The sequence below is a fragment of the Aulonocara stuartgranti genome (assembly GCF_965226115.1).
Source record: "Aulonocara stuartgranti genome assembly, chromosome: 14".
Lineage (NCBI taxonomy): Eukaryota > Metazoa > Chordata > Actinopteri > Cichliformes > Cichlidae > Aulonocara > Aulonocara stuartgranti.
In genome coordinates, this window is record NC_138950.1 from 9,060,838 (window position 1) to 9,205,016 (window position 144,179).

Here is a 144,179-nt window from a genome sequence, read left to right on the forward strand (position 1 = left end):
GAGTTTGGGTATAATGCAGAAACACAAAAGCTGTTGTGTAAGAATGGCGAGGCTCTGCTTGGTGCCATCAACTTCTTCGTATCCAGTGTCAACACACTGGTCAACAAAACAATGGAAGATACTTTGATGACGATTAAGCAGTACGAAAATGCAAGGTATTGAACTACTAAGATGTACAACCATTAAGTGGTTAAACTTAATGGTTGCCTAGAAAATAACTCAGTCTTGTGTTTGTGTTCAGACTTGAGTTTGATGCCTATCGCTCTGATCTGGAGGAACTGAGTTTGGGACCAAGGGATGCAGCTGGCGTGGTTCGCATTGAGATGGCTCAGCATGAGTACCAGATCCACAGAGACAAATATGAAAGGCTGCGTAGTGATGTCACCATCAAGCTTAAATTCCTGGAAGAAAACAAGGTTCAGATTACAGTCTAGTTTTATTCTTGAAATCCCTGCATGTTTAAAGAGTGCAGTCCTCTGAATTATTATTCTTTTTAGCTCTAGTAGTGAAAGATAGTGATATAAGTATAACTTCTTCACTTTTTTGGGCAAAGTTGGCACTTTTTTTCCCCCTCAGATTTCCTCGTTACACTGCACATGCAGGTTTTATGTCCCAGACCATTTCAATTAATTTGGGTATTTTTTTTTTTAAGTCATTATCTAAAGAAGTGCTTAAAGCATTTCAAGATCGCTGCTGAATAGCAAGCCTTGCTTCTAGGAGATAATCCCAGTGTCCACACTCAGAGACTTACCAACTTTGTGGCACATTTGTGCTAAAGCCTTTGAGGGCTTAAGGCTGCCCCACTGTCAAATCAAGCGCATGAGGGCTCTCTGGCAGATTTCTTGAGGTCTTATGCATACTTTCTGAATTTCTGCAGACTATACCTAAGGGTACCTTTAGGTTAAACTTAAAAAGAAAAGTATGAGGAAACAACAAACAGACACACAGGACCAGGCAACCCAAAGGTTGCAATAATATTTAGATTTAAATCAGGGCAGTACAACCTCTCCTTTATTGCACACAAATGTAATTCATTAATCTTTTTTATAGTGTTTAAAATGCTGTCCCATTCCTTTTTTCATACCATTTTTATTCCTTGTGAAATTACACACTCAGGCTCTGCAGTTTTGCTTGCAGGTGATGACATTTACATTTTTGAGGGTTGAATACTTAGGAAGGGTACAGGGACTGGTTTTGGCTCCAGTGATTTTTACCTCCAATCATGCAGCATTGGTAACCACATGACATCAGTGTTGTTGACATCATTGTGGTTTCACATGAAGCAAAGCCTAGATTAAACCACACCCAAAGTCAGGGTTTATTCATGGATGATGTGGTTTTGAAACAGGCTAGGCACTTGCAAACATTAAGGGCACAAACAACTGCCTTTAGCAGTATGATATGCCTCCTTAAAAACAGCTGGTCGTAATAGTTTTGAGATGGTCATTCTGAACGTGGAAAAAAAACACAAAAAACCCCCAATCATATTTAAAATATAATACTAAAATACTGTGTCTTGCCAATGCCTCTTCTAAGTTGCTTGAAGGATACCCATGTTACTGTGTTGAGTGAGCACAGTGTTGAATATAACTGCTATCATTATACAGCAAAAAGAAGGAATCTTTTGCATTTCTGCTACTTTCAAGGTAAAACCTTAATTAGAACTTATATTAGCAGAAAAAAGAGCTGCCCTTGCCGAGAGACTTAATCTCTCTAGTGTGTGCCTGCATCTGCCCAGGGGCCTCCTCTTGACAGGAATGACTAAAGCATCTCAACTATGAGATGTCCTAGTTGGATGCCCAAACGTCCTTAACTGGCTCCTTACTTGGAGGAGTGAAAGTAAAGCAAAGTAAAATTGAATATATAGCACCTTTAAAGATAAATATCACAAAGTGCTTCATCACAAAAACATAAAGTAAGTTTAAAAATGAGTTTTTAGCTGCTTTTTAAAAGAGACCACAGAGTCCACAGATCTTAAGCTCAGTGGGAGAGAGTTCCCAGTGTCTGGGGAACACTGCTGAAAAACCTCAGTCGCCTTTAGTTCTCAGTCTTTTGTGAAGCAAAACCAATAGACCCTGATCACATGACCTCAGAGACCTGCTGGTGATGTATGAATGTAAAATTTGACTCATGTACACTGATGCTTGATCATGCAGAGCTCTAAAAGTCAGCGCTAGAATCTTAAAGCGCACTCTGAAGGTTAATGGCGAGCCAGTACAACTGAATTAGTATCAGTGTGACATTTGAGTACTTGGAAGACTCAGTCAGCAGTGTTGTAGCTGCATGTTGAGCAAGCTGCAGACATCTCCGGGAAGATTTGTTGAAACAAGTAAACACCGAATTGCAAAAATCTAAAAGTGATGAAATAAAGGCATGAGTATGAATTTCCAGTTTAGAGCCTGAACGACTGAAACTCACCTGGGAAATTTTTCTCAACTGGTAAAAGCAAGAGCGAACCACGTCAGCTTCCAGGGACAAAGCTGAGTCAAAAATGACCTCAAGGTTCCTGATGGAAGATTTATCAGATGTGACAAGGGGACCTAGAATCTCCATTACCTTAAGCACAGATCTGACAGGGGCACAAACAAGGACTTCTGTTTCCTCTTCAGTAAGCTGGAGAAAATTGCCATCCATCCAACCTTTAATACAGTCTAATCATTTATGCAAGATGTCTAAGTCACAGTAGAAACATCTTGGGCTTAGAAGAGATATTTAACTGAAAGTCATCTGTGTAGCAGTGACAATAAATGTCATTTAAAAGTGCTCAAAATATGCTGAAGATGGAACAGATAGACAAAATAAGAGCTCCATAACAGAACCTCGTGACACACAGTAGACAAGAGAAGTGGAGAATCATGTCATGGTCAGCAGTATCAAAGGCAGAGGTCAGGTCCAGCATCAGCAAAACAACATTCTCCTGCATCGCTTTGCATAGAAATGTCACTGGAGACTAAAGAGAGCTGTTTTGGTGGAATGAGCTCTATGAAAGCCAGATTTAAATGTACCAAGAATGCTGCATTTGTCTAAAAGAGATGTATGCTACTTGGTCTCAACCTTTTCTAAACTGCTACCAATAAACAGTCATTTTTAGATTGGTGTATAACTTTGAGGATGAGAAGAGTCAATTTTTTTTTTTTTTTTTTAAGAGATTGAATGGCATCTTTCTTAAAATAAGCAGAGACTCGGCCGAAGAGCAGTGGAGCACTAGTTATATAGAGCACACGGGGGCCGATAGACTGAAAGACAGTTTTGAACAAAGATGCAGGTAAAATGTTGAGGATGCTTCGAATCAGCTACTATAAATAGTGGCTCAAATTAGTGACCCATATTTTAGAACCCAGCAACTCTCCAGAAGAAGCTAATTTCTGCTACTTGTATTCACAGTCTCCCTCTTTCAGTCAATACTCCGAGGTTGGGTCCCTAGGTAAGGGTGGAAATGCACATCGATAGCTTTGCTTTCACACTTAGATCTCTCTTTACCACAACAGACTAATACAGCGTCAATCTCCTGCACTACTCTTTCCTCACTCATGAACAAGACTCCAAGATACTTAAAACCACAGGGCCTGGATGGGCACAGCCCAAAAGCAGTACATCAGCAATCCCTCCTGTGGGGCCATCACTTGCAGAAAGGGGCTGTAGGAGTTCGGTGTTTTGTGGATCAGACAGTAGTTGTGGTGAAGGTCCTGGCACTCTGATCCCTGGTTAATAAATCTGGCTTTAGGAAAATGAAATGTCACTCATGACAAGAACTGTTAAAAAAACATGGAAATTCTTGCCAGATAAATGTAAAATAGCAAATAAATTCAAGTTAAACTTAAGATAGTATTTTCTGAGATCTTTAAAACGGCCTGCTTGACTCCTGAGAATAGGCTTCAGAGGAATGTGCAAGTTATTTTTAGGAATGTATTCCGAGCAGTTGGTGATCCAAATAAATGTCTGCAGGCTGTGCTTTCATGTAAACACCTGAAACCATGTTTGTAATGTCATTTTCTCTCCTCTCTTTTCTTCTAGGTGAAGGTGATGCACAAGCAGCTGCTTCTCTTCCATAATGCCATCTCCGCTTATTTTGCTGGCAACCAGCAGCAGTTAGAACAAACTCTTATACAGTTCAATGTAAAGTTAAAGCCCCCAGGATCAGATAAGCCATCGTGGCTGGAGGAGCAGTAATATGCATCCAGGGTTCAGCATTTTGACATGTACAGTTTCATGCTGGCATTGTGGTTAGATGGCGAATTTAAATGGATAAAGGAGTATATTGTAGAATAAGTAGCAGCCAGATATAGCTCTTTTGTAATGTTTTTCAGTATGATTTATTACATAGATGGACAACTTTTTAAGTTGTTCTTATGTTGTTTTATGTTAAATCACAAAATTACCCCATGTTATTTTCTTACTCTTTAGTTAGCACAATCATTTCCATCTCTTATATATGTACAGGATAGTCAACTATTGTCGAGATTCTCCTTTGCAGTTTGCACATGCATTATTTTGATGTATTTGTATTGTTGTGTAAGGTTCCCTTTTAATATTTCAGTGTACATCAAATAGGAGGAATTCTTAAAAAAAATAGCAAGTCAGCAGGGTACTGCTACAATGTTCAGAAATTATATTTATTTTCCTTATGCACATGTGATCATGAGATCAATTTTAACACTTTTGAGTCAAACACATCAGAATATAGATTCATTTTTAAAATTGCCCCACTATGTTTCTACTGTCACTGTTAAAATCCCTGCCTGAATGGTCAGTTTACAGTTTCTGTAGAAGGGGAATATATATATACAGTGTAAAAAAAAAAAATAAATAAAAAAAAAAATAAATAAATAAATAAATAAATATATATATATATATATATATATATATATATATATATATATATATATATATATATATATATATATATATATATATATATATATATATATATATATATATATATATGCAAACATGATTTTTCTCTAACCTAATATACAGTCATAATTATTTTACACCTAAATTTTGGATACAGTGTTAGATCAAGTCCAGCACCATTGCAACTATCTGTCTTTTTTACTCTGGAGTTTACACATGGAAACAAGCCTGAACAAACATGACATTTGTGTTTAACAGCAAATCCCCATCAATTCCTAATCTAATCAGATCTCAACAATCATAAAGAAATCCGTATCAAAACATGGCACGCAGCCAGTGTTGCAGTGACTGTAGGAGCTGGCATTGTGCAACTGCAAAACTTCCTTTTGAAATACTAAATGGGAATAGTGGATCAAGGTGCACTTTAGGTTACAGTACAAGTGTCAGCGTCATCAAAAACAGAATGTATGAGTTCATTTGTTATAGTTTGCGTTATTTATTTACCTGTTTGTAACATAATTTGTATGTTACTTAGATTGTTTTAGTCAGCTGATTGTCTTTATCTTCTGCAAATCCAATAAAGTCTGCTGGATGTTTTGTTTCACTTAGATGTGCTTTCGATACAGGGGCTGTCAGTTTCGTATGGTTACAGTTCACAGTATGTATGTAAAGAAAACTCACAATATTCAGTATGTAATTTTAATTATGTACATGATAAAATATATCTGCAACATGCTTTCAGTGGATTACCTTATTTCTTATTCCTTAAAATACACCTTTTTTTTTTTCCTGAAAGTTTGCTTAAGGTTTTTGATGTTGGCTTAAAAGAATGAGACAGGGCGACCAGAAGTAGCCTAAAGAAACTGAATGTTTTCTTTGAGGTGGTGTATGCAGTGAATAAAGCCATCAATCTGTCAATATTAGAATCACAGACATGATTGCTTTTTCAAGCTTCTCTGCCATTAATACAAATAGATTTTTAATGGTCACAGTGCTCTCAGATAAAATCAGAATAAGAGATTAAGGTTAAGAGATTAGATTATAACACACTCTTATCTAATCTTACCTTTATAAATTATATAATATGATAGTTTGTTGTGGTCACACATTTGGTCTTGTAATTAAGTCTTAAATATATTCTTTACTGTCAGTCCCTTCAGACTTCCCTCAGTATCGCTTTCACTTCCTGCTTAAAATCTTATTTTATCCCAAAGGTCATTTTCCATTGGAAAAGGCAAACAACATGCAAGTTTTCCTCAGTATCTGAGAAAATCCCATGGCTTGCATACTAACACTGTTTAACGCATTGCAGACAATTTGCGGGATGATTTGAAGTATCGATCTTGAAAAATGTTTATGTCAATTTTCTATCATAATATGACTTACAGTCCTGTTTTATTTATTTTTTTTATTATTTATTTATTTTTTGCCTGTCCCGTTTGGCTCTTTTGCCATCAGAATTATTGTCTAAAGGCAAAGAAAGATGCCCAACGGATTTACTTTACCAAATTGACCATCCCAGCCTTGCCATAATGGTCCATTTGATTCACCTTTTATTGTGTATTTTATTTTCACTTGTTGAATACGGGACAGACTTGACTGGGGGAAAGAAGGGGAAAAAGAGGGAAAGAGAAACAGCTGAGAAGAGGGACGGGGGAGAAGGGCAAAAAACAAAAACCAACAGAACGGGCAGAAAAAAAAAGAGAGAAAAAAATGCATATATCAATCACCTGGATCACCTGTTGAGAAAGAAAAAAGAAAACAAGCAGAAGAGAACAAGAGTAATAGAATTAACAACATCACAATGATATATGGGAATATGACAGTAAATACTAAATATTAAACATTATTGTGCAGCACATAAGATCAACAGAACACAGTGTGCTTTGAGGTAGGAGCCAAAAAGGGTGTAGTTTGTGGGTGTGATCACCCGTGTGTACACCTGTGAGCATGGACGTGCTTGTTTTTTTTAAAAGGTTCCTTCATGTAATGATCTGCTAGAGGGTGTGGGGGGGCCACAGCCCTGTCCTCCAGGGCATGAAGCAGGTATGGAGGAGATCAAAACTCCAGACATCCAGAGGCCCCCAGAACACAAGAGACCAAGGAAGACTAACAGAGGGGCAGCCGCGCCACTGTTCCAGAAAGAGCTGAGGAGAGTCCCAGATGAGGGCTCACCCAGCAGCCGCGGAGCAGAAGCCAGGGGGAGTTGCAGTGACGCGCCCGTGAGCTCCGCCGGCAGCCAGCTGTGCCTGAGTGACCGAGCCCCAGGCCGAGAGGCCGGGGGCACCCCACCTCCGAAGTGGCCCGAGCAAGCCCCAGGCTCCAGGCCCCGATAAGCGGCCGCCAAGGAGTGAGCCGGTGTGTACCTGGACGCCCACCCCCAGACACAAAGAACCACCAACGCACCGATGTCTGAGGGAGTCCGCCACTGGCAGGGGAAGTGGTGGTGGGGGGAGATAGGCCTCCAAACCTTGCAGTCCTGTTTTATTAATGGGACTGAAGTTTTTAAGTACCGAGTCCCCAGCTCAGGGGTCCGATTGCGTTGTACGGATTTCCTTATATGGTCATCAGAGCTCAAACTGAGGCATGTATTCGAGGGCGAAATCCTGTGGGATTTTGATAAATATACACCACGTAGAAAAAACAGTCGACTTAATTTGTATTAGTGGTGTTAAATGTACTCTATTACACAAAAACAAATACACATTCTGGGCTTGTGACTGGTGAGCAATCCGTTATCGTTATCTGATAACGAGCATCTACGGAGCAAGGTTCAAGCTGTTTACCAAGAAGAAATGTTGGTGCTGGTCTCGGTCAAAATATGTACAGACAAATGTGAGAATTTAAGTTTTTCTTGTGCATTAAAATGTGAAATTATGCTAAAAAAATGGAGTTGGGGGGGGGGGGGGGGGGGGGTTGCGACTCCATCAAAGCGGCGAGTTATGTTTGCGGAAGTCAAACGACACGCAGCCAATCAGAGCTGGACTTATTATACCGCTTACCTTTGTGAGAGAACTCCCATAATATAGAGTTAAAGCCTGAATATTAGTTGAAAATTAATATATATAATGAATTCAAATCAATGACGGTCTCACCGCAGGAATATTTACTAAAGTATATAACATTTAATTTATTTTTAATTAAGTTGATAATGTATTTATTACATTTTAAATATGTTCAATGGGTTTTCTCTCTGAGTCAGAATATTTGTCATTCTAGTTGACCGCTTACTCACGCAACTCATTGACAGATGGATAGAAACGCAGCGCCTCCCCAAACTCCAAAGGGAAAAGAAAGAGAGAGAGAGAGAAAGAAATAAGCCAATCCCAGAGTGCCTGGGAAGGTGTGGGCTGTCATGGATTTTAAGTGAGTTCACCTGGGCGTGTCATTTACACACAGGTAGTTTCGACACTCTATCCAGGCTGATGTCACTCTTTACTTTTGAAATTTCAGCAAGAGGGCCATAAGAAAAGAAACAAAAAGGGAAGCGGAGTAATGGGACTTGTGCTGAGTCCAACACAAAGGTGAGTTGACTTTTCATTTCTTTCTCTCCGGTCTTTAACTAAAAATAATGCTAAGTGTTTGAACAAACATTGGTTTTAGTAGTTTACCGATCACGGTGGACAAACATAGCTCTGTACTGGATAAAACACCAGGAGCGTTTAGATCTCCTAAAGTGACTGTTATGGCAGATTTAAAGTAGCCTCTATGCGTTTCCAAAGTGGATCATGAATTATTATAGTGTTTGCACAAGTTTCAGGAAACTTTTTATGAAAATAATCGGCGGCATCACTCCCATAATTAATCTTATGTACAGTAAAGAAAGTAAATTCTGTACTCTGTGCTAAACAAAGCTGCTCACTGTTGTAGACTGTATGAAGATCTGTAGCTTATGTGTCCCCACCCTGCTTTGTTTCTTTCAGTCGGAATGCATCATCCTAACTGACAACACTTTGAACAAGTCACTCCAGGACTGACTCTTGCACCGCATTCCTGTAAAAACGACCAGAATCGCTTCTACATTCACTGCATTCCAATATATGCTGAAATTCAGCTTTTATGCATGAATATGAGTGTGGATGCATTCAAAACCTGCTGAGAGGTTCTTATTAAAAGATGCAGCCAGGAGGTCCTCCTGCACCCCCACCTCCACCCCCACCACCTCCACTTCCTCCGCCACCACCTCCTCCACCTCCATCCCTACATGGCCTGGGTCCAATTTCAAGGTTGGAGCGCCGGCGCTCCAAGATGCGCAACTTCAACTGGGAGACCCTACCCAAACACACAGTTATAGGAAAGCACAACATCTGGACAGCAGATAAGACTGATGGGGAATATGAGCTGGACACTGATCATATGGAGGAGCTGTTCAGCCACAAGCAGGCCCAGCAGCAAATCAAAGCTCTGAACCGTCAGAGTCTGAGGGGCCTGCCAAGTTCTGCCACAGCAGGGGAAATGGTGAGTGCAGCTAGCCAGGCTATAAATGTGTCACTATCACCCGTTCATGTAGTGGAACTTTGACCCCCAAGGTTTGTACAATAGATTGAAAGGTTTTATATTCTTTCCTGTTTATTGCTGAGGTATGGAAGCAAGTTCTTTTGACCTGAATTAACCCCCCCCCCCCCCCCCCCCCCAAGCTTACATATAAGAAAAAACAGACGTCCCTGCAATGTTTTCCTCTCCTAACATTTAAAACCAGAGTGACCGAAGTGGTGATTTTATGAACTGGGAATATAGTGATACTATAGGAACTTTATTACCCTTTATGTGAAACTTAAAATTGCAATTTACATTTGCTTATTTTACAATTTACATTTTATAGGCCCAACTTTGCAATATATAAATACAACAAATGACAACAATAGTATAATGTTTCTGTCAGAAACATTATGTAATGATGTAAAATCACTCAGTACAAGGGTGGAGTATTATTATTTTCATTTGTTTGCTGAAGGAAGATCTAATTGTGTTCTCACTGACATCACTCTGTTGTCCATGCTCTGTATTTAAGCTACCGTCCCTAATAAACACCACTAGGCACATTTACTTAATGAAGTGTAGATCAATCATGATTTGACTAACAACACATTTTAACTTTTTACTTTGACCTTTCACCTAGAATTTTGTAAGAGAAATGGTGAAAAGGTGCAAAAACTGCATCTTTGCCTGGAATGTTCAATACAATCAACTCAAAGAATTCTTAACCTTTGGATTCGACTGTCTCTTTGGAAAGTTGAGATGTCTGTGATACGAAAGACAGAGCTCAAGTCAACAATGAAACCGTTTTAGCAGCTAACAAGCAGATTTTAATCCGGTCTCTGTTCTCCTTTCCCCCCCCAGATTTCTGTCCTCAGCTCCAAGAGGAGCATGAACATTGGAATTTTCCTAAAGCAATTCAAGCGGTGAGTCAGTGGTAGCACTGTGAAGGTGTGAGTATTTTGCACAATAATCTTTCCATGTTACACTGTACTGAGGACAAGGTGAGGCAGGCATATTTGTATGCAATAAGACTGCATCATACTCACAAAATCTCTGAAAGCCGACATGTCCTGGCAGGTCTGATCTATACTAGACTGTTCTACAGCTCTAACAGGTTATCTCCCTGATGTAACTTACAGATACACTTTTGCGAGGTATTGTAAATCTATTGCCTAAAGCTAGTTGTCATAAACAACAGATCTTAAAAGGAATGAAAACAATCCTGTTACTGTTAACATCCGTAAAATGTTTGTGATCAAACTACTGTGTCACCAGCAAAACAAGAGAACAACATATGGATACATTAATCTAACTACTTTTTTCTTTCTCATGCTGTTACCAAATATGTTTTTCTGCAATCTGAGCACATTTCCATTCCATCATTTTCATGTCCTGCACAGCATGTATTTTTCTGAGGGTTGAAATAAAGTGATTAGAGCAGGTAGAGGCTTGTATGTGTCAGCAGCTTTTTTTTTTTCCAAGTTTTTTTTACCAAGCATAGAAAAGTGTGATATGAAAGCAGACACTCAGAACTAATGAGATATTTCAAAGCAACAGTAAAAACATAATTAAAGATAACTGATTCGCTTGACCTCTATTACAGGTCTATAAAGGACATGATTGAGGATATCAAATCAGGAAATGGCCTGGGCTTTGGTACTGGAAAACTGCAGGAATTATGCAAGATGCTTCCGGATGAAGGGGAGGTACTGTAGTTGCTTTTTGTTTTTGTTTTTTTAAACATGTCTATTGCGTCATGTGATTCTAAACCTTTGTTTATTTACTTTGCAAATACATAATCAGATTTTCTGATTTCACAAATGCAGGTAAAGCAGCTGGTTAATTTCAAAGGTGACATGTCTGCTCTCCCTGAAGCAGATCAATTTATGTTACTGTTGGTCAAGATCCCCAGGTAAGCCACCTGAGTGTAATTCAATGAAAATCACATGTTAAATGTCAGTGGTGATAATGATGGAAACGTTTTGTCTTTTAGCTATGAAGAGCGTTTGAGCTGCTTGGTGCTGAAGGAGGAATTTTTTCCCCTTATGGATGAAGTAAAAGAATTCATCTGTACTTTGACCACTGCTGGAAGGGGTAATGTCTGCATTCCTTGAGTTTGAAACATGAGACCCATTAAAGCAGAGTTGTACGCCCATTTGGAGTTGGAGTTAACAATATATGTTTTCTTTTAGAGCTGCTAGATTGCGATAATCTTCATGCTGTCATTCGCCTGGTCCTTAAGACTGGAAATTACATGAATGCTGTGAGTATATAATGATTGTGTTTGTGGAGTCTTGGATGACTTTTCTTTGTATTTATATTTGTTTGATCTAAATATGTTTATCTGATCATAGGGCGGCTACGCGGGCAATGCAGTTGGCTTCAAAATGTCTTCTCTGTTGAAACTAGTGGATACCAAAGCAAACAAACCTGGAATGAATCTTATGCACTATGTTGTGATGGCAAGTGGCTTTTACTTGTTTGAGAAGTCTGTGTTTCTCACCTTAAGATGAAGTTGCATAATTAGATTTTCAACAAACTTTCTAATTCATCACAGCAAGCTCAGAAGGTGGACACAGCACTGCTTAAATTTCCAGAACAGCTCAAACACATTGAAGCTGCAGCAAGGTAAGCAATACCTTTTTAAAAGCCATATAGGAGTGTCTTGTATGGCTTTTTTCTTCTTGTATTGCTGTATCATCAGAATAAGAGAAGAAATGCTTTCAAAAATTCTTTTAGAATACATCAAGGTGACATTGAAGGGGAGTATCGAAAGCAAATAAAGAAAGTGCAAGATGCCAATGCAAACACTTTAAAGCAGGAAGACCTAAAGGCACAGATGGAGGATTTTCTAATGGTGGGTGATTCGTTACTTGGTCCAGTTTGTGTGAATTTTAATAGAGAGTATATGCTCTAATGTTTTGGTTTTGGCTCCAATTAGGAAGCGGAGGTTTGCTTGAAAGAAGTAGAAACTGATCTTCAGGAGTTGCAGTCTGTAAGTGACAGAGTGGCACAGTACTTCTGTGAGGATGCCAAGAATTTTAAACTGGAAGAGTGTTGCTCCATTTTCAACTCCTTTTGTGAAAGATTTTTGCGAGCTATGCAGGTAATATACGCGCTATATGTGCTGGCATATTCCTATACTGAGATAAAAGAAAAATTAAAGGGTTTGAACTGGGATTTTTTTTTTCCTGCAGGAAAACAAAGCTAGAGAGACTGCAGAGGTGAAACGGAGACACAGAGACAGACTGGAAATTGCAGCCAAGCGGAGATCCACAGCTACCTGCTCCAGTAGAGATAAGGAAATGGATAGTGTTGCATTAGAATCTGTGCTACAAAACTTTGTCATCAAACGTGGTTCTAGGAGAAGAGCAGAAAAGCCCTCATCGACTCGTGGAAGCCCAACTAATGGTAGTCCCAATAACGGGAGCTTTTCAGAAATTACTTCTCAGGAAACCCTTCCCCCAGTAAATCAAAAGATTCAAGCCTCAGTTAGAGCTAAGGACATGGGCAGAAAAGAGTGGAGTTCAGCAGTTGAACTCACTGCGAACTTACGGAACTCGCACAAAGCCCAGTCAGACATCGAGGACACAATGGCAGAGAGTGAAAATTCTAATGAAGAAGAGATGAAAACTTCCAAAGAAGAGGACTCTAGAGGACTTAGGAACCCTTTCAAAAGGACTGTTAGACTTATGACCACAGTTAGATCTTTTGATGATAATGAGGAAGATCTGCAAGATAATAATGAGGAGGAGGCCCAACAGCTGCGTGAAGCATCTAAAAAAGTTTTGCGTTTTCAGAACAGCCGTGGCAGCGTCTCATCTGGGGACTACTCTCTGGAAAATCAGAAGTCTCCTCCTCCAAATGCGCCCATACGCCGTCAGCGCACATTTGATGAGGAAGCGGATAGGTATCCTGATGACCCCAGCAATGAGGATTTGCTTCAAGTTTTGCTCAAACCTCAACCTTCCCCTAAACGTAACCTTGGACGCCGCCATACGCTGCCTACTAAAGTCCCAAAAACCGAGGCAGGGGAAAGTAATCGGTGGACTGAACTGCCCGTCAGAACTCCAAATCATGTGGCTAAAGAAAAAGGGACGATGCCAGAGCGAGAGGGCGCCGGACACCCTCCCTCCAAACCAGTGTTTGATTATACTGACATTTCTCACAACTTAAAACAATCAGGTGCTGAAGACACAAATGACACATCAGCAGAAAACACAATCAAGCCACCTGTTTCCTCAGCTCCTGTCATGCAGCCCACAGACAACGATGTACAGATAACTAGTGACACTGTTCCAGCAAGCAGCAAGCCTGTGGTGTTCAAAACTGAGACCACTGGACTATTTTTTAGTTTTTTAAAACGCCTCGGCGATATGAGCAAACTACAGAGCAGCAAGGACACTGTAAATAAGCCCACAGGCTCTGGTGTTTAGCCTTTGGGATATATTTTTACATGTATAAAAGATAATTTATCTAATTTAATGTTAATTGCAATTAATTCATGATGACAACAAAGTGTTAAGATTGTTCTATTTTGGTAGTTTTTCCTAAATTGTGAATATATTCAAGAAAGCTTTAAGCAAGTGAGGAAGGTTTCTTTGTTTAGGAGAAGGCATTTTGTATGTTGTACCACTAGATGGCAAAATATAGTTGGCTTAAAGTGGAGGTTTTCTGGTTGATGTAGAAAGATGGGCACATTCATTGTATTTGCATTTATATCCATATCCAATAAGACTATTTTGACTAAACTGTTCTCAAAAATGGGATAAATGGTTTAATGCCTACAGTGTGTGAACTTTGGAAGGATTGACGTGCAAAACGTGCAGAAGGTACTGAGAAGGTGGAGAGAGACAGAAAGAGAGAGAGGGAGACACACCAATGACTGTTTTCTAGTCATTGAGAGAGAGAGAGAGAATAAAATGGCTCAGAGGCTGTATTTAAATCCTGGTTAGATGTTTTTGTTTTTAAACTACGCGTGCTTGTAATGCATGCTTAAATACAGTATTTCCTTTTTTTGTTTTGGTTTTTAACTGCGTATATTTGTATTGCTCTGTTTTCAACTCTTTTTGTGAAACATTCTTGTAATTCTTTTTTTTCCACATTATCACAGAAGCATGTCAAAAATGCAGAAGAGTGTGGTTGCTTTGAGGGTCTTACTCAATTCAGCCATTGTTTGATCTTAAATGGGTCAGTGTTACAAAGGCAGCCTGTATTTGAGCAGAGCTGAACTATGAAAAGTCCAAATGAAGGGCGTTGATCCCAAATTAACTTAAGACATCACCACAGGTGAAGGCCCAGTACCTGGTGGCTGACAATGGTGGTACATTTCACTTATGGAAGACCCTCAGTACTTTCATTTTGTGGGAGCAGAGGCATTGGGTCAAAGAGGCCACAGCTTGTACCATAACATTAGACCTTGTTTATTCAACTACCGGCAACCAGTGCTCTGCAGTTGATGCCAGAGTTGCATTAATTAGGTTTTTGGTACTCTGTCAGGCTGTCTGACTTGAAATAATGAAGTAATAAAAACAGCCTCTTCTATATACACAGACTGGTGTATTTCAAATGTTTTTGTTTTTTATAATTCTCTATGATAAAATATTTATAAGGCTAGCATGCATGGATATGGTAAAGGGTCAGTGATAAATATGTTTCAGTACAAGACTCAAACCAGGCAACTATATTTATACTCCATTTATGTTTACAAACAAATAATCAATAGCAATTCAGAATGCTTATCTGCTCAAGCCCTTATAAGCTTGTGTTTGGGTATATAATAACAATCTGAAATGGACAGCTAACCTTTGATCACATTAAGTCCATATGTGTTTAGACAATGGCAACATTTTTGTAATTTCGCCTCTCACAGCACTAGTTGTAGATTTTAAATCAAAGAGCTTGATTTAAAGCGTGAGCTTGAACCGCTTTTGAATTTAAGCATTTTTTTTAAACAAAAATAGTCCCTCATTTTCACCAAAAGGACTGAAAGCACATGGTAGTCAGCTAGATTTTTCCCTTTTCTAATAAAGCCTTTCCCAACATCTAAGCTAGTCAAAAAACTCTCATTGAGGTAGGCGTACTATTGTCAAAGTCTGTCATTAGATGCCTTCAAAGATACAAAAACAGGGAATTTACAACAAGAACAAAAGACCAAACTGGATTTCTTTAGAAAACAAAAGTGCCTGCAGATTTCTGAAGAGCAAAAATCTCTGGACAGAATCACCATGAACCAGAACAGTAAGGAAAGTGTGTAGAGATATAGAGAAACGGCTCAAAATTCCAAAAAATTCCACATTACTTGTCAAGTAAACAGTAAATGTAATGTTATGGCATTGGCGTGTATGGTTGCCTAATTGGGTCACTAGTGTTTAATGATGATGTGCCTGCTGATACAAGCAGCAGGATGAGTTTTGAAGTGTACATGGCTATATTCTCATTTTCAGCCACATGCTCCACAACTGATCAGACTGTGCTTCCCAGGGCAAATGGGCAAATCATTTTGCAAGACCCCAGAGTTTCTCAAGGCAAAGGCATGAGAGATTCTTCATCAGGCAAGTCAGTCATCTGATCTCAACACAACAGAGCTTTTCAGTTGTTAAATAACAAACTGAAAACAGACAGACCCACAAACAAGCATCAACTGAAGGCAGCTGCATTAAAGGCTTCTCAAGGGAGAAAATGCAGCATTTGGTGATGTTCATGGATTCTAGACTTCAGTCGGCCATTGACTGTAAATGATTTTCATCATCATTTTCATGAAAAACAATCCCTATTTAAACTTCTTATGCTGAACAGTGAAAAGGTCATAAAAACAGCGTCTGATGTGAAGAGCGGATGCACGGATAGATCTCTATTTATTATGCATTGAACCTGCTTTAAAGTTCTAGTGCAGTAATGGCTGTGTGATGGCTGGCTGCCTTGTTATTGTTGTTTTCATTGTTACATCATCCCTTCAAAGGGGAAGTCATGCTGTTTATCATTTGACGGCATAATATTGACCTAGATTTCTCTTACTAAGTCAGTCATAAACAAATAAAAATACAGATCAGTTCAATGAAAATAAATGATTATTTATTTAAATGTTTGTAATAGATTACTTTAGGGTTGTGTTATTTTTTGTTGAATTATCTATTTTAAACCATGTTGAGAAAAGCACTGTCAGTGTTGTCAGTCTGACCAACATTATGTATATCTGTTATAGTCACTGCTGCTGCCAGACTGCTGCAGCCATCTTGACTCAACTGGAAGCAGTCTCCATGGCAACTCCACCTTGCAGAATAAAACCAAGAGACAATTGTTTGCCCCTCACCCCCAAGCCCCACCCCCCAACAAACTCCTTATAGCCTGCAACACAACAGCCACCTAACACTGACGGCCTTCAGCATTTTATTATACAGTGACATCATTTTGTATTCAAAATTCTCAACCTGCATGAACACATACTCTCATTTCAAATAATCCCCCAAAGTGAAAGCTGTTGAATTCACTAGCAAAAAGCCAGAGTCTTTCTTTGTTCTCAAAAGCCTCTTCTAAGTGAAAACACACAGCATATCCCATTACATATTCCATACTCTACCACCACCTGGCCTCTAGAGTGCTGTATTACTAAAACTAGCAGGACTCCTATTATTAAATGAACACACCTATCCCCTTCCATTCTCTAAAAAACAAACAAAAACAAAACAAAAAACCTCGTCAGCTTTCGAGCAACATACTCTTTATAATAATTAGCATTTTACATGTTTAGCGATTTTTACAAAAGTCTCTGGAAGGAAGGTTTAGGGAAATGTAATATAATTAAATCACTATATTGCCGTCAGTTTTGTGCTTTTTCGTTTTACTCTGATCGTTTTTGTGTTTACATCCCCAAAATTCAAAGGGTAAAGAAATAAACGTTGTGCTTTTAAAGGAAATGGGTGGTACCCAAGGAAGCCAAACCCCTTTGCAGTAGTCAGATTTATCCCTCAGTCAGTTCTCCAGATTTTCCACGTCTTTTGCATATCCCCTGCCTCCTCCATATGCTATTGGGTTCTTTAACTCCTCCCATTAGCCCTCTGACCAATCCTGCGCATAAACCACTCCCCTAATCTCCTCCTTTCCCTTGTCCTCTTCCTTACTGTCCCCTTCTTCTCCCAGACAGACCCTGCCCTTTCCTTTCTGTCGCCCTGTCTGTGGATTCTGTATTGGAGAGGTTTGGGACACTGACAATGGGAAGCTTTCTTTACGGCCTGCAATGCTGACACTCCTGTTGGGAATTTACGTGAGTACAATGTAACCATTCACTTCTTTTTTATGGTGTCGAATTTCTGCTTTCTCATCCTGCTTGTTCCGTTATCCGGAGTCCTCAGAGATACAATGACTGGGCTATAAGCAGATGAATAATTGATTACTTCATCCCAGCAGCATCTGTGCACGGATAAATCATATCAGAGGGGGCTGTACTTTAAATAAAACAAACAAAAAAACATGATGTCCCCCTCTTTTGTGCTTTTTTTAAATTGCAACAATCAACCAACTTAAAGTCAACGCAATTAATTCCAGCACCGTTTAAGACAAACTGTTGCACAGAAATTCTCCATTGCTCTGATTTTTTTTAAAGCATTTTTTTTTTCATTGCTTCCTCTTTCAGCCCACACACTTCTCCATTTTAGCTCCTAGCTGGCTGCCGGCTCAGTAGCAGGTGGGCATCTCTGCTGCAGTCTGAGGGCTGGGCTCTTTTAACCAAGCATACATGCTCGTTTGTTAGAGGATTAGTGATCTTCCGTTGGTTTTTCTCATCTGAATATGTATGGAGTGTGCTGCTGAGAAGTTTTGTGAGCCACATGTGAATCGACATGTTGTTTTCTTGTGCCACTCTGTGGCTCCTTGTGTTGCACTGTACTGCAGCAACAGCAGCAGGCAATGCATCATTTTTGAAGACATTTTTTTTTTTAGTCTTCAGGCCTAGACTGTGAGCAGATGGTCCAGTGGTTTTGGTATTGATTGTCTTTGTTCTGAAAGGCTCGTTTTATATTTCTCATTTTAGGCTAAAAGTATCTCAAAAGTTTAATTTTTAAAATGAGTGCAGGTGATAGAGATGTTTGCCTGGTTTTGCTCTGTTGGCTGCTTGCACTGGGTCACAGGGAGGGTGCAGACGGTGCGGGATGCTGCGCCAGAGGGCAGATTGTTAGCAGAGCTTAGAGAGTCAAATTATATCTGTGCTCTTAAGGTATACAGGACAGGGAACATGTGCAAGAGAACCAGGGGACCAACAAGGGCGTTGTGTGGGTTATACAGTACTACTCTGCAAATATTGAGCAACAGAGATTAAACTGTAGCTTAGAAGTGACCAGAAACAGCAACAGCTTTTGAATACTAATTCGATCAAACGCAGACATGTAGCATATATGCTATAGGCTATAGCCCTTACCTGCTAACAAAATCAGCCCCCAGTGCACCAACACAAGTGAGAGGATAGGGAACTTGATAAATATATTATAAAAAGATAGATTGCAGGATAATTAGATTTTTTTTTTGATGTTTCATATTCAATGATTTATTGACCTGCTTTCCATATTATTATATCAGTATTTAAATGAGACCCATGGCAGTGAGTCAGTTCTCCTGGGTTTATTTTTCCTAATTTGTGTAACAACATCAAATGGAAACGATCTAATCTAATATAATGCAATATCAGTTTATCTGGCTCCACTGTTAATTGCTAATCAGTGTATGATTAACCTGATTTAATATAATACACAAGTTGGATCGTTCGCCCTTTCTAATCTTTCCTAGTTGTCATCATGAGGTTTGTTGAAACCCCAATTCAGAATAAATAGATTACTGTAGGTAATAACTATAATAATTATAATTATGGTTTATAGCTCTAGAAAGCAATTAGAAAGCACTTATTTTGGAGTTTAGGACAAAATATTTGAAGGTTTAATCTCCATGAAAATGATTGTGCATATTTTGTGTTATTAATTCATTTATTGGATCAGATTATTGCTCACTGATCAACAGAAGAATGACTGTAGATGAGCCAGAGTTTTGACTTGAGTCTAATTGTCAGCTGGTGTCCCTGGTCAGTTCCTGAAACGGCAATCTAAAATTAGAATATAATGACTTATCACAGCCGGTGCATGCTGATAGTACACAGGCTACAGATGACCATCAACCAGTACAAGGCACATCCACCAAACTACCAATACAACAACCACAATGAGGTAGACTACATACAAAACAAAAGAAGGTAAAATGCTTGTGATTGGATCCTCTAATTCTGTGCTTACGTTTGAGTCGGTCCTCCTTTGAAGAGCACTTTTATTATTTTTATTTTTGTTTAGTGGTTTATGAGGCATCGTCAGCCTTTCATAAGACATCATCAAGAGGGATGCAGTCACATCAAGATTACTCGCTATAGATAATAAATATTAGATGAGACTTTCTGAAGCAGCAGAGTGGTTTATTTCAACTAAAAAAATAATCAATATTTTCTGGAAAATACCTTTACCAGTAGACATCTGTAAACCTTCAGCTACTGAACTAAAGTGCTGTTGTTTCTTTTATTGAACAACAGTGCAAAGTTCAGAGATGAACGAAATTTATAGATTACAGACTGAGGCATTCACGCTGTAAAACATGTGACAGCACAAAATGGTTAAGTCAATAAAAGTAAATATAGCACAATAAAGTCACAGTTTTTTTTTCTTTACCTATTATAATAACATAGCAGCTGAGCACTGGTACTGTTCATTTTATCAAACCAACATTTGTGCCGCTCGGCAAACTGCCAAGCCGAAACCACATTCAGTTTCTTAAATATCCTGAACACGAACTACATTTTCTTAACAAAGAGTAACCCCACTAATGCTTCACAGTGTCTGTGTATCTGCAAAGTACAGCGTGTATGAGACCGTATTTGAACTACTGAGTCATAGTATGAGACATCTCAGTCCTCTTACTGCAGGTGAATAAGCATTGCAGGCACCGCTTGTGCGCCGATCTACCTTTTGTTAAATCTGCAGTGCGTGTTGTGCCTGCAGACAGGCTGCCCTGCGTGCCGCATTGTCTTCTGACAATGTTTAGGAGTGTGGGCTCACAAGGCGAGACAAAAATCTGCTGTTGTCAGATCTTATCAATCTAAACACAAAACAAAATGATGAAAAACTGCCACAGTGTTAGTTTTTAGTAGTTCAGTGTCTAATTGCAATCAGTAAGTGTCTATGCTAGGCCATTATTAGGCATGCAAATGTGTCCCCGCTCTTATGCTGAGTGTATCATTCTCAATAGCCTTACATATAATATACAGACACTGTTTTTCTTTTATGTAAAGCCCAGCGTTCCATGCTGTGACTGTTCTGTCAGAGATTGATGCATCGAGACAGATTTCTTCATCTGATGGAGTGTAAGGGGGGTGGTGGTGGTGGTGGGTGTATTAGTCTTAAGAAGTTTGTGTGAATAATGATTGATGAGTCATCACGGAGCCGGCATCTTTTCTGTCCCTAAAAACATATAAAACAGACCCTGTGCTTAGATCCAGCTGCCTGAATGTCTCATTCTTAGGTCCACATTAACTTTGGCATTGTAAAGAGTGTAACTGCTCCACATTGTTATTCCTAGTGCAGATATAACTGTGAATAGTTATTCTTGACCTGTGTTCACCTGAAAGTGCTACAAATTGAGACAATGATCACAAATGTCTTCTGAACAAAGTTACAAACAATGAGACATTCGCTGTGATGTAGACAATAGTTCAGATGCTTTGTGATTATGTAATTTATGCTGTGTCTCTGGAGCATATGCTTTTCTCACTTCTACTCTTACTTGTCTTTTCTCTCTTTATATCTGAGTCAAGCGTACAGATATTCCTTTGTAACAGTCTACCTTGTTCCTCATAACCCAGAAAAATCTTTCAACAGCGTGTTGGGTTTATTCAAAATTACATTTCGGGTAATTCTGCTCAGCCTGTGAACAATTACTGTGTGTTGGCACATGAGGAAGGACACAACAGATGTAGCAGAAAACATAAACTACAGTCTATATTTAAACACAATCTGGAGAGCACATCACTGAGGGACAACACTTCTCTCTTCAGGTCAGTGAGGCTTTCACCAGTGTATGCTGGTCTAGTACATAAACAACTGCTGAAGACTCCTCTCTGCTGTGTCTCTTAAAAGTGATATCACAAGATGGTAACACGGATACAAAGTCCGTTTTCCAAGAGATGCTGTATGCAATTGTAGTTCAATAATACTGAGCTGGCTAAGATAGTAATGCTTAAAATAGATTTGAAATATTGGATACCATTGGAGAAAAAGATACTTGTCTGTTACTCAAATAAGGAAAGAGGAAGGGAAGAGGCAAATACTTTATATGGCCACTGAAGCACAAACATCCTGGAATCCTGAATAGTCACTGTTAAGGAATGGTATTAACAATCTGTAAATTACAGCCTTCTTAAAGGGCCAGTTTCTGATTTCTCATTATGTCGACTGAAGTAAAAATTTGACTTGAACATCAGTCTTTCATTTTATTTATCATGAAAGTATCATTAATGGGATCTATGCTCTTATTTGCTCTTATATTCTCTGTCCTACATATACTGTTAAAATGGTGCATGGTCATATTAAATATGGCCAAAACTTCAAATATTATTTATGTATAAGAAATAGAAATCGCCCAAAAGCTCCAGGCTGCTCTAAATGCTCAGAAGTTCAGAAAGGTTTTCTTCTACTTGGCTCATTATGATGTTAGTGGTGCCAGATATTTCTATGCGGTCATCTCAGACACGCAGCTGAGACTGAGTACAATAGCCCCACCCATCCGCTGTCTAAACCTTCTGTTTGGGACGGGCAGCCAATCAGAATAATCGATTGATCGGTTGGAGAGGTGAGGGGCTGTACCAAGGTACAGTATGGTTAGCATACCCAGTCCAAGCATATGGTCATGTGACAGTTCCGTTTTATTGGGCCAAATTCATTAGCTTATCATCTCCTGTATAAAAGAGTTTTTTTGTTTAACTGTGTCTCTCTTAGTCTGCATAGTCCAGAGATATTTGAATGAAACTTCTCCACCAAATACTTTTTCTAAGTTAACAACAGTTAAATGAATAAATTTCAGCCTGTTTGTAATGAATGACCGACTTTATGGTCCGTTCATTTCTTTAATCAAAAGTCTTATTCAGTGTTGCACGAAGGCTGGAGCACATCCAGCTGTAACCAGGTGAGAGGCAGGGGTACACCCTGAGTACGTCACCAGTCTACCACAAGGCAATAGCTCACTATTCATTTGGAATCATGATTTAACTTAATGGAGTACCTTGAGGAAATGCTTGTAAGCACACGTGGAACATGCAGACTCAACAGAGAAAGGCCTCGGGCATGTTTGAAACAAGAACTTTCTGCTGTTGGGAGGTAACGGTGCTAATCACTTCACCACAGGGCCGCTCTGTACTTGAAAATCACATGTTGACATGCTGACACTGATAGTTTTATCCTGGAAGCAAGCTGATTTATAACCATTAACTGAAATTAGACAAGTCAAGTTTAATAACTTTAGGGGCTTATTTTGAGTTATTATTTTTAAAGACTTTAACTCGCTCTCTGTCTCATTGACTATAACCAAGAGATGACATTTTGCATTAAATGTAATAATAGTTGGTCACATAACTGTGGGTCAAAGAATTAGTCATGTATTCAGAATAACATTATATTTTCCTCTATAACTGGAATTTTCCGTCTCAAAAAAAAGTTGAAATTGCTCTTTCCTATTTATTCCAATTTATCGAGGAGCAAAAAGCCCTGGATTAGGAAGCATGTGTAATTATTTGTTGTTGTTGTTGTTGTTGTTTCCATTATAGAGGACAGCATAACCATAGTGATTTATTTTTTTTATTTTTTTAAAAGCATCTACAGATATAAAAAGTAGCACTTCAATCGGTGGAGCAGTGAGAGGAGAGAAACCCTTACCTGCGCAACCGATTGAAATCTAAGCAGGTTAAGCTGAGGGCAATGTTTTCTCTGAAGGCGAGCTCCTGTTGCTAAAATCCAATTAAATCATTCATATTACATGTGTCTGTTTTCAAGAGAAAGGTTTTGAGCATACACACTTGCTTCAAGCATGGAATACAGCTGTATCATCTTCGGACAGCTAGTGACTAGCCTTCATTCTTTTATGTGGACATGAAGCATTTTCTTCAAAGCGAATTTGAAGTGACTGGGCATGATGGTGTCATCTGAATCTGTGAGACAGTAATCCAGATGGCGGACAGGACCTGACCCTGCAGGAGGAGATTAAGGCACTTAACAGTAATGCAGGGTGAGAGTGGCAAGTGACGTTTTGCAGTGAAACGGCTGACTTTGCAAACATTCGCGCCGTGATTTTCTGCAGTAAAAAGAGAGGAAAGGGACTATTGACCTCATCTGTATGAAGCGCTGACTGTGCACTTTTCATGACAAAGCCTTGTGATTGCTGTTTAATCACATGCTTCCTCAAACATTAGAGTAAACTGCAGATTGAAGTCTTTAGTCTGTGTTTAATTAAATATATTACTATTTATGTTGTACATTAGGTATTCTCTAAATTCACACAGGGAAAGAAGGTTTTTAATGAAAGATCTGTCTGTGGTGAGGCGAGTGGGAGTAACTGAGCCGAGGAGGGCTGCTTGAAGAACAGACAGACAGGCAGGGAGAAGGGAAGGTGGGGGAGACTGTTGCAATCCTAAAGACAGTGGCCAGTCTGTCGAGAAGGGAGGAGCCTAGAGGTCTTGGCTCATCATACTTCCTCCTGATGTCACCGTTCTGCTGCTGCAATTCAGAGTCTATGTAAAGGGAGGACAGCCCAGGGAGGGGAGGGCTTTTTAGGGGAGACAAGGGAAGGGGAGGCATAGAGTTTTTTGGGAAGGGCTTGTTGTGAATGGGCTTGGCAGACCTCCTTAGTCAGTAGGCCTTCTGATCACTTGGGAAGAAACAACAATAGAGTCTGCGTGCTTGAGAAAATTCCCATCTGTCTGTGGCTGGGCTCAGGCATACTGATGTCATGAGTGCATTTATGTGGCCGAGAGAGAAAGAGAAAAATGACAGGATAATAAAAAAACAGGGAGAATGAGGGAGGGGAAGAGATGTGGGGCGCTGAGCTGTGAGCAGAGCTGAAATGCCATTGTTATTGCTCGCTGCTCTGTGTTGCAAAAAGGGACAGCTGCCGCCGAGGCCTGCTTGCTCATGTGAGGCAGAGAGCCCAGCTCACCGTGAATTTTTCCCCATCTCCCCTCAGACAGAGAGACAGGTGGTTCCTGAACTCAGCCTGCTAAGAGTCAAGGGAAGGAACTAGAAGGAATTTGGGGAGTGGCATTTCAAAGCTTCCTCTTTCCTCTTGTTGCTCTCAAAGAAAAGGGGCCTAGTTATATTTTTAAGGCATCAGCTGAAAGACAGTTTTGTTTGGTGAGACATGTTATAGTGACGCAACAAGGAAACTGATAGTAAGCTCAAATAGAGTGAATCCTTCTTTTGTCCGGTCTGTGTGCATTGTTTTAAACTGCAATGAGCAGGATGTTTTTACGCTCATAAACATGATCAAGAATTTAAAAAAATGTTATACATTGTCAGTTACTCAGAATATGACATCTTGCATCAGTGATGGTGTGCTACATTCATTTACATATTTTGATCTGTAATCAGGTTTAAAATGACGGCTCAAGGTCAACTGTCAGGTTTCCCCGGCTCAAAGGTTCACTTTGATTAATAGCACCATAGCAATTAACCTTCTCATATACGTATCAGATAGCTGTTTTAAGCTTTCTTGGGCATTAATGAAGCTATTGGGTATCCTAACTGTTCATGATCCTACATAACAAGAACATATCTTGCTAGTGTTACAAAGAAAATTGAAAGAAAAAGCAAAAGAAAATAAATTAATTGCCTTGGAGTTCTTTTCCCATGTAATTTGACATCTCAGCAGTCGTCACGGAACTGTCTTTGTCAGGGGATAAATTCAGTTAATTTGTAATGAATTTTTTGAGCTTTAATTCAAGACGTGCAATGCAGTGTCAAGGTTATTAGCGGATGGTGCATTACAGAAAATTATAAGGAGCCTAGAGTGTGAGTTACCTGACTGAAGGTGTTTTGTAGGACAGAAACTATAGAGGAAAAAACTGAAAACAATAGGGCTCTTTACAGTGTTAGCCAAACCAAATGACAAAACACACCAATCCTCCTGCTGGAATTTTATTATCATATGAGTCACTCACTTTTGTAAGCGGTGTTTATTGACCAGTTTGTCTGTGTTTTTGGACTCCATGTAATCCTTTATGTGCTTATGTACACTATGACAGATGTACGGCACAACATTGGCATGCTAAGTTAATCCCTGCTTGACCCAGTGGTATAATTTCATGTAACAGCAACTCTGCCATCTGAACTGCAAGCCAGCAGGCATCTACTCATCTAGGAGTCATATTAAATAACAAAAGTGACACAGTACACCGAAAAATATCACCAAGAGTAAAACATCAGTATTAGTATCATGTTTTGATTGGCTTATACTGTGTATAACCTCTAACACTATTGCTGACAGCATAATTGTCTCCACTAAGAGTTCTACCCTGCAGTTTTAATCACATGTATATGTTTCTTTCCACTGTGTGAACTCAATTGGGGGTTTCACTTATAAAGTTAAACAACCTCTGGTGAGGGAACTCATACTACTTGACATAGTTTGATAAGCGAGACCATAAATTGCTCGCGGATACAGGATTTAGATGAGGTTTTATTGTGTTAGCGGGTCTATGAGTCATTTCTTCCTTTGCTCAAGCAACTACACCCTGTTCACCCTGCCTGACTGTTTCCTCGAGGCTTTCTTGACCTTTCTTCTCTTTCTTTCACCTTGTTTGCACAGGTTAAGTGTTCCCAGTGTCCCCTTTGAATGTCTGTCATTATGGCGAAGCGTGAGACTGGCAGCACCAGCCCTGTGGTGAGGCAGATAGACAAGCAGTTCCTGGTCTGCAGCATCTGTTTGGACCATTATCACAACCCAAAGGTGCTACCCTGCCTGCACACCTTCTGTGAGAAGTAAGCCATGAATCACTTAGCTTTACAAGGTGATCGACACCAGGAGATCAAAGTGACAGTAAAGAGATAAGCAGACATAAAACATTTAGAAGCAAAATAAAAAAGATGAGTCAGCGTTTGGCTATTATAGGATGCAGCGTGCTAGATTTTAGTGTACTTTAATGTCTTTTTTAGCAATTTCTAAATTTGGTATCACAGCTCCTCGCTTAAGCGAGCTATTCTGTCATCATCATGGTTTCTGCATGACGTAAGTCACCAGCTACTCTAAGCTTGGTCACAAGAAAAGCACACAGCCTTTTTTTAGGGCACAGCTTTGGTAATAGCAAATACTGATTTCCACAGCTGTGTTGCTACAGTAGTACTGTTTTTACATCGTTGTGCTTAGTAACCACTCAAATCACATTGTCCAGTCTTCTAATCAGGTCTCACCCTGAAATTGGTGCTTGACTGCAGCTTTATTAACTGATTTCTTTAACATCTTATCTGATTGTAGATGTCTACAGAACTACATCCCTCCCCAGTCTTTGACACTATCCTGCCCAGTGTGCAGACAGACTTCTATCTTGCCAGAGAAGGGTGTGGCAGCCCTGCAGAACAACTTCTTCATCACAAACCTAATGGAGGTGTTACAACGAGACCCAGAGTGCAGCCAGCCTGAGGCGGGCAATGTTCTTGAGTCAGCCAACGCAGCTACAACCTGTCAGCCCCTTTCTTGCCCTAATCACGAGGGCAAGGTAAGCTTTAAAAAATAAAAAAATGCTGATGAAAAATAGGTCAGAGCTGTCATACCTCATCTGCATGTTCATGACCAGGCTGCCGACTGTTATTGGATTAAAAAGAAATGCCTTCTGTATATATACATTTGAACTTCTGAGCAACCTTGACCTCAGAAATGTGACTTTACTTGCCTCAACTGCACCATCTGCAGGTGATGGAGTTTTACTGCGAGTCATGTGAAACAGCCATGTGTCTGGAGTGTACAGAAGGAGAACACAGGGAACATGTGACGGTGCCTCTAAGGGATGTGCTCGAACAGCATAAGTCAGCCCTTAAAGGTCAGCTGGACACTGTTCGCAACAGGTAAGATTTTTCACTGCTTTAACACATAATCTATTATGCGATTGCTTTTGGAAGACATTAGTAAAATTGGATGTGTAAAAGTATAAAGAGCTGTAATCTGCGTTTGTTTTTTGCTCTGGCAGACTACCTCAGTTGACAGCTGCCATTGACCTTGTGAATGAGATCTCCAAGCAACTTACAGAAAGGAAAAATGACTCTGTGACAGAAATCAGTAATACTTTTGATGAGCTGGAGAAGGCCCTACACCAACGCAAGACTGCTCTCATTACTGAGGTGGAAAACATCTGCAGCACCAAGCAGAAGGTCAGCGATCTTATTCATTTTAAATTTGATGCATTTAAAAAAAAAAAAAATCATGATAGCTCTGCTGACTTTCTCCATCTTCTTAGGTGCTTCAAACTCAGCTTACCTCTTTGCTTCAGGGCAGAGAGAACATTCAGAGTAGCTGTAACTTCACAGAGCATGCACTGAGCCATGGGAGCGCCACTGAAGTCCTTCTGGTCCAAAAACAAATGGGTGAGAGGGTGAGTGCTCTGGCAAGACACAGCTTTCCCGAGCATCCTCATGAAAACGGACATCTGGAATGCCAGGTGGAGACGGATGGATTGAGGCGCTCCATTCAGAATCTAGGAGTCCTGATCACAACGGGGGCTGTAGGCCATACCAGCGTTGCCACCGGTGAAGGTCTGCGACACGCACTAGTTGGCCAACACACCACTATCACAGTCACCACTAAAGACAAAGATGGAGAATTGGTGAAGACTGGTAACGCGGTTCTTAGGGCAGAGATTATCTCTGCGGATGGGGTGTGTACTGAAGCTGAGGTGGTGGACAACAAAAACGGCACCTACGAGGTTGGATACACCCTCCGCTCTGAGGGAGAATTCACCTTTTCTTTGCTGCTATATGAACAGCCTGTGAGGGGGAGTCCTTTCCGTTTGCGTGCTGTCAAACCGTCAGATGTCCTGCAGTCGCCAGACGATGTGAAGAGACGAGTGAAGTCCCCAAGCGGAGGAGGAGGTCATGTTCGCCAGAAGGCCGTGCGCAGGCCTTCCAGCATGTATAGCACCACCAAGAAAAAGGAAAATCCAATAGAGGACGAGCTGATATATAGAGTTGGTGAGTGAAAAAGCGTTATTTTGGATATTAATCGTACTGTTGACTGTTCTTACAATCTTCCATCCATGCATATTTTTATGCTTTTAGTGCTTTTAATTTACTTTTAATGGCACAAAATGGTGACTTATCCTTAAAAGTTTTAATATTTTCTTAGTGTTAAAAACATGGTGATGTTTTGTTGATTTGACAGGAACAAGAGGGAGAGATAAAGGAGAATTCACCAATCTTCAAGGCATCTCGGCCTCCAGTAATGGTCGGATTGTGGTAGCAGATAGCAACAACCAGTGCATACAGGTCAGTGGCTAACCTATTTAGCTTCAAAGAATTCATTTTTTGAAGTGTTTAATAATTAATTTTCTTTTTTTATAGGTTTTCTCTAACGACGGCCAGTTTAAGATGAGGTTTGGGGTAAGAGGTCGTTCACCAGGCCAGCTGCAGCGCCCCACAGGAGTCACAGTAGACATGAACGGGGACATAATTGTAGCTGACTATGACAACAGATGGATTAGCATCTTCTCCTCGGATGGCAAGTTCAAGGTTGGCATTCCAGTCAGTAAAAGAAATGTTTTTTGTTTTTAAACCGCACGATTATAAAGTGAAACTAGATTTTAAAACAAAACTTTGTTTGTAACAGAATAAGATTGGTGCTGGAAGATTAATGGGCCCCAAAGGTGTGGCTGTGGACAAGAATGGACACATTATCACGGTTGATAATAAGGCCTGCTGTGTCTTCATCTTCCAATCAAATGGGAAGTTGGTGACAAAGTTTGGCGCCAGAGGAACATCAGACAGACACTTTGCAGGTACTGAGTGATGTTAAATCAATAAATGGGATATTTTTATATATATATATGATCATTTTATTAACAATGTGTCTTACGGAAAATGACAGAGATGAAGTTTCATGTATCAGGGCATGTGGTTGGGCCAGATTTACAAAATTGATTTCTGTTTCTTCACAGGAAAGTTGATTTGAACAGTGCTAGTGATCAGCATGTCTCTATGCACCCTTCATTTGTTTTAACTAATGAGTGCATGTATAGCTACTTGCTTAATTAGAGACATTAACACACAGTTAATGTTTTGGTTGTTGCACTGATTGTCCTAATTATAAATGATAAATTATACACCCTGTCATCATAGCACAGCTGGAGTCCGCAGTTCATGATGTACACTACTGCATGCCAAGTTTTGACGATCGTCCTTCCCTGTTGTTCAGATGTGGGGGGGGACTAATTTGCATGCTTTGCTGGAATCCCTCATTGATGCCGCTCCAGTTGTACAGCAATATTTAGGTTGAACTCACCCGTTCGTTCACTTTCATTTCTCACTTATAACTTTTCTTTTCTTTTAGAGAAAAGTGGTGCAAACATTGCACTGGATACAAAGATTAGTAAATCTGGCCCTGTTTTCAGTAAGTAATATATTCACTGTGACTGTGAGCTAAAACAATGAATCTTTGTTCTCTTTTTCTACATGTTGGTGCTTCAGCCCTGTCATGTCTCAGCTCTGAGAGTTTCTCTGTGATCACTTGGTGTCTTGTTTTTGATGTCCAGAAATAGTATGCCGCTTCATCTCATACACTGTAAACGGACGGATGACTCATCTTTGCTGTTCCCTCCCTGTCTCCTCTGCTTTCAGGTCCTCACTTTGTGGCTGTAAATAACAAAAATGAGATTGTGGTAACAGACTTCCACAACCATTCAGTGAAGGTATGGCTTGTTGCAAGTATGTGCGAACATTATGTTTGAAAACCTGGGACTTCTTCCAGAAAGTGTGTTCAATAAACCTGAGTTGATTAGCTCTGAGATCAGCAAGTCTGAGTTTTCGGTTCCAGAGCAGCTGAATTAAGGGTGTACATGAGTAGAAAAAGAAAACCATCATCGGTAGTGCTCCAGTATCAGGACTCACCATGGCAACGGGTAAATAAAGAGCAAAGCCTCCATTTGAATCCAGTAAACTGAAAAATATGAACATGCGTCAGTGCTGACCATGGTATTTATCTCAAATGGAAGGGCAGGAAAGAGTAACTTTAATCAGGTTGGTCTGCTCTGTCATCATCATAGGCAGACTGTGGTCATCATTATCCCAACTGGAATTTTCACTAGATAAATCTGTAATCCTGATTTTCAATTTGATTTTCAAATCTAATTATTCAGCCATAACCCAAGAAGGGTAAAATATAAGTGAAAGAAACAAAAGATAACAGACAGATTACTTATGGACCGGTGATATTAATTACCCAGATAGCAACAGACTACAGGGCAGATCCGCCTTCAGGGCATTTCGATTAATTAAATAAAAGCTGTTTTTCCTACAGGTGATGACCATTCATTGTCTGAATGATTATTTAGTAAAAACTGAATCTTCTAATGGAGTGTAAAAAGCTTAATTTTTTCATACAGAGAGTTTCATCATTTCTGAGATTACTGAATAAAAAAGTTTAATGAAATTTACAGAAAAAAAAACTCTGCTTTAATGTTCCCAGTTTAACCATTTATAATCTGATCTAATTTCAGCCTGCACTGATAGATGATGGCTTTTTCACAGTCATAGCAACGGTGTTTAGATGTTGCTGTTAATAGTAAAAGTTTAGTAATAGTTTCTAATATAATTGAAATGAATGTAAAGTTGTTGTTGGGTTTTTTTGTAATTGCAAACAAGTTTAAATTTAAATGGCTTTTAAAAACATTATATTAGGATGAGGTGTTTTAAATAAAGAATGCAGATTATAATCAGAAGAAATTAAGCTGTTGAACTGATTCAGATGGATGAGCTGGGAAATGACTGGTGCCAAACTGAGTTTGGGTCTGATCCTTATCCATTTTGGATCCGTCCCGCCGTGCAAGTGGACTCCAACATGGACACAGTTTGCTGATCTGTTACAGAGCATATGAATTTCAGACACTGTGCCTTTGACAGCATTTAATGACTGAAACGCAATCTGTGAACACATTGCTGAACATGAAACGCTCAGGACACAGGCTGTCTGTAGCTGCATTTAAAAACTCATGACTCAAAGGCCTAAAGAAAATCATTTCAGCCTCATCTTCACTCCTTCACTCAAATGTTCACATCCTCTAGAAGATCCAACTGTGACAGACATTTTTCACAGTGTGACCAATTACAGTGTGGGGAAAATGGCTGACAGTCTGACAGCTGCATTACTGTCTAGAGTGTGAGAGACAGAAAGATGGAGACTATAGATTTTAGTGTGAGCTGATTAAAAGTCTGAGTTGTAATCGCTGTCTCCATCCTTAACGGTTGACAAGGGAATGAATGAAAAAGTCTTTTTAACCACTGGTTGTTGTTAAGTTCAGAGTTCAAGTCAACTCTCTTTCTGGAGCCTAAAACCCAGATTTTCTCTTAATTCAGGTTTAACAAAGTCAGCGATGTTAGCTAAACTCTCTTCCTACAATAGGACTGAAGTCACTTTAAGATACCAAAACTGAAGCAACCCTCTCCGATAGCCTCTTTATTTTGCAGGTTTTTTAAATCTTAAAATAGTGCTTAGCATTCTGATAAAGGCTGCATACCTGTTCCCCCCCATTGTTTTCAGCCATGCACTTGGACCGATTTTAAAATCAATCAGTTTCAACAGAACAAGAAAAGGCAGGCAGACTCAAACCAAACCAAACACTGCTGTACTTCTCATGCTGTGAGGATGTGACTGGCATTTTTCTTTACTTGTCAGCATCATTCACCCATTTTCTTTTATGCTTAATCTTACCTGACAGGTGTACAATGCAGATGGGGAGTTCTTGTTTAAATTTGGCTCACACGGAGAGGGGAACGGCCAGTTTAATGCTCCAACGGGTGTGGCTGTGGATGCCAATGGAAATATCATTGTTGCTGATTGGGGAAACAGTCGGATCCAGGTTAGTTTGCGGAAATGAATAACTGGAACTGCGTTACACTTGCAGTAGTCACTCATCTAATCTGTCCTTCAATTCTCCATACCCATCCAGGTGTTTGACAGCTCAGGGTCTTTCCTCTCCTATATCAACACATCAGCAGACCCGCTTTATGGCCCCCAGGGCTTGGCTCTCACATCTGATGGCCACGTGGCGGTGGCAGACTCTGGGAACCACTGCTTCAAGGTCTACCGTTACCTACAGTAGATAGCCATCTTCAACACCGCAAGCACTGACGACACAACCAATGTATTCCACAAGGTGCAATGATTTTTCCAGTACAGCCTTTTGTGTGTCGCCTCACCTTACCTTTATGATGTGAATTGACCATAGACAGCATAAAAGGTGGACGTCGCTGACATCATCCATCTCATTTCAAAATACCAGATGTGATGAGGAGGGGTGGGTTTAAATCTGAAACTGCTTGCTTATTGGCTAATGACTTACAAGTGGTTAGCCAATGATTGGGATAATCATAGCACATTAATCAACAGATAATGATCCTTTTTAAAACATTGTATGACCAAGATTTACAAAGTAGACTTAATTTTTTATTCAGTGTGCCCCAAAATGAGTGACTAAGTCACGAGGGAAGGGTTTACAGAGGTCAAGACAGAAAGCCATTTTCCCATAAACATCTATAGGGTCAAAGTCTTTTTGGAATTACATCTATTGCATTCTGATGGCCTTTAAGCTGCTGCTTGCACTGGCTTCCTTTTTGCTTACCTGGAAACTACGTCCATGTTTTATCCTGTCTGTGGAACTGACGGTTAACTTTAAAATTGAGTGACGTAGCGTAACTCGGAACAAGCGATGACTTGAAGCTATGGACTGGTTTTTGAAAATCTGCAAATACTGACGTGGATGGTATTCTTAAACAACACTTTCTGTGAGAGCTGACAAGGTAGGAGATAGTTGGAACTATTTAATCAGCCATAACTCGTCCAGATGCATGAAACTTTACTTTATCTTGATACCTAGACAACAACACAGTGCACCCATTAGTTGCTTTCTCATGAACTAGTTAATGCTTACAGTGAAATAAACAGCGCTATGCTTCTCCAGCAATGAAATGTAAAACTTCTCATTTACTGACATCTCACATAAGTGTCACCACCATCTGTGCATTGATTTGCTGTATGTACTGTATATACATGAATGTATATTGTGTATATTAGATCACTCCCTATGTATGTGCTATGATTTTTCTTTTTTTTTTTTCTTTTTTTTGGAAACACTCAGCCTTGTGGCAGTCCAGATCACAGGAGTCAAGGATTCCCGGATTTTAAACATGTGTATGGCAGCTGTTAAAGAGTGTGCTTTCAAACATACCCAGCACATGCTTAAATGAAGAATCGTCATATTTATTGCTATTGCAAGCAGCACAATGATCGTTTTTGTTATTATCTGTTATCTTGAAGGGGGAAAACAATGTAAAATGCTAATTTATTTTATTTTATACTAGCTCAGCATTTGCAAATTATTTTTCTAAATATTTTTTCTTTCTTTCAAGCTTCACACTTTCTCCCTTTCCCCAAATTAACCCCTTAAAGCAGAATTCAGTATCCACCCGCATCTGGGAAATGTAGATCAGTGTTTGTGCACTTGGGCAGCTCTTTTCCAAAGCTACAACCCTATCTGGTTTTTATTTACAATAACAACAAAGTATATCAGTATTTAGGTTTCTGTGTTTAGGATTTTGGGTTCATAGAAGCACTGGCTTGCCTTTAACAATTCAATAGCTTTTATTCAAGTGCTACGACCTGGATAGAAATAATACAGATATCTCAGGAAATCCATCCAAATTTCACAATATCAGTGGAAGAATATTAAATAGTTGTTTTTTTTTTTTTGTTTTTTTTTTAATTCATAAACTCATAGACATAATAGTGGAACAGGCACATTGGGAGCTTTGCGAGAAAACTGTTAATTTGTGCAAATTTAATCTGAATCCAAGGTCATAGCTATTGGGACGGAAGATGAATTCTGTTTTATTGTGTTTGTTGCTTTGTGGTTTTCATATTAGAAACTGTTACAGATGTATTACCAGAAATGACCGTTTATGAGAGGACATTGACTAGCAAGCACATTCACGCTTAAGAGTACACTATTTGTGATACTGTTCTAAGCTTTCTGTCAAATCTGAGTCTCTGCCTGGCTTCCATCATGCCATGACTCTAAATGAAGGACTCATTTGTTCATTCTATGTAATGTCAAACAAAAACACGGTGCCACGACAGAAGAAAGACCGGGTGCAAGTCTGACTTAATTAATCACAGTACTATGCTCAACACCCAGACACTTCCATAACCTTTCAGTGTGGAGCTTTTCTGAGCTGCAGGATATGACTCAAATTCTACCAGTTAAGTCAGCTAGGAAGCTGTGGTTTTCATGCACCTCGACTCGTTGCCAAACAGGAGCGAAGACATGCTCATCTTTTTGAGATGTGTCTAAAGCATTTTATCCGACCCAGTCTTGTTTTCTCTATGAATATGCACTGGTAATAAAAGCACATGATTTACTGAGCTGCCGTGTATGTGTGTGACTAACATTTGTTTGTTTGCTCTGCAGGGGAAATTTTTTTTCTCCCCAAATAAAACCAAATCGTTTAACAGTAGTGAAAATGAAATTGTAATTTACACAGGCACTGGGGACACACATTCTGGGCTACAGTGGGTACAAATTTCAATTTCACTGGCTTGTTATGACGCTGCTTTTCCCAATATTTCTATATTTATACAGATTTCATGAAATCATTAAGTTCAATGCTATTTTCTTGAAAAATTATTTATTTGCAGACCATGTTGTCTTCCTGGTCTATGTTACAAATACTTACAGCACATACAGTATGCATCTTTTAACAATAACTGTTCCCAAAACATCCAAATGTTATATTTATATGTAATACATATGTGTATATACATAGATACATCATTGTGCATAAAAAATGCACTCAGCGTATTAGAGTATAGTAAAAGAAGCACAGTACATTGATACAGTGTCAAACCTAGATTAGCAAGCAAAATGTGCACCGAAAAACAAAAAAATCATAGATAAACATGGATAAACATTTCATCAAGGTATTTTATCACAGGTTGCATAGAATTGTTTTCCATTTCAAAATAATAATAAAAAAGCAAACAAACTTGACATTTATAAAGTGATTATGAAGTTGATGTTTATTATAGGATACACAGCAGTATGAGGTAATCAGATTTTATGGCAACATGGATAAAGTTTTTAGCATTTTTTCTTTCAATGCAAACTGTTAATATCTACTGCAATATCACAATAATAAGCATGTCATACCGTTTGAGAAAAAAAGATTTGATGAATCAAAATCAAAGGTGGAAAAGGATTGATTTGTGTCAACAGAACAATACTTGGAAAATAAATATATTTAAAACCAAAATATCAAAAAATCAAAGAGAGAATGATTGCAGATTAAACATTTCATTCCCTTTAAGTGAAATAAAGCATAAAAAAAGCACAGTCAACATGTAGCCCTGTTGAGAAAGGGATTTAGCAAGCTCTACAAAGCTACAGTAGGCAACACTTACAGTAGAATTTAAGCGTACCAGTTATGAATGTAGTTCCTGTTAAAAATAATGGATGTGAAACCATTACTACACTACACTGTACACTGCAGACCAGCTATCCCGAAAGCTGCTGTAACACCACAGGATCCTTTAAGAGAACTGTTTAAGTTCCCCTATCTGATTCAGTGTCATATGTTAACTAAGAGAAGAACAATAACCATTAGATAAATACAGTTTCTCATGGGATATACTGTAAAATACAAACATGTGGAAGTACAGTAGATCAGACACATTTGCCACAAGCCAGTTTAAATCAGCAGTGAGACTTTTTTAAAATCCTAAAGTACAAAAATTAATTGCATGCAAGAACATAAGCACAAGAAAATTATATTCACTTGGATGATTTTCAATTGAGCGTTTTACTGAACACACAGGACACACATTTTACATCATAAAACCGTAAAGTCCTGTGACTTCTTAGGCACACACAGAATCGAATCATTCTCTGTAAGAACAGACAGGTTTTTCCAGTGAAAGCGTACTGTGGACAGTGTCAGCAAATGCAAAATATCCGGCCTCTCTAGACCTACTCAGCAAAACACCAAACACCATTCAAGGTAAGAGGCATCTTCTGTAGCACCTTTGGAAACCTAATAACACCTTTTTGGATCAAGTGGCATCAAAGGCCAATTAATAAGTGACAACTTGGCAAGTGCCTTAAAACAGCTACTAACACTGTCCGTTTCCTAGTGTCCAGACCACTCTCCAGCATGAGGAGTGATGCAATATTTCAAGTAGATTTCTGAATAGAATCAAAGCTCTTGTAGTTTGTGTTGTTTCACACGCAATCTTCAGTTTTTTTATGTAAATGTGAGGCACTTGCAACATAAAATAACTTTCTCGATCTTCAGTCTGTCAGTTAGACCTCTGAGCTGTCACTGATGTTTTGTGTCATCATGGGCTCTGCGCTGCTGGAGTTCCTGGGCACTTCTTTCTTCTCTTGTTTGGACCGAACTAGTAACACCACCACAATGATGACGAGAACGGTAAGTAGCAGCCCCACAAAGATACCAATCATCAAAACCAGGCTGTCGTCACCGTCCCTCTCTTTGAGCTCTCGAGGGATCTGTCCTTTGGTAAAGATCTCCCTGTCCGGGCTCGTCCTCTGTTGGCCACTGCGGTCCAGGGCGATGTGCAGGATGTTGGTGCCACGATTGTTACTCACACCAATGTCCTCTACTATATCTAGGACATCATTAGCTGATCTTCTGAGGCGATGTTGACTCTTTGGTAGCAAATCAGTGTGCTGACTCATCACGTGGTACTCCAGGCTTCTCTTCCCTATGCCACGGTTAGCATTGTCCTTGGACCGGACAGTGTAGATGGTGTGTATGTACCACTCTCTTCCTGCAGCCACCTGAAACGAGCAACAGCTATTATTTTAATGTCCATCCATGTGTCTCAAATTACCCAGGTAAAGAAAAGGACAGAATTGATAAAGGGGTTTTTGCCACCTCCTCCCTATATTTTAGTGGAAGGCTAAAAGTATATCTATTCTCAGAGATCCTTAACTGCCAGCTTTATTAAACTATAACCATTAGAGTCAGATCTAACAGTTCCGTGCAGAGAGTAGTATGTATGTGCTATGAAATCTTTATTTTTTGACATTTTCTTGTAAGGAACAACTTCAGTTTTATTTTGTGATTAAAACAGAGCTAAACCTCACAGTCCAGTTCAGTCCAGTCACTGCATAAACTGAATAGAAAAGCACAAAACTTGTTTAACCATTGGAAAATGCCCTGCCAGTCTGCAGACTTAATGATACTGACTTTTCCTTGTTAACAAGCCAAGAAACATAGATTCCCTGACCAAAAGCAGCAATTTGGACATGGTGAAAAGTGGAGAGTGTGAGTCATACCAAAAATACATAACTCTGGTATCATAACCTCTATGAAAGCCAACCTAAGGAGCTTTTCATGAGGGCACAGACTGTGTCTGGTCATTAAGTCTTTTTCTCTATCAGCTTGTTAGGGATAAAATGTCAGCGCAATAAAAACCCATTAGTCTAGAGCTATTAGTCTGTGATCTCTACAGAGTGGGATACCATGCTCACACCATAAAGGCAGGTTAAGTTAGCTCTAAATAGTTTCAGTGTAATGTTTTCTCTGGAATGACTCATAGGTTTGTGATTTTAGATCGTGTGAAGTATTTAGTGTGTGTTTTCAATTTGTTTTTACTGACCTGGAAAAGAGCTGTAGAATCCATTCTGAAACCATCTGAACCAGGTTGTCTCACCAGTGCTAAAGCACCGGGGTCATCCACTGCCAGGAAGGCATTAAAAGGTACATCACCAAATACCCGAGCCTGTGTCTCCGGCTGGGCCTTGTCCTGAAGTCAAAGAATTACACAGGAAACGATGAAGTTTGAATAGGCCCAGAGTACACGTGATACTATAAGAAATATTCTTTTATTACTTACAATGATCTTGAATCTGTAAAGCAGTGATGGAGCATCAGCCAGACAGCCGAACTCAAAATTGCTCGGATTATATTTAGGGACGTATCCATCTGCTCCAGTGCACAGGAACACTTTTTCGATGTTACAAATAAAGGAGCTGCCCAAGTTCTGTACTGGATCCACCATCACTCTCCCATAAACTGCATCCCCTGATAAAAAAGAAATAAAGATTTCATCACGAGTAAAACATCAGTCATTACAAGCATAAATTTGATGGTTTAATGAAAAGTTAGTAAAAGTGGTTCTATTATGCCTGCAGGTTCAGTTCTCTCAAATGACTGTACTTTGCTCAGCTATATAATGAGGAAAAACCACTAAAAGCCCAGCTAAAGCCACTCTCACTCTCTACACTGACTCAGACAGCAGCTTCAAGGACTTTAAGTGTTTTAAGACCTTGTTGATGGACACAAAATGCAGGCATTCTCATAATTAGCCTGTTTAGGAAAAAGATGTGGAAGTAGTCAGAATGGCACTTCATGAAGCCCTCATTTTCCTTTCATTTTGTTTTGTTGAGTCAGTAAATAATGGGGGACGTTTCTGCCAAATCAACAGAACCATTCATCACACAGGGATTTCTTTTTGATCTGTAGAATGAAGAGAAGTCCACGCAGCTGAGCAATGAAAACATTCACAGAAATATTTCGAGCTTGGAACATATTTATTTCCTTTAATGTTATTTTTTCTTTTCATATTTTAATTTTATTTTATTTTTCAAGATTTTCAAGGCGTTTTAGAAATGTTACAGTATTACCCTCTGAGAAAGCAGTGTCACTCTCCTGTTCAAAACCCATGGAGCCGTCTGAGAGCCAGAGTGTCCGTTTAGAAAGTAAGATCATCTGTGTGTTCAGACTGAACTCAGCAGCCACTGGATCACTAACCTAAAAAGACACAGAAGACAGAAAACAAAAAAACATATTTACTATTTATTTATAGTTTAGATATTTAACTACCAAATGTGAAGATTTGAATGGTCTTCTTTTTTGTTTTTACATTCACAGGATACTTTGTTAGACAGACCCTACAAGTAACAGGTTGGACTCCCTTTTGCCCTATTGACCAATCGCTCTTGCGTATACTTGGATTTATAAGTAGACAAACAGTAAATGTGGAGAGCAGAGGAGGAATTGTATTTTCTGAAATTCAATCTCCAAAACGTGATTGTGATTAATTTTTATTTGCTTTTTTTAAAAAAAATATATCTGTATTTGCAAACAATAGCCACAGAATTTAATCCAGAAACTGCAAAGACAAAATTATCCACTGGCACCATACTACCAAGTTCAGTATGCCACTTAATTAAGACATTTTTAAAAAAAATAATTAGGGGTTTTGTAATAGTGTTTCATTGCTGTCACAGTAGTTAAAATGTTTATCACTTAAACAGTGTAGCCACTAAACACAAATACATTTCATTCTGAATAAATGGTTAAATCTGATGCAGGCGTAACTTGTTAGACAAGGTGGAATTACCTGCTGAAAGCGGATATCCAGGTCAAAGGTGAGAGGCTCTCTGGGATTGCAGACAGGAGGGACTGCGTACTCCAGGCTGGGAGGGGACGTACAGGGGAGGAGCTTCACTGTGTACATGCCAGAGTAGTCACGCACCTGAGTGGAAAAATTCGATTAATTAAGAATAAAGTGTAAGAAAAATAAATGAGAAAACAAATGCGGCTGTTTTTAAAAGCAAACTCTCTCCTCACAGCAAAATCAGAGATGAATATCCACTGCTGGATAGGCTGGCTGTAAGTTGGCTCAGTCCTGACAAGGCTAAGGTTAAAGGTTAAACCAGGGTGTTCAGGACACATAACCATGGAGGTGAGTGGTGAAGCTGTTGGGAAAAAAGACATCAGTCATCAGAAGCAAACATAAAACAACCTTATTGGTTAATATCATTAGTTAAATATAAGCCACAGGTAAAATCTGCAAAGCCGTGGTCACCCTTTTTTACACTAAACATCTTCTAGAATCTGTTTATTTGACATTTTTGAAACATATTATGACGTGCTAAAGAGCAGCATTGCATTTAAACTGCATATTGTATAACTGATGTGACATACCTGGATGTGAAAACACAAACAGGCCTCTGAATCGAGCTTCTGTGCGGAAGTTGACAACTAGTTGTCCTTGACTATTTATACGCATGCTGGTTGGGTAAAGGGCACCTGCAAAGACAATGACAGACTACTTTAGGTTGCATACTTCATTAATTTACAGGGCCTTAGATTGTAGAAATGACATAAAAGTATTGTGTTAAATCTTTGTTGCAAACAGCAGCTCAAATCTTGCCTTGTAGTTCAGCCTCTGGCGGGCTACCGATTCCATCTCTCCATAAGATGGCAGTGTCGTACACAAATGTGAGCCTCAGCTCTGACTGTAAGTCAAAGTGCTGCCATCCTCCCGCTCCCACGGGGGAGTGAAAGACATATGACACATGTAATGGGACTCGTAGGGTCACAAAGGACTGGACCAGATTAAGCACCTGCAGTGACAAAGATTACATTTAAACTTCAAAGGCGAACCTGGTCTTGTTCCTGAGGTTCAAAGACATAACAACATCATGACATCATCACATAGAATAGCTCACAAAGAAAATGAGGGATAATATTCTGCCATTGTGGCTGTTTTAAGGTATATTTTGAAAATGCTTCATGTTATTGAAGTTAATAACACGCATGTAGTCATGTGTACAGTATATGTGTGTGCTGTGGACCTAAAGGACACTTTACAGGGAAATCTGACACCAACAAGTCCAGTTTAAGATGTATAGTAGTAAGATATGACTGCATTTTTATGCAGTTTTATAACTGTCATGTGGCTGCAATAATGCTCTACATATGTGATACTGCTGCTGGAGATACTGACTCACTGGAAACATTCCTGCTCTAAAAGAGCTGTCTTAAAATGGTCAAAGTGGTGAAAGTGGGAGCAGTCTCTGGTATCTGCACTTTCCTCTGACCTGTGAGCGGTACCTGCCTGCACTGGCTCTGTGTTCATGTGGAGACGTGCCTACGCCTCTGGGCATTTAGAGCTCAGGCAAACGATTTGCAGAATGGCCTTCTGACACAACCTGCTGGGCTTTAATAGATTCCTGTGGCCTGTTAGGCTGGGCACTAAGCCCTGCACTGTGACATGACAGTCGCCCCGACCTGCACAGAGTTGTCTCCAATCAGCCAGCCTGCCCACTTAGAAGAGCACTTGGGTCACAGGGCAGCCACAAAAAAGACTGTTCCTTTTTCCACTGATGCTCAAAGTGAACCTGTGAGGCCTGACTCTATAAATTTATACACAGTACAAGTCCTGTATATAAATGTATACCAGTGAAAAAAACATCATTAATATCTTTTCCTAACTTATAAATGTATTGTTTGTTTTTTTAAATAATATCTCCGATAAATGTGGTCACTAATAAATAAAGAAATATGCAATCAAGTTTATGTTACTGGCAGCAGACTGCTTACTTGCTAAGACGTGTTTATTTCTGCTATGTTCACTTTTAGATCTCATAACTTAAGGCAACAAAGTTCCACTTGTTGAGAAAGGTTTTATCTCCTGGGTGATGCCCTTGTTATTAAATAAACCCGGAGCTATGTAAAATAAGTATCTCCCATTATAATAGCAAACCAATATACAATTTGACATATCCTCAGAGCCAAAATATATTTGCAAGTGCTGCAGGGCATGAATTAATAATCATCAGCATGGATTGTAGAGGAGGTTTTTACCATGATTTGCCCCCCGTACGCTTCCAAACCATCTTTATCAACACTGTTTTAATTAACTGAACTTAAATTAAGAATATGTTGATGCCTGTAAGGCATATGTGCCAATAGCAAAAAAAAGGAAAATGGGGAGACTTGCTACTTTAGCAAGACAAAACCATGGTCCTCTCAGGAACTGAAGAGATCTCCAGACAATGTCGTCTTTATCTGCCAGGATTTACCTCATCTTCAAAGTAAAAAACAACTAGGCAAATGGACAAGGCTTGTTTTAGCCACGGGTTCAAAGGTGAGCCAGACCTCCAAGGCAGGACTGCTTACCTGTCCGTCAGTTCCGATGGTGCCTCCACAGTCGCTGAGCAGCTCAGACATGTCATAGTAGCTTGTGAATTCCCACAAACAAGCCTCCAAGTTAAGGTTTCTGTAGAATCGTAGTGTGCTGGATCCCCTGAGGGAAGTGCTGTACTGGTAAGGTGCAGTCTCGCCAATTACTTCTGGATTTTTGGTGGCATCAGAGAGGAAGCCATAACGAGTCTTAACTTCAGTGTAGTCCAGCAAGTTGGAGCAGCGATGGTGCCCAACACGGGTACCGTCGGGGCTAAGCGTCAGCTCAAAGTTTGACAGAGGCCGTGTAGATACTACAGGCAACATACCTACAGAAACACACATGTAGCAGTTGGACAGCAGACACATTAATAATTGGTGAATAACTTAAGTAGCTTCTTATTAAAAGAATATGGTTGATCAGTGACACGAATGATGTTTCAAAACAACATTCTGTCTCTGCATGATTTCCTATTAGTCTTAATTTTTAGTCAGGAATTGCTTACCATCAATGTGAGGCATGGTGACAGTTAGTTTGATAAGATTGGGGTGGTCTGTGTCTTCTGCTCCACTGTATCGCAGCTTAGCAGAGAAGGGCTCGGCCCCCACTGTGCCTGCAACACGGGGCTGGCACATCCCTGCAACCATGACAAATACAAAGCAACATCAAATATTCTATTTCTCTAAAAAACAGTTCAAGCTTTTGTTATGGTTAACTCTTTTTATGAAAGACACTAAATGTTCAAAGTTAGCAAATGGACTAAACTCACCCTCGTCCGTGCTGATGGATACTATGGGGCTAGTGAGTTCTAGACCTTCATCTCCATTAGAGTTCACAGCTCTTGCTGCACACTGAACCCTAGAACCAGCCTGGAAATACACTGAATCCAGAGTTATCATTTTAGACGAGGTGAAGAAGGTGTCAAAGTCAACTTCCCTCATCGGGCTGGTGACGCCGTCTGGACCAGTGGGGGCGCTGACGAGCCAACGATACCGAGTTAGGGTATTGTTGATGTTCTCGCTGACACAGATGGAGCCTGTTTTGTCGTAGTCTAGGTACTTAGGATTACAAGCCTGGAAATGGGAAAAGAAACAGTACATTTAAGTGAAATTCACCACCAAAACCTACAGCAAAATTGTTTCTTTATGCCAGCGAGGAGCCCTGAAGGTAGCTCGTAATAAAAAAAGTGTGCACATCTGTTAAATACTACCTCATTAAGAGATTTCATCTGGACTTGTGAGACACAAAGCTTTGTTAAATTAACCATTAACACAGAAAATGACAACAATTATCTATTTATCATAGCATCAGTTAGGACATACAGTGACACAAATGACTGGGTATCCGGCCACAGGCAGAGAGCCCCTGGTTCCATCAGGGTCATCGTAATGCAGCAACGACACCACTCTGGGCACTGAGGGGAATGTCACATCTGCCATGCTGTTGGTCTCCTCAATATAAATTATGGCTTTACTCATCTGCTGATTGACAATAAGAGCAATTAAGAGAGGTTCTTAAACGGGAACAAATTACTGATTGCAAAGTGATAACGTGGTAATTAGATGCTTTAAAGGTAAACACTAATTTAGTTTGGCTTTCACCTTTGTCTCTGCCACCATGTTCTCATCAGGCTTCAGATGCACAGTGAACGCCTCCCTCATTTCTCTTACACCATCATATAAAATCTCCACCTCCACAAAATGGTCTCTGTCACCTTGTTTGAAAATAATTTCTGCAGAAAGAAAGGAAAGACACTTGACAAATATATTTTCGAGCAAATTTCAGAATTGTGCTAGAGGGATAAAAGTGCCTGGCGGTATTATTTACCCTCAGATATGGGATGGTAGTCCTCCCCAGAGGTAGCAGATCCATCTTTGGTGTGAACTCGGACAACAGAGACCTTGGATGTGTCTCCAGCACGCAGCACTGGGATCCTTACTACAGACACTTGGCCACTTTCCTTGGGCTCAGTCACACTGAATTTGGTCTCTCCAAAACTAATAATTGCCTCTGAAAAACCATGAAATATTGACAGTAAAGTATAACTGTGACATTTCCACATACCATATATTACAGTCACAGTGGGCACAACCTTTGTGATCTGTTAAAAAACACTATTGTAGATCTAATCTAACTTTAAATGTGTTATAATGATATCAAAAGCCTTTACACTGTCTTTAGCCCAAAAAAAGGATTCTTACTGTCGCCATCATCTTTTATCTTAATGAGTGTTTCATTTTGCTCTCCAATGGATGCTCCAAATGGAGAGTCACTCTTAGGGCTTCCCAAAACAAGACGGAGCTCTTCCTCTTCCTCATGTTCAGTGTCATCAACCAAAACCAGTAAACACGGTTTTTCAATTTCTCCTGAAAAAAAGTACAAATGAGTAATTAACCATTCCAACTATATTTCAGAATTGAATGTTCCAATTTAATTCTTTTTTTTTATAGCACAAGGTGTTTTATAATACTATGGGCAGGTAAGAAATACACACACACACAAACCATGTAAGAGGACATGTGTAAGGTTTTACTACACAACCTGGTAAGAAGGTGATGATAGAAGCGTCTGTGTTAGGCCTCTCATTGAAGTCCATCATGACCTGTGCTGTTCCCTGTCTGCTGTAACAGCGTACTGTGGACTTGTAACTGATATCACCGCTACGGTATACAGTGGCTGAGATCTGCCCCAAGTTCTCATTGCCCACATACGTAGCTTCACGGAACTGCACCTTTGGCACTAAATCCAAAAATCAGAAATAATACATAAAGATAAGTGTGGCCATGTTAATAAGCTCTCATTGCATCCCATATTTTCACTCACAGTCAGAAACTGAGTCGTTGATGATGATAGCAGTCTTGCTTGGCTCCCCGAGGATCCCATTCATTGGCATCCGTAGTACCAGTTCAAACTTCTCTGGCCCTTCCAGCACTGGCTGACCCAGATCATCCAGGATTGTCACACGAACTGTCTGCATGGTGACCCCTGGTGCAAAGTCTAGATTCCTGCTGATCCCCACGTAATCCACACCAGCTGCCCCACAACACAATATAGGTCAGACGTGTTTCAAAGAACAGTGTTTATAAAACGTAGTGCATATAGCAAAAATCAACTACAGTACATGACCATATTTTTCTTGACAACAGCTCTCATGTTCATAATGCATTTGTGAATCTCAGGCTGCAAGCAAGTTGAAAAGTTCTATACTTCATGCTAGCAAAATCCCTGTTTCTATTTCATGTTTCATAGGCATGAACAATTGGAATTTGTTGTGATATTAAAGCAGCACTGCTAGAATCTGGACATCTCCCTGAGTGCTGACAGGTTATTCATCTGCTATTCCGTGAAGAGTCTGAGTATTGAGAGCTCAAACTTTGCCCCCAGGCTTTTTTTTCATGTACTTATGACCCACTTATGTGTGTAAGTGTGAGTCTGAATTTCTAACATGCTGCATATGATTAGATTTTGGTTATTTTTGCAGTTAAAAAGCAAGCAGGAGTAGAGATATTAGGAATCTGTGCAAAGAAGAGAAGACTGCCTGGGGGAACCAGATAATAGACGCTATAGGGCAGACTTGAAGGGATAGCAACCAGTCTTACAGTCGAAAGCGGTTAGGAACAAGCAGAACAATTGGCATGCATTCCTGAAGCTCTATTCTCAGTCAGACTGTCATTATCCTCACAACAATGTGTAGATCCAGCGCGTATAAGACATGGTCCGAACAGAAAAGCCCTAGCTCCTCTCCCCCCACCTTTAACCAGTGTTTACATTCCCCTAGGCCATCCACTCAACATATTCAGTGCTGAAATCTGTTTGCACAGTTGAGCTCAAAATGACTATCAATGTGACATCTTAAATCTTTTGTTTTCTGTGATTTACATTTATCTAAGAATAAACTAGACAACGCCGTTAGAGAAGGGGACCAGCAGATACCTTCAGCTGAGACCGGATCTGTCTTTCTGGAGCGCACTGTGACAGTTCCTCCTTTGGAAAGATCAGTCCCTGTCCTCCACACCTGCACCTCCACGTAGCCATCACTCTCATCCACGTGGTAGTCTGTGTTGCCAAAGTAGAAGACGGGATCTGGAAACGAGAGAAAAAAAACATGAGGAAAAGCACGTGGGAGAATGCAGACCATAAAAAACCTTCAACCTGAATCACAACAGGATATCTGAATGTCTGGTGTAATTGCTGAGTTGAATCTTTTAATAGGTAAAATAACCTGTAAAATTATCTCTGATTACAGGAGATTTTAAAGGAACATTTCCATTGAATAAGCAGCAGGTAGCGAACACAGTAATTGTAGACCTTAAATAGTGCTTTCTAACTTCCTGGCACGATGTTTTGGTGGCATTCCTATAACTGTGACAAGTATCCAAAGGGAAAAAAAGAAACCTGATGGCTGGTTTTGTACTGGTGGAGCTCACTTTGATAGCGATGGGTCTGAGAGCCAGACAGGAGGCCTGACAGAAGGTCTGGGGGGTTGTAAAGCTCCATACGCCAGCCCAGGCCTGCCTGACTGCAATTAGTGTTTCTATGAGCTGAGCTGAGATTCCACTGCAGCCAAACTCACCCACTGTTATTCTAGTTAACTCTTTCAGAACCAGCGTCCTCGCAATGATGTCCAGCATGTTATGCTGCAGGTGAAATGGTTGTGTAAGGGTTTGGACTTTGGTGGACATTCTCCTAAGAAAATGCTGTAAGAATTTTGGGGGGGTTAATACAGATTGCTGTAGACACTCCCTGTAGTACCGCTCACAACTGAACATACTGATAACGACATGAATGAACAAAAAGTTTTACATTTGGATTCCATAAGACCTTTTGCCACTCAGTCCAGTTTTTGTTTAACCTCCTAGGACCTGGCGTCCACATATGTGGACATAACATTTTGGGTTGTCTAGACCAAAATACAAATTTTTGCTCTACAAGGGCCTGATATCCACTTACGAGGACATTATACTGCCACTCTTCTATTAAACTTTTAAACAAATATCCTCATATGTGGCTCTCATTTTTCTTAAAAACAAAAATCAGGTAAAAAAAAATTCCCCCATTTGTCCAGTTTGCTCACTGTTTTTAAGGACACACTGCACAGCATGTCAAGACATGCAATGTTTTCAGCTAATAGCTCTTTGGAAATCATCTTGTTGGTGCACAAATAATAGTTGCTGTCAAATGCCTGTGCAGACTGTTTTTGCAAAAAGGTGCTAGTAACAAAGTACCTAAAAATACATTTTGACAATGTAAATTGTTTCTTTGCCAAGCTGTCTGTTATGTGTAGATACAACAAAATATAAAGGAATGAGAGGTGGCTCAAGATTTTTGCACAGTACTGTAGTTAATATCACTAATGAGAGCCACAACTGAGCAGTAAAAACCTTGGGCTTTCAAAAGCTACTGTGACCAAATAATGAATAAATTAAGTGAATGTCAGTGGCCATGGGCAGAGTTGTGGTTTCCATGACAATACACCTACAAAAAGGTACTTAACTGTTTCTCATCACACAGTATGGGGCAAAACTGAATATGTGGAACGGAGCGATAAACGCAATGAAAAAAAAGAAAACCTAACCAAATCCACGCTGTTATGCGTTATGATTATGTTATCTAGTGAAACCAAAACGCAAGATCAAGGAAACAGAGAATTAGTGACAGAGATTAACTGTCAATAGAGCTGCCAGGCTCAATTACAGATCAGGGAAAAGTGTTTATTATTTTTCACCACATTATACTTCTAAGTAATCTGACTCTTAGAAGATCTTGAATATTTTGATGCAGTCTGCCGTGGCAGCAACTGCTCGATGTTAGCAAGAAAAGACAAGTTCAAAAAAGGAACGGGTCTTTTAAGCAAAGCCTGGGGTTTCATGGTTCTTAGAGAAACCATCTCTGCGATTGAAGTAATATTATTCCTAAGTGTAAGCAAAGGACATACGACTTTTATGCTTTAATCTGTTCTGAGAGCATGGCCAAGACAAAGAGTGGTGCATCAAGAGTCTTGCAGCTGCCAGAATTTCTACCCACAGAGAGAACAAACAAAGATGGTTTTGGCTGCCTGCAGTGGGACCTCAACTGGAAGAGTAATCAGATCTACTAACCTGAGGTTAGCAGCCAGCAACTCAGGCCCTGTTGTACTAGCCCAGTAATCAGATAAGGTTTGTGCAGCAGACAAACACTGAGCTTCAAAGAACTATGACTCATTAAATGAAAGGTAAGCCACCGTATCCTTGATTCACGAGCAGTAGCCTCCTATACCTCAAAGCACATCTAAGATTACATGGATGTTAGTGGTGATGATGCACATTTAGACCTATTTGTATTATGCAAAATCATGTAAACTATTGAAATCCCATATCTTTGTAAACAGAGGAACAAACTTTAAATGTGGAATAAAAGCAAAAAGCCACAGGGCTTCTTCTTTTGAAATTAAACATAAAAATGTAGATCAGAAGTAAGAGGCCCTTTGATTTAATCATTGTGCTCGTCCCATTATTGTGTAATATGCCGGAAACACAATAGCAAACAAAGAAATATCCTTACTGTTGCATATGAGTGGACATAGTATAAAAGAAGAGGCACAAGGAGAGACGCAGACATCCCTAAGGAGACTGTTGCGCTCCCACTGACTGCTTGATTTCACTTGAACTTTGCATGACATTCCCACAGCGTTAAGTGGCTTGTCTAATGGTGAGATTCAATTGAGCCCTGGCAAATGCACTTCTGCCCACTGTGTGCTAGACAAATCTCTCTGCAGCAGAAAATGCATACAAAATCAACTCCATATTCAATACAGGAAAATCAACAACTTTAACAACGGCTGACAGCAATGCAGGCTTGAAAATTCAAAGCAAGGTCTAGATTGAGCCTCTTAAGGCCGACGACTGAAGTCAGCACTTCTCTGCTTAAGTGCTTTAAGACATCTGTTTATATCAGAACGAACGGGAATCCAGGTGAGACATAATGACAGGGTTTGAGAGGTCTTCCTCAATTCATCCCCATCCAGGATGTACAGCACATGCACTGAACCCACCCATCTTTCAAACAGGTCATAATCATACCTTCAGAACCAGTGCGAAATTTACAGGCCAAGTGACACGAGATGATAAACACACCAGTCAAGTCTTGCTGTACAAGCATTCTCATGTCTTTCACTCCCAACCACCAAAATATTTTCCCGGATGCAAAGTCAATATCAAACAGCAATTACCGCTGCAAGAAAGGACAAGTTTCTCCGAACCATCACAGGAAAAGCCAGAGTGGAGTCTGTAAGGATGTGGCCGTTTATGCGCAGATGGTCGACTGCTGGGAAAATAGCAGGTATTCTATGGTTTGCAGATGTTCCTGTTACTGCAGAATACCCGGACAGCTTGAAAACATTAATCCCTTTCAGTGCTAATAATCTACAAGATTTAAATGTGTCCAGGAAAAGTAGTAATCATATATATTTATTGTAATTTATTGCTACAATCTATCTTATTGTTTAATATATGTGGTTTCCAACCAGAATATACATTTATTTTACTAATTAGCACACTTTCACCCACAGAGAGCGAGTGAGAGTAAGAGAAAACCACCAGACTAACATAGAAATATGTAAAGTTGTACAACTCCAGAGACCACCTGGGGAGACTTTAAGTGATGGATCAGTCAAATTTCCTTCAAAAACAAGAATATCAGTTTCTGTGCCGTCTCAGAGTCTGGCGGTATTGCCTTACTTTTATTCCCTCTCTGTGGGTGAAGGTGTGCTAATTAGTAAAATGAATATTTTGGTTGGAAAGAAAACATGTCTTCTGTCAGTGCCACAGGTCTTTAACAATAAGCTGACGTTTAACAATAAGCTCAGAGCCGAAAGGGATTTTTCCGGTTTTTTATGACAGGGCAGTAGCTCTGTAGTGTGTATTTTTTTTGCATCAGTGTGTATTTCTGTTGATGAGAAGAGAACAGAAAAGGATTGTGAAACGCTTTGCATTTAGATCTCAGTATAAGTAATAGAAACCACCTGAACCTTTCTGAGCATATGCAGGCACCGTTTCATGTTAATTACTGCGCTGCCTTTTAAATTTCTATAGAGCTTGTCAGTTTGTAGCTTCTTTTGTTGTTTACCATTTCCTTCATTGTTACGTTCTGCTGTCTTCTCTTGGCTTCAGTTTGCTAGTACAGTCTGTCCTCACTTGTTATTAGGACATTTTGGCTTCTGTTTAGCTTTTTAATTTGCTGCTCCTCAGTATCTGTTTCATTTTTATGAGTGATTTTTGTTGTTGTATTTCCACCTCTAGCCTGACAGTTTAATTGTTTCTGAAAGGGAGCCCGATGCCATTTGCACAGTACATGCATATTATACACATTGAATATATGTTTCTGTGCCATCTCTGCATCGGTGCTAATTAGTAAAATGATTTTTTTGGTCAGAAAGAAAACAGGTCTTCTCTCTGTGCCACGGGTCTTTAAACCTGGTTATTACTGCAGTAAACTTCACCTCATTTAGGCATAAAAGCTGTAGACATAATCAATTTAGAATTCCAGAAACTGTCAGATTAATATCAGACTACTGGCAGACAATAGCAACTCCACCTTCTACAGCACGTGTGGTTTCTTGCACATGCCACCGCAGTAGGTGGCCAGGATTGTGTTTGCACAGAGCAGGGAGTGCATATATTGGCGCGTGCTTCATATTTCACTGCAGCACTAAAGCTTTCCAGCTTGGAAAGAAGACAGCTGCTTTTCCCCTCCTTTTTTTCTCTTCAGTTCTTTCTTTCTATTTTTTTTTTTCTTTCTTTTTTTTTTTGCAAATATCAGTAGTATATGTTTAATAACTGTCTGACCCCACAAGCTGGCAAACCTACTCTGAGCCCTCCTGGGAAGTCCTTGCGCAGACCTCTCACAGGCAGGGGCAGGTGCTTAGCCAGGATCTGACTCCTACCTCCCTCCTATAGAACCCGCTTGACAAGCATTCCTACAAGAGGGATAACAAAGAAGGATGCGATGCTCCCATTTGCCTCAAGCTCTTATATACTGAAGCAAACCTGGATTGCATACTTGAATTTAATATCTAGCTAGAAAAGCTAAATTTGAAGTGGAACTGAATCTCCCGCCGCCTCTCTGCTCTTTCAGATATGTCATTGGTCTTGTTCTGCTTGACTCAGAGCTACTTACCATTTACTTCTCCATCAACATTAAAGGCATTTAATAATCACCTCCTTCAGGCAGAAGTGAAAGGTCGACATGACCTTATTTCTCCCTGCTCTTCACGTTCCATTTATACAGTGGTTGCCGGTAACATTAGGTACCTAATCCTGAAATTATACTCGCTGTGCCTACTTTACACGTATTATGTGCATAAGCACCTTTTGTGTGTATTTGCATGTGCAGGTGTCAGGTAATGGTGTCATTGTAATAAGGTGCAAACCTGTCAGACAGCAGCTCCAGGCAATGTTTCGCTGCATGTGGCACTAAAAGATTCCACAGTAAGAACCAGATCTTAAGAATAACAGCAAAATGAACACAAAGGAACTTTCTTCAAAAGTGTGCTGTGTACTGTACTCCATACAATTATGTTGTATAGGCGCACTACTGTGAGTTCATTGCTTTCTGACAACTGATATGCATAAGAATATTTTGACTGTCACAAGCCAGAGGCAAAGAGAACATGACAGCAGATAGAGCGCAGACTGTTAATTCTGGCTGTCAGTCTGAGTCGAGTTAATCCTATGATGCCCTGAGCATCCTTTTCTTCTTTTCTCTGTTTGATAATACACTGAGGACTTATAATGTAGGCAAAGGCAGGTGTCAAATTAGCACAGTGACTATTTTTTTGGATATTTTATAATGAGACCTCTGTTGGTGATACGAGAAAGGATTATTTAGGTAAGAGATGAGTTTGTAACAGCTAAGATAACACACGCAAGATGGATAATTTCAAAGCAGGAATTTGCCTTTCACAGCTTTCAGTAATGCACCAGCACAAACATGTTGTTCATCAGTTATAAGAAGCTGTGCAGCACTAGAGGACTTTGGTCTTTAGAGATCGCTTCTAAAGCAAACTAAGTTTTCTTATCTTATCCTGTGTGATACCTGTTACAATCCAATTGCTTCATTTGCCACACAACCTGTTTTTTTATTTAAAAGACAAGCAACAGCATTATGAGACTTTTTCAGACAGTCTGTAAAAGACAGATATATTCTTTCTTGATCTCCAATCGGTAGAATCTCTGGTGGTTGTTAAGACATGTATGTCTCATACTGTTGGAGTCAAAGACGTCCACGAAGACTGTGACAGTGTAATTCAATAGCTGCAGTGAAAGAATATCCCTTTGTGAAGCAGGATGGCTGCTGTGAGGACTAACTGTTGTACATACAGTTAAAAATTTCTACCTCACAGCAGCTGTTTTGGCAGTCTCGATTCAGTACCCACAAGCAGTAGAGGTCAAAATGCCTAGTGCTCACTCTCAGGTTACACCGCACACTGCTACAGTATAAAAACTTTCTAATTTAGTAACTTCCTCCATCCTCAAGGAGGTCAAAGAAACACACTTGAAGCGTGGCTGCCTCAGGTACCCTGGGAACTGAATGGGCGAAAAAGTCTTTGACACAGATTGAGGCTTTAAACTGAATTGAAAACTGCTGCTGGAGTCACCGTGACACAGGTTCATGCACTTGTTGGCAGTGATTTTTGGCCATGATCTAAAACAAAAACTACTACTTTTTTATTGTCGAGAAATGGAACACTGAATATTTCTGTGCTGCTAAACATTTGAGGTCACAGGTAATATTATTTCAGAAGCTGTCTAAACTAAAGTCAACAGCGTGAATGACAGGACTGTTATCAAACATAAAAAACATGCGGATTTGAACGCATTTGAGGTTTCACTAATGGGAAATGAAACTAACTAAAAGTAGTAAAAAAAATCTCAGTGAAGCTAACTAACTTTAGCCACACACAAAATAAATGGTTGGCTAAGTTTTCTGACTATTAGAATTCTAAATTGAATGTTACATCACATTTGCAATTACATGGCTTCAGATAAATTTTCATTCAAGGGAAGACCCTTCTGCAAATGTGCTGCTTTTTTTTCAGCTGCGGTGTTGCCTGCCTGGCATCATAGAGTCTTGAATTCACAGCAGTGCTTGTGGAGATTGTTGAGCGATAGAGAAGTGTGGATAAGGCCATCAGGTGTTGGGGAACAAAGAGGCGTCAGGAAGATATGGGAGACTATTAGACCTCCAGTCTGAGCCTGCAGATATGAGATAAAGGCTTTGCCTTCAGGAAGAAGGATCGCACACTCAAATGCTTTCTCTATGAGACACTGGCAGGCAAGCACAAACACATACAGGGAAAAAAAAAATCAAACACACGTTCACATCTATACCAGCATGTTTGCAACCTGCTTATCTGTTTGAATTTATCTTTTGGAATCAGTTTATGCAGTGAAAATTTGCATTTACAAATATTTTTTTAAATTAAAGCCCACAAATAAAAAACACACTGAAGATACAATAAAACTTAGTTAAGGAACAAATTCATGCTGACTTTTTTTTAGGCTTTAATCAGACGTGAAAAAGTGAAGATGAAAAACAGGCAGAAATTGCCTTAAACTGATTCGGCAGTCAAATTTCTTAACCTGCACTGACTATTTGAGACTGGATTGCATTCAACTGCATACTTACGACCAGTGTAATGTAATCTTACCATCATCCATATCAGGAATTATTGTGATTCTCGCCGTGGGAAACTCGGAGCCCAGACAGCCCCCCATGGGCATGCTGAGGGTGACATTGAAGCTCTCCTCGTCTTCGTACAGGGAGTCGTCGATGATGACAATGCGGCAGGATTTTTCTATCTCTCCCTTGTCAAAGCGCAGGATGCTGTGATGGTCCTCAGGCCTGGAGATGTAATCGGAGTAGGACAGCACGGTGGTGGGGATGGTGCCTGTTGCAGAAACTGAGCAGACAGAAAACAGAATTACAGGAAGAAAAATGACGCAACAGTGTACTTTTCGTCACATTAAAAATAATTATTTATGTATGATTTTCATGAACAACGGACCTAAGTTCAAACTAAGCTATAACAGAAGGCAGTGCCTTTCGACTTAATGTCACTCTTTAATGAAAACTTTTAATGCAACATTGATCTTCATCAAGTCAAGTCAGTGATTAAAAGCAGATCAGCATATGGCCTTTATTTTTCCTCTAATGCATTAAGTATCACATTGCACCCACTTTTGATGTGCAAGGAGGAAAGTCATTAGCACTCCAGATGTATTATCAATATGACAGCCTTCATCTTCTGCTTTAAAGATGCCATTTATAGATATTCAGCCTCAGCCTAAATTAGATTTCACCGAGAAGAGGTGATCAGACTGAGTACTGAGAACAGGGATCCTTCTGATGTGGAGGACAGCACTAACTCACTCGAGAAATGACACAATTTATCACAAACATTTCAACACAAAGTTATTGTGTTACCTTGCTGGGTGTAACATATGACCATGAGCTCCTGGCTGACATCCCCGCTTCTGCGTACAGGGATAAGCAGCTCACCTATGTCTTCCTCTATGTTGTAGACGGCGGAGGGTATAAACACTGTCGACTCTGCGCGTGAAAAAAAAAAACATCAATAAAGATATTAGATCATTACTCTGACACGGTGTTTTGTTATGATTTAAGCTAAGTAGCGTCTGAATTGATTTGAGGAAATCTCTTATGTATGATCTAAGCATGATAAGAATAATCTGAAGTGAAATAAAAATGCACTGGCGATAATGAAAGGGGAAACGCTTCAGAATATCAAAGTATGGTTTTGATTATTTGCATCAAAACCCTTCATTAGACAGACGTGTGCGCTGGGACCAACAACAGCTTTCATTACAGCTCTGCTGATGGTGCTTCCATCATGTTTTATCAGACACTATTTGTTGTTTATCCGCAGTAAATATCTCACCTATAATTGGCTTCCACAGGATAATAAATAAACAGTTCTGCTTATTGACCTGGTAACTGATGCAGATGAATATGGAATTTGTTACGTGAAGAATTAAGCTGTTTAGAAAATAATAAGCCCGCATAAATTGGCTAGAAGACGTGAAAGTATAACCTTTTGTTTTCCTTTAAAGTTTTACGGGCATCTCTCTATCTATTTCTCTCCATCTCTTAGCCATGTGTGACATTTAGCGAGGTAATGAGTTTTTATCATTTCGGCCATGAAATCCACAGACAAATGGTTTGTATTCTTCTCAGTAAGTGTCATGTTTGGCCACATTGAAAAGCTATTAGAACTTGAGCTGTCCTTTCCCTTCCTATGCAAACAGTTGCATTGGATTATGCGGTTGCACTTCACCTCTCGTCCCTCTGAGCTATTTTAGTCAGTATGGTCTGAAATTATTTATTTTTCACCGATACAAGTGATTCAATTGGTGCCCTTGGGCTATAAAATTTTTCTGCTCTTAGTTAAAAGAAACATGAAATATAGTTTTAAAAGCCCGCAGAGTATATTTGACCTTCAGAGGTTAAAACACATATTAAAACTTTAGAAACCATGAACAGTGTAATGATATGATAATGGACATGGGCGTATGAAGACGAAGAAGATGTCTGTGCAAGGCATGAAGATACAAAAATAGAACTGCAGATAGATAGCTGTCAGTTTTTTGGAGGGTTTCTTCTTGTTTTTCTCGTGTCTCTGGAGGGGAGGATTGCCCTCCAGAGACACGAGTTTTGCAAAACAAGCTTCACCTAAACACGATCATTAGCTTACACTGTTGACAGCAAATGCTTTGCTTTCACTAGCTGAAGCCCTATGGGATGAGGAGAAACATTATCCATATTTATATCCACATTTGTATCATGCTGTTCTCCGTGTCATCTCTGTTACTGACAAGCTGTTTTAAGAAACATCTGTTCAGTTCTTTAGGCAGTGCCTCGCCCATATTTACAGTACGATAATTTCACATTCAGGTCAGTGCGGCCATCTCTATTTCATATCCCTCTGACACTATGTTACATCTCTAGTGGAAAGAATATACTTTTCTACTTTTTATTGTCTGCCAATCTTCATTTTTGATTCAAGATAGAGTTAGTTCATCTATAATTTCAGTGTACTTGAGATTAAATGCTACATTTAAAATGCTCTGATGTCTTTTTCCAGACCTTAAATTTCCCAAATTAATCCCCTAAACATAAGCATAGCTTAGTATTTGAGCATTTAAGTATTTATTGTCATTGTCAGAGAACAATGAAATTGCGTTGTGTTGTCAACTTTAACCACTTTTGTGCAGTTTTAGTTTACCTAGTTATCCTGTAAATGCATTATCTCGCTCTCTCTTTTTATTTTTTTGAAATTCCTTTTTCATGTTCCAACCTGCAGAGGCAGGGTGCGTATTATTATGCATTGCTATGTGGCCAACTAGTTTATCATGGGTGTGATCAACACAACCATGACAACCACGACATTATTTTTTCTCTGCAAAAATGACAGATCAGCGTTAATGTTCAGACACGTGATATCAAACACTCAGTTACATCAGACATTAATGAAAAATGTTCAGCCCCCCCCAAAAAAAGAAAGAAAGGAAGAATCTCTGGAAGTAAAATCAATACTGACCATCATCGGGGTCCAGGATCTCTACAGTAGCTACCTCTGGGAATTCAAGGGCTGCCATCACCGGCTCAGACAAAACAATCTGAAATGTCTCGGACACTTCATACTCCCCGTCTGACAGGATCCTGACCTTCCAGGTGGCTTTGGTCTGGCCTGGGTTAAACTGCACCTGTTTTTGAGATTTCCCCCGGAAATCTTTGTCCTTTTCTGCAGTGCCATCCTTTGTGCCAATACCTTAGAAAGGGCATTACAAAGTTATTGTTAATTAACATTTGAAAATTCTGTAAAAATGACCTCACCATCTGCCGGCTTTTGTGTTTAATTTTAACATTTTGCTTTGTTTACTGCATGCCCATTTACAAATGTAAATATTTATGTGATTATGAATAGCTATATAAAAGCTGAAAAACCAAACAAACATACAATTAAACTGCTTTTCACCTCCCGTAACACCTGGAAAATCTCACACACCCCAGTTGGTCTAACACAACAATATCTGTCCATATCCAGGGTGCAGTTTCCCGCCACCGTTCTTTGAGATGATCATGGTGGAAATAAACACCATTATCCCTCATGTCAGCCCAGCCTCAGCAGAAGTGGTTGGAGGCTGACTTGCACTGTCTGACCTTCAGCATGAGAGCTGTTTGATGGAGCTTACAGTCACTACTGCTGTGACACTGGCTGGAAGCCTGTTGAGCAGGAGCGCTGAAGCTGGTGAAATGTCACACAGCCATTCCATTGTGTTTGCTAACTGGCCACACAACACACAGCAGGGTTCTGGCAATAAATAAAAAAAAAAAAACCCTAAACAAAACAAGGAATTCCTGCGAGCTGCTGTAAATGCAGAAAACCATAATATCACTGGAAATTGAACCTTTGAGATTACAGGATTTTTTAAAAAATACTGAGCAAGATAGAATTAGGAAAAATTAAATTTCATGTAGTGTTTTTAAATGAAAATAAGAAAGAAAAATGAGTGGATACAATGAAAAAAAAGGTTTAGTGGATCCTGAAATATCGTCAACATTCAAAGAGTATGAAAAGAGACACAATGATGTACTGTTAAGTCAATCTCCTTCAAGCTGGATTGGTTGGTCCCATTCACAGCGGTCACTCTGAGCCTTCGCAGCAGCTGGGCTCACTGTAGCCTCCTTACTGGTGTGAACTGCACTGTGCACATTGGTTAGAGATGAAGCAGCCCATCCTTTGGGTCCTCAGATCAGTGTTCACTCATGCAGGGTTAGGCAAGATAAAATATGCTGTCTTCACTTGAAGGCACTGACCTAAGATCAGGTGGTATTTTATCACAATACCGAGGCAGAGAGTCTGAGGTGCCACATTGCTCTGGTGGCCTGCTTATGCCAGTTAATCCGAACAGTTTGCTACTTTTACTCTGCTATCCCCATCACAGCAGAGGAGGCAGGAAACTATAAATGATCCCTGTAAGAATGACATGAATGCTCTGGGATTTTTTATGTTTTCCGTTACAAGGAAGGACACTACCTTTCTAAGACAGGATATTTGGAGGCGGAATAGTGCAGAGATGTTGAAGCACCAGAATAACTGATGAATAAAATAAAAATAGATATTTTTAACCGAAAAATATAAAGTTCTAAATTGAAACCAATGGCAAGTGCGACAGCATGGATGTTATTGTTGAGAGATGTCAATAAGGTTGTCTAAATGTCTGATGAACTTGAGGCTACCTATTTTTCATGGCTAGAAATAAAAAAACAGAAAATCCGTCCAGGACTATTTGATCAGACAAAAATAGAAGAGAAGATTGCAAATGTATAGATATGGGAAACAGAGACAATAAAAGCATTTATGATATATATTCAGTAAGAGAAACTATTGCTTTTAGTTCTTGTAATTTTTTCTGGGTATCATAAAAGCACGATGGCAAGCTTTGCCTGTACCCCTCTACGGAGAGGTACATCATCCTCTCCCGTCCATTATCATCCACCTTAATGCTGCAGCAGTAACAAGAAAACTTGTTTTTTAAAACCTTAGCACGCAATACCAATAACACAACAGCAATTTTGGACATAATGCAAGCCTTGTTTTCTTTAGGCAATGAAAACAGTGCATCCAAAGTTCAAAGGAGAACTTCTTTAATTGATAATGAAGTCATTAATAAATCAGCACCAGTGCTCCAGAAAATCAAAGCAAACAGCAACTATTTGATTGTTTGCCCAACCTCCTTATAAACAATATTTTGCATCTTTTGTTCTGCATCTTATCAACGTGAACAGGAAAATTACATTAAATCTTGTAATAAGTTTTAGATTTACTTCTTACTCTGATCTACCACATGTATCACATCTTCACTGCAAGTTTTCTCCTCCTCTTTTTCTCACTCTACTGCACCTCTCTAATAAGCGCAAAAGGCCATAAAATAACATTACATAACATATACATTTTATGGCATTTAGCTTTATAATATAAAGATATTATATTTTTATTTCACTGAGTCCCTAAGGTAGAGCAGTTATGCCGTGCAGTGTGAGACACTGTAAAGGTCAGTAAAATTTGCATATCCCCTCAGAGATGTTTCATTAGTCTGGGGGCTCTTGAGCGTACGAAGTTGCAGTGACGGTACAGTAAATGATCCTATGGGGTTTGACCTTCAGCATGAGGCCATTTAATTACACCTCATCTTTATGGACAGAATAAATGGCAGCACTAAAACAGGCTACTAGTGCCAGCTGTAAGAATTCCTGCCACTCATAAATGCTTACAGCAGCTCTTTTTTAAAAAACAGTGTTAACAGTTATTGCTCGTTTAGTTCTGTACACTAGATTGCCTCGACTAACATTTGCAGTGGCACCTCTCCATAGGCTCTAACTTCAGCTGACCTTTCTCATGAGCATGCAGAGTCCCTGAGGGAACATCCTCTGCTATTGTGTGACTGGAACATAAATACCGTCCAGAAAAGAGAGGTAAAAGGTCACGACCCGTGTGACCTTATTGGCTATCTAGGCCAGCTTTGCAATTGTCCTGAAATATAACAATGCGCGTTCGTGTGGGCTTTTGAGTCGGTGAATGCTTGACGATATGGTGGCCTGCGACACTCAAGTAAACAGACTTAAACAAACGGGTGTTGAGAAAGTGAATATCTTCCAATAAGGGCTATATGTTTGCTTCCCTGTGTATTTAAATTTAACTGCAAAACAACTTAACAGACTCTGTGGAATTTGGTGAGTTAATCTTTAGTTAATCCTGGAGCGAAGCAGCAAGCAAATCATCAGTGGTTGACCAAAGAATGCACAAACATGTAACATGTTCAGCATTTATTCCTTTATTATTTTGAAAATATCCAGAATCAGAAAATGGGGAACATTTTTTGTTAAGATAAGATGAACATATTCAACTCCTCTCATTGCTTTTTGGTAACATTTAAGATGAATTAAAGACATTTTAAGTGACTTGATGTAAAATCTGCTTACTGATGAATGATGTCTCTCCCAGGTAGCCCCTACGCTTCAGCACCACCTCCAGGAACTTGGCCTCTTCGTTCACCACGTAGTGTTGTTTCTCTAAGGAGATCCAAGCCCAGTTCAGACGGAACTGTTGGTTCTTCAGTTTGTTGCCGCCTGTTACAAAAAGAAAAAGTTTATTTTTTTTCTTCAAAAAGGACTACTGAGAAATCCTAATATAGAAACACAGAAGAAGACGAATTAAAAACCCTAACCAGGACTAAATGGTCCAAAAATGGGCACATCATTTTGATTCAGAGGTGATACAGAAATTTCAATACCCTCTATTAGGATGGGTTCTTGCATACCCCCAGGTTTTGACTTTGACTTCTAGCCTGCTCTCAGTGAGGGGTATGCGGTGTGCACAGCCCTTAAGCAAAAGGAAAACAGTTTGTGCCATCTAATTGCTTCATTTCTGATTAAGATAAAAGGTGTCTGTTTCTTGTCTGAACTGGGTTTTTTGATCCATGCCTTTTGAAGCTGCACTCAAAGGGCGACGTTATAGTCCTGGAGGGCATGTCTGCAACTATTTGACCGTAAAGACTCAAAGCAGAACCACATAGACAGGCATCAAACGCAGATACACAAACTCCGGCAGACCAAAATGGGCACACATGCACGCACGGACTCATACAGGAACGCATTTTAATATGGTCATTTCCAGTGCGATGGCTGGGAGTCTAAATAATGAAACACAGGTTAATAAAAAAATCCAAATGCATCCACCAGACTGCACAGTTAAATTGTCTGGCTGGTGCTGTAATGGTTGAGGATGGTGAGATGGAGATGCATGAGCCACAGAACATTTGGCAGTTCAGAAAGTAGTGATATAAAAGTGAAATTGTCAGGAGGGACATTGTTCAGAGATTTTAAAGTGCTGCCTTTGCAGATGTTAGGCACAACTGAGAGTCTCAACTCCTCCCTATTCTTGTCGGTACAGCCAGTAAATCTGTCACGTCCAGCAGACCACTCTGCTGTGTCCATTTCCTTCCTAACTGTGAAGGGTAAAACCTATATACATTCACCCTGGGTGTTTTATTATGTGTGAGGGTGCATGCATTATGAGGTTCAGTGACTCTGTGCATGCTTGAGTGGGTGCGCGCACATATTAAATATTCTCTGCACCTGTTACTTTGGATGTTATTGTACATGTTTTCTCGCACTGAGCAACACCAGGCCTTTAATACCCATGTGTTAAATACCCATTTGACAATATGCGGCATTAACTGCTTGAAAGTATAAAAAGTCAGTGTGATGCATGAGGACAAGTAGCAAAAAATATTTATTTTTCCCTCATCTCATAGAAAACTCGTTGTATTATTTATGTCATTAAAATATAATGAACACACTGATTTACTTTGATGTTTTCAACCAGACAGGGTGTTTAAAGTTAAGAAGATAAAGAATGCAGTAAATTCCGAAAGAAGACAGAAGACAAATCAAGACAGATGCTGAGGTTCCTTAAAATTACAGATCCAGATGGAAAGGACTGAACTGTGAACCTTGAGTAGAAAGCAGATTTTCTCTGAGTATTTATTTCTCTGTTTGACAACAGGCATATCTAGTTGACACACAAAAAATGGCCTTTAGTTGACACACAACTTCAAAGCACGGCTGTTTCTCACCTCATTCTGATTCAGAATCGCGTTTTGAAAGTTCAAATACTGTGGATTTCCCTCTGTGTTTAAATTATACTTAAATATGAAAATTGTAGCTATCTAATATTGATCAAAAGGTCTATCTGGCAGTGTAATAACATTTAATCATTTTGTAATGCTAGCATTCACTTGTTTGTCTGCTCAGGCACTATGTCACTGTGGAACACCTCGCTTTTCTGTTTTAGTAGGCAAAGCCACCGGTGCTGATGATGAGATCAAGTAGCTCACAAGGTAAGTGCAAAACATTTGCACCACATTATGACAAAATTTCCATCACTGATCTCAGGACACAAATGGCAATTCCTGAGTGAAAAGCTGTTTGGGAAGTCAATGTGGCATTAAATTTGAACTAATAAAATCAAGCTGTTCAGCTCTGTTATGCTTCTCAGTACACTAGCAGTACAAAAAACAACATCATTTAAAATATAAAATTCTGTGTGCAGAGAAAACATGCTTTTAAAGAAAACTATTGCTGGCAAAATACATCAAATATTACATATGTAACACGTAACTTTTATTAAGTGACAGTACAACATCCTATGGGAACCTGACACACATTCTTGAGGTCTACCACAGTGTAGGCTTTCTGCTTCCTGTGTGTTCCGCATTATTCTTCTGGAGACAGGTGACCTATGTATGACAGGGCCTCCCTACACTATTTGGATTAAAGCCAGCAGCATGTCACTCATGCCACCAATAAACACTGTGTGTGTGATCTCTGAGCTGTGGCGCCTGTTCTCCACGGAAGCAATGGAAGCAGAGGTTTTGGCTAGTCTTCTGCCACCATTTGTTTATCTGAACCTTACATTAGATAGAGTCTATGTAGGTATAGAAAATGAAGGTAACATATTATTTGCACACTAAAATATTCAGCTAGAGAGTGGAACAGAATATAGTCAGATGCACACCAATTCATGTTCTGTTTTGCATAAGTATTCACATGACACTCAAAAAAGTGCCTATGCAACAAACCGAGCCTCAAGGAGGATTTTCTTCCCTTCTTTTTCAGGATCACTCACATTAAACACCTGTTCACCTTCAGCGTTATTCACAAACTTGAACAAGCTCTATTAATTATTCACTTTCCCTATCCATAAGAGACCGAGGACGACACAGCACTGACCCGCACTTTCAAACATCAGAAGAAAAATATTTATGTTCACAGTTTATACCAGAGTATATTATAGGTAGAGTCCCAGAATGACATTAGAAAACGTTAAGTTTAGCGTTCCTCAAGGTCTTGTTAAGCTTTAGTATGGGCTTCAGGGAGTGGAGGTGCTCATTTCCAGAAGACCACTTCACTCCCCTAGATTTCTTTCTAATTAAGATAAGCAGGGGTTGGACTAATTCCACTTCAAAGAGGCCCAAAGGAAAACATCCAAGTTAATCTTTAACTAGGTCTCACAGTAGTGAGACAGAATTTAGTGAATATCTGTATCACTTATGTTTGGGTCTGCTCTGCAGCGCTAGTCTTAGATTTAATATTAGACCATATTTCCACATTATCCTTATTTTTCCTGGATAATCTTAATGAATTCACCAGATTGACAAACTGCCTTTGTTCTGTCTTTGTTAGTTTCACAGTATGCCTTTAAGCGCTGGCAGTGGATGTCACTCTAAATATTAGAGATAACTGTCAGACTCTGCAAACAAGCACTTAACTACAGCCAACCTCATACATGAACCATCTGAGAAACCCTCTTGTACAGTTCATGTAGCTGCTGTCCGTTCACATAGTGGATGCGTGATGAAGGACAGAAGCCTTTTGAGTGGGGCCAAAGAATGTGAAAGGCTGCACTGTGCCAACTTACAAAATGGTCTCCTCCCTGCATACATGTTGCAGTCAGCCCTTATTTGGTCGCCGTCAAGCATTGCAGGCCAGAGTGCCCCATGGATTCAGCCAGGCAGACAGATAGGCGGCTCTTTGCCCACAGAGTTGCACTGCGCTGATTATGAAGGATAAACTGGGACTAACTGATGAATCCTTTTAGACTCAAAAGACAAAATGTATCTAAAAATAAATGTACTCTAAATTCACTGTCATGTAATGGAATAGACTGGCATTTATACAGTGCTTTTGAGGTGTTGCTGAGCAATTTACACTATAAGCCACATTCACCTTTTCACTCATATTCATAACGCATTTTATTCTGTGTATTTAAGCACTAGCTGTGTCTATCTTACATGCACATGGCTAATTTATAATCTAAGATGCAGACTTTGGAAGCAGAAGCCAAAGGACCTGAGGGAACTCCAAAAGGGACATGAGGAACATGAAACGTCAACACAGACAGTCTGTGCTAATCAATCCTCCTTCTCTTTCATTCTGCACATATCAGCACTGCAATGTTAATAAAAATATAGCTCGATAACTAATTGTGCACCAAACCTGCAAAGTAATTTAAGTGTTTTGGTTAGTTGTGTTTCAAAGCTTCCGAGTGCAATTAGACCCCACTACAAGAAAAAGCCACAAGAGCTTTTCAATGTATTTATTTATTTTTAATTTATTAATAAATGCATGAAATAACTTGTAAAGTATAACTTCACAGCTCTGTACAGCTATCAGAGACTGAAGGCAGAGCATGTTTAAGTGCAGAATAACATTTTATTTGACTTTTATGCATTTATATGTTGGAGAAAAGCCAAGAAATAAATATTTAAGGAATGAGTTCAAATGTATTTCATATGCAGATGTTTCCAACTACAAACTCTGCTTCAGTGTTGCACAGATAATGGTTTTCTACACTTCATTTGTTTGCGCTGGTGTGGATAACAAAATGATGTTTCCACACCTGCAGTGCGAGGCATAAAGTCTCCTGAAGCAATTTGCTAAACCAAATTCATTCATACTATTAATCAGTGCCTCTAAAACATTATCATGCAGTCCTATTTTTCTTAAATCACCAGCAGCAAAAAAAAGAAAGAAAAAAACAATAACAAAAAAAACCCCAACTACTGTTCGTGCCATCTTTTAATTAGCATCAAAAAATGTCGGTAAGTGTAAATCAGTTTGTCTATTCAACATGTGGATCATTAGCAAGACACCTCATCTAATGATCAGGCTGCCATCAAGCTTTGAGGTAATTGGCTACATTTGGTGAATATTTATGGTCACACTGAAAATTGCTTTGAATAATTTGGGTTGCTTTCTCAATCTTACAGCTAGGTTAAAATTTCATCAGAATCCAATGTGTCCTCAAAGATGTAATCATGCTATTTATTTTATCTCTAGTGTGTAATCGATTTTATGAAACCAGGGTTTTAGCGATTTTAGTATAATCGTCTTTAATTAATTTGCATAATGGAGGCAATGTCGCCTTTGAGAACATATAAGTCAAGAGACAAATCAATACCTAATTTTCTTTCAATGGTTAATTTCTGTGATGGAAAGCAAACATGTTATATAATCATCTCCTATAAAATGACCTTTGCTTTTAGGTCCATGGTGTGTGAGACTATACCAGCATACTTTTCACCTCTCCAATTAAGGGAAAAGGGATTTAATAATCCTGTTGAAAGAAAAAAAGCACATGGCAGAGTAGAGAAAGAGAGAGAGAGCGATATGGTCTAATCTCCCTAAGCCTTGTATGCACAGTAACGAGTGGAGAGCTGGCCATGGCTTGAAAGATTTAGAATGGTTATGATTTCACAGGTCCTAAACCCTTTTCTATAAGCACAGACTTTCAGGGAACTGGTCTGCCATAAATCTGGCCACTCCAGCAGCGTCCCTTCTGGCTGCTGTTGCCTCTGTGTCCACTCCAACACACTGTGGTCACTCTGGGGCAAGATTTGTGAATGCTGAAAGAAAGGCGAGAGGTGCTTTTGTACAAAGGTGCCAGGTCAGAGAGCCATGCAAGGCTTAAAGCAAGCAATGCTTTGCTCTCAGTAGGGAAAGTTCTTCGAGATTAACATCTGAACCCAAAGGTGATTAAATTCTCAGAGCTCTTTCCAAATTTGAAGTGTAGCAGTTAGAATTACCTGTCCTTAGTGACTAAATCCTGATTTTTTTTAAAGCTGTTTAGAAGGTTAATGTCTCCTTATTGCATTACATCTCTGCTCTGAGACTTTATGGGGTGACAACTATAACTATGTTGGCCATGATTGGATTACACTTAAAGGCATTTTTTTTAGTTTCATAAAACATTTTACAAAATCTAAACAGAATCAAATTATCAGCTCCTCACAAGAATCAGAAAATTAAAAAAAAATTCTACCCAGCATCTGCAGAATGAAATTCAAAACACTTAACATCATGATTTCAATACTCTCTTCTACCCTGTTCTTGACACTAAGGATCCTTTTAAGCAGTCATCCTGTTTACACTTTTTGATTCCTAATTGCAGCACCAGGTTGTTGTGGAAACTGCACAGTGAGCCACTCGCATGTGTAAAAAGGCAATGAGCAATTCCCAGAGCTCCTATTTCAGACGAGGCTCCTTTATTCATCCCCAGGAAAGAAATGTGGCAGAGGAAGTACAGTTCAATGTGACTGTAGGGAATCTCTGGGAATCTTCTTCACACTCCAGTGTCTTCACACACTGCCACAAATGATGTCATTTGTGGGTGCAGATATCACAAAGACACATGAGAATAACTGGTAAGAATACATTTTTGGAATAAAAACATCCGTCGTAAAACGTCTACTGTATTTCCAGTTTCAAAGTCACAAATCTGCCTGTATAAATTCAGATCATTTATACATTTATATGTTGGCAGTTATGTTGACAATTAATTAAAATCTAACATCCATCTTACAAATTAAATGTTAGCAAATTATTGCCATCATTTAAAGGTTTATTATTCTCAAATATGTAAGTTCATAAATTATTTATGAAAACATTTAAAGAGTTATCAAGTTCAGAGTATAGACTTGCATGGGCAGCTCCAATTTCCAGTTATCCTGACAATAGACAAATGTACCATTTCTAAAATTTACAAACCACTGACATCTCATACTGCAAATGAAAACATTCAGGCTTTTTATATCAATCCTATTAGCCTTGGGAGGAAATATTAGTTCAATTAGAATATTTCCAGAAATCTTAAGAAGCAGCATGAAGCCAACTCTGCAGTGCATGTCTGCACTTTGTGATTTTACAACATGGGGCACTGTGCCAAGCACTCAAGGTGAGGACTTATTTCTATAGTTTTAGAGGTACTTTTTGTGTTTAGGCATGTTGACAGGATAGTAAAACAGACAGGAAAGTGAGGACACCCAGGCCGCTGCAGTAGTCTTTCAGCATATGGGTGAGCTATACCAGTGCCCAGGACCTCTATCATGGCTTTACGGCTAATACTTTCTACATTTTTCTTATATTTGATGAAAATACAGTGCGTAACAAAATCACGATCGACATAGATTTCAAGTTATAAATTTCAATATATAAAGATTTAACAAATGTTTAGAAATTTAACCATGAAAGTTAATACACAGGGAATTTAAAGTGCATCACATTTCTGAAGGATATCTCTTTCCAAAAGAGGTATCAAAGCCTCTTCTGAGGGCTTTGTATATTTTGATTGTATAGGTGAGCTCAGACAAAGTATTCATTGATTGCCCTTGAATAGCATTCCAGCCTGTCGAAGAGGACGTGGCCTCGAGTGTCTTAATTAACAGTCAGCCACACGGTTTACGGAGCATAAGCCTGAACTCTCAATAGCAAGGGAAGTTACAACAAAAGGCTGAATTAGCAACTACAGGGCTTTTTTTCAACATTCACAAGTAAAGGTCACAGTGGATTTCAAATCAGGAGTTCTTTGCTCATTACCAGTCAATTATGTACAGTATGAACACCGTGGCGCATAAGCTGCTGAGGTAGATGTGCAAATCTTCTGTGACCTGCTGAAAAAGCTGCGTGAAGTGAAGCTGGTGCCAAAAATTGTTTTAGCAAGCCTTTGAGTTCCGTTTACATGGAGTTATTTTTTTTAAAAAAAACACCTTTCCAAATAGCATGCTGTAAAGAATACAAGAATAACATGCCTTTTGAGCTTATCTTAGCCTCAACCTCAGGCAGAAGAAAATGTGTCTGCCTGAGCTTACATTGTTACAGGTGCATATGCAAAATGTATCCCAACTCTCAAATACTGCTGGCGACTGAACAGAAGAACAAAGGTAGCAAAATAACAAGGAGGTACAAGGCTAAGTGCGAATATGGGAGGGAAAACAAAGAAACATAAGGATGCAGGAAGACAGGAGTTGACAAAGAGAGGGGGGGCGTGCTTTTTCTTGACCCTTGAATGCTCAGTGTTTGCTCTCTTGTCAGACCGAATAATGGTGGACTGTTTGCTGAAAGCAGCAGTGTGAGACCACAGAATAAAAAACCCCATCCCAGTCCCCCAGACTCATGCGCTCCATACTAATAAAGCCGGGCATTTCTCGAGTCTGTTGGTCCGGCCTCCATTGGCTTCGGCTATAACAACATGTTTCAGCTGCATTTCACAGTTGTTACTTGCAAATCCTCACATGTAGTAAAGCGTTTGCCTTGGAGCGAAATGCTCCCTAAAAAGCTGAAATGGTAATTCCTAAAGAAGTGTTAAATAACTGTTGGCCCTTTGTTTATGATGGATGAAAAGAAGCCATTGAGTAGAACTGTGCAAACCTGCATTTTAAAGATAAGCATGCTGTTCTGCATTCATGAAAAGAGCGAAGAAAATGTCTAAGGACTTAGTGTTGTTATTGTCTTCTCCTTTTAATATTGGACTGAAGATTAGTCTGTGCAGCAGAACAAGCCCTGGGTTAAAAAATATTTGCTGGCATGTTAAAAGAAGAGTACTTCTAAGGATGCCTGCAACATTTAATATAGGCAATCAAATGGATTTTTCTTTTTTTTTCTGGCCTTTGAATCATTGTCAAAATAGCTTCTGGAAGTCTTTGTTGGCGAAAGTGAACCTTATGATATGAAAACCGACTTCTGGTACAAAGTCAGATACACTCTTGTCGTTGCATGGATGAGTTCTGTGCTGCAAGACCTCTATTCGGAGTATACCACATTGCATAATACTATCATTTAAATTTATTCTCTTCTGAGACCACTGTGTTGTGTGCTACCACATAAAAGCACACAGTGTTGTAGGGAGCACAATTACCTGGCATCCCGTGGAATGGAATAAAGTAATGCGATGTAATGAATCTGAATATTTCTCAGACTGAAAACTATTAGACATGAAGGACAAGAGATGAATGTTGGAGTTACAAGAGAGCAGAAATGTCATTCTTACCTTCAGATTGCTTTGTTAAATTTCACACTGAATATTCTTTAAAACATTATCACCTCTTTTTAAAGTTGAAATGAAATCTGCACCTGATGTTTCGAAGCTTTAATCGCACCATATTTTCTGCTCATACATATGACTTATTAACCACTGATCACGTTTGAAGTAATGTTTGGTGGCGAGGATAGTGGCTTTAGCCAGTCGCCTGAAAAAATAAGCAGTAAAATGCAACCTCTTTACCAGACTGCTCAGTTGTCTCAACTTGCTTCCTTTGGCCTTTATTTCTGTCTCTTGTCCCATTTTCTTGCTAATATGTAACTCTTCACTTCACTCCAAGCTCATGTGCTGGAAAACCAAGATAAGCCCATGCATGGTCTAGTTAATTTCTGGCAGCAAGACATTCCTGAGTTTTCTTAATGGGGGGAAGGGTTCATCTGAGTGCTGGACATTTCCACGGCTGTCTTTGAATTATTTTTGTGCTTCTCAAACTGATATAAGCCAAAACAAATTTTAGAAAATGCAATGTAAGACAAATAACTAAGAATTGATTCACATATCAAATGCAACTTTTGGTGGGACATATTACTTGACCAGTAGTGGAAAAATACTGATATGCACTGCCTTCAGCTCTGTAAAAAAATATAAGAGAATAGATGAAGTGAGCGACGGGAATGTTGTCTGAATTAAATAACCATAGTTTGAGGCTGTCATACATTCCTTGAAATGGAGAGAAGCTTGATACTTACTGACTACATAACATTTCTTCACGGCTAATCAAATCTATAGCAAACTCTAAATCATTTATATTCATATGTAGATCCAGCTGAATTCATGCAGAGTTTACCTACTACATTTGCGCTCTCACACCTTGTCAACACAGGCAGTGTTTAGAGAGTGAAGTGCACATCAGCACATTCATGCCGTCGCTACAGGCGACAGGAAGCAGCTTGACGCCTTGCCCTCACCAATACAGGGACCAACAAAGCACTTCAATCTTTCATCTCCTATGACTACCCCCCCACCTCCCAATCCATTTCTCCACACGATGACTCCTCATATCCTGAGTATCAGGCTACACTTATAGAAAGGAGTTGATGGTGAGTGGGAGCTTGATCAGAATTCCCAAAGGGTTTCATCAGCACCTTTCATGAGACGAGAGCCCAGAGACACACTCCTACCATGTGCGAAAATAAAAACCTTCTCAAGTGAATCTGTGTCTAAATGCGTATCATCTTCAGTTCCTCTCTACTGTATATATTTCCCTTGCATATTTATATACTAAACTTATTCTTATTCTTCTTCTTTCGGGTGATCTGCCTCCTCCTCACCCTGTCCCTAATATCCTCTTCTGTCACACCAACGCTCTGCACGTCCTCCTTCTACTACATCCTTGAATCTTCTCTGTGGTCTTCCACTTTGCCTCCTGCCTGGTGGTTCCATATTCAACATATTGTGTCCAATATATCCACTATCACTCCCTTGCACCTGTGCAAACTATCTCAGCCTTGCCTCTCTAACTTTGTTTTCAAACCACTCGACCTGAGCTGTCCCTCTGATGCACTCATTTCCAAAGCTTGGCCTCCTGTCTTTTCATTAGTGCCACTGTCTCTAAACCAAACATCTACCATCAGACCATCCTTTTCACTGTTGCTTCTATCCATCACAAATCACAGCTGACACTCATCTCCAGTCACTCCACCATGTCAATACGCTCTTCTTCACCTCCCGTGTACATGGTCTGATTTGGATAGCTGACCTCACCTATTTAAACTCATCCACTTTTATTATTTCTACTCCTTGTAGGGTCACTGTTACATCCGTCTCTCTCTCTCTCATTCACACATATGTATTCTGTCTTGCATGTACTACTTTTCATTCCTCTTCTCTCCAGAACATACCTCCACCTCTGCAGGCTCAGTTCCACCGTGCCACTACTCTCGCTACAAATTACAATCTCATCTGCAAACAATATAGTCCAAAGAGACTCCTGCCTGACTTCATCTATTAATCTGTCTATCACCAGTGCAACCGATCCGTGATGTATTCGCACCCCTAACTTGAACCCCTCTGTCCCTTCTCAATAATATGCTGATGATATCACAATGAAAGAAGCTGGTGTTGTTTCTGCTCTACATCACAGCACTCTAATCAAAAGAGACAACAGCTTGAAATCAAAGACAAAGCCGTTATCAATTAAACTGTAGCTGATGCCAAGCATCTTGATGAAACATTTTAGCAGCGCCAGCCTCATCTCTGATTATGAAATCAGACAGCTGGCCCAGTGATGGAAAGACGGTCAATGCTTTGTGTACGCGAATGTGAACGTGCATGAAAAATGTGTACAAAGGAGGTGCAGCGTGCAAAGGGCTCCAATCATGAAACCCAAGTATAGCTGGAGAGAGTTGTGACACACTACAGCCTCGGCCCAGCTGTCAGTGGTTTATCATGCGGCAGGGCGGAGAGGAGCAGCTCTGGTCCACTGCTGGGATTCAGGGGCCAGAAACACATTATCCAGAGTGATTTTTCAAAAGTGAACAAAAGCTCTACTCCTGTGAAAAGAGAGTTGTTACAGCAGCAACTGTAGCATCACAAACACTCAGATTCCCTGCTGTTTGTCAAAACAGTCCCATCGGGCGATTTCATGAGGCCAAAAATCACACAGGACACATCGCAGAGCATGAAAAGAAAGTGATATTTTATATTGTGACATAATAACGCAAAATAAATTCCTGAATAGTTTAATTTGACCTAAAGTTTATTTCCTTTTTGTTCTGCCCCTGTTATATTTATTTTAAGTATGACTCAATTTGTCTGGGGCCGTCCTAAAACCCGATGACACAAACTTTAACCCTTTTTTTCCACATAATGGGGATTTTCACCAGAGGAATCTCAGTTCTGCTAGACTGATAACCTAAGGCAGCAATGACGACACACATCATCATTCGGAGAACAAGCCTGGGCCTGAGGTTTCTATACTTTTGGGAATTTGCCTTTGCTTTGTTAACCTTGGCAACATACACTTTGGCAGCACATAAAGACAGAGAGAGCAAAATCATCAAACAGGGTTTCCCTTCTGTTTTCTAATGGGAAAATTAAAGCAGATCAGAATAAATCAGTAAGTTCCCTAGATGTTTAAGCAACAAATCACCCACATTCTTTGCTGTAATCAGCACAAACACCACAATGAAAAATAAATGTGACATTGTCATGGCTGCTCCAAATCATTATCTATCATTAATGGATTTGGTGTTCTCTTTTTCTGATGCATTTGAGGCAGCAGAATATGCCTTTTGGACTAAATATAGATTGTAAATACGGAGCTGTAATCTGCACTCAGGAGCAAAATGAACAGCAATAAAAAAAAGGAGGCACAGCACTAACAGACGGCCTGAAAGTGATCCAACAGACTTGGGCAAAGAAATCTGAACAAAAAAAAAAAAGAGAATTCATTGGCTTATTCAGTGCCTAAATCATTTCAGAACAATGAAACCTCTTGAAACATATTTAGGCGTTCCTGCCTCGGAGAATTCTACTATCATCTTTTCATCATCAATAAAAGCATTTTAATCTTTTTTTTAAAAAGTATTTCGCTGGCTCAAGACTGCTAGATAACAGCGAATGTTTGATCCCCTCACAGATGAGCACAGGTTTTTCATCTGTTTGGTTAGTCGCAGCAGCTCTTTGCGGATATGCTTTCATTTAAGTCGTCTCTATGCTTCATACACACATTAAAGGAAAGCAAACTTGCACATACACCTCGTTATGCTGTGCTGAATAGAGAAGGCTGCTGCTGGGTGGTAAACATTGCAAATATAACTGCAATGCAGACTAGTGAGAAAATTATAACACAAAGTTAGCTGCTGACGACATAAGGGACGCAAATCACTCTCCAACTAAAATGATTAGTCTAAATCCATTCTGTAATTCAGTTTTTCAGCCCCAAAGTGCAGCAGCTGTGCCTCAGGAACAGCTCTGTAATCAAAGCCCAGATGTTTTATCAGTAAATGCTTTTTCCATAACAATAAAATGACTTCACCTATTTTATTGTCTGCAGCACAGCTGGACTGTGAAGAAAACCGAACACCCTGAAACCCCTTTAAACTATCACTACAACGAGACCAGCTATGTAATTTGCTGAAGCTTAAAGCATACTTTATGAATATGATTCATACCAGTGGTCCCAAGGACAGAGGAATGTTATACCCCACAAGAAAGTATAGAAGAGACAGTTTCATTAATAGCAGGCTAGAAACGCTGCAAAACTGCAGAGTCATCTCCTGTGCGGTGATGGGGATATTATAGCATATAGCTATACTAACCTCACAACTGCATGTGAGTGCATGTTCTACACTTACTTTTGTTGTACTCTAGCACGCAATGGGGAGTAAGATAATCCCCCCCCCCCAAGCCTGGAATTAGGAGGGGAGACAAAGAAGATGGAGTATGCACCCATTGTCACAAGAGATTACACACCGATAACATGGAAGTTATGTTGACAACATACATATCAGATGTTACTGCAGGTGAAAAATGGTTTGGAGGATTTATTAGGTCGAGGTATGCACGGTGACCTGAACTTATCTTGTTACACGAAGAAGAAATAACAAACAAAACACGCTTGTAGAGGTGGGCTCTGCAGACATGCACCCTATTGTCTCTTTCCATGTGAGAAAATGTGTTCCAGACAGAAAGTGATTCTATTTTTCTTTTCACTGCTGACCCATTTCACTAGAAATTATTGACTTACATACTCTATGCTTCTTACAGCGAACGAGTCTCATTAGTCAAATGAGGAAAACATGGACATTTTGTGCATGCCTGCAGAGTTTGACCTTAAAAATATGTTTCTTTTCCCAAACTATTAATGATCTTTTGCTGCCTTTTTGTAGCTCACTTAAATAAAAATAAAAAATAAAAATGCACTGAGCGCCTGGAATAAAAAACAAAGAGTACTACATTGTGTCTGTCATTAAGAACATTTGTGAGGTTGACTGACTGGCTGGAAGCAGACAGGGAATCAGCTCCATAAACAACTGCCTGGGAATGCGAGGGCTCGTGTGTGCTCAGGTAAGCTCACCTGAATGCAACTGAATCCCTAGGAGACAAGGGGAGAGCTGGAGTCCATCAAAACACAACAATTAACTGAGTTAGAATAACAAGGGCAGCACACATACAGGCACACAGATACAACCCCCCCTCCGAAAAAAATCGACATTCCATTTGGGCAACAGTTTCTTCAAAACAGCAGACATCTCTACAAGTTAAAATGTGTGAATTTAGTCATTTGGAATGATTAATTTAAAGCTCTGACAAGGATGACAAAAAATTATACACAAGCATCACTGGTAACATTCATCCTGTGGTCTCCTTTTTGGCAAAAACACCTTAAATGCAGCTTTAAAAGCCAGCAGTATCAACTTTAAGATGCTAAAGAAATTCAAGAGGAAAATAAATCAGATTAAAAAAAAATGCACAAATCATTTGTAGACCACTGCACATAAAATGCAGCATAATTTGGAAGTAAATTCAATATTATTCTGTTTTTTATACACTAACAGGATTAAAAGTTGTAATTTGTAAGAAACTCTATTCACTAATTAAAAATGCTAAGCACTTTGGGATGTGGCCCAGTTGTTTTTACTTGTAGTAAAAAGCCCATCTCCTCTCTTTATGTGGCCGAGTTAATCAAGTGAAACCGCCTAAATTGCACAAACATAATTAATCAAGGTAAACAAAATATCTGCCTGCTTAAAGCACAGGTCATTACTTTAGTCGATACTCTAATACAACTGTGCTACACAATGGATGAGAGCGAGTCAGGTCTAGCACAGTTTCACATTTGGGCTCTGAACTCACCATTTACAATTAGAAACATGTAGAAGTCAGAAAATACATTGTTGCAAAGAGGAACTGACGCTCTGGCAGCTCAGATTAAAATCCAACACTGTACCCTGGTTAACAAGACAACCCATCTATTAGGAAAACTATGATGTCAGCTTCTACAATTAAAGCAAGCTTGTGGTTAGAAGTGAGACTGCCATAAGTATTTAGATGGAGCACAATGAATGGCTTTGCACTTTCCATTCATCCTCCTTTGTGAGAATACATGCCGGGAGTAAATTAGCGTACTGCCCTGTAATAAGTGCAGACAGTCACTTTATGTTTGGACTGACAATGGAACCAGAAGAAATCCTATAGGCCTTTGTGTGGTGTACTAAAACCCAATACATGACCTCACCTGGAAGAGGGAAAAACAGTAAATAAATAAATCCAATAGCTTTGCACATGTGCTGTTTAAACAATGACCAGCACGCTTAAGCACACAAATTATGGTAATCAGAAGTCAGCAGCAGGCGCATACTCGAAAATGTGACTACATTCACAGTTCGTCACAACTATTGGCATAAACCCGTGGAATCTCACTGAACAGCTGCAACATGAAAAGCAACTTTTCACACTCATAGCATTGCCAAGTGCATTTGGTAAATTTCCCAATGAACTTGAAGCGAGAAAGAGAATGTTTTCCACTGCTGAACATGACATAGTGCAGCTGTGTGCCAGTGTACGGCATTCAGCTCCTCCACAACACGGCTGTTCAAAGAGCTGCAGGCTCTGTCTAGGGATTTAGGGCAGCCACCAGCCCAGCTTAAATCTTATTAAAAAAAAAAATCTTCACTGATTGCCTCAAAAACTGCACTGCAGTACGTGGTGAGTCCTTATGGATCAGCCATCCAATGAGATCATTCATCAATTTGTTAAGCTCTTTAGGTGCCACTATAAAGTACAATTTTCATATCAAAGAATGACATTTTAGAGAGGTGCACTGTATCTGATAGTTGCCATTTTATGCTTTGTTTTGTTTGAGGACATAACTATGATTGAGGACGGAATAAGACAAAAGCTGTTTTGAAGTCTCGCAGTGAGCGCTGAAAGGAGTGAATCTAATTGCCAGTCTGGAAGATAAACTACCAGTGTGGGGATATGTGTGTCATCAAGCATCAAGCAAGGTACACAGAGAAAGAAAGTGACAAAGAGGAAGAGAGGCCCACAGAGATCCATTAAAACAAAACAAAAAAAGAAAGCCCAAGTGAGACAATAATAAGGGACTGAGCCCTCACTCAGCAACAAAAAAATCTGCATGGGCTCAACTGCTGATATTCAGTACCAGCTCCTGCATTTGAGTCATCTCTTATTAGCACCCCATCCACCTGTTGAGATTGATTTTAACCTGTCAAATATCAAACCGAAGGCACGGAAAATGAGAAATGAGAATGGGAGCTCGCCGAGGTGCTTGTGGGAAAAGAGGGCCCCTATTAGAGCCGTCCTTTGTGCTCACTCATCACAGCTGAAGGATAGCAGAAAGGACACACTGTCAGGCACACTGCTTCTGCTAATCGGCAACACCGGCATGATTGCCTCAAACCATTCACAGAGCCTGCGTCTGATTACATATCTACAGCTCTACTAATTAGTAACTGGCTAAATCAATCATTACTTTCTAAAAAATAATGAGCGACTACATTAGGTGCTAAAAGACTGACCTACCTATGGCATCATTTGCAGTAGGACAAACTAATGAATATACTAATAAATATTTGAATAAAATTTTAATAGGCGTAAAAGATCTAATATTCCTTTTTTCTCCGAAATGCTGGTGGAATGAAATTCACCAGAGCATAAACAAAAGCTACCCAGAAACAGTACATCTTTCCTTCTATTTCACTGCATGCCTGTTATCTCACTTACTTAAGCTGAAATAATGGAAATCTCTGCAATCTTTGCAGATGCCTTTTGATTTGTAATTCTGCCTAATTAGGCACATTGTTGAGTGGATTCAAGCCTTACCCTTCTTAGAGAAATCTGAATTTATTAAACAGCAACAGCGTGACAAATTCACTGTAACATCCTCAAAAGTGAGCGTGTCACAGACTCATTTCAAATTTAACGGCTATCACTCAATATAACTCCAAGAGTGGATGTTTAAATTGAGGAACTTACCGCTGTCCTCAATGGAGAAATGAAAGATGTCGTTTGTCGCGTTGTCCCCATCCCTCAGAATATAGCATATGCTCATGTCGTCAATTTCAGCTGAAAAAGAGCACATTTACATAAGTACAAGAAAAATCCTGCTCACAAAATTTTGCATCAGCTATTTGGCAAAAACAACTAACAAAATATGTTCAGTTTGTTCCTATCTACTTGTCAGTGTCTTTGTGCCTGTGTGCCTAAATGTGCACGCTGACAGCACCAGGGGAATCCGAGCAAAAAGAACTGCCTGAAAGGGCTGTAAACAAATAAGACTCTTGAATGATGCCGGACATTAAGACCAGCTTGACTCGTGGGATGCCATCACAGCAGTCTGTCTGCTTGCCATCTTGATAGCGTGGTGCTAGACAAGCTTCCTTATAGCACTAAAAACTGCAAAGTTTCCACTTGCTGCGTTCAATATTTTATGTCAGAATATCTCCCTTCAAAGGGACAGATGCATACAAATGTGTAGCCTAAACTTTCAAATGCCCAGGAGATAGTGTCTTTATTTACTGTCTGTTTACTCTTGTGAGAACTCTTGAAATATTGAACAGGCCTCTAGGGGAAAGCATCTCACAGTGGCTTAGTAAATAAAAGCAGGGAATACGTGGATATTGACTGTGGCTGCTATCCTGATATTTACCATTACCAAGACACCCCTCTGGTCTGTTTGAAATGTAACTTCTGTACTGCACCATGTTATTTACAAAGCCAGTGATTTGCTGGGAGCTAGAATACCGCATCTCTCTCCCTCTGACATGTTTGCATGTTCACATTATTTATCATCACGTCTGTAATTCTCTTGTCTACTGTTATATTCCTCTGGTAAAGCACAAACCACCCTAAGTTTCCTCCAAAGTGAAATGTTTTAGGCACTGTTTGAAAAATGCTCTCCTCCAGAGCGAACTAGTCAGCCTGAGGCACTAGCATACTTCTTTCTGTAAACAGGCGCTCTCTAGAGTGAAAACAAAAAGTTTATGATTTTTAAGACCATTGGAGTAAGGCCATTTAAAAGTCTAAGTAAAAGCAGGGTAAGATTAAATTCACATCAGACTGCTCCGAATATTTTGAAAAGTCTTCTACGTGAGTTTTACTGCAGGAGATTGCAAATCCATCAGAATGTCACAGGACTGAAAAGTTTTAAAGAGCAGCCTTCTTACCTTGCGTGAAGCTGTTGATAGTTGCATTTCCTCTGGCGTGGTTGATAAGGTAGCCATGTTTTGGGGCTACAGTAATCCTAAAGGTCACAGAGTCCTGAATGCTGTCTCTGTCCTCTGCTTTCAGGGTCTTACTAGTGATCACAAAGCCTAAGTGGCCTGTCTCCAAAACCCGCAGTGTTGGAGCACCTTTATTAACCAGAACCTGTGGTACACCATTATCCACGGAGAGGATGGTAATCTTCATCATTTGAGGTTTTCGGGTCTCAAATACAGTATCGGGAAAGACATAGAAGTCTGTGTGAGTGCCATCGGTGACAGTGAAGGAGAAACTGTCCTCTGTACTCTCTGTGCCATCGTGCCTGTAGCTGATCAAGTTCTCATTCAAGTCCTGCTTTGTGAATGAGGTGACAGGCCGGGTGTTGTTAAAGAGCAGGCGACCATGAACTGGAATCTGAGTGACTGTGAATTTCAAGAGACGGTCAACGGTGTCCCTGTCTTCAACTGTTAGCTCAAAAGGTGTGATGAGTTTGTTTTCTCCCTCAGTCACTGCCAGACTGTGTACCGTCAGTACAGGCTTTTTATTATCCACATCAGCGATGGAGATGCGGAAAGTGCGGAACACGGGATTATAGCCATCAGTCACTTCAAATTCAAAGCTATCCATTTTCACTTCGTCATCCGATGTGTGAATGTAGTAGATTTTGTTGCCAGCCAGCTGGAGCTGTGTAAAGGATGAGATGGGCATCCCAGGTGTGTCTGTGCACTCCAGGTGTCCTCTGACTGGTGCCCGGGTGATTGTGAAAACTAAGTGTTCATCTGGGCTGTTGAGGTCACTGGTACTGAGGAGGTCTGTTGTCAAAGTAACCCTGCCACCCTCTTTAAGAGATACACCTTTACTGACCACATCAGGGAAAACCATGTCTATGCTGCCGATTGTAACATAGAAGTATCTGTCAATCAAAGGGTTGATGCCATCAGTCACATCAAACTTGATGAGGTCTCGAATTCCCTCTTGTCCATTGTGGATGTACACAATCAGACCCTGATCCACCTCGCTTTGTGTAATATTCATTCCAACTGTGATATTTTGCAACGTCCCTGAAGGCGTCGCTCTTTGCAAATACCCTTGACTGGGTCCGTATCGAATTATATATGTTAGCGTGCTATCCTCAGAGTCCAGATCAGTAGCTTTTAAAACATCGCTGTTAATGACTTTCACATCACCTATCTCTATTTCAAGGCCATCATTGATTGCCATCCTTGGGGTTTCGTCGTCCACAGGGATAATCATAACAATGACTGTTTTCTCCACACTGAACTTTCCATCTGTAAGAACAATATCAAAGCTGTCCTCTGTGGTCTCTGAGTCATCATGCTCATACACGTAGCTGGAGGCCTCCCTGATCTGATCCAAGGTAAAGTTAGACACAGGGACGGTGCCAGTAGTGAGCTGATTGAGAATAAATCCATGCTTGGGGGGTTTGGTGATGATGAATGTCAGCTGATCAGAGGGGAGATCAGCATCAGCACCATTCAGAATGGGAGTGTCAATAACTATGTTCATGCCCTCCATAACCACAAACTCTCTCATGTAAATCTCTGGCTTTTCATCATTAGAGGGGATTATGGAGATGGGGAAAAAGTGCCTTTCAGAGAAATTGATGCCATCAGAGCATCTGAATGTAAACCTGTCTTCTACTGGCTCGACTCCTTTGTGAATGCTTTGAACATAATAAATGTGATTCTGTTTGATGTCCTTGATGGTGAAAGCACTAATAGCTGTTCCAGACCTGGATTTCTCTGAGCCTGGGGCTGGGGAAATATTTTCCACATACCCTGAAGTCGGCTGTACGATGATTGTACATAGAAGGTCATCGCTGGGGGTGTCGACATCATCTGCGCTTATGTGGAGAATCTGAATGGCATGCTTCTCTCCCTCAACAACAGTGAACTGCGGCCCCACAAAGACCTCTGGAGCCTGGCTGTCCAGAGGAAGAATGGTGACATGCACTCTGACACCTGTGATCTTATTTCCTCCGACAGTCCACTCATCAGACATGTCTGTCAAAGTGAGATTGAAAAAGTCCTCCTTTGTGCTTGAGCCTATCTCCCCACTTGTGTGAGCATAGACCACAAAGCCATTAATAATATCAGCTTGGGTGAATGTGCCCGATGAAACACCTCTAACCAGGATTTCACCCAATGACGGCGGGTCTTCAACTATGAAGGTTAATCTGAGGTCATCTGTGTCCTCATCTCTTCCTTGAATGACATTACTTGTGATTTCTGTTGCTCCATTTTCCAGTACATCTATGTAGGAGCCAATTGTGCCAGCAGGAAGACTTATAGTTGGAGCCTCATCATCAATTGGCTTCACATTGATCTTTATAGTAATTGGGACTATGTGCACCCCATCGCTGACATCTATTTGTATGGAATCTACTGTTGATTCATCTCCATTATGAATGTATGAAATTAGGCCATTTGTAATATCCTCTAGACTGAAAGCATTTCCTTTGGTCATATCAATGAATGTAAACTGGACCTGACCATGCAGTGGTGGCTGAGTTAAGGTGAAGGTTATCTTTTTCTTTTCCGTGTCTGTGTCAGAGGTGTCCAGCTCAGCACTCGTAAGGATATGTCTGCCACGCTCAAGCACAGTAAATCCAGAGTTCTTTATTTGAGGCGGCTTGTTGTCCACAGGCTTTAAAAATATAGTGAAAACCCCTTCTACAGTATTCCCAGAAACATCCTCAACAGTGTATCTAAACTGCAAAACATGAGTGGTAATTCCAAGCTCAAGATCAGGTGGTTTGTAAGCTATTTTGTGGTGATTGATTTGAGCCTGAGTGAAAGTTGTGACTTCGGTGTTTGGATTTTCAGTCAATACCAAAGCTCCGAGTACAACAGGGCTGTTCTCATCTGTGTCTGTCGGTGGCTGCACGATTGTATATTTGAGATCACGATCGTCTGAATCGAGGTCAGTGTAACGGAGGAATTTCTTTCGGAAGTAAGTAAGCTGATACTCATGCACAGTCATTTGCAGCGTCGCCCCAGGGTACAGTTCAGGTGGAAGGTCGTCAACAGGGAGAATTTTGATGTCAAATGAGCTTTGACCTGATTGATTTGGTGGGTCATTGTCATCTTGAACCGTAAACACAAACTGATCCATGACTGTGCTGGTACTGTGAGGTCCAATGTGCTTGTAAAACAGTTTACCATCAGTAATATCCTGCTGCAGCCATTCAGTCACTACTTTCTCATACATTTCGTCCTCTGTATTAAACTTCCAGGTTGATGGGTCTTCTGGGGCCTCAGACTGACGCAGCATCACCTGTCCCAGTGTGGAAAAAGGAGGCTCGATTGTGAATTTAATTGTGGAATCTTCTGAGTCGATGTCTGCTGCACTGAGCATAAGCGAGGTGATAGGCATCATTTGGTTTTTGAATAAAACCAAACCAGTGTTGGCATTTATAATGGGAGGCTCGTCATCTGTCGGCACAACAGTAATAGGAAACAGAAACTCCACCTCATTTGTGCCATCTGTCATTCTGAAAACAATATTATCACTGTACGTGTCACTGCCATCATGTTGATAAATTACTACACCAGCATCAAGGTCAGCTGGGGTGAAAAATTTCCTCCTGGAGCCAAGAACAGTCAATTCACCATGCCTCAGGCCATCAATAACAGTCATTTTGACTTTCTCTAAATTATCCTCATCACTGATTTCCAGATTCTGTGAACTGGACAGAGGCCTGGACTGACCCTCATACAGCAATTGTCCAGTATTCCTAGTAACCACAGGGGCCAGCGTGTTCATAGGCTTTACAACAATCATGAAAGCAAAAGGATCTGACACAGCTCCCTCTCCATCCACAACCTCAAACTCAATCTGGAAAATCCTCTCAGTGTCCGAATCCACAGCAGGGGGCTTGTAGGCAATTTTCAGCTCTTTGAGGTCTCCTTGGTAAAATGAGGTTATTGGCAAATTCCTATCATCAGTGCTTACTATGTAGCCTTCCTCAAAGGACAGGGGAGATGTAATATTGAAGATTAATTCATCAGGATTAGACTCGACATCCTCTGCAGCCAGCATATCCGTGGTTATTGCTGTCATTACAAACTGATCTACTTCCATCATCATCATGGCAACAAAGCTGGGTTTAGGAGGTATGTTGTCTTCACCCTCTTTGATTCTGACCAGAATCTGGAAAAATTCCTGCTTGAGCAAATTGCCTTCTTTATCATGTAATTCCACAACCATCGGAATGTAATCTCTGTTAGGTGACTTCAAAGCGAAAGTGTGCTGATAACGGGTGTTCATTTTAATAAACTCATCACAGTCCACCATTGTTCCGAGGCTCTCTTCATCCACAAGTTTTCCATACCTGGGCAGCACATTGCCACTGGAGAGGGAAGCTATTTTGCACTGATGCGCACTTCTATCATAGGTGAATTCTAAAATTTTCTTATCGATGGGATTACTTGTGCCGAGCAGTTTTTCAACAGTGAGCGGCATGTTTTTCGTCAGCACCTCCAGCTGTGTAAAAATAACCTCCACCTCCATCATAAAAGGTATTATAATTGTATCCGTTTGCGTGTCGTACCTGAGTTGTAACCTCACTCTATCCTTCGGGGGACTCCGAGAGCCAAAGTGAGAATACTTCACGTCATTGGGACCAAATTCACACGGAAACTTTTTCGGAGACAGGTGTCCAGGCCTTTGAGACAAAGGATCGTTGTCTAGGACTGTTATGCTGCATCTATCACCGGGCTGAACTTGGATAACCAAATCGTTGATGGGATCAATGAAGACTGATCTCCCGAAAGGCACGCGTATCCCATTATTGGCAACCAATATCGTGTCTTCTGACAGCTCAGCCCTCAAAGCGTATGATAATCCATAGCTGTCAAAAACCTGTGCAACCACATCACCTGTCAGAAGAACTGCGAGCAGAATCAGAGCGGCGCCAGTCCCGTGCAGATGCGGGTGAATAATCCAAGCCATTTGTAGAGTGGAACTGCAGAGGAAACACCTTCAACTTTGTGCATGCAACCTTGTAAACCGCGTACCTCGGTTAAAGTTGCAAGAGTACAAAATCGGAGTTGGATAATATCACGCACCTGTGAGCACTGAGGTGCACCATTCTCTCACAGTAGCTGTGCACTGATAGTCCAAACTTCATACTCCTGCCTAGCTGGAGTAAGGAGAGCCACGCCCTCCACTCAGCCAATTGGTCGATATCTCTCCTCCGGAACGCGTTAGCCAGGTTTTAAATGGACGTGGTTTGTGTCATTCTGGGTGGAAAAAGAATGTCGCGTCGGATAAACGCTCAGTTTCATTTAGTAAAAGAATGTGGTGCTATTTATGTATTAGACGTGACTTTGCGTATGTCCCCAGCAGAACTTGCAATAAGATATGTGAGCAAGTTACTTCGTTTAAACACGCCAAAAGCAGACTAGCGGTCTTTATTAAATATACATTCAAATATAGTTGAATTACTCCAAAATATCCACATTAATAAGGGAATGAGAAGTCCAGCTGTATCAATGTGAGTGCAGAAGAGCTTTGTCTCCCTCTCCTGGGTTGCGCTGGAGTGAATATGCTCTGCACGTCTTCATTACCCTCCAAACTCACATTTTTTAATACTCACTGTGTTTGTTTGTTTTTAATCCATTTCGGAAAATTTGGTCTATGATTATATTAATATCTCGTGCAATTTGCAATTTGCAGGATTAACTGTCTTAATGTTTTCTGTTTTATTTAAGAAGTCACTGTTTTTGTCACTAGAGATTCAAATTATGCCTTGAAGGCAGTCCTCAACTCTTTTTTTTTTTTTTAACCCTGCTCACAATCCACTCCTAATGGGATCAAAAGTTCTATTTATGCAAATCATGTGGGAACATTGTCCTGCTTCTTGCTAGGGCAATCTAATCGCAGAGGTCCTCCAGATGTCAGGTGCTTTCCCCAGCAGAGCACTTTCCTCTGACAAGCTGACAAGCCCAGTCATGAACCTCTCTCTGTACCACTTACCTGGAGAACCAGTGTTGATGAAAAGAACACCCACAAAGATACTGCACTACACAGCAGGGCAGGACAGAATGACTGAATTTTATTCCAAGTAGGGTTGATTTTGGTGCCATGAGCACTGCTGCACAGTCAGATAAGAATTACAAATCTGGTAGATTAAGAAATTTGTCTGGTAGAATCAGACATACGTCCAAAGGGGAGTGTATGGAAAAGAAAAAAAAAGAAAAATCTTGAACACGTGTGGTATTTTACTGTTCTCACATTCAATTAAAATGTCAGCAAGACAGATTTCTACAACACAGCCATGGTATTCATTGAGCCCACCTGCAGAAATAGCTGCTCATCTGTGTATATAGTATGTATACAGATACCTAAGATTCCCTGTAAATAGGCAGCAACTCTAGAGCTTTACAGTGCCTGGAAAAATCTGACTTCATTTGCGTTCCCTCTCTTTTGATCCCCTTTAGATGATTTTTCATTCCATCCACAAGCTTGTGGACGCACACATTGTGTCTGCACTTACCAATAGTTATGCATTAATGACACACAAACCATCTTGCAGCTGGCATGTGTTGAAATCAGTACACAGTAGCTGCCATAACAAACGTTGCACTTGAGTTGCACTGGACACTGTTGACAGGGTCCAATTATAAATCTAGCCCAGCAAACTGCAAGGCAAAGCTCCCAGTCCTTGACAGCTCCCAGTTACAAGAGAAAATGAAAAAGAAGATGAATAGGACTTTCTGACAGCAGCAATGGCAGAGAAGGTATTGGATCATATCCAAACCTTCAGGCTTATTTTGGGGAAGTTTGATGATATTCTGTCATATCACATTTATATCAAATTTATTGAAAATGACCAATCATTCTTAGTAGATAGAACTGTCAGTCCATGCAGCAACTGAAGACTGTAATCATGCTCCTGATGTGCAGAGGATTTATTGCTGGGTAGTAACACATGGCCCGGGACTGAGGTTTAAAAATTGCACTTCGGCTCAATTTCACATACCACTTGTGTTTATCGAAGTAGGAGCTGATTTCAGGTTGTTCAAGTTTTCACGCTGCTGACAGCTGACAACAAAAGTTTCCAGGCTCTTTGTTCGGGAGTTCGACTACTCTTTGTTTGTCGCTGTTAACACTCAAACCTTGGTTTACTTTGTTTCGAGACAACTTTGGTGACAGCTAACTACACTTTTACCAGCCGTCCAAAGACAGTGTCTATGTAGAACAAAAAGATACATATATTTACACTAGGTGGATCATATATCCAAAAATGCCATGTTTTTGCTTGTTGTTTACTGAAAACCTAGCTTCCAGTTTCCTCTCAGCTGGATGCCCTCCCAACAGGCTAAATACTGGAAGACTTGTATTCCCTCCTGTCAGAAACAACACTGTTATTTTAACCATTTTCACAGAGATATACATCATGTAAGGTGCCTTGAGCTCTGAGAAGTGACATCAAGTCAACCTGATACTTGGATAATGAGGCGCTGCAGGATGGACCATCTGTGCCTTCAGCCTGAGCTCAAATCTGGAGCCAAACAGACTCTTCACATTGTTTTGTTATGTGTGTATTCTGTCATTATTAACATTAACCACTATGTCTGGCATTAACATCATTTGAGATTTATACCCTTTAAATGTGGGTGGAATGCAACTGTTAAAAAAGCAATATTGTAATTAATAGACCACACAATGCATTAATTAAATCGAAATTAATTAAGCCGCTTCCCTTTCTCCCTTGTGCTCTTGATAAACGTCTCTTTTGGCACTACTGTGTTTGCTTCAGAGTTCATAAGTGACTCTGTTCCAACAATTGCCTTGACTTATCAGGACTATTTTTGCTGGTGGTCATTCCCTAGAGACAATGCAACCCTGGACTCAGTGATCTCATTAGGGCTATTTTAGCTCATCATTTCTCTGTAACACTGAGTTGAACCTCTAAGCTGAAAAGATGCCAGCTTCTCTGCCCTTCCCTATAAAAGTAAATAGTATAACCCACAAAAGCACGATGCACAGCCTACCAGCAGCCAAATCCATCTTCTCTCATTTATTTTACTCTTGGGATACTAAAGAACAAAAAGGCAGCTGATCTAGTGAAGTGTAATCATATTCTTTATTTGCACTCCCAAATCCCCAGGTGTCTGTGAACCCATGAATTAAGACTATAAAATATGGCCCTAGCACACATACTGCTTGCAAAACAAGTCAAGTATATTTATGGCATTCTTTTAAATAAATAGCTACAATGCAAAGTACTTTGCAAAAATCCAGGGATAATCAACAGATAGAACCAATTTTATGAACTGAGACATAATTTTATGTGCATGTGGAGCTACCTTCGTGTGTATAAAATATAGGTTGGCCACATTATGTTGACTTCCACTTAAATCAGGAAAACTGCAGACTATAGCATTTTAGCCTTAGCAGGTTGGATACATGGGTGGAAAAGTGGTGCCAGTGTGACTGATGTATTTGTAGAAGAACGTCATTCTCCACCGATTTCAGAATGAAGTTTGTTGAGCAATAAAACAATTCAGAAAATTAAAGAATTATGAATGAGATCATCATTTATTAATTGTGTAATGAAAAAACAGACTTTAAATTTTCTTTTAGTCAATAGCAGTGTTTATATTTTGTCTTTTTTAAAATTATAGCTATTCGTGGATGTTGATTTTTAATGAAACATGGTATTTCAGGTGACTTCAGAAAAAAATTGCATAAAAGTTGAAATTTAAGTTGAAGATGTTTGCAAATGAGGCAAATCAAGAAAGAAAAATTGTACTTTTTATTAATGATCATAACCAGGTTTGTCTATGGGGCAGGAAAAAAAATCTAGTTCAGCAATGCAGTTGGTTCATTAACCAGTAATATGTCAAAAAATGTGCAAAAAATCATGCAAAGAACCTGGAATAAGGAATAAGGGATAGTGGCTGAAAAATATATGCATGAGAAAAATAAGAAATGGGAAAAGGAATGAATAAAACAATCAGATGAATCACGAAAAAAAACGGGTATAGTATTGTTAGTGGTCATGTTAGGATAAGTGTAAATGACAATATGTATGCAGTGTGGTGTGGGGAATCCTTGGCCTATGGAAAAGTCTGATGGCATGTGGCCCAGTGGAAAATGTCTGGTCTGGAACATGTGAACCAACAGAGTAAAAGAAACAGAGCTTGGATTAATAATAAAATGTCTGATCTGAGTTCACAAGTCTCCAATCTACAATAAAACCATTTCCTCTATGTGCTGCTAATTGTTTGATGTAGTTGCCCTCTTGTAAGTAACCATTTTATAATGAGATTTTAATCAAGTGTGATGTGTAACTCTGTGTTACAAATCCTCCACAGTGCAACAATGCTAAAGCAATTGAGGGGCACCAGGTTACTGTCAAAACTGCCTTCATTATGGCTTGGCTCGATATAGTGCCAGTTAAGGACACAAGCACATTTACCCATTCATCTGTAACTGAAAACTGTGTGCAGTCTTTTATGTGTTATTAAAACTCAAAATTATGGGCTTCCTGTAGAGATGTGGTCGCCTACAGGTCAAAGGTTACATCAGTTAATCGGATTGCTGCCGGATACCCCACAGGCCTTCCTACTCTTGATGAGTTTTCAAGCTACGAGGCACTTAACATTTATGCCCACCGTGTGGGCTGAACTCGTTTATGCTGCACAAGAAGAAAGAGAAATGAGATTTCAGCTGGTGAGAGTCACTGCGTGACTTCTGCACATCATTTTGTCATGAGCGGAAAAAGTTGAGCAGAGTAATCGGTGTGGGAAATTACAAATTTTAGTTCATGATCTTCTGCACTGATTTTATTTTATTTTTTTAAGTGCCAGATCTTTTTTAAAGTGGACCAAACACTTCATTTTAGGCAGTCTTTTAAGGTTGTTAAACTTTTCAGTTTCCACTTTATGATGAGCTAAATGTGTTTTCCCTCTCGTCTCTGTTTGATCTAAGTTGGGGACTAAATCGGCGATACCATCAGGACGAAACAGAGAGCAATCACTAGATGCTCGTGAAAAAGCTGCATACACAGCACATGTGGAGATAATAACAATTTAACTCTGTCTGCATTCCAATGTTGTGATTGTTGTGATATGATCCAGATTAATCTATTTTAGAAACCGAACTAAGCACATTTTTGTTTTATTTACTCTGACATAATGACATTTACTGCCTTAGAGTGAGAGCACATATGTAGATGCCTATTGTTCCAATATGCTGGGGAATGTCTCAAATATTTCTAAGTCCCCCTGCCAAGCTGTAATTGACTTAATCTTTCCATTAGCCCCTAGTTGCCAAAGCCAGCTGTCATCTGTTAAAGTTAACTGCTGTAACAAGGTGCTTTTCATGCTTTCTGGTAGATGTGAAGACTCAAGGGGGATTTTTAACCCCCTGACCGCCGGCACAGCACACAAACACACATACTCATGCATACCTCCTCATGCGTACCTGTATGTTCCCTGCTGACAGCTCTTATAAGCAGCAGCACACAAACTGACAAATTCTTCATTTTTTTCAGGTTATGGGGCACCGCTGATCTCATTGAGCTTGTTAATACTCCTGTAGACAGAAATAAACAGAACCTTTAACCTACACGCATCATCACTTCTCCACAGGTAGCAAACAGAGATAACAAGTCCCTGCAGCTTGCTAGGAGACAAAACCACATATGTAGAATGAGAGAAAGCAGAACTGTTTCTTATATTTCCTTAAATTATTTGAACATGCAAAATTAGCTTACAAAATATAAATTATTACAAAGTTGAATATATATATATGCGTGAATACATGTCTATTTACTTCACTGCCACTACCAGAAGATGGCAACATCACATTATACAGTAAAGCGTACAGTATTGCATCAGAAATATATTATTGTGTGACAGCATGATACAGTGTTAAGAAACACAGACAAAAAAGTCTTATTCTAGTGCAGAACTGATACAAAAATGTAGTTTATTTTTAAGTCTTGATGAATTAAAATTAAGCTGAACAAGGCAATTACAACTTACTATGTTTTACAGCACAATTTCATCCACGTGCATACAGTGAAAACGTACATGCATGGATCTTTCAATAATTAGATGGGAACCGTGCTACAATGAAATTTTCAGACGTGTTCGTTTTGGTTCAGCTTGTCAGTCACGCTATTTTCCATAGTTGTGTTTTCTCACTACTGAAAGACTGCCGGGCTTAATTAGTTCAAGATCTCAACAAATGACTTTGAACTTCTATTGCTAGCTTGACTATTGCATCAGTGTTCAATTTTAGAAGCAGGGTCAGAACCTGGCCAATACATACCACATCTAATTGACAGAAGCTGGACTGCAATGCCAAATGAGTTCTACACCCACAGGCACAGCAAATGCCCTGAGGTCCTGTTAAAAGTGAGCATATATAACGCACAATAATGGGAAACGGTGTATACTTTGTTTATTTCAGTTTTTCTTTTATTTAATCATTTATTTTTGTTCTTATTTAATTCAGTCATGACTTTTAAACAGACTGAGGAAACGTCCACCAAATAGTGACTGACTAATGTGAGGTAGAAGGAGGGCTTATATATGTCTGGTCTTCTGTACCAGGCAAAGTTCAGTCAGTTTATCAAGTAATGACTAAATAGAAGCAGGGTCAAAACCTGGTCATACAGTAGCTTTCTCATTAAAGCAACCAACAACAAAATCAACAACTGTAACCCTTAAAACAGATACAAAAAATCTATTGATATATTGTTAATACATTTGTCTTGAATGATGAAAGCACAATTTATCATAGTGGTACAATTTCACAGTGATACAGCAATGTGTGTATCAATATTCCTGACATACTTAATACAATCTCATAACTTTAGAAATATCTGCTGATGGCTGGTGCACCAGAAACCTGATCAAAAGTTTACTACTGAGACCTTTTTTTGTAAGTGCACGGCAGTTCTTGTTATTAATTATGTGCAGATTAAACACATAAATCCCAGGTGCTGGCACAGAAAATAAGAGTCATTGCATACTTGAGAAAAGTGAAAATAGTAATCAACAAGCCGAACTGGGTCGCAGGAGTCTGAGGGGAACAACAAACATCATTAACAAACGTTTGACCTAGAATTTCTAACTCTCATTGAACGTTCTCCTCTTAAGGAAGTTCCTTAAGTTAAGGAAGTCTTAAGGAAGCCTTTCTGTAATTCACTGGTTGGAAACTGTCTTAAAATGATCTTGTAAGTAAATTCAGTGCTTAACAATTTGACCACAAGTCAGTGAAAGGCTTACATCAGATTTACCCTAAATTGCAATTTTAGTAATTACCAAAATCATTTTTTATATTTCTGTTATGCTTAATCCATCAGTATCCACAAGCACTTTCATCAAAATGATTAAAGAGCTTGCTAATGATATTTTCAATGAATTTCAATGAACTTTCAAATTCACTGCTTTACAAAAGCAAATACAAAACAGTAAAGCACATTAAGATTTTGTAAAAACTACCAAGTGAAACTTATTTACTTGCATTCCTGAACAAATAAATTAGTCAAATACATTTGGCAGATTTCTAAAATATTTGTGTTTTCTTGTTTTAATGACAAGTGGTCTAATACATTTGTTGGACACTGTATATACATATGAATAAAAATAAAAAACTGTAGTAGCCTGGTAGCCTGGTGGCGTAAAAAAAAGAAAGAAAGAAAGAAAGAAAGAAAGAAAGAAAGAAAGAAAGAAAGAAAGAAAGAAAGAAAAACATTATTTAAGAGGTCACTAGGATTTCTTAAGAGAAGGCAACATCCCTCTGCCCTCTAGTGGCAAATGCATTAAGTGACTTGGTGAGGGTTGTTTAACTCTAAATCACAATTTCTATCCAGTAAAATCCCACATAATTAAAGGGTGTGGCTTATAAATTTAAAAGAATGTACATCTGGGCACCAGGTGAGCAGGCGCCTATATGCCTAAGTGCAGCCCAGGTTTGAGTCTGTGACCTGCTGCATATCTTCCTCTGTTCTCTCGCCCCCTTTTCCTGTCTACTCATGTTTGACTATCAAATAAAAGCAAAATGTCCTAAAATAAATCTAAAAAGATGTGGGCCCATTTCACTTATGTGCTTGCAAACACTGCCAAGAAGAACATTCATAGGCTTCCGTTTTGTTTAGCGTTAGTGATAAAAGAAATTGGGATAATAGTTTCCAATACCAAGCTTTACATTTTTATGATGTTGATAGTTTTTTCTTTGAATATGGTATTGGGCTCATGTCTCTTAAACGTCTCTGATTATGAGCTTGCCCTCAAAACCAGGTGTCCAGGTCTGTGACTTTATCAAGCTTTTTGAAAAGCTCCCAGCTTAAAGCAGGATTGGACAGGACAGAGATCAGACCTCTCCACCAGAGAAGCCAATGAACTTAGCGAGCAGAAATATTAGGGGAACACGGTGACAATGTACTTATTTGGCAAATATGGTGCCTTGAAAATGCATTTCTTAGCTTCTGATTTCTTAGTTGTTTTTTTTTGCAATTTGTTCATCAAACAAATTTTGATATTAGATTAAGCCAACCAAGTAAATACAAAATGCTGTTTTTAAATAATTATGTCATTTATTAAGGGGGGGAGAAGCTATCTAAACCTGTCTGGCTCTTTGTAAAAAGGTGATTGCTGCCTTTGTTAAATGATGATTTGATTAACAACTTGGAAAGCTGAATTCAATCTCACAAGCCACACCCAGCACTGATTACTGCCAGACTTGTTGAATCAAGAAATCACTTAAATAGAACCCCTCTGAAGTGAAGCAGGATGAAAGAGCTCAAAAAGCAGCACATTACGCCACAATCGAAAGACACAGCTGAGAAACAAAGTAAGGGACATTTTTCAGTATAGCAAATGTGACAAAGCCATTTCTAAGACTTTGGGACTCCAGCAAAACATGGTTACCCCCCTTATCTACAAGACTTGGAACGGTGGTGAACCTTCCCAGGAATGGCTGGCCTACCAGAATTACTTCAAAAGAACACTGACAACCCATCCATGAAGTAGGAGTAGGAAATATGAGTAGGAAATCACAAGAACCCACTTGCCTCAGTTAAAGTCAATGTTCATGATTCAACAGTAAGAAAAAAAAACCTGGAGAAAAATGAGATTCACGGGAGAGTTCCAGGGCAAAAACAACTGCTGACCAAAAAGAACACAAAGGCTAATCTCACATTTGGCAAAAAACATCTTAACGGTTGCCAAAACCTCTGGGAAAATAATGTGTGGACTGAGTTTGGAAGGTTTGAGTCCTATTACGTCTAGCATAAAACTAACGCAGCATTTCATGAAAAGAAAACCACACCCACAATCATACATGATAGTGGTAGTGTACAGGGAGTGCAGAATTATTAGGCAAATGAGTATTTTGTCCACATCATCCTCTTCATGCATGTTGTCTTACTCCAAGCTGTATAGGCTCGAAAGCCTACTACCAATTAAGCATATTAGGTGATGTGCATCTCTGTAATGAGAAGGGGTGTGGTCTAATGACATCAACACCCTATATCAGGTGTGCATAATTATTAGGCAACGTCCTTTCCTTTGGCAAAATGGGTCAAAAGAAGGACTTGACAGGCTCAGAAAAGTCAAAAATAGTGAGATATCTTGCAGAGGGATGCAGCAGTCTCAAAATTGCAAAGCTTCTGAAGCGTGATCATCGAACAATCAAGCGTTTCATTCAAAATAGTCAACAGGGTCGCAAGAAGCGTGCGGAAAAACCAAGGTGCAAAATAACTGCCCATGAACTGAGAAAAGTCAAGCGTGCAGCTGCCAAGATGCCACTTGCCACCAGTTTGGCCATATTTCAGAGCTGCAACATCACTGGAGTGCCCAAAAGCACAAGGTGTGCAATACTCAGAGACATGGCCAAGGTAAGAAAGGCTGAAAGACGACCACCACTGAACAAGACACACAAGCTGAAACGTCAAGACTGGGCCAAGAAATATCTCAAGACTGGTTTTTCTAAGGTTTTATGGACTGATGAAATGAGAGTGAGTCTTGATGGGCCAGATGGATGGGCCCGTGGCTGGATTGGTAAAGGGCAGAGAGCTCCAGTCCGACTCAGACGCCAGCAAGGTGGAGGTGGAGTACTGGTTTGGGCTGGTATCATCAAAGATGAGCTTGTGGGGCCTTTTCGGGTTGAGGATGGAGTCAAGCTCAACTCCCAGTCCTACTGCCAGTTTCTGGAAGACACCTTCTTCAAGCAGTGGTACAGGAAGAAGTCTGCATCCTTCAAGAAAAACATGATTTTCATGCAGGACAATGCTCCATCCATCCCCTCCTTGAATCGCTACCTTATCATGGTGGAGGGGTTTGTGTGTCACAGGGATCCCAGGGGCTATGTTGTCTGGGGGCTTTTGCCCCCTGGTAGGGTCTCCCATGGCAAATTGGCCCTGGGTGAGGGACCAGACAAAGAGCGATTCATAAGACCCTTATGAAAAGGACACCGAGGGAACAGTTTACCCTGCCCGGGATAGGGTTACCGGGGCCCCGCCCTGGAGCCAGGCCCGGGGAGGGTGCCCGAGGGCGAGCGTCTGGTGGCCGGGCCTTAGTCCATGGGGCCCGCCGGGCACAGCCCGAAGAGGAGACTTGGGCCCATCCTCCCGCAGGCCCACCACCCGCAGGAGGCGCCATAGGGGTCGGGTGCATTGTGTGTCGGGTGGCGGCCAGGAGCGGAGGCCCTGGCGGACTGACCCCCGGCTGCCAAGACTGGCAATAGGGACATGGAATGTCACCTCTCTGGTGGGGAAGGAGCCTGAGTTAGTGCGTGAGGTTGAGAGGTACCGGCTAGATATAGTCGGGCTCACCTCTACACATGGCTTGGGCTCTGGAACCAGTCTCCTGGAGAGGGGCTGGACTCTGTCTCAGTCTGGAGTTGCCCCTGGTGAGAGGCGGCGGGCTGGGGTGGGTATCCTAATATCCCCTCGGCTTGCTGCCGGTACGTTGGGGTTTTTCCCGGTGGACGAGAGGGTTTGTTCCCTGCGCCTTAGGGTCGGGGAACGAGTCCTGTCATCTGCGCTTATGCGCCGAGTGGCAGTTCAGAGTACCCAGCCTTCTTAGAGTCCCTGGGGGGGGTGCTGGAGGGTGCTCCACCTGGAGACTCTGTTGTCCTGCTGGGAGACTTCAATGCTCACGTGGGTAACGACAGCGAGACCTGGAGGGGCGTGATTGGGAGGAACGGCCTCCCTGATCTGAACCCAAGCGGTGCTCTGTTATTGGACTTCTGTGCTAATCACAGTTTGGCCATAACGAACACCCTGTTCGAACATAAGAGTGTCCATAAGTGCACGTGGCACCAGGACGCTCTAGGCCGTAGGTCGATGATCGATTTTGTAATCGTATCAGCAGACCTGCGACCATATGTTCTGGACACTCGGGTAAAGAGAGGGGCTGAGCTGTCAACTGATCACCACCTGGTGGTGAGTTGGATCAGGTGGCGGGGGAGGACGCTGGACAGACCTGGTGCACCTAAACGCGTAGTGAGGGTGTGCTGGGAACGTCTAGCAGAGGCCCCAGTCCGCGAGATCTTCAACGCACACCTCCGGCAGAGCTTCAACAGCATTCCGAGGGAGACTGGGGACATTGAGTCCGAATGGACCATTTTCAGCGTCTCCATTGCCGATGCTGCTGCATTGAGCTGCGGCCGCAAGGTGGTTGGTGCCTGCCGTGGTGGTAATCCCCGAACCAAATGGTGGACACCAGAGGTGAAGGGAGCCACCAGGCTGAAGAAGGAGTCCTATCGGGCTTGGTTAGCCTGTGGGACTCCGGAGGCAGCCGACAGGTATCGACAGGCCAAGCGGAATGCGGCTCGGGCAGTGGCTGAAGCAAAAACTCGGGTGTGGGAGGAGTTCGGAGAGGCCATGGAAAAAGACTTTCGGACTGCCTCGAAGAGATTCTGGCAAACCGTCAGACGTCTCAGGAGGGGAAAGCGGTGCTCTACCTGCACTGTGTATAGTGCTGGCGGAGCGCTGCTGACGTCGACTGAGAAAATTGTCAGGCGGTGGAAGGAATACTTCGAGGACCTCCTTAATCCCACTGACACGTCTTCCGAGGAGGAAGCAGAGTCTGGGGATGAGGGGAATGACCCGCCAATTTCCGGGGGCGAGGTCACTGAGGCAGTTAAACAACTCCTTGGTGGCAGAGCCCCTGGTGTTGATGAGGTCTGCCCCGAGTTCCTGAAGGCTCTGGACGTTGTAGGGCTGTCCTGGTTGACACGCCTCTGCAATGTTGCGTGGAGATCAGGGGCAGTACCTGTGGACTGGCAGACCGGGGTGGTGGTCCCCATCTTTAAGAAAGGGGACCGGAGGGTGTGTTCCAACTACAGGGGGATCACACTCCTCAGCCTCCCTGGGAAAGTCTATGCCAGGGTGCTGGAAAGGAGAGTTCGTCCGTTAGTCGAACCTCGGATACAGGAGGAACAATGCGGTTTTCGTCCTGGTCGCGGAACACTGGACCAGCTCTTTATCCTCTCCAGGATACTTGAGGGTGCATGGGAGTTTGCCCAACCAGTCTACATGTGTTTTGTGGACTTGGAGAAGGCATTCGACCGTGTCCCTCGGGGTGTCCTGTGGGAGGTGTTCAGGGCATGTCCCACCGGGAGGAGGCCCCAGGGCAGACCCAGGACACGCTGGAGAGATTATATCTCTCGGCTGGCCTGGGAACGCCTTGGTATTCCCCCGGATAAGCTGGAGGAGGTGGCTGGGGAGAGGGAGGTCTGGGCCTCTTTGCTTAGGCTGCTGCCCCCGCGACCCGGCCCCGGACAAAGCGGATGAAGATGGATGGATGGATGGATGGACAATGCTCCATCACACGCGTCCAAGTACTCCACAGCGTGGCTGGCAAGAAAGGGTATAAAAGAAGAAAAACTAATGACATGGCCTCCTTGTTCACCTGATCTGAACCCCATTGAGAACCTGTGGTCCATCATCAAATGTGAGATTTACAAGGAGGGAAAACAATACACCTCTCTGAACAGTGTCTGGGAGGCTGTGGTTGCTGCTGCACGCAATGTTGATGGTGAACAGATCAAAACACTGACAGAATCCATGGATGGCAGGCTTTTGAGTGTCCTTGCAAAGAAAGGTGGTTCTTCTTGAGCTCTCAGCGAAGGCGGTCGCACTTTCTCCTCTCCTCCTCACCCTTATCTTCCCTGCTTCGCCTCTATGTCCTTGTCTTGTCTTGTGTGAATTTACTTTCCCTGGAACAGTCTCTCACTGTCGTTCTCTAAACCTAAAAGAGAATTATGGATTTGATCAACTGGTCTCTGAGTGCTATTGACACCCTTTTCTCAACGAGAAGTCGGGGCTCGGGAGAGCCTGAGTGCCCTGGAGGGACTTTCCCTGCCGGTTACACGATGGACGGGTGGCAGAACTGGAGGACCGTGTGCCTGGCGGGACTGTCGATTGAGGACGCTGACGATATCTACCTATTCGGAACCATGATAACAGGGTTCATGCTGATCGGCGTTGGCTTAGCCCTGGTTTATCAGAGAAATAAGAAAGCGGAACCAGCTGTTCAAACCCCCACAAGGCTGCCCGCTGGATTCGAAGCGACGGGACGAGGTGCGACCTCTCACAACGAACGTAATATGGTCAACACCTTGGAGACGCTTACAGCTGCTGTGAAGGCTCAAAACAACACCATTGAGCGTATGAGGGGAAACATCAGAGAGAGGCCTGCTCAAAATGAGACCCTTGAGCGACAGTTGGAAAACATCGCGGAACGGATCACTGCAGTTGTGAGGTCTCAGAATCAAAAGACTGACAACACCACGGAACAGAAGTTTGATACCATCATGGGGAGGCTCGCAGCTCTTCAACGGGAGATCGAGAGACCAGCCTCGGAGTGCTAGAATTCGAGCTGCTCACAAAGGAGAAATCAACAATATTCAACATTTGGACACCACGGCCCCAGCTGCAGGCCCAAGGCTGGAGCCCACCAAAACAACTCCCTGATAACGACTGTGTGATGACTATTCTTCCCGCCCCATGAAGGACACCTGGATTGGCTGGAGGACTGTTTACTTAGCCTGACAGGCCGAAGGACACTGTCTCAGCTAAACTATGGACATGCACACACACACACTTACACTGATAAGCACTCACTCATCCCCCTCCCTTTCCAACGCCTTCGATGCTTGTGCCCTACCGGGGATGATAGCAGTCAACTGGACCAGCACAGATGCTGCAGGACCGGATGCGCTGTCTACGCCGGCTCTCTCTTACCCTTTACCCGCCCCTGTTGCTTGTCTCGTGTTTCTATGGTGTATTGATAGTCATGTGCTTTTGTGCTGAGGTGTTTTTTCTTTTATCAAACTGTTCTCCCACTAGGAGCTCAGTCTGAGTGGAGTTTTTTTTCTCCTCCTCTTACCTCATGTAGTGTATTTTCGTTGTTTTTTTCCTATCAGCCTACCTTCTGACATGTCTGCCCAATGTGATGTTTGTGTAAAGTTGGTCAGAAGGTTCCTTTGTGAGTGCGCATGCGCCATTAGCGTGCTGCCTGCTGTAACCCCTAATTTCCCTCGGGATGAATAAAGTATTCTGATTCTGATTCTGATTCTATATTGGTCGCTGATTTGTTTTTGTTTTGTTTTTGAATGTCAGAAATGTATATTTGTGAATGTGGAGATGTTATATTGGTTTCACTGGTAAAAATAAATAATTGAAATGGGTATATATTTGTTTTTTGTTAAGTTGCCTAATAATTATGCACAGTAATAGTCACCTGCACACACAGATATCCCCCTAAAATAGCTAAAACTAAAAACAAACTAAAAACTACTTCCAAAAACATTCAGCTTTGATATTAATGAGTTTTTTGGGTTCATTGAGAACATGGTTGTTGTTCAATAATAAAATTATTCCTCAAAAATACAACTTGCCTAATAATTCTGCACTCCCTGTATGCTGCTTTACAACCTGAATGCCTTGCTGTCTTTGATAAAACCATGAATTCTGCTCTCGACCAGAAAAGTGCTTGATTTAAAACACTTCGGAACAGAGCAGATCAATGACAACAATAACAATAATAACCAGTCCTGCAAATTCCTCTGCACTGATGTAAAAACACTCACTGCTAGATCTTTGCTAATGCTTGTTGTAGCTCTTGCTACAAATATTGGCACAAACAGTTATTAAGTTTAGAGGGCAATTATTTTTTCTCATAGAGTGAAGTAGGTTTGGATTGCTTTGTTAATAAGTGAAACAATCATTTAACAACTGCATTTGATCGTTGTCTAATAGTCAGATTTGTTTGATAATCTAAAACAAACACATGACAAATATGCATCTAAGAAATCAAGAAAGGGGCCAATACTTGTTCATACTAAGGTGTGTATACCAGAGGCCATCTGGGTTTTCATATTCCACTGATAAAATGTTATGCAGTGCTGCTACATCTGTTGTATAACAGCTAATTATAAAGTTCAGATTTCTAGCTTGGTTAAAAGATAAGGAAAGATCATAAGAACAGCACACAAAACTTCTCATTCCCCAAGAAAGTTGTGTACAGTCCACAGTTTAGCTGATGAATTCTGGTTGGAGATCCTTTTGTGTAAATATATCTGATAAATTAGAGTATTTATTCCTCCTTCTGTCGGTTAAATTGATGAATGGACAATTCATGACTGAATGACAGTGTAAAGAGGTTTTGAAATATTAGTTTTTTAATTATTTATTAAGTTTTTACTTGTTATGTGATCTGTATTTACTAAAAGTTCGCCCATTTTAGGTTTTTGTCTTGATTTTTGTTGTCTGATTTTCAATGCAGCAGTTGCCTGATCCAGGATGTTTTTCTCCTATGGGAGACAATAATCTTATCTTCCACCCATCTATTTTCTTCCACTTATCCAATTTCAGAGTCATGGTTGGTCTGGAGCCTATACCAGCTGCCAAAGGGTAATAGGCAGGGTATGCTGTTCCTAGTCCGTTGCAGGACTGACGCAGGGAGAGAGATAACCATGCACATCTAGAGCCAATTTAGAATCACCAGTTAACCTAACAAGCATGTCTTTGGACTCTGGGAGAAAGCCAGATTAAGCAGAAGGAACCCATACAGACAAACTCCACTCAAACAGACCATAGCCAGCAAAGTAGATTCGAACTCAGAACCTTCTTGCTGTGACACTACAGTGCAAACCACCTTCCTCTGTCTCAGTTTGTCTTAAATAAAATGTACCAAAACAACATATATATATAAGTGCATTACAGTTTGCTTGTAGGATATAAAGGGATGTAATATAAAGAAGGCCAGCTTGCATCCATGCATCAGCCCTCTCTGTCAGCTAATCTCCACCAAAAGTGCATTATAATAAAATATGGGACATGAGCTGATCATACAGGACGTTATTATGGCAAGCAAGTTAACCGGAAATTGTTTTTGTCTAACTGTATCCTGGTTATATTTGATCATTAGTGTTGGAAATCATGCTACACAGACTGCTTGCAGTAAAAACTGTACACCTGCGGCCCCAGCCACACTCTTTATTACTTGAGAGCAACAGGACGCAAAAAGGAAAGCTACACCATCTGCATATACTGTAATAAATCTTTCTTTGCACTGTTATAATTGCATTAGTAAATGCACAAAACAGCAGGCTGTTTTGCAGATTTCTTGCAGGTGCAATGTAATAACAGCTGGAGTTATAACAATAACAGTGATCACAAGTCCTGTAAGTGAGATATTCCAAAGCAGGGGAAATTTGACAGATCATACACGGTGTTCTCTCACACACATACAGTATCTGTTAAAATCACACAACACTCTTACACATGCAAGTTGCAACAACTACAAAGAAAAGGAGGAAATACTAAATGTGAGTGCATGATTCATAGAACATCACTTGATGAAGTCCATCATCTCAAGACTGTCCTCTCACGATGCCTGCAACTGATTAATGTCAGGAATATACCTTCGGAGCAAAACCAAAAGGCTGAAAAAAGACGAGTAAAAGGAATTTACAAGTATGCACCTCACAAAAGTACAGAAGTACCTCGTGCAAAGTCATCCCACATAGCTGTATTTCAAAGGAGGAAGCACCGACGATGGCTGTGGAAGAAAAGGTGGTTTTGAAAGAATTTTTTAAGCCACTTCTGTGTTTGCATTAGCCAGCTAAAGACTCATATTAACCATCTTACATCAATTGGCTGTTGTTCACATAACTCAAACAGCAATCCTTTAACAGCCCAGTGGATATCAGGGATAAAGAGAATTTACAAGATCTCTTGAACAGCAATTTTTACTAGTAAAGTAGATTCTTGTGAACATTTATTAAATAACCAAAAACTTTGCAATACAAAAAAAGACGCTCTTATAGTAGTCTGTGGTTGCTGGATGTCTGTAAAACCCTTGAGTCTACAAAGATGAAAGTGGGAGGCTAGGGTGTTGCACAGATCCAAATCTCTGCTTTTTAAAGTAAATGTGTGATGTTACTAAAGGGCAAATTTTGCATGAGTTGGTAATTCCAGGGAAATCAAAGATCTTTGGTATCTGCTCCGCAGTGATGTATATCTATTCCTTGTGGTTTCCAGGAAACATCATTAGCAGACGGGTTACAGCAGCAGAAAACCACAGTGGCTGTCACTTCTGTCGGCTAAGAGCAGGAAATTGAGGCGATCGTTTTTACCAACCCCTAACAATATTGTGTGGTTTGATGACTTTTGATTTCTCCAACAAAACTACATGGTAGTGTAACACCTGCTTAGTATAGTAGGGTTAAACTTATAGACTAGATTCGAGAGGAGTAAAATAAATTTGAGAGAATTGAGTGTTGAACAGCCGGCAGATTTATTACAATGTTACAGTGGTGCAATAATCCAATGTAAACAGCATAGAAAATTAACAGAAGATCAACAGAGAAGAGCGCTCTTTTGAAAATAACAACAAAATAAAATAAAATAAGTAGTCTCTTTAGACCTGACTCCTGATGAGCAGGATATTGGGAGTTCAATAGTTTCCCAGAGAAACAATCCGTATGAAGTAAGCAGTTTTTGCTCTTGCTTATCTGAAATCCTGCGATTCGAAGTAATTCAGACTGTAGCTCTACTCCTGCATCCAGAACAGCTGGCCACACTGCTTTTGGATTCGCCAAGAGTTTTCACAGGGTCTGGCTCGCCATCCATATCCAGAACCACTTCAGATCCAGGATCACAAAAAACCAGTCTGCACATACAGTACAGAGCAATAAACAGAATAGTTCTTAACAGTTTTTCTAAATAAAATGAGATCTCATAAAGTTTTCAAAATCAAGTACACTGTTGTTTTAACATTGTTCTGTCTCTATGAATTCCATTTGTATTGCTTTACAGCATTACAATCAATTGTATTTAAATACCCCTTTTTAAGGCATATGTAATCACATCATGAAATGTTTGTAACGTAACTAGTTTTAAATAACTTATTTACATGTATTAACCTATAACTGAAATGACAAAGTGCAGAAAAGGCACTGGACAACATTTATGGCTAAAAGAAAAGTGCATCCTGCATTAGTTTTGCGCATTTGTGAAGATGCCCAATCAAATAGACAATAAAATAAAATACGACATTCCATTTCACACACGATTCAAGTACTCCGACTGGTTTTAGCTTTTTTTAGACAATACGGAATTCGCACTGTTGCAGTGTTTACCACATGTAAAATTAGCATAAGTTTTCCTGCTAACTTATCATCTCTAGTAACTCACCGGAATTCCCAAGAAACAAATACACGCTCTGCCTGGTTTTGGTCGAGAGTAAAACACATAAAGGCCTCTGAAAAGTACATAACTTTAAGTTAGAGACTGTTGAAAATACTTTATAACACTTATTTTATACCAAAAGACTCACTGTGTAGCTTGTTATTTGCTCTCGGTGTCTTGCTCCGTTTTGCCTAGCTTAATGCAGCAACGTGCTTTTGTTGCATTCACTGAACTACGGAAAATCAAAGTGTGTTCAAGGGGTGTCGGAAATAATATTACTAGGTAAAAACAAGAAAATACTAGTAACCATGTCTATAGGGGTTACACCCTCCCCCTTTGAATAAACATGAGTCCCTTCATGTACTTAAAATGTATCTAAACATCATAGATTTGAGTGTTTTCATAGCTACTAAACGACTCAAGAGCTTGGTTAAAGTTATCCAGAAATCGTTGTGCAAAGGATATAAGGGGTTGACCCAACTGGGGGTAATGAAACCGTCCTGGGGGTCGCTTTAATCTCTCAGATTTTCTCACTTGAGGTGTTTCAGGAGTTATTTCAGGTGTTTGTTCAGCATGTTGGTCAGTGATATTTTCACTATGCTCTGTGTTTTCTATCTCAACATCTGGTTCTCCTGGAACTTGGACATTATGATTCTCTCCCATGATGTTGGAGTGAGATTCCTCATTCAGCAATTCAGGTTCAGTTTGATTTCCCTGTCCATGGTCATTCTCGTCCGAGATTGTCTCTATTGGTTGAAGCAAAGAGTTGTCACTTTCGAGCGTACATGGATCATTTTGAATTTCGGAGCTTGTTGTCTCATTTTGCACATTGGAATGGTTTTGAGTTTGGTCACAAATCCTGATAAACGTCTCGGTTTGGATTGAGGGATGACCTGAAATGCATTCATACTCCTCCTCAGACTCTGACATTTCTGTATCTTTAGGTTCAGAAGGGCTCTGCCGAGTCTTAGGTCGACGTGGAGGTTTGGGCTTTGTCTCAACCTCATCCTCAATGTCTGAGAGATCACCACATGCAAGTAAAAGGTCTCGATGAAGAGTCCTGCTCGGACCACTACCCTTCTCCGGTTGGACCACATACACAGGAACATTTTCCAGTTTCTTAACAACACGGTACACCATGTGTTCCCATTTATCGCCAAGTTTGTGTTTACTGCGCAAGCGAACGTTCTTGACTAAGACTCTGTCCCCAGCTTGAAGTGTGGACTCTCTGACTTTTTTATCAAACCTGTTCTTGTTTCGCTCAGCAACTCTCTTGGAGTTTTCGAGTGCAATCTGGTAACTTTCCTCAAGCCTAGCTTTCAGATTGCGCACATACTGGGAATGGGATGTTGGTGAGTCCCCTGTAACTGGCAACCCAAAGGCAAGGTCGACTGGTAGCTTGGGTTTTCGACCAAACATTAGCTCGTAAGGGCTAAACCCGGTAACCTCACTCTTTGAACAGTTGTAGGCGTGGGTAAGAGGCTTGACAAAATCACGCCAATGAATCTTTTGCTCATCCTTCAGAGTGCCCAGCATACCAAGCAGGGTGCGATTGAATCGCTCAACGGGGTTACCTCTTGGGTGATAAGGACTGGTCCTTACTTTTTTAATGCCTGTGGTTGAGCACAATTCCCTAATCACATGTGACTCAAAATCCCTCCCCTGGTCACTATGGAGGCGTTCGGGGAACCCATAGTGAACTAAAAAGTTTTCCCAAAGATTTTTGGCCACAGTGGTTGCCTTTTGGTCTCGGGTGGGCAAGGCCACTGCATATTTCGTGAAATGATCTGTGATGACCAACACGTCTTTGGTACTCTTACTGTCGGGTTCAATAGAAAGAAAGTCCATACACACCAATTCCATTGGGCGTGTGGTTTTGATGTTAACCAGTGGTGCTGCTTTTTCAGGCAAGGACTTCCTTCTAACACAACGACCACAGTTCTTTATTTTAGTCTCAATATCAGCACCCATCTTAGGCCAATAAAATCTTGCCCTCACTAGATCATGAGTCCTCTCCCACCCCATATGACCCATATCATCATGGAGCAGCTTGAGAACAGTAGACCTAAGAGAGACAGGGAGTACAAGCTGGTAAGTTGTAACTGAGTCACACTGTCGTTTCCTATACAGAAGGCCATTTCTCATTTCAAAACGTTTCCATTCTCTGAGCATCAGTTTTATGTCAAATGTTTCAGACCTGTTTTCGCATGGAACATCAGCACCAGATTCTAGTAACTGAATGACGTGGTTTATGCTTGGGTCAGATCTTTGGTGTTCTTTAAGCTCATGCTCAGAAAACAAGGGAGCAGCTACTTGACCAGATGTTTCAGCATCACTGTATGCATCAGGAATGGCATCAGCACTCATAGCCAAGGACTCAACCAGAATGACACAAGGTGAGTTCTCACTGTTCTCATTGAGAAGATGCTTATTACATATAGCTGCTACAGTGTCAGGGCATACACTGTTAGAGCTTGGAAGGGATCCGAGAAGGCGTGAGGTGAGTTGTTGAATCCTGTTTTCCTCTTCCAATGTCACACTATCTGCAGCCAGAGTTTGATGAGGCCTCCGTGATAGGCCGTCGGCATCCTGGTTAGCCTTCCCAGCTCTGTATTTGATTTGGAAGTTGAAGGTAGACAACGCTGCTAACCAGCGATAACTCGCTGCGTCAAGTTTTGCCGTGGTCAGAATATATGTAAGCGGGTTGTTATCCGTTACAACGATGAACTCGTTACCGTAAAGGTAATCATGGAATTTTTCGACAATGGACCATTTCAGAGCTAGAAATTCTAGCTTATGAGCTGGATATCTGGTCTCGCTTGGTGTCAATCCCCTACTAGCATAGGCAATGACGCGCATTTTACCATCCTGCTCCTGATAAAGAGCGGCACCCAGGCCCGTGGTACTAGCGTCAGTGTGCAGAGCATATTGGAGCTTTGGATCTGCAAACCCCAATACAGGGGATGATGTTAACTTCTCCTTAATGCATTCAAAGGCTGACTGACAAACAGGTGTCCATCTGTCTGCAAAGGGTTCTCGAGGATTGAGATATTTAGAAGTGCCTGTTTGTTTCTGGCCTTTTCTGAGAGGTGGATAGCCACATGTGAGATCATTTAAGGGCCGGACTATCTTTGAATAGTCCTTAACAAATCGACGATAATAGCCTGTGAACCCTAAAAATGACTTCAGCTGTTTCAAGTTTTGTGGCACTGGCCAGGTCTTGATAGCAGCAACCTTTTCAGGATCAGTCTGCACACCATTTTTGGAGACAATATGGCCCAAATATTTAACTGATGTCTGGAAAAAGCGACATTTTTTCGGGGACAACTTTAAGCCATATTCACGAAGACGGTCCAAAACATGCTTTAGCCTCTGTTCATGTTGCTCGAGGGAGTCTGAGAAAACAATCAAATCGTCTAGGAAGACGAGTACCTCCTTGAGATTAATGTCTCCCATACACCTCTCCATTAACCTCTGAAAGGTGCTGGGAGCATTTGTGATGCCTTGGGGCATTCGATTGAACTCATAAAACCCCAGTGGGCATACGAAGGCTGTTTTGGCTTTATCCTCCTCCTCCATCTCTATCTGGTAATAGCCTGACTTCAAGTCCATGACAGAAAACCAGTTTGAACCAGATAGGGCGGAGAAGGTCTCTTCGAGGTTTGGCAACGCGTAAGCATCTTTTACCGTTTGCACATTAAGCTTGCGGTAATCCACACAGAGGCGTACCTCACCATTCTTTTTCTTGACTACAACGATGGGGAATGAGAAGGGAGATTCTGACTGTCTTATTACCCCAGCATCGAGAAGCATTTTAAGGTGTTTCCTGACTGCTTCGTAGTCATTTGGATGAATGGGCCGCGATCTCTGTTTTATAGGCGTTTCGTCTTTAAGCTTGATCTTATGCTTAACTTTAGTGGCATGGCCAAAGTCGAGATCGTGGCATGCAAAAACGTCACGGTAGGCACTAAGACTCTGCGTGACCCGACTTTCCCATTCCTTGGGCAGAGGTGAATCGCCAAAATCAAAGGTCAACTGGTCACTGGGTAATGAACATGAGTCTGCCGACAGGCTGCAACAGCCTGCAGAGTTTGCACTCGACGTGGTTTGAGTTTCAAGGACTTGGTCTGCAATGTGTAGTTCAGCAAGAACGCAGTTGCCAGGAAGGATGATGTCATGATCGGTTTCGTTTCTGATCCAAATAGGATGCTTGTAAGGACTTTGACGTGGCACTGTGATAAGGCAGCAATCGACAAAGATTCCTCCCGGAAGGGCTGAGGAAGTTGGCTGCTCTACAACTGCCCATCTGTCAGTGGTTGGTGAATTTAGGTGGGCGTAACTCTCTAGGCAAACCCTTTCATGAGCTGGTATTACGTAAGGTGTGTTGCCCCTCAGTGTCATTAGTCCAAGCTTTCCTGTGCTTTTTGTTTCATGTCTATGTTCAAGGATTTTTAAAATCTGACTATAGCCATAGACAGCTGATGAAATAGGAGTATCCCTACAGTGTTCCTCATATAAAACATCAAGGGCATTTGTACCAATTAAAACTGGTAAGTCTGTGCTGGAACGTAAATCAGGGACAATGAGAGCTAATGTAGAAATTTGGGGCTCAGACTCAACAAACTCCTTTGGAAAGCCAATTGGAACTTCTACATACCCTAGATAAGGTACAACTTGTCCATTTGCACCCTCAACATCTAAGTCACTGATTGGCTGGATGGGAAGATCAGACAAATGTCTCTGGTAAAATGAGTGTGAAATAGTCGTTACTTGCAACCCAGAGTCTAACAAAGAATTGCAACTCACTCCAGCTATGTTGACATTAGCTGTGCACTTCTTGCCAATTAAGCCCTTTGGAAAGCTGGAATGACGCATACTTGTTTGTGCACAACACTTTTTTGTTGGGCGGTTTTGAGTGGGACTTTTGTCGCTTCTAGTTCCAGTTTGTCCCTCAACTGAAACAGGAACTAGTTTAAATCAGAGTCACATTGGTCTTCCCAAGCTTTTTGTTTCACCCTTAGCTCTTTCCGCTTGGCCTCAACAGTACTGGGATTCGGCTCATTGTCACAAGAGGGAGCTATATGGCCATCCTCGCCACAGTTAAAGCAGAACCATGGGCGAGGCTTTTTGTTTTTGCCAAAGCCTTCATTTTTCAACGGAGAGTTCTGTGTTTGTGCCTCCTTTAGCTGCTGTTTCTTTACAGCTTTTGGGAACTTTGCCTGAGGTTTCTTTGCAACCATGGTTTCCATTGAAGCTTTTAAGGAACTTAACTGTTCTTGCAGCTGAGCAATTTGCTTTTGCAGTTTCTTGGCAGATGCTTGAGCGGAGCTGTCAGCAGCAGCAGCAGCAGCTTGAAACTCAGTGTTTGGGTAAACATTTAAAGGATTGGACTGCACCTTTACTTTTGAAATTCCCAAGTGCTGCCTCATGCGAGTTGACTTGGCTGCCTGCTTATCTTCCTCTGTTCGCAAGAGTAAAAGCAGCTCAGAAAAGGAGGGTGGACTGGATTTCTTTTGCTCTAGATGGAGGCTAGCGATTAGGTTATCATCCCAGCATCCCCTACAGAACTGCTTCAAAAGCTGCCGATCGAAATCACTAACTGGGACTCCTCCCCCTTTTACAACTTTGTCAAGGGTAGTCTGCAGCCTGTGCACATAGGCTGAAGGTTTTTCGCCAGCATTTTGGTTTGTACTCAAGAATTTTGCGAACAGCTCATCAACGTCATCTACAGTTCCATATGCAGAATCAAGCAAGCTCAAAAAGTCTTTGAGGCTGGACAAGGGACCCAATTGTTTAACAATGTTTGCAGCTGGCGGTAAGAGGCTGTCAATGATCTTCCGTACTACTTGTCTTTCAGGAACCGAAGAATCTGCAAGATAAAACTCAACATGACTTCGCCAAGTGTCATAGTCAACCTCCGTATTAGGGCATGGAGTTTTTCCAGAAAAGGACCTGAATTTTACAGAGCTTGGATAGGATTGGGACATATCAGTACTTTTGACAATGTGCTCCACAATGACCCTCTGGACTTCAGGTGTGGTTAAGTGTTCAGGGTTCAAAATAGGAGCTGGTCTGTCAGTAAGGGAAGGATTGATGGTGTCAGTGGTCAGAGTGGGTGGGATAGTTTCACTGCTTGGTCGTCTCAAAACAGAACCAGGTATTAAAGGGACTGGGTCATCTACTGAAATGACCTTAGAGGGGGCTGTACCCTCCCTTTCCCCAGCAGAGGCCTGAAGTTTGTTAAGTTCACTAAGTAGCATTTTCTCATAATCTACCCCACTCACCTTAGCAATACCCTTTAAATTAGAAAGGTAAGACTCTGTAGTACTAGCCGTTAGCTTAGCACTGTAAATTGGGGATAAGAGTTGGATGCTGTGAACTACATTTGGGTCAGATGTTGTTCTGTGACAGGGTAGTTCACCCTGAATCGACTCAATGGCTGTGCCATACTCAAACTCAACTATAACTGTATCTTTAAAGTCAGGGTCAGAACTAGCAATTTTCACTGTTCGTGCAATAGAACCATAGTGTTGCAAAAACTTAACAACTTCTTCATCAGTCTCTGTACCAGAAAACCCACTGATTAGTACAGCATTTGGTACCTTGATACGTTCACGTTCAATGACATCCATGTTACTTCAGTGGAAAAATGTGCAAAAATTGTCATAAAACTGCCAACTGTGTGCCAATGATTGGATTAAAGGCATTAAATAGCCAAACTCCTCCTGGCTGGCTCGCCACTTTTATGTAACACCTGCTTAGTATAGTAGGGTTAAACTTATAGACTAGATTCGAGAGGAGTAAAATAAATTTGAGAGAATTGAGTGTTGAACAGCCGGCAGATTTATTACAATGTTACAGTGGTGCAATAATCCAATGTAAACAGCATAGAAAATTAACAGAAGATCAACAGAGAAGAGCGCTCTTTTGAAAATAACAACAAAATAAAATAAAATAAGTAGTCTCTTTAGACCTGACTCCTGATGAGCAGGATATTGGGAGTTCAATAGTTTCCCAGAGAAACAATCCGTATGAAGTAAGCAGTTTTTGCTCTTGCTTATCTGAAATCCTGCGATTCGAAGTAATTCAGACTGTAGCTCTACTCCTGCATCCAGAACAGCTGGCCACACTGCTTTTGGATTCGCCAAGAGTTTTCACAGGGTCTGGCTCGCCATCCATATCCAGAACCACTTCAGATCCAGGATCACAAAAAACCAGTCTGCACATACAGTACAGAGCAATAAACAGAATAGTTCTTAACAGTTTTTCTAAATAAAATGAGATCTCATAAAGTTTTCAAAATCAAGTACACTGTTGTTTTAACATTGTTCTGTCTCTATGAATTCCATTTGTATTGCTTTACAGCATTACAATCAATTGTATTTAAATACCCCTTTTTAAGGCATATGTAATCACATCATGAAATGTTTGTAACGTAACTAGTTTTAAATAACTTATTTACATGTATTAACCTATAACTGAAATGACAAAGTGCAGAAAAGGCACTGGACAACATTTATGGCTAAAAGAAAAGTGCATCCTGCATTAGTTTTGCGCATTTGTGAAGATGCCCAATCAAATAGACAATAAAATAAAATACGACATTCCATTTCACACACGATTCAAGTACTCCGACTGGTTTTAGCTTTTTTTAGACAATACGGAATTCGCACTGTTGCAGTGTTTACCACATGTAAAATTAGCATAAGTTTTCCTGCTAACTTATCATCTCTAGTAACTCACCGGAATTCCCAAGAAACAAATACACGCTCTGCCTGGTTTTGGTCGAGAGTAAAACACATAAAGGCCTCTGAAAAGTACATAACTTTAAGTTAGAGACTGTTGAAAATACTTTATAACACTTATTTTATACCAAAAGACTCACTGTGTAGCTTGTTATTTGCTCTCGGTGTCTTGCTCCGTTTTGCCTAGCTTAATGCAGCAACGTGCTTTTGTTGCATTCACTGAACTACGGAAAATCAAAGTGTGTTCAAGGGGTGTCGGAAATAATATTACTAGGTAAAAACAAGAAAATACTAGTAACCATGTCTATAGGGGTTACAGTAGTCTTAAATTTGGCACAAGCAATATGAAAGCATGGATCCATTGTGCCTTTTTTCCCCCCAACTGTTCAGGCTAGTGGTGGTGGTGTAGTGGTGTGGGGGATTGTCAGTATTTAAAAACCACAGCCTACTTTAGTGTTGTTGCTTTCCATATCGATCCATTTATGATCACAGTGTACTCGTATTCTGAAGATTAATTCCAGTAGGATAAGGCGCCTATAGTCACAAAGCTCAATTCATCTAAAACTGGTTTCTTGCACATGACAATCAATTCACGCTGCTCAAATGGTCGCCACAGCTACCAAAAACAAAATCTCTGCGGGAGGCAATTCTGAAGGCAAAAGAGGGTCCAAACGAGTAGCAATGTTTATCTAATGATTTGGCCGTTATCTAATAATAACAGTTACAATTTGTTCGTGTGAGAGTATAGCTCACATAAACAAATTTTAACTGTTATTATTTTTTTTAGTTTATTTATTTTGTATGATTTTAATCCCGCCCTTAGGAGACTAGTGATTTTTGTTTTCTAGGCAACGTTATTCCTCGTTTTGTTCCTTCGTTTATTTAGCATTATCCCCGACACCTGTTACACCACTGTTAATGTCCTTAAATCTACAAAGAAAGTTACCGTGTATAGAAATTGCGCCTGGATGAACGTCACGTGCTGTTTTCTTACGTGTATTTTACAGAGAAATATGCGGTAAATTGAAGGAAAGGGGTGGGCAGGGGACCTGACATGCCATTAAGTTGCAGACTCTTTGGTGGAGACTTCAGAGATTAAAAACAATCAGAGCACGCAGCTTCCCTTTCCGACTGCAGCTGTGCGCGGAGCTTCGTCGACTGATTCATGTGATTTACAACTGGAAAACATCAGGAGGTAAAGTTTGTATTCCTTCGTGCATTATTAAAGCCACAGTTAAACAAGTATTAGGGTACTTTAAACGAAAACTAAAGGATTTTAGTCGCTTGTTTTCGTGCATTTTTAAGCGAAAAACAACTTTAATCATCGTTTAGATGACGATGATATGTTATTGTTATTCGTTGTGTTAGTATGGGTGATTAATTATATATTTTACAATGTTTTAAAGGCAAACATACGTATTTTTATTTGTTTTTTTAATTTGTTTGATTTGTTTTTGGTTACGCACTGGCATCTCAAAATGTGTCATGTGAGCAGAAATGTGTCTTTTTCGTGTATAGAAGTATAACACGGTCAGTCTTTGTCAGTAGTTGACTTGGTATTTTTTCTTGTCTTTATTTTTCAGTAATTCTCCGTGAAGACTGAGACAGTTTGGGCAGCAATGTCTCAGCTGTACTATAAGAAAGCTGACAGCTCCACGTACAGGGACCGCATCCCTCTGCGGATCGTGCGGGCAGAATCGGAGCTCTCTGCTCTGGAGCGGGCCTACCTGGGGGCTGTAGAGAAGGGGGACTACGCCAGCGTGAAGCAAGCTCTGGAAGAGGCTGAGATCTACTTCAGGATCAATATCAACTGCGTGGACCCCCTGGGACGCACAGCTCTGCTCATTGCTATTGAAAACGAGAACCTGGAGATTATTGAGCTGCTCCTCAGCTATAATGTACACGTGGGTGATGCCCTGCTACATGCCATCCGTAAAGAGGTAGTGGGGGCCGTTGAGCTGCTGCTCAACCACAAGAAGCCACGTGGGGAAAAGCAGGTACCATCTGATTTGCAGTTATTGCTGACCTTTGAACATACTGATTTTTTTTTTTTTAATTTATTTATTTGTTCAGCCTGGCATTGGGAAAATCTGCGAGCCTCATGTGGTTAATGTAAATTATGTTATATTATATTTTGTAATGTATTTGTATAAAGACATGTTGTGGCAAGGTTACATTTGAGCAGAAGTGTCTCAATGTCTTACTACAAGCTACTAATTATTATATGGTTATATTTGTATACAGAAATATGTTGTTAAATATTTGTATATAAACTCCTCATATGTTTAAGTAGGAGCAGTGAGAAAAATCATTTTATTTTCTAGTCTGACTCTGAAAGAGATAAGATGCAAATAAGTGTGTTCTTTGCCCTTGTATTCTAGCTACGACTGGATGATTTAGGGAATAAAGCTATTATCTTCTCTCATAAGTTACCGAACCCCTACTTCCGTGGGCCTTTCTGCTACAGCTTTTACAACAAATTAGCCATTCTCCACAGTCTGTTTATCAGACTCTTTGAGAAAGGCCCCGCTTGTGTTCAGCTTCTTGACATCTTTGTAAATGAGGTCTTCCAGTACTGCTTGCTTCTCTCTATGTATTCTGTGAAAAGGGAAAAACAGGGTGTTGCTTCCAACCAGGAAGCCACTTTGAGGCCAGCTGAACCACAAGCCATTAGTTGTGTGCTTGCTGTTAGACAAGATGGTTAGAGACTGAAGACAAATGAAATTAGATCCAGTCAAAGAGTTGTTTCAGTTCCTGCAAGAGGTTTAAAAGCATTGTACTTTTGTGATAAAATGTTTGTGTACCATAAATGCGTTATTTTATGTCTATTCATTTGTGTGTTGCTCTGTTGGTTTCTTCAAAAGGTTCCATCGGCTCTGCTGCACAAACAGTTTTCAGACTTCACCCCAGACATTACTCCAATCATCCTGGCAGCTCAAACTAACAACTATGAGATCATCAAACTGCTCTTGCAGCGAGGGGTTTCTATACCCCAGCCACACGCTATACGTTGCAACTGTATGGAGTGTGTGTCCAGTTCAGACGTGGATGTCCTGCGTCACTCCCGTTCTCGTCTAAACATCTACAAGGCCCTTGCCAGCCCGTCACTCATTGCCCTCTCAAGTGAGGATCCTTTCCTCACGGCATTTCAGCTTAGCTGGGAGCTGAAGGAGCTCAGCACGGTGGAGAACGAATTTAAATCAGAGTATGAAGAGCTGTCCCGTACATGTAAACAATTTGCAAAGGACCTCTTGGACCAGACTCGTAGTTCCAGAGAGCTGGAAGTAATCCTCAATTACCGTGACGACATCAACCCATTGCTGGATGAGAACATTAATGAGCTTGCCCGACTGAAACTGGCTATCAAATATTCCCAGAAAGAGGTGAGCTTTTATTTGATTTTGATGTGGTCTTTGTCACACTGGAACAAAAAAGGTTTTTTCTGGATATATTTAAGGTGAAAAAGACATGAATACAGGAATTTGTCTACACCAGTGCACATGCAGATTGGCAACAAGTAATAAGAATCAACCTGTTTGAAGATGACAAGAAATGCGCCAAGATGAGCTGTAAATGGCCTGGGTGGAGATGTCCTGTGGGAGTTTAGAGCAATATGTAATTGCCAGGCTGGCTCTTAGCGATGCATTACAGTAACCCTCTTAGAGAATCCCATGATAATTGGATAATTGAGGATAATGATGGGAGAAGTAATGGCCATTTCCCTGAAATACAAACTCATAATATTTTAAACTGGGTGGGGACCGTTTAGTGTCTTTTAACATATTCTCTGGATATTTATCAATTGCATACTAGTTTTGTATTATTTGCTGCAAATGAAAGAAAACCTACTAATAATTAGATACCTTGGCATTCACACAAAGATCTGTGTCATTCATAATTATATGTATATTTAATTTATATTGGAGTATAACGGTACATTGCATGAATATCAACCTAACACAGAGCAGGTGACAACAAGTTTTTAAAAGGTGGTGCTTTTGGTGTCAGGTCTTTTTTTCACACCTAAACGGCGGATAGTGTTGGGAGAATCCAGTCACCCTCAGACTCTGTTTTGTTTTGCTACGGGTGGTGTCTCTGTAGAGCATGTATAGAGGCAGAGGCAGGTCACCTGACCCCACCCGCTCCCTGTGAATTCACCTGACAGTGACCAGTGCTATTGTCACATCGGTGCATCACATGGCATTTATATCAGGAAGCTGTTAGAGTAAACACCAGTTAATGTTCAATCCACCTGGCATTCATGTTTTCTCGTGCAGCTATTTCTGGTATATGGTTTAACTCGACTTACACTGTTACAAATTCAGGATTGCTTTGTTTGTTTTGGTGTTTCCTGGATAACAGACTGGAATATAAAGTACACATTGCGTGCACTCAGCGGGTGTCTTTCATTTATTCCACTCATTAAAGAGGCTGTGTGGAACTTTTGGGTCTTGTTTGTGTACAGCAGTTGTATAGTATTTGCAGAGTTAATGGCTCATACCACCCATGTAGTCTTAGAATTGAGGCTTTAAGAGTATTTTGATGACACAGTTGGTGACATGAATAAGAAAGATCAGTATGACTGCCAACAGTTCTGTGTGCTACAATTTATCTCCATGGAAAAGGCTTTAGACAGGCCTTCCTACTAATTTTGTTTATCTAATCATTTGGCCTAAATGAACTCCAGTGAGCCTGAAGTGAGAACAATGATCTTGGTAAGAAAAAGAAAAAGATTTTTTCTTTCTTTTTTTAAAAACATTTTTGACATTTGATTTTCAGCTTATGTGATTATTTGTAAATTCTACATCAGCACATTAAAAAAAAAAGCATTAGCATTATATTTAATGGGCCTTATAGAAAACTGTTCCCATTACCCCCAACCATGGTGTCTCCCTCTGGAACCTGGTTCTGCCCGAGGTTTCTTCCTGTTAAAAGGTAGTTTTTGCTTTCACTGTTTATTGCTCATAGGGGGTCTCTGTATTATTTTGTTTTATGATACCTTGTCATGAGACAAGGTAACATTTTTCCAATATTCTGGTGACTTGATTTTAACTTTGTGACATGCAGAGTTATCCTGATGGAAGGAATCGTCAAAAAATGGGTACACTGTGGTCATAAAGGGATGAACATGGTCAGCAACAACACTGAAGTACACTGTGGTGTTTAAATGCTGATCGCCCACACCATACATCACTATCACTAACCTGGACTGTTGAAAAGCTATGGTTTCATGTTGCTTATGCCAGATTCTGACCATACCATGTCTAGTCTATCACTTCAAAGCCGTTTGGCCATTCTCCTCAGCCAACTGTATCAGAAAATTGCTTCTTACTGGATATTTAGCTTTTTTTTGTTTTTGCATCAGTCTCTGTGCACAGTAGAAGAGTCTGTGTGGGAAAATCCCAGTAGATCAGGAGTTTTCTCAGACCACCCTGTCTGACACCTACAGCCATGTAATATTCAACGTCACTTAAATCATTTCTAATTCTTGTGCGCATTTGAACCTCAGCAAGTTGTTCTGGCCATGTCTGCATGCCATGAGTTGTTGCCATGTTTGCCATCATTAGAAATCTTTGTTGTAACATGTTGTACACATGGACCTAATAGAGTGGCTCATGAGTGTAGAATATCATTCTTTATTAATAACAATAATAGCAATTATCATAACAATTCAGATTAAAAAGACAGACACAGAGCCATGTGATTCAAGGGTTTAAAAAATAAAATTCACTTAAATATTAATTGGACTACACAAACTAGAACTTGTTTGATGTCAGCAATATTAGGATCATGAAAGTCTTCTTTCTTGTATTCTTCGGAGATTTCTCTGGAGGTTTCTTTTCTTGCTACTTGCTGTGCTCACTCTGCTTTTGCACATTTTCCTCTAAACCTGAGCTCAAACTCCAAATCCAAAGTGTTAAGTGTTTAAAAAGTACAAAATATATTTAACTGATTTTGAATTTTGGATTCTCAGTAACTATTAAAAATAGTGGTAGTGTTATCTGTGAATTTTTAGATAGTAGAGTGAATATCAATGTTCTGTATGATGCAATTTGCAATATATTGTGAAATAGAAGTAAGAACACTAATTGATGTAGGAGTCTAGCGTGAGATCTGTGTAGGGTCATTTTCACCTTCAAAAAATGTCCCCATACACAATCTGTTCCTTCCAGATGTCACCATTTGCCTCCAGTCATTTTATGTAAGTTCAAATCTGTCCAGGACAGTTACTGAAGGAAACTTTGAAAAGGCAGATTCTGCACTGATAGATGACCTCATCACCCGCAACAAAATGCTTTTTAGTACCATAATTGGGATCCATTTAGCCATAACTGGGTTACGCTGAAATTGAATTCCATCACCATCTGCAGATGTCCAACAGACTTTTATATCAAATCTCATAGAGCAGAGAAAATGTGCATGGGGAAAAGATTTGGCAATCATTTCTTAACAGAGCGTTGAACATCACTTTAGAAATACCTTTTTGAAACTCTTTGTTTTGAATGAATGTTTCTAGTTGTTTTGCAGTTCTTGATCTTTTGTGGCAAAAAACTTGCACATCTTTTGTGTACCATTAATTACCGTTTTTTCTGTTTAGTCAGTTTTTGGTTGGACCTGAGAGACAGATGGGTAAATAAAAAACAATTTATTTCATGTAAACATCTGTAATCTTTATTTGTCTCTCTCTTTGTCTCCTAGTTTGTTGCTCAGCCCAACTGCCAGCAGCTGCTGGCGTCTCGCTGGTATGATGAATTCCCAGGCTGGAGGAGGCGTCACTGGGCAGTAAAGCTCATCACTTGTATCTTCATTGGCTTTGCGTTTCCACTGTTATCCATCTTCTACCTGATCGCTCCAAAGAGCCGCTATGGCTTATTCATCCGTAAGCCTTTCATCAAGTTCATCTGTCACACTGCTTCCTACCTGACCTTCCTCTTCCTGCTCTTCTTGGCCTCGCAGCATCTACAGAGTGATGATCGGTTGGAACACCGTCAGGGCCCACCACCCACCATTGTGGAATGGATAATCCTGCCCTGGGTGCTTGGTAATAATACACACACATATTGCAGACTCTTTTTTAGACTGCACTCCTGTGTACATGAACACTGTAGTCTAAGCAGAGGTTTGTCACATGATTTCATTCATTGCGTCTCATGTGTGTTTGCCTCGGGACAAATACCTGAGCAAAAATACAACAATGACACGTCTTATTTTCATTCCTTGAAGGCTTTTTATGGGCTGAGATCAAACAGATGTGGGATAGTGGTTTTGAGGACTACATAGATGACTGGTGGAACCTGATGGATTTCATAATGAACTCTTTGTATCTTGCAACAATTTCACTGAAGATTGTTGCCTATATTAAGGTAATTTATATTAAAGGCTTCTATCTGTCTGTCTGTTTTATTTATTACTTTGTGCTGGAGCAACCATCATGCCGGAAAAATTGACATTGTGTGCTATCAATATTGAGCATGTTTGACTATTGTTCTTTTTTTTTTTCAACAGTATAGTGCAAAGTGCCAGTTGAGAGACACCTGGGAAACGTGGCACCCAACATTGGTGGCAGAGGCATTGTTTTCCATCGCCAACATTTTCAGCTCCTTGCGTCTCATCAGTCTTTTCACTGCCAACTCCCATTTGGGGCCTTTACAGATTTCATTGGGCCGCATGCTTCTGGACATACTTAAATTTCTCTTCATCTACTGTCTAGTGCTGCTAGCATTTGCCAATGGCCTCAACCAGCTCTATTTTTACTATGAAACAAATAATGGGACTTGCAAGGGCATCCGCTGTAATCAGCAAAACAACGCTTTCTCCACGCAAGTTGAAATTCTTACATAAATTACCCCTGAAAATCTGACTTGATTAATATGTTTGTTTTTCCAACAGTGCATGCTGTGATGTATGGTTGTGTTCTTTTTAGGCTATTCGAAACACTGCAGTCATTATTTTGGTCTATCTTTGGGCTGATTAACCTGTACGTGACGAACGTGGAGCCGGACCATACATTCACAGAATTTGTCGGCTCTACCATGTTTGGCACCTATAATATCATCTCCCTGGTAGTGCTTCTAAACATGCTAATTGCAATGATGAACAACTCATACCAGCACATTGCTGTAAGTAGCAAAATAAAGATTACACAATTATTTATTTTAGAGTTAGATTATTAGAGTTATCAAAATAATCTGCCTAATCTGCTCTATGAATTGTTTGTGTTTCTTTTCAGGATCATGCAGACATAGAGTGGAAATTTGCACGAACAAAATTATGGATGAGCTATTTTGAAGAAGGGGGAACTTTGCCATCTCCATTCAATTTAATACCCAGTCCAAAGTCAGTTTATTATCTAATTGGATGGATAAAAACACATTTGTTTAGGAGACCAAGCACAAAACGTCTTGAAACCTTTGAAACTTTGGGGGTAAAGTGTTTCCAGAGATTTTCTCTGACCTGTACTGTCACCACTGCATGTTATACATTTTCATGCATGCCTGTTTATACCCTGTCTACTATTACAGCCTCTAAGTGGCTTCGAAAATGAATTCATCCATGTTAATGTGTGTCAAACGATTACCTATTGAAAAAGGGCAAGTAAGAAAAAAAAATCACCTAATCAGTGAAAATGGAAATAACCCGGTGCTGTCTTAATGAGCCTTTTGTTTTTCTTGTAATTGCAGAGACGTGCAGCTGAAAATGTAAAATTAAGCCATGAGTATCAGGTAATAATTTGTATTATATTGCATTGTATTGTTTATTATTTTTGTTGTTTTTTTACTATCCTATTTTGATTGAATGTAAATGGTTAAATGTAAACATAACTCTTTGCTTGTTTAAAAATAATGTGTTTTAGGAGGTTTTGAAGAACCTCATGAAACGATATGTGGCTGCAATGATTAGAGATGCCAAGACAGAGCAGGGGTTGACAGAGGAAAATTTCAAGGTAGCATAAAATTCTTTATCATTTAAGCTTAAGTACCCAGTTGTATTATGTTTTCCATATATTTTTTCCACTGTTTAATCTCAGATTCCCAATAATTGATAGGAGCTCAAACAGGATATCTCCAGCTTTCGCTTTGAAGTTCTGGGAATGATGAAAGGTAAACCTGGGCTAGCAGGTAATATTGCAAGTACCACCTTGGCTTACCCTGGAAATCCATTCAAATATTCTCCTAAATTCCCTACTGATGAGTCTCAACAGAACCAGGACATCTTTGATATGTTCACTGCCACTACCAACACTACCAACACCACCCTACAACCTGCCAAAATCACCAGGTCTGCTTGCTTTAATAGCCAAACCAGTGGTTCAGTTATTTTGTCTACTGCAGGACAGACTCAAAAAGAGGCTGCCAAAGAAGATTCAAACCCTGGATCCCTTCACAAAAGGAAAAAACTCCCTTCTCTGAAATGTGATGAAATATGTTCATTGCCAGAGGAAGAAATGTTGGGTACTGATGAAGAAATGCAAGGAAAACATCAGACTGAGGACATAATTGTGGACGTTTCACAGACTGATGAGAAGGAATTCAAGGACATTAAACCTTCTTGCAAAGAACTTGATAAGGATGGGCCGACAAAATATAACAATTAATCTGCCAGCAAGTAAAACTTAAAATAGTTTATTGAAATAAGTTTGCTTGTGATAAACTGTACTGTAGTAAATTACCTATTCTGCTTAATCATGAATTCTATCCAGTGTATAATGGTATTAGACAATCACAAATTATATGACATGCATACAACCACAAAAATATGTGGTGAGGACAGGCGTCAGTGCCGACTTGATGCTCAAGCAATTGCCAAACATATTACTAATTTATGTTTTAAACTGAGCAATTCATTCCAAAGAATCCTTACAACCCACTGCCTATCTTCTACTCTTTTATTGCCTACTTACTATGCTATGCAAAAATACTGTATCTTATCCAGTTATTTGTACGAAAGAAATAATCAACAGTTTTAACACTGATATTGTATTCAGTACTGGAGGTAATTTGAAATTTAATCATTCTATCAAGTACACAAGCACCTTCTCTCCTACACTGGGAGGTGTAAGGGAAAGCTTTTTTCTTATTTTTGCAGTTGTAGCAGACGATGTAATCTAGATGATGTAATCTAGATTTGGTCCTGTAGTAACTGTTGTAACCTTGCAGGCAGTGTTGCGGACTAGTGAACTACATTTAACTTAATTTATAGTTTAACTTATTTTGCAATAACTTTCAGTTGATCCACAATAATGTAAGCACTTCATTTGTATGTTTTTGTGGGTGCTTAGCTGTTAAAGCTATAACTTTGACCCATTTATTTAAACAGTTTTACGATTGCAGTCAACCAGCTTTTAAACTAGGTATAGCAGGGTGGTATTGCCCAGCGTTCACTAAGCAACATCGTCAGTGATAAAAGTGATGGGTTTTTTTTTTTTTTCAAAAGAGTTTTACATGCTGTTTCATCCCCACCTGGAGTTCCTAGGCAACTGTGTGATGGCCAGTGTGCCAGTGTGTGCAATGATTCTTTTTTTAAATATTTTGTTAAAATGTCATATCATATGCAGATTGCCAGTTTAATCTTCTTTTTTTAAGAAAAAATCTGTTTGAAGTTATATTTAAAAGGGGCTCTATACAAATTTCTTCATGTGTTGATTTAGGTGTACTTCTTCCAGTTCTTTCAGTATGATTTACATCTTCATAACACTGCTTGCAAGGTTAAAGGCGTTCTAGAAATATGTGATAACTCTTCAGTTTAGTAACTTGTCACATGTATTTAAATTGCTCTGAATAAATAAAATCAAATGCTAATGTAAGTGTTATCTTGTCTTGCTACCACATGTGCCTCTCTTCAGTTAGAAGTCCTCCAGTTGTTTGGTTGTCTTTTGGTAAGCAATGACATTTCTGTGTGTTTGGTCTATGTCAGGGCCTTCTAAACTACTGAGAAAAGGATTAATGATAGGACCCATAAATACTGTAGAAATAGAAACATATTCTAGAAATAGAATACGTAACTTATTTCTTATTAGAAATCAGCTAAAACTAAATTTTTCTCAGATAATCAGAGACACATCTTGATTTTACATTTGAGAATGAATGGTTCAATGGTACAGTATCTTCAGCAAGGGTGAGGAATGTGTAAATTCGCTTTTGGCTGATTTCTGTTTTTATGTTTTAGCTTCTCTCTGAAACACTTTTTGATTTTATCTTGAAAGGTGCTATAGAAATAAAATGTTACTTAGTTATTTTACTGTGGAATGCCTATATTTGTAGTAATGCTGGCTAAAGTTCCATCACTAATCCTGACACACTGGCCGAGGGAAAGGTTGAAGATGAAGAAGAGAACATCAGCTAACTCGCTGGCATGCTCTGAGAGTCCTGCTGCCTTATGGGGGTTGAGCTTCCTCACTGCTGTGTGTACCTGAGCTCATGAGATTGTTAGGCGAGGTGATGAGGGGCAGGTGGTCCTATGTGTATGTTTCCTCTCTGTGTTATAACTGGAGGTCTCAAAACAGGTGTAGAAGGTATTGAGGTCATTGGACACGCTGTCTATGGAGCTGGTGATGCTGGTAGTGCTTGTGTAGTCTGCGATGTGTTGTAGGCCTAGCCACATGTGCCTGGAGTCAGCAGTAGAATAGAAGCCATCCAGCTTCTCTCTGTATTATTAAGGACGGAGTTGTTTAAGTAACAGGAAATAGGACATACTTAGATGTCAGGGTTTTAAGTGTGTAATGGCCCAAGAAAGATGTCTTGGCCCATTGTTGTATGTTATCTTTCCTAATGGCATAACAGTCATCCTTAATAAGGCTATTATTTCTATGTATCCAAATTATTCATCAATATATATATTAGTTACCACTAAGAAAGAGTTAAATGTTAAGTGGAAAAGGAGCAATAAAGTGATTTTGAATGTCTGTAAATCAAATAGCATTATACTTGGTTCTAACCTTTCTATTTGAAAAACTCGAAATTTAAAGGTTTCTATTAATGGTGTGTTTGTTGACCAAGTTCATGAGACCATTGTACTGTGTATAATCTTAGTAAATTATCCTGGACAGAACATATCAAGATAGTTGCTAAAATAGGAAATGGGATTTCTGGGTTTAAAAGACCAGGCTCAACCAGGTCATTTCATGATTTTAATTATTGCCAATTAATATTGATGAGATTTCTTTTTTAAAAAACCTCTCTAAATGTTATAAAACAGTTAACTCTTATGCTTTTATTATGATATTATACATCTGTGTGGAGATTGTAATAGTGCACTGTTAAAGTTTAAAGACCCGTGACCCCAGGAAGAGTAGCTGCTTTAGCTAATGAGGATCTTAATAAACTAAACCAAACCTAATTGCTTAAATCTTGTTTGTGCTTGGAGAAAAGAATTTAGTAAATAGTTTACCTTTTCTCTACTTGTTTATACAGTCCTTCTTCTATGGAATAGTGTTGCACAGCTGTCCTCAATATGTTTCCTTTTCTCACAGACTGTGTGACGTGTTAGAGGAAAAAAAAACACTAAAGGCATATTTTTCTTTCTCATATATGACAAATAATGCTAATTCTGTTTTTGTTATGAACTATAAATTCTTACATTTGGAGCTCTTCTTATAAAAAAAACCTTTTAAAGTAGTTTTGGCCATTTTTGTAATTGTTATTTTAACCAAAGACCAAGAACAGTTGAGCTGAACAGTCATTCATTTTAAGATAAATCAAGTGGCTTTTTTACCCATATATGTTTTCTTCTCATCACAACTATAAATATGACATGTTGTAGATTTAACTGTGAATCGACTTGTAAAATGAGGTCTGCCTTGAAGAACTACAGAAAAGAACAACTGTTTGAATGTTAGTGCTTTAGTATGACTGCTCTAGTAATAAAACTCTTACATCCACGACTCTTTGTAAGAGGTTATTAAAAGTCATTTTTAATTAGCTGTTAAGCCCAGTATACCTTTTGCCAACCTTGACCTAAATGGAAGAGAAACCTGTATGGTTTTACACTATTGATCACTGAAACTGATGCAGTAAAACTACAGGCTGTTGGTACATTTGAGAGCTTCACCACTGTTAATAATTTAGCACTCAGCACTGATATTTCCGGTTCTCTCTCATGATTTAGAGATTCTGTGGTTAGAAGAAAACTGGTTTATTTCCAAATAGGAGATGAAGCACCATCTAGTGATCTGTGAGGATATTAAAAAAACAAGCGTAGTTGGCTAATGACAATACTATGGTACCTCTGTGTAATGACTATGTAACTAATCATACTATTTAAAGTAGAAAACCTGTGAAAAACATGTCATGATGGTACCTTTCAGGTACACAGAGGCCTATCGTGTTGCTACTTTTAACCTGTAGTCAACAACACAGTGCTTAATAGAGGTAAGATACTACATTGATTAACTGAGCTAATAGGTGCCTGTGAATCAGTGCTACTGGTGCTTGGTTACTCATAGTTTGTATTTTCACAGACCGTTTCACACCTTCATGGATTGAAGCTTGCAGGCAACCTTGGGTGCTGGATGAAACTGATGTCAGTTTCTGTTACCATAGTAGCCCTGCTATCTTTAGAAACCAATCAACAAAGTGTTTGGGTCTTTGTACTATATCTGAAAAGCTCACTCAGTTAAGATTGCTGTTGCACCTTTTCCTTTAATTTCCACTTAAAAGTAAAACGAGAGGAGCCCGTACTTGGGATCAAGACTTACTTTATTCTTTGTGGCACATGAAATGTTTGTGTCGGTGCCAGCGTGTGTGTCAAGGACTGATTCAGAGAGAGCGTGCTCTGATTCAAAGTGCAAAAGCCACACTGCATTTGATTATCACTGCAACGAGTGTGTGGCGATTCCATTATCTCTCACTGGCTGTTTAATAGGATGATGGGACTGCATAGTAACTGTATTTCAGTGTTTTGGATTTTAGAGGATTAAGGGGCTTTCTAAATGCATTAAATAAAGGTGATAAGAAGCTTGGGCCTTCAAACTGTCACTTTTTAAATGTGATTGGCTGATTTTTTCATTTCAGGCTTACAACTTGAAAATACAAAGTCAGTCCACTGATTTTCAGCTCCAGATGTCTGTCTGTTTGCTTTTCTTTGCCATCCTCCCTTTCTAACCCCTCAACCAGTCACAGCAGATGGCTGCCTCTCCCCGAACAGGGTTCTTCCAGAGGTCTCGTTCTGTTAAGACTGAGCTCTTTTTTCCTAAGTGCTTGCTAAAAGGGGAACTTTTAGAGAGAGCTTTTCTCTCTAATATTTACCTACATCTTTACCTACAATATGAAGCTCACTAAGATAACTGCAGTTTTGAACTGATGTTACATAAATAAAACTAAACTGAGTCAATGTCTGCACGGTATTGGGTCTTAGGGTCTTTAAAAAAAAATCCGCTGACTTGGCTGGTTAAGACAATCTTTTCCTTATCCTATTTAGAGCATCTGGTTAAAACCAGATTGGTTTCACAACATGTGCCAAACAGAACTCTATAACTAAAACCTTTGGTTACGGTACAAATAACAATTACAATTCCAGAACTGTTGATATTTGCAAAGTGAAAACAAATAATGATCATTAACCAGCACCATGAGTCATTTAGCTTATTAATAGTCAAGAGAGCTGCAACTTTTGGAAATAACAAAAGATGACATATACATTGCTTTCATATGCTTAGCACATGGGTTCCTGCTGTTCATCTTCAAGATACAGCCTGTTATCATTTCCTTGTAACAGTTGTGGGATTTTACATTTTCCACATCTGAGACATTTCCCAGACAATCGTTTCCTGTGCTCTGTATATGTGAAGTTGTTTTTAAGACGCTTCTGTTAACATGCCAGTGCAAGTTTCCTGTTGTCCTGTTACTACTTGTGTTACAGCACTTAAGTGTTGCCCCGAGACTCCATTCTTTGTAGCCTTAAAAAATACCACGGCTCCACTATGAAAACATCTGACAAGTGAATAGTAGGTGCAAAGACCTGAAAACAAGAGCTGAACTTCAAAGACTACAAAAATAGTTTTCTGCTAAACAGGAAGATACTTTCAGATACTTCTGTATCTCAATATTTACTCCTCCTCGAATGTAAAAGTAATCATGGGCAATATTATCCATGTCCAACAGCACTGTGAGCCTCGGTGCTTGTACTCCCACAGCCACAAGGTGGAGCAAATAGCATTCTGAAAGATTTACACATTCCTAGTTCTGGAATTTGTTCAGAGCAGAGATTATGTAATGTCCCTTTGTTTGTACTCCAAATAAAGGACACTTTTATAGGCAAAATACATTTGAACTATTCATCCCAAGTATCCCATCTGTTCAATATCTATATCTATCATGCATCACTCAGCTTCAAAGCACTATACACAAACTGAAATATTTTGCATCTGTGCACTGAGAATGTGTGCTGAGCCTTCAAATCTTCGTTTGAATCAGTGTGCAGATGCAATACAACACAACAGATTTTTAGATACAACTTTTTCCATAAAGTGAAAGCATAAACTCATAAAGGGACTTTTAGAATCACTCTTATATGGCTAAAACATGTTTATGGAAATTATTTTGTGGCAAATGTGCACATTCAAATTTAGACAAGGAATCAAAAAGGTTAATTTGAAAAAATGGTAAAACTGCTAACAATCAAAAATTGTCTCGCTATTTTAAAAATGCTTTTCCTTGATCAGTTAATATAGAAAAAAAGATTGCAATCCTTGATTATAAATGGTAACGCCCAGTGTATGTTTTAAGTCATATGGGGTTTTTTTTTAAGTGCTGGGTGGTCCATGCATGTACAAAAAAAATTGCCATCCTCCTAGGGTGGGTGAGACTTGTGGAATATAAACTCCTGCTCTCCGTCTGCTCCCACTACTCTGGGTCTGGGTGGGCTAGCGAAGGAATCAGGGATGAAGCTCCTTTTTGTGGTTGCCTGTGCACTTTTTGTGCTCTGTACATTTGATAATGCTGACTCCTCAGCTTATGACAAAATTGTTTTCCACAGCAGAATCAGAGCCAGAAAAGAAGGGTAAGCTCATCTATATATATTGTTTTGCTCTTTTTTGTGCATGCATGAACATTGAACAGTTGTTATCATTTTTGCACATTTGTATATTGTACAACTCTATAAGTTCCAACTATTTCAACAATATTAATTGTGTATTGTTTTTGAAGGGTATCTAAAATCTTGCATTTCACTTAGGACATGTTTAATCCAGCATGTGTCGTTATCACTATTCATATTTAACTGTCTGGCTTCAAAAGCAGCAGTAGTATTTGCCAAATAATTATTCATGCTTGACGGCCTGATGTCTTATCCATCTGGGCTGTTAAATAATCCTTTACACGTGAATAATTTCATAGATTCCTACTGATGTTTTACTTGCTGACTAATTCTTCATCACATTTTTTGGTATAAATTCTCATTTAGACCCAATGTCTGCGCCCTCCAGCAAGTCATGGGAACCAAGAAGAAATACTTTAGCACTTGCCGTAACTGGTACAGAGGGTCCATCTGTGGAAAGAAAGCGTGAGTGCTTGTTTTGTGTATCCAACAGGAAAAACTGTACCTCCAGTTCAAACAAATACATTCACTCAGCAGTTATGTGGGCTTACTGTTCTCTTTATTTTCTTTTCCCATTTCTTCTACTCCACCCCCACCCCACTCCCTCACCCCACCCCCTCCAACATGCGCATGCAAACACACACACACACACACACACACACACACACACACACACACACACACACCACCCCCTGCCCTCATTTTTCATGGAAACTCGGATGTTTCCACAGAGATAGACATCTGTTATCTTACTTTGAATTACATTACCACTTAAAATGAAAAACACATTTATAGATCCAGCCTTTAAACTCTTTCTTTAGAAAACAGTCCAGTTTGATCCTAAACTAAAAGTTAGGGTTCTCATAACTTGAGCAGTCGGTTGATGTTGGATGCCACAGTGGTGAACCACTGATTCCAGGATATGATGTGGCTGCAAAATGTTGACTGTATTCTTGAATGGAAAAGCGTTTAGCTCAGCCATTATAAGAAACCTCTTTATTGGTTTTATTCCAGCAATCTCAGCAGTTTTAGTTTAAACATGAATCAAGTTTGTGGCTATTAACAGACCCTTTTACTCTTTTTCTTCCTGTCACACACATATACATACATACAACACTCACACTGAGTTTGCCCTCAGCGCTTGACTGAGTCATGCTTTGCACTCTAAATAGGCTCAGTTCTTCATGATGAATACCCTCTGCTCACTGAAATCGGCAAATGATAAGGTTGAAAACAGTCAAAATATTGTGTTTTAGCGGAAGTCTGACAAGAAACTATATAATCAATGAAAAGTTGGATGGGCTAAAGCTGCAGTTAAAGCTGACTGATTTACTCATTTAAACCTGTTACAGTCTTCTAAATTAAATAAGTCAACTTCAGTTTGAGTTAGACTTTTCTCCCATAGAAGAGAACTAGATAATCTGGTCGAATATAAATAAATTGAGCTTCTTCTTTTTTTAAAGTACGAGTTATATGATTGAGGAGGCCAAGTCTCCTGGATCCATTAACTGCATCCAATTTTATTACCTTCTCCAACCAAGCCTGTTGCTCCTCCCATCATTCCTCCTACCCTGTCTTCCATAAATCCCCCAGATGTTAGTAGTCCTCCAGCATTAGAGCAAAACATTTATGTCAGTTATAACTTTCAGAAGTGCTTTATTAAAACTGCAAAATGATTTTGTTTACCAGATCTAAATTTTGCTTGTAGGTGAGAACATGTGCGTTTTAAGCTAAAATGTCACCAGTGCCTTTTGTGATCATTTGAAGAACTTCAGGGTAACTAGCTCACCAAGATAATCAAAGACAGTGAGACCTGAATAGAACTTTTCCATTTATGGCAGTTGGTGCTCAGCCTAACTTTATCTAGCCAGTCAAAGTGTTTGTCTTCACCCTCTGAGAGAATATTCTCTGCCAGAGCAGGTCCGCCTCTAAAGAAGCTTTATATTAACAAACCTTCAGAATCCAGGCTAAAAAAATTTTGGTGGGTTTAATTGAAATTACGCTTCATGGACGATACAAAACGACAAAGTTTTGTGTCGTCCATGAAGTACTTACAGTACTTTTGAAGAGATGCTGATAAATCAAAAGTTTCCAATTCCGTAGCCAGACACATTTCCACAGTGTGGGAAAGCAATGTTACGAGGGTTTTGCTGACTCTGCCTCAATGGGGCTCGTGTGATCTCATCCCAATCCCTGCAACTCTGATGCAGACCAAGAAGCATGGGTCTGTTGGCTGAAACATAATAATCAGATAAGAGCAACAGTAAAGTAAAGTCCAGACTATAAATCATCATCTTACATGCAATTCATCTTGTCACCATGTTGTATAATGTTTCTCACATGTATCCCTTAAAAGCCATAAAACTTGTGTAAATTCAGTCTTTATTGTCTAAACTTGCCTAAACTGTTCTAAACTATTAATGGCAGATTTGACATGCATTTGTCACAGGAATACTGTTGATAGAAATGAACTGCTAAACTTTTGTACTTTAACATCCTTTTTCCTTTAGTTTATTTTTCTTGTATTTGGAATCAGTATATGCATTGCCAAAAGCAATACTACTTGTTACTATAAACTAACTGCCATGACTTGGAAAAGAAGCAGTTTTCCTACTGTTAGTGTTTATTTTTTCTGACAATTAAAACTGGGCAGTTTACCTCAATAATCTCCCCTGCCAACTCTTGGTGCATATGGCATTGTTTATTCCTCATAGCTATGTCTCTGATGTTTTCATCATCTTGGGAGTCTTTTTACTGTTGAATACTCATTAGGTATTTGCGGTAAAGTAGATATATTCAAATGACCAGTTTTCCCACAGGAAGAGATAATCCTATAGCTTCAGCATGGTCGAACCTGCTGATGTAAGACATCTTTTATGTTGTGCAGCTGCACTTTGAATTTTACTGGTCTTTTCAGGCTATGATCTCAGGCATTTTGGAGAACATGCCGCTGCTCTTCATATGTGTGTCCAACAGCAAATAAAAATGTGTCAAAACATAAATCAAAATGACTATTCTCTCAGTATGAAAGTCTGTTTCAAAAACGTGTATGCTGGCGTCCAGATTAGCTAAACTAAGTCCATCAAATCCATTTTTTATGTTAACCAACATTTTGTAATCTCAGATATAATTACTGATCAGACTTTCAAGACAGACATCTTAATATAAATGTCACATAGAGTTCAGACTAATTCTGTAGCTTAAAAGAGGAGGCCTTGGTGATATAAATCTACTACTGTAATGCTAGCATGAACACAATTAGGTTTTGGCAAAAGTCTTTGGATCACATGGTCTGTTTGGGTAATGCAGAGAATAATGGGTTACATCTGGAAACACTGAAGAAAACAGAAAATCACAGAATGATGATTCAACTAAAAACATAGCAGCAAGAAAAATTACTTTCTTGCATGTATTATTATGACTGGTATCTCAAACATATGTGCAAATCCATATTTTTGATGTGTGTGTTTTTTTCCTGCAGGACTGTGATTTATGAGTGCTGCCCAGGGTATATGAAAATGGATGGCATGCTTGGCTGCCCTGCAGGTATGGCCTGTACTGTTTTGTAGAACAGTTGTAGAACAGCTGTGTTTTAGCTTTGAGATCAGACCAAATAAACTAGAAGCAAGTGCCACAGCATATTGTTGACACGTTTTTTTCCAATCGATCAGTTCAAAGATTGTGTCTTATTTCTGTTTTCAAAAACAACGCTCGACCCTTATTGTGATTGTTTTTTCTTTCTTAGTTGCCCCGATTGACCACGTGTATGGCAGTTTGTCTATAGTGAAGGCCTCATCAACCCAAAACTACGCTGACATTTCCAAGCTAAGACCTGAGATTGAGGGACCAGGATCTTTCACCTTCTTTGCTCCCAGCAATGAGGCTTGGGATAATTTGGATACGGTGAGTCAGTACAAAACAAAAAGCTCTGGAAGATCTCCATCTTTGAGATTTTAACAACTAATTTTTTTCATCTAACAGACAGTGAGGGATGCGCTGGTCAGCAACGTCAATATTGAACTATACAACGCTCTTCATTATCATATGGTCAACAAGCGCCTCCTGACCAAAGACTTAAAGAATGGAATAAAAGTCACCTCCATGTACAATGACCTTGATCTCCATATTAACCATTACTCCAATGGGGTGTGTACTCAGTGTTATTTTAACATGTTACATTAACCATTTGTCAGGGGTATTACACTGAAACAGATGTCGTGTACAGATAGTGACTGTGAACTGCGCCAGGATCATCTACGCCAACCAGATCGCCACAAATGGAGTCGTGCATGTCATCGACCGCGTCATCAGTACTATTGGAAACACTATTCAAGATGTCATTGAAGTTAACGATGACTTGACAACCCTGAGTGTGAGTACAAGCTTTGGTAGGAGAAAAATGATTAACAACTAAAACTGCAAACCCTGCTGTTAAAGACTTATTGATGTAATACAAGACACTTACAATTACTATTATACAATTATAATGTGAATATTTTCTTTGTATGCTGCTTTGCAGTATAATGAAGTTCACTAAATATAATATTGATGGTGAAATAATCTTCTAGGATCTATTTCAAAATTCTGAGCTTTTGGAGAAACTGGGTCAGCCAGGACATTACACTCTTTTTGCCCCGACCAATGAAGCCTTTGAGCAGCTCGGCATCGATGTGCTGGAAAGAATTCAGAGTGACAAGCAGGCCCTCAAAGGTAAATCAGACTTCTTCAAAGGCTTATTTTTAGTGTTAAGTTAATTGAAGCAGAACGATGTTTACTGATGGAAGTACTGGAAAAGAAATGTAGTGGTTGCTGGGAGTATGGTTGCGCATTGAGCTTCTTCCAATTCAAAACAGATGAAGCCACAATAGATCTGGAGCTTATTTAGCTTTAAAAGCTAACTTGAACCAAAAAAAAACTTTCTTCTTTCAAGCCAAGCATTAAATTGTGAGTTTGAAAACATATGATGTAACACATAATTTGACATTTTTATGGCCTTTTCTTTTTACTGCTATATGTATCTTCATAAAATATACTCGTATAATTATCAGTAATATTTGTTGTTGTTTAAAGTGTTGAGATATACATTGTGATTTCTTAAAGAATCAGAATTCAGAATTTCTAAAAGGCTTTCAAGGTAATTATCAATCTAAGCACCAAGAGATAGTAAAAAGTTGTACTTCATCTGTATTTCCTCATGTATATTTGCTGTGCCGTGCTCAGATCAGAACAGTTCCCCACACTAGAGGACCACTGGGATCTAAAGGATATGCAGGTTTCTTGGATATAACCTCCTTGACTTTGGTATAACAAAGGAAAAAACATTAATGTCCCAGTGTATCAGACAAACATCTACTTACACAACTAAATCATATATTAACTCAAATATTTTAGTTATTTATTTATTTATTTATTTATTGTTGTTTCAGCTCTTCTGTCTTTCCACCTCCTGGACTCAATCCAGTGCTCTGAGGGTATCCTGGCTGGCACCTCTTATGAGACACTGGAGGGCAACAACATTGAAATTGGCTGTGATGGCGAAAGCTTGACAGTCAATGGCATTAAAATGGTGCGTCAGAAGGACATTGTCACCACCAATGGTGTCATCCACATTATTGACAAAGCACTTGTTCCAGACTCAGGTTAGAGCACCTCTTTGCTTCCTATTCAGGCATGCCTTGTTTATTACACAATATGTATATCGAAGAATATGTAAATATTTTTTCTATAGTTCATATTCTAAAACCGTCAGGATTTCCTTTACCTCTTTAAGCTAAGCAGGTAATGGAACTGTTGGGAAGTTCCCAGTCAACCTTCAGTGACATGGTGTCTGAGCTGGGCCTTTCTAGTGGCATGAGATCAGATGCAGAGTACACTTTACTGGCTCTATTCAACAGTGTCTTTAGTGGTGAGTCATATACTCCTCATTATACCGCTTGCACTTCCTCTCTTATCCACTCGGCAGGTGGCAATGTCGATTTTTAAAAAATGCTTCATGGAATTCATGCAAAATCTTAATGTCATATGTGGAAAAAGTAGCCGCTATGCTTCTCATGTTTTAAGAAACAATTAATTGTAGTCAGCTAGGGAAAAATTGTATCTTATTTATATTGATAATCTTTTGTCAGTGGATGTAAAGAATTCCACAATAAGAAAATCTAAAAGTGACTGTTATCAATTAATGTTGTCACATTTATTCTGTGCATTTATCTATTTATTGTCTATCTTGACATAAGACACGTCCAAGAAAATCAGGAAAACTGTGACAGATGATGATATTTCTTGCTCAATCCATAAACATTCCCTCTGTCTGTCTGTGAACATGGACCTACAGAGCATTTATCGTCATTTGTAGGACACTATTTGTGGTTTATCTGTAGAACTGCCAGGTCAATGAGTACAGAGTCGACTTTGGTCAAAATATGTCTGTTACTGCTTTAGGGTAATGGTAGTCAAAGTAGTAAGAATACAGTTTTTTGAAGCCAGTGCTTTAAATGTAAATGTATTTTTTTCCTGGTGTAATTAATTTTAAATGAGAATCATAAAACTGTTTCTTTCCTCTGCAGATGAAATAATGTCCATGGATCAGGACTTACTCAAAATTATCCTGGAGAACCACATCTTGAAGAATAAGATTGTTCTGGGACAGCTGTACAATGGCCAGCAGCTGGAGACCATCGGAGGGAAACTTCTTCGGGTCTTCATCTATCGTTCAGTGAGTACTCTTCTCTAAAGATTTGCCCAGTAGTTATAGCTGGAGGCCATTAAAGACTTGTTATAGGCAATAGCCTCAATCAATCTTCAAATCTTTGAGATTTCAAGTTTATTCTCTTTTATTCAACTTGTTTCACATCTGCAGGCTGTGTGCATCGAGAATTCCTGCCTGATACGAGGCAGTAAAGAAGGAAGCAATGGGGCCCTTCATCTCATGAGGACTCTGTTGAAACCTGCAGAAAAAACTATGTACGAGATTCTGACAGAAAACGGAGGGTTCAAGTAAGTACAATGGTAATATAAATGGACTGTGGTCTTAAAAACCAGTATAATACTCAAACCACATCTTGACAATCATTACATTAAATCCACATGGCACATATGGGAATGGGAAAGTGCTGTTGCTGCAATATGTCATCCCTTAGAGGCGTCTACAACAGCCAAGTTACAGTTTTCTTCTCTGCTCTTTAGGATCTTTTTGTCTCTGATGGAAGCTGCTGGCTTGACTGACGTGCTTCGACAGGAGGGAGGCTTTACTCTGTTTGCCCCAAGCGACAAGGCTTTTGCAGGTTTAAGTGAAAGAGACATGGCTGTGTTGAAGAGTAAGTTTACAAGACATTTTTGTCTATTTATTTGTTGGGTAGTAAAAGTCTAGTTAGAAATGCAAAATACAATAATAGCTTATGTGTGTGTCTTTGCTTTATTTCAGAGGACATAAATGCACTCAGAACCATCCTTCTGTATCACATCAATAATGGTATCTTCATTGGCGGTGGTTTGGAGCCTGGGGTGACAAACCTTCTCAAGTCCCTCCAGGGCAGCAACCTTAAAATTGTAGTTGTAGGTATTTTGTGCATCCAGATGGAAACTATATATCTTAATCTATTAAACCTTATACTTCAGATAAATCCCTTTTTTTTCTTTTTCTTTTTTAAATTTAATCGTAAAGAGTTAAGTATTCAGTAAAACTGTTTTATATGGTAGTGTTCATGAATATTGTCTGATTAAAAGTCACTTTGAAACTCAGTGACTCCAGTAAGCTAATGATATTTAATGTGGGACAGAGATTATTCTTCATATTTTAGTATGTGGTTTCATTCACACCCAACACTTTGTGGTTTTCTTGTCTGTAACTGTTTGAAATGGTTGTCCTTAGGCAAACAACACTGTGAAGGTTAATTCTGTTCAAGTCCCTGAGGCTGATATGATGGCCACAAATGGAGTCATTCACTTTGTCAACAAGCTGTTGTATCCTGAAGGTAAAACTTTCATCCAGTTATTGTCTTATAAATCTGCCAAGAAACGTGATAACTGTAAATACCTAATTGCGGTCAACGCCCTGTGCTGTCTTGTAGAAATCCCTATTGGATCCCAGGAACTCCAGATGGTTCTGACGAAGCTCATCTCTTATATTCAATTTAAGGTTAATTTGTTTTTTGTTTTTAAAGTTCCCGAGATGTTGGGTTGGGTCTAGTTTGCAGTTTTTTTATTCTTCATTTAAGTCGTAACAAAATTGTTATAATTCCATGTAAAGTATAAGAAATAGAACATACAATGAAGATTATGCTAGTGGTTATTTTAGTAAAATGGTTCTGATTGAACATTATTGTTGTTAATTATTTATATTTTTCAGCTGAGCTGAGCAATTATATGCTTTATTATGCAGCATAGACATTTAATATGCTTTAACAATTGTATTTACTTTTTTACAGTACATTTCTGGATTCAGATATCAGGAAATTCCCCTTACATTTTTGAGTAAGTAGTTTGCATGTTTCACTGTCATTAATAACTCTGTATTTCCTGTTGTTATTATAGAGGACTGTCACTTGTGTCATTCAGGAAAGTATAGTAATGGTGATTAAAGAATATCAACATCATTTGATTCCTAATCAGTGAAGTATGACCAGTTATATTTAATAAAACTGTTGCAAGCACAAAACTGAGGAATTTCAAAAGACCAGTGGAAAAAAATAAAAACAATATATTCCTCATCTAATGACAACCGTAATATTTGATTATGACTGCTGATCTAGCTACCACATTCTGCTAACTGTTCAATGCCCCATCCTGAGGCACTCACACAATACCTGTCAATGCCTGAGAAGAAAAAAAAAACATTAGGCAGTTAGCTAAGATTAGCATTCATTAATCCATTGACATTTCTTCTTTCCACTTGCCATAAATTGTTTGGTATCACTCCATTTCCATTAAGGTAGTCAAGATGGTGAACAGTGAGGGCAGGGAGGGTACAGTGTACATTAAAAACTATGGGAATCTTTATGAGATTACCAACCAGGAATTCACAGTGCACTTTATGTAGCCAAACTTGTCAGTTTACATGCAGTCATGCACTGAAAGCTAGTTAATTACAAATTTTGAAACACAGTATTTAGATATCACTGACATAATAGTCACATGTATTTAAAATAAAGCTGTGCTAAAGCAAATCATAAAGCTGTAGAAAATTATAACACAATTGTATTAGTAGATATCCTTTGATTAGGAATCGCCTTTTCTTTCATGGAAATTTTTCACTGAAACTATTTTTTGTGTGTGTTGGCTGTACAGAAGTTGATCAGTATACAATGCTGTGCACTCTTGATTTCAGTGTAGTAAAACATGGCTTCTTTGCTTTTTTACACTTCCTGGGGTAAAAGAAGTGACAAGGGTCATTCAAAGGGAACCCATCAAAAAAACGGTTACCAGGGTGATTGAAAAGCAGAACCCCGTCCAAAAGGTTACCAGGGTGATTGAAACGCAGAACCCCGTCCAAAAGGTTACCAGGGTGATTGAAAGGCAGAACCCCGTCCAAAAGGTTACCAGGGTTGTCTCTGGTAAGTATTTCTTAAGTGTAAAATACAATCATATGACTTGATATTAAGAACTCACAAATGTTGTTGTTTCCAGGGCCTCAATACTCAGTCAGCACTGGTACCAGCAACATTGATCTGGAAGGTCAGTGAAATGCTTTGGAAACTTAAAAATAAGGATTGTTTGTGTGATTATTAATTAATAATATTAATAAATTATTGTTAGATTTGATTTTAGATAAGATTAGAGCTCTCTGAATTTAGCTATCACAAATAAAATAATATAGAATATAATAAAGATAATTTATACACACATCATAGGTGACTTTTAAATACATATAATAGACTTTAAATCTTATTAAACAGTATTTAGTTAGAATTTATGTGTTATTACGCTTATCTGATATTTTTTGCCAAATATTCTAGCATCACTTTAAAGATACTTTCATTTTTCCATCAGGAGTCGATCTTTCAGAAGTTTCCACCATTGAAGCGAGCGATCTTGACACATCAAGGCTTACCAAAATAATCCAAAGTGAGTTTTTTTTTCCAAGTCTCTAGGAAGTGGAAAGCAGGAAAATAATTCATAAATAATGTGTGATTTGTGTGTTTGTTTTGCCTTTATAGAAGGCAGTTCCAGAGGAAATAATCCCAGAAGAGTTATAGGTAAAAAATAAAGAAAGAAAGAAGAAGAAGAAGGAAAAAGAAATAGAAAGAAAGACAGAAAGAAATGAGACCTGGAATTGTAATTAATGCAGCACAGTGTGAGATAGTTTAGACTGTCACTTTAACCTTCCTGCCTTCTTGGGACCTTTTTGTGCCACTGCTATGTGTTAAATGGCTGCCATTTCCACTGTGTTCAGTGGAATATAACCAAACTTGCCACAGGATAGTTTTTACCTGTCAATGTTAATATTCCAGTGTGAATTCCTTAAATCAGCCTAAAATGGCTGAGCAGCAGAAATCCCCACACCCATCACCCTGGGGACCATTTTCTGCCCATTGACTTCCATTATAAACGCTATTTTTCAACCCCAAATTATCATCATATGATTTTATTTTTTCTTCTTTTCTTGGATGTCAATGAAGACTCAGGGCCTGAGTTTTAATTTTTAAATTGCAAAAAAAATGCAAAAAAAAATAATGGCAGGTCAAAATGTATGTTGGTGCCAATCTTTGGTCCATCTAAAGGCCTACTTATAATGACAATCACATATTACTTCAACTGGTTTTTTGTGGAAATATTTAGTTTCGTTTTTTGGTTTTTGGGGCTTATAACACAGGGCGCTCATGTAATAACACTGGGATTTGAAGGGTTAAAACAACGAAAATATAATTAAAACGTTACATGAATATTTCAGGGAGAAGTAGTTTTACAAGGTTGGCTAATTTAAAGTGGAATAAAATATGGATATATGGTCTTTTTATGGCGTGGCTGAGAATGGTCCCTAGGGTGATGGGTGTGAGTTTTTTAAAGGATGGCAGGAGGGTTAAGACTTTGGCTTCAATTATGCTCCATTCTCTTCCTGTACCATATGTCCAACACATCCCTGCAATCACTTTGGTACCTACAGGAATAGCTTGACATTTTGGGAAATCTGCTTACACTACTCACTCTTTGTTGAGAGTTTGATAAGAAAACTGATAACACTCTCATTTATGGATTGAGAGGGCCAGCAGCCCATTAGCTTAGTTTAACACAGAAGAGATGGCTGGCAATCACACTGTAATGCCAAAAAAATATAGTCCTGCACAAAGCCTTCTGTAAAACCACGTGCTGTTTCAGAATACCGATTTTTTATAGATTAAACAGATGACAAATCATTAACTGGTGCTGGTACAGACCCAGGCTAGTTATTTCCGGGTTTGTGCTTAGTTAAGCCAGCTGCTATAGCTTCATTTTTGTCTTGTGCATACAGTAATGGTATCAGTCTTCTCATCTAACTTTCAACAAGAAAGATGCAAATACAATTCCCCAAAAATCAACATTCCTTTATTCCAGCTGCAGTCTCTTTGCTCATCTGCTGTCATGCTTGCTGCCACAATGCTCTCCTCAAAAGCTATGCAGAAATGTGTTGCTTCAGTGGCTGTTATACAACATTTTGTGAGACCCACATCCAGTCAGCATCCATCTGTATAGTTTCTGAGACTATACACTTCCCAAGAGGGGAAGTCATCATCATCACTCCTGCTCCATGTGCTTGATGTTTCCATCTGGGCAGTGATGAGAGTTTGGATGCCAAACTTCAGCACAGTATATCTTTTAGACTTCGACAACAATCTAATCCACATGGCTGACAAATATTTATTGTTCTCTTTTTTCCAGCTGGCAGCAGGAGGAGGGGAAGGGACTGAGCACAAGCCGATGAGAACACCTCCTGGCTAAAAGCCGAAAGAGACGTCAAACCCAGATTTTAAAGTTGGTGTTTTAATACAAGGGCTGTGCCTAAAATTCATACTGTAATAGGTATACCTGACAAAAAAAACTACTCTCATAAACACTTTAATGGTGCTTTGAATGTATATAAAGCAAGTTCACATGAATATTTCAGCATGATTTTAAATACACAGAAAGTCAAAGCAGCTATAGGATAGTCTGAATGCATTCATTCATTAGATTTACAATAAAATACTTCAATTTTGAGCTTCTCTATGACTTTGCTTAACGCAAAGAGGTTAAAAGCTGCCTGAAAATTTTCAAAATCTAAGCATGATAAAGATAAAAAATAAAAATAAAAAAAAACATGTTTTCTGACTTTAACTGTATTTTTTTTCTCTGTATATTGTTTAAATTGTAATGTAAATTTGTCTCTCTCTCTCTATCATTTGGAATGATGTAGCTGAATGCTTTTGGCTTTGCCTTCTATTTTCCAAACATCTTCCAATAAAAAGCTTTTGTTGAGATAAATATGCCTGTTTGAACAGGGCATTAGTGGAGATTGTGTCATTTTGAAGTCTTTGCAAAATTCTTAAATGGTAAGTTTTGTTTCATTGAGATGTTAAAACTAAATTTGTGCTTGGAAAAAAATTCTTTACTCCACAAAAGTTTGACCATAAAATTAAAGTGAAAACAGTACACAAATAACATAACTTTTTTTAAGTATGCTAATTCTGCTTTTGTTAGCCTGTTAAATGTTTAACATTATCAGAATCAGAATCAGAATACTTTATTGATCCCTGGGGGAAATTATTTTTTGTTACAGTGCTCCATTTTAAACCAACATTAAGACAAGACAGACAATACGCTAACTAAGAATAGTACAATATATACATATATATACATACATACATACATAAGTCACTTATAAATAAATATTTGGAAAAGAAACATGCGTAGTTGTAGCAGCAAACAGTGTGTTAAGTGGATGCGTTGTACAGGGAGATGGCCACAGGCAGGAATGATTTCCTGTGTCGTTCAGTGGTGCTTTTCGGTAATCTCAGTCTCTCACTGAACGAGCTCCTGTGACTGACCAACATGTCATGGAGTGGGTGGGAGGTGTTATCCAACATTGTCTTTATCTTGGACAGCATCCGCCTCTCCGACACCACCTTGAGGGAGTCCAGCTCCATCCCCATAACATTGCTGGCCTTACGGATCAGTTTATTAAGTCTGTTGGCATCTGCGACCCTCAGCCTGCTCCCCCAGCATGCAACAGCATAGAGGATCGCACTGGCCACCACAGACTCATAGAAAATCCTGAGCATTTTCTGGCAGATGTTGAAGGACCTCAGTCGCCTCAAAAAATAGAGACGACTCTGGCCCTTCCTGTAAAGTGCTGTGGTGTTTTTAGCCCAGTCCAGTTTATTGTCAATGTGAACTCCAAGGTATTTATAGTCCTCCACAATGTCAACACTGACCCCCTGGATTGAAACAGGGGTCAAGTGTTTCCTGGTCTTCCTGAAGTCCACGATCAGTTCCTTGGTCTTTGCCACGTTGAGCTGCAGATGATTCTGCTCACACCACGTGACAAAGGAGTCGACCACAGCCCGGTACTCTGTCTCATCATCCCTGCTGATGCATCCAACCACCGCAGAGTCATCAGAAAACTTCTGAAGATGGCAGGTCTCTGTGCAGTGGCTGAAGTCTGTGGTGTAGAGGGTGAAGAGGAAGGGGGAGAGGACAGTCCCCTGTGGTGCCCCTGTGTTGCTAATCACCTTGTCAGACACACACTGTGGGAGACGTACATATTGTGGTCTTCCTGTCAGGTAATCAACAATCCAGGACACCAGAGAAGCATCCACCTGCATCGCTGCTAACTTATCACCCAGGAGGGTCGGCCTGATGGTGTTGAAAGCACTGGAAAAGTCAAAAAACATGACCCTCACAGTGCTCGCCGGCTGGTCCAGATGGGTGTAGACACGATTGAGCAGGTAGATGATGGCGTCCTCTGTTCCGAGACGAGGCTGATAAGCGAACTGAAGGGGATCCAGATGTGGTCTTACTATGGGTCGCAGCTGGTCCAGGATGAGCCTTTCCAGGGTCTTCATGATGTGGGAGGTCAATGCCACGGGCCTATAATCCTGGGGGCCACTGGGACGAGGCGTCTTTGGTACAGGGACGAGGCATGATGTCTTCCACATCACCGGGACCCTCTGCAGACTCAGACTCAGCATAAACAGTTTATGAAAGACTCCACACAGCTGGGGGGCACAGGCCTTGAGGACAAGGGGACTCACTCCGTCTGGTCCAGCAGACTTGCCTGAGTGAAGTCTCCTCATTTGCATCTCAACCTGGTATTGAGTGAAGGTGATGGGTGGGGGAGGGGTGTCAGGAATCTCACAGGAGGCAACATGTGAAGAGAGAGGCTGGCACAGTGGTGTGGCTCTGGATTCCAGGCTGACTGCAGGTGAGGTTGTGGGGGTGGGAGCAGACACTGTGGTGTCGAATCTATTGAAAAACAGATTCAACTCGTCGGCTCTATTCTCACCTCCCTCAGCTCCCCTGCTGTTGGTTGGCCTGAATCCAGTGATGGTCTTCATGCCCCTCCACACCTCTCTCATGCTGTTCTGCTGGAGTTTCCACTCCAGCTTCCTCCTGTAATTGTCCTTAGCCTCTCTGATCTTGTCCTTTAGTAACACCTGGACCTTCCTCACCTCCTCTTTGTTGCCCCCTCTGAAAGCCCTCTTCTTGTTGTTGAGGAGGGCTTTGATGTCCTTAGTCACCCACGGCTTGTTATTTGGGTAACAATGAACAGTCTGAGCTGGAACAATGGAGTCGGTGCAGAAAGTTATGTAGTCTGTGATACACTCAGTAAGCCCATTGATGTCCTCGGCGTGAGGCTCACAGAGTGTTTCCCAGTCGGTCACCTCGAAACAGCCCTGTAGTTCCGCTATTGCCTCCTCTGACCACCTCCTAACAGTCCTGGTGGTCACAGGTTCCCTCCTCACAATTGGCACATAGCGGGGGGTGAGGTGAATCAGGTTATGATCTGACCTACCAAGTGGGGGGAGGGAGGAGGAGCTGTATGCATCCTTGACGTTAGCATACAGTAAGTCTAAAGTTTTCTCTCCCCTGGTGGGACAGTCCACATATTGTTTGAATGTTGGTAGTGTATTGTCCAGTGATACATGGTTGAAGTCACCCGAGATCACAATAAAGGCACTCGGGTGCTGAGTCTGTAGCCGAGCTATGGCAGAGTGGATAGTGTCACATGCAGCTGTGGGGTTAGCAGAGGGGGGAACATAAACAGCCACCAAGATGACGTGAGAGAATTACCTGGGTAAATAATACGGCCTGAGTCCAACAGCACACAGTTCAGTGTCCGGGCAACAAATCCTTTCTTTGATTGTTATGTTGGCAGGGTTACACCACCGGTTGTTAACTAAAACAGCAAGCCCCCCTCCTTTACGCTTACCGCTAGCGATGCTGTCCCTGTCCGCCCGAACAGTGTGGAAGCCTTCCACGGAAGCATTCTCATCGGGAATGACCTGGTGCAGCCATGATTCGGTGAAACACATCAGGCTACACTCTCGGTATTCCCTCTGACTCCGTACCAGTGCTGAGAGCTCGTCGATTTTACTCTGGTCCTACTCAGAGAAAAATGTATAGCTTTGAAAATGTTTTGCCACTTGATATAGGATTTTATCTAGTGAGTAACTGCAAGCTTCTTTTGTTATTTTAATTTTATAATGTGCCAGCTGTTTTCAATGAGTGACATATCCAGACACAGGACCAACAGATTAGCACCTTTATTAGAGTCATGCTCCTCTATATGCTTGTATTATGGCAGTATGGGTAGCAGCATTTCTTCTACCAAAATTTGATTGTTGTTCAGCTTTAATGCTTTTCATACATTTTGGAAATGCTACTAAGCAGTGATTTCAAAAATATTTACACAAATTATGCCATAATGTAATGTACTCAATTATAGCCATTTGATGGCGTTTTTCACATTTGTGACTGTTGCTGACCCTTTGCCAAATTAACTTTATTAAATGTGAGATTGCCTGTGGATGTGTGCTTTATATTTACTTAACTTTTCCAGTATTTTTTCGAAAATATTTTGCTCACTATAAATTCATAGTAGTATTTTTTTGGTAAATGGCCTGTATTTATATAGCGCTTTACTAGTCCCTAAGGACCCCAAAGCGCTTTACATATCCAGTCATCCACCCATTCACACACACATTCACACACTGGTGATGGCAAGCTACATTGTAGCCACAGCCACCCTGGGGCGCACTGACAGTTTTTAGTTTAATGGTGACCTAAAAGAGGGTTTAAAAGAGTTGTAAAGTCAGTCCAACTCATTGGAAACAGAACTGTAGATACCAAAACCTATGAGTCATTCCTTTCAGTGGTTTAGCCATGCATCTGCCAGTTTAAAAGGATCCAGGCAGTTTGGATTCTGTACAAAATAAACATCAAAATTGGTTTAAAAAATAACTGCATTATCCTCATTTTCAAGAAGAGTCAACTGCCTTTACTCATAAAAAAAAAAGTCTAACTAAAAAACTACAAATAATTTATGAAAACTACAAAATATGATGAAAAAATAAATTGTAACATTGGCATCAATTGCAAATTACTTACATTTCATTTCAAAATGCATTGCCGAATTTCATTTGTCAAAAGAATATGTAAGTAACATGTGTTTTTTTATGTGTGAATGCAGCTGAGATACTTCCCTGAGGTTACAGGGACATTATGTTTGCTGTTATGTACAGATATTTGGGTCAGCACCAGCTTCTGCATTATTGTTTCATGAGAAAAATTCCTCAGTGCAGTTTATGGCTTCTTGGATACACTAAAACGGTTTAAAACCTCAAGCAGCCAAGAAACTTTTGCAACACACAAAACAGACATGGCAAAATATAAAACGTTTTGTTTTTTTTCTTATCTGTTATTTCACATCAGAAATCATTTACAGGAATCGTCAACAAGCTTTGGTGATCCAGGCAGCTGGTTCACATGGGCTGATATGATGAAATCATACAAATAATCAGTGTTTTGCCATTTATATGTTGTTTTCCCCAAAACATCCCTAATGACAGCCCACGTGACGCATCACAACTGCTCATGCAGTCAGTAGCTTGTGGAAAATCAAAAATAATATTTGTCTACCAAGCAAAGAAGCACAAATAATATCTTAGTATTTTCTGTAGAGCGAGACCTGCACCATATGGCCTAAAACCTGCTCACATCTGTACTCTGTGGCTGTTTTAACAAGTAATGAACTGTCAAAAGTTCAATTGCATTGAAGTAGAACTGTGAGGCAACTTTTTATACCTCTAATTATAGATGACAGGTTTCATTACTGAATATTTGACAGGATTGCTTGCACTATAGAAGCTGCTCACTTGTGTCGGCTTGCTACATTTTTCTTACCTAATAGAAATTAAACACATTTTTAGTTCACATTGTTGATGCTGTTTCTTTCAGCATATTGAAAGAAATACAAAGCACCTTCATTTTCTGTTTGATAAGTTTGTGTTATTTACAAAGGGATTAAAACTGAATGTCTCAAATTCAGCAGTGCTGAAACATACCTCTGCAGCACATTTTAGGTACCGTGTGGGATTATGTTGATATTATCTTCATGGATTTCAGCCATAAAAAAGAAACCATTTATTTTTTACATCTAAAATAAAAAACATTAAAAAAAACATTTTATCTATTTCTATTTTATCTAGAAAGTGTAACCTACAGTAACATGCAAACCTAGCTACAGATAAAGTTTAATACATTCTGCAGTCAGACTCACAGTGGGCACTATTTTATACATTTACAACTTCTTCTGAAAACATCTGGTGCGGGATCATGTTACTTTTCCATTTGCCTTGTGATTTTCCATGCTCTCTTCAGCAGCGATCTACCAATCAATTATTTGGTCATTTATAAGACCGTTCTTGTCAATAACAACAGTCTCCAATTTCACTTGACTTAGTACAACAGTTTCCACTGCTCATCACCAAAAAGCAACTGTCTTCTC

At 39.9% G+C, this 144,179-nt stretch overlaps 6 protein-coding genes and 1 long non-coding RNA gene across 20 annotated transcripts in view; 5 read left to right on the forward strand and 2 right to left on the reverse strand.

Moving 5' to 3' along the window:
- Nucleotides 1-4,809, forward strand: part of LOC309687661 (arfaptin-2-like) — an 8,478-nt gene extending 3,669 nt beyond the window's left edge. For all 7 annotated transcript variants that reach the window (XM_082502756.1, XM_082502761.1, XM_082502757.1 and 4 more), the window contains 3 exons: nt 1-155; nt 242-416; nt 4,015-4,809. The exon at nt 1-155 is cut by the window's left edge and continues 3 nt beyond it. In XM_082502756.1, coding sequence (XP_082358882.1) covers nt 1-155; nt 242-416; nt 4,015-4,170 — 486 coding nt within the window. In that variant the 3' untranslated portion in view covers nt 4,171-4,809. The remainder of the gene's footprint in view (nt 156-241; nt 417-4,014) is intronic.
- Nucleotides 4,810-8,110: 3,301 nt separating this feature from the next.
- Nucleotides 8,111-14,887, forward strand: fhdc4 (FH2 domain containing 4). The gene is made up of 12 exons (XM_082503276.1): nt 8,111-8,378; nt 8,778-9,312; nt 10,195-10,256; nt 10,937-11,039; nt 11,160-11,245; nt 11,327-11,427; nt 11,526-11,596; nt 11,688-11,799; nt 11,895-11,961; nt 12,073-12,190; nt 12,275-12,439; nt 12,531-14,887. Exons 2-12 carry the CDS (start codon nt 8,971-8,973, stop codon nt 13,767-13,769), a joined length of 2,466 nt encoding a protein of 821 aa, XP_082359402.1. The 5' UTR covers nt 8,111-8,378; nt 8,778-8,970; the 3' UTR covers nt 13,770-14,887.
- A 2,555-nt stretch (nt 14,888-17,442) lies between these two features.
- LOC309687866 (tripartite motif-containing protein 3-like) lies at nt 17,443-35,019 on the forward strand. Of its 2 annotated transcripts, XM_082503121.1 has the most exons (13): nt 17,443-17,596; nt 26,209-26,381; nt 26,875-27,115; nt 27,310-27,461; nt 27,584-27,764; nt 27,851-28,580; nt 28,771-28,874; nt 28,950-29,117; nt 29,215-29,383; nt 29,935-29,994; nt 30,222-30,292; nt 32,318-32,458; nt 32,549-35,019. In XM_082503121.1, exons 2-13 carry the CDS (start codon nt 26,236-26,238, stop codon nt 32,699-32,701), a joined length of 2,316 nt encoding a protein of 771 aa, XP_082359247.1. In that variant the 5' UTR covers nt 17,443-17,596; nt 26,209-26,235; the 3' UTR covers nt 32,702-35,019. The 2 variants fall into 2 exon arrangements, with proteins under 2 accessions (XP_082359247.1, XP_082359248.1); XM_082503122.1 differs by lacking the exon at nt 29,935-29,994.
- Nucleotides 35,020-35,265: 246 nt separating this feature from the next.
- frem2b (FRAS1 related extracellular matrix 2b) lies at nt 35,266-83,991 on the reverse strand. 2 transcript variants are annotated; one of them, XM_082503119.1, is made up of 24 exons: nt 78,721-83,991; nt 77,531-77,620; nt 60,634-60,780; nt 57,188-57,418; nt 55,054-55,179; nt 54,278-54,529; nt 46,525-46,674; nt 45,415-45,624; nt 45,133-45,330; nt 44,793-44,957; nt 44,419-44,601; nt 44,193-44,323; nt 43,914-44,072; nt 43,361-43,664; nt 43,097-43,228; nt 42,588-42,919; nt 40,837-41,029; nt 40,608-40,712; nt 40,251-40,378; nt 40,021-40,155; nt 39,302-39,428; nt 38,512-38,699; nt 38,275-38,421; nt 35,266-37,450 (listed from the first exon to the last, which is right to left on the reverse strand). In XM_082503119.1, the coding sequence occupies exons 1-24, from the start codon at nt 83,729-83,731 to the stop codon at nt 36,953-36,955; spliced, it is 9,342 nt and encodes a 3,113-aa protein (XP_082359245.1). In that variant the 5' UTR covers nt 83,732-83,991; the 3' UTR covers nt 35,266-36,952. The 2 variants fall into 2 exon arrangements, with proteins under 2 accessions (XP_082359245.1, XP_082359246.1); XM_082503120.1 differs by having other exon boundaries at nt 43,914-44,069; nt 78,721-83,987.
- Nucleotides 83,992-109,266: 25,275 nt separating this feature from the next.
- On the reverse strand, nt 109,267-110,498 carry LOC309687662. The gene is made up of 3 exons (XR_014270825.1): nt 110,332-110,498; nt 110,190-110,256; nt 109,267-109,665 (listed from the first exon to the last, which is right to left on the reverse strand). It is a non-coding gene; the product is annotated as an uncharacterized lncRNA (long non-coding RNA).
- Nucleotides 110,499-111,091: 593 nt separating this feature from the next.
- Nucleotides 111,092-120,973, forward strand: trpc4b (transient receptor potential cation channel, subfamily C, member 4b). 5 transcript variants are annotated; one of them, XM_082503946.1, is made up of 12 exons: nt 111,092-111,386; nt 111,775-112,188; nt 113,056-113,574; nt 116,891-117,233; nt 117,416-117,555; nt 117,698-118,011; nt 118,116-118,311; nt 118,422-118,616; nt 118,873-118,914; nt 119,046-119,135; nt 119,238-119,292; nt 119,524-120,973. In XM_082503946.1, the coding sequence occupies exons 2-12, from the start codon at nt 111,811-111,813 to the stop codon at nt 119,784-119,786; spliced, it is 2,535 nt and encodes an 844-aa protein (XP_082360072.1). In that variant the 5' UTR covers nt 111,092-111,386; nt 111,775-111,810; the 3' UTR covers nt 119,787-120,973. The 5 variants fall into 5 exon arrangements, 4 of the variants coding, with proteins under 4 accessions (XP_082360072.1, XP_082360071.1, XP_082360073.1 ...); XM_082503945.1 differs by having other exon boundaries at nt 119,238-120,973; XM_082503947.1 differs by lacking the exon at nt 119,524-120,973 and having other exon boundaries at nt 119,220-119,296.
- Nucleotides 120,974-126,014: 5,041 nt separating this feature from the next.
- Nucleotides 126,015-138,655, forward strand: postnb (periostin, osteoblast specific factor b). Of its 2 annotated transcripts, XM_082501723.1 has the most exons (21): nt 126,015-126,187; nt 126,590-126,688; nt 129,705-129,769; nt 129,969-130,126; nt 130,205-130,369; nt 130,449-130,595; nt 130,792-130,933; nt 131,650-131,862; nt 131,994-132,128; nt 132,787-132,935; nt 133,080-133,216; nt 133,406-133,536; nt 133,644-133,774; nt 134,091-134,193; nt 134,290-134,357; nt 134,647-134,692; nt 135,595-135,771; nt 135,845-135,892; nt 136,208-136,282; nt 136,375-136,413; nt 138,074-138,655. In XM_082501723.1, exons 1-21 carry the CDS (start codon nt 126,069-126,071, stop codon nt 138,100-138,102), a joined length of 2,376 nt encoding a protein of 791 aa, XP_082357849.1. In that variant the 5' UTR covers nt 126,015-126,068; the 3' UTR covers nt 138,103-138,655. The 2 variants fall into 2 exon arrangements, with proteins under 2 accessions (XP_082357849.1, XP_082357850.1); XM_082501724.1 differs by lacking the exon at nt 136,375-136,413.
- Nucleotides 138,656-144,179: the final 5,524 nt, after the last annotated feature.

Coding starts and splice junctions, on each gene's coding strand:
- frem2b (XM_082503119.1), bottom strand. CDS start 83,731: ATGGCTTGGATTATTCACCCGCATCTGCACGGGACTGGCGCCGCTCTG. Junction 42,920..43,096: donor CACCATGCCTCACATTGATG/GTAAGCAATTCC, acceptor GTGTTTCTGTAG/GTATGTTGCCTGTAGTATCT. Junction 38,700..39,301: donor TGACACTGCTTTCTCAGAGG/GTAATACTGTAA, acceptor CTTTTTTATCAG/GGGATGCAGTTTATGGGAGA.
- postnb (XM_082501723.1), top strand. CDS start 126,069: ATGAAGCTCCTTTTTGTGGTTGCCTGTGCACTTTTTGTGCTCTGTACA. Junction 126,689..129,704: donor TCCATCTGTGGAAAGAAAGC/GTGAGTGCTTGT, acceptor TTTTTCCTGCAG/GACTGTGATTTATGAGTGCT. Junction 132,129..132,786: donor ATTCAACAGTGTCTTTAGTG/GTGAGTCATATA, acceptor TTTCCTCTGCAG/ATGAAATAATGTCCATGGAT.
- trpc4b (XM_082503945.1), top strand. CDS start 111,811: ATGTCTCAGCTGTACTATAAGAAAGCTGACAGCTCCACGTACAGGGAC. Junction 117,556..117,697: donor AGATTGTTGCCTATATTAAG/GTAATTTATATT, acceptor TTTTTTCAACAG/TATAGTGCAAAGTGCCAGTT. Junction 118,617..118,872: donor AAACCTTTGAAACTTTGGGG/GTAAAGTGTTTC, acceptor TTGTAATTGCAG/AGACGTGCAGCTGAAAATGT.
- LOC309687866 (XM_082503121.1), top strand. CDS start 26,236: ATGTCTGTCATTATGGCGAAGCGTGAGACTGGCAGCACCAGCCCTGTG. Junction 27,116..27,309: donor GCCCTAATCACGAGGGCAAG/GTAAGCTTTAAA, acceptor CACCATCTGCAG/GTGATGGAGTTTTACTGCGA. Junction 30,293..32,317: donor TCCACAACCATTCAGTGAAG/GTATGGCTTGTT, acceptor CTTACCTGACAG/GTGTACAATGCAGATGGGGA.
- fhdc4 (XM_082503276.1), top strand. CDS start 8,971: ATGCAGCCAGGAGGTCCTCCTGCACCCCCACCTCCACCCCCACCACCT. Junction 11,962..12,072: donor CACATTGAAGCTGCAGCAAG/GTAAGCAATACC, acceptor AAATTCTTTTAG/AATACATCAAGGTGACATTG. Junction 12,191..12,274: donor AGATGGAGGATTTTCTAATG/GTGGGTGATTCG, acceptor GGCTCCAATTAG/GAAGCGGAGGTTTGCTTGAA.